This window comes from Sceloporus undulatus, chromosome 2 (assembly GCF_019175285.1).
Source record: "Sceloporus undulatus isolate JIND9_A2432 ecotype Alabama chromosome 2, SceUnd_v1.1, whole genome shotgun sequence".
Lineage (NCBI taxonomy): Eukaryota > Metazoa > Chordata > Lepidosauria > Squamata > Phrynosomatidae > Sceloporus > Sceloporus undulatus.
In genome coordinates, this window is record NC_056523.1 from 140529652 (window position 1) to 140656199 (window position 126548).

A 126548-nucleotide genomic window follows, 5' to 3' on the forward strand; every position below is an offset into this window, starting at 1 on the left:
CCTGGGCATTGAGCTTGACTCCGTGGCTGGGGTGTCACACCTCCCCAGGGACAAGCTGGAAGCACTCCATGCCATGATCAGGGCCATGCTTTCTGCCACCAAGGCTTCATTAAAGGACATTCAATCCTTACTAGGGCTTCTCAACTTTCCCCAAGCAGGGCCTTCTGCTCCAGGCTGGCCAGGATCACAATGGGAGTTCAGGCAGCCCACCATCATATCTGCCTCTCCTGAGGCATGCCGTTTGGCAGGGTTTTCTCAGCCAATATAATGGGGTTTCCCTCTGGCAGCGACCATGGGACCTGGGCCAAGGCCTCCAGGTCCACTTCGATGCAGCAGGGAGCCTGGGTTTCGGTCTTTACTTCCAAGGCCACTGGTGCTCCCAGTGGTGGCCTGACCAGTGGGCCCACAGCGAAATTATCCGTGACCTCACCTTTCTGGAGCTTTTTCCCATTGTGGTGGCCATTTACTTGTGGGATGAGGCCTTTGCTAATAAGTCTGTTTGTTTCTGGTGTGACAACCAGGCAGTTGTCACGATTATTAATTGCCAGAGATTCAAGTCAGACAGGGTCATGCAGCTAGTCAGACATTTTGTGCTGCGTTGCCTTCAATGGAACATCACATTCAAGGCCCGTTTTGTCCCTGGTTTGGAAAATAATGTTGCTCATGTTTTCAGGAGGCCAGGTTCCACCAGTTGGCACCAGGAGCAGATTCCTCACCCACGCCTTTCCTGGTGGAGCTATGGGAGGTTGGCAAGCTGCTGTGATGCAGGGAGTCCTGTCATCGGTGGCCCCAGCCACCCTCAGAGCATACAACAGAGCTGTGGCCAAACTGCACAACTTCTTCAGGGCTGCTAAGATCCAAGCTCACTGGCCCATCCAGTCCGAAATAGTACTGAGGTTCATGGTGTGGCTCAAAGAACAGTCTATTGCCCCCCGCACCATGTCTGTTCATTTGGCAGGGATCTCCTTCTTTTCCAGGGCTGGGGGCCACCCCGACCCGTGTGCCTCTTTTTTGGTCAAAAGAACTCTGGAAGGGTGGAGGAGGACTCATGTGGTTAATATAGACGGGAGAAGGCGTATTTGTTTTGAACTCCTGGGTAAGCTCATTGCCCAGCTTCCCCAGGTTTGCAACTCCAAGGGAGAGGTGGGATTGTTCTCTGCTGCCTTCATTACAGCCTTTTTTGGGGGCCTTCAGGGTGGGGGAGCTGGTACCTGCCTCTAGAGGTGACATTTCTGGGTGGTCTCTCCAGCTGGGGGACATCTCTTTTGCAAATAATGCTGTTTGCCTAGCTCTTTGCAGGTCCAAGTGTGACCAACTTGGCAAAGGCTCTTCAGTCATGCTGCAGAGGCTCCATGGCTCCCACCTGTGCCCTGAGTGTACCCTAAAGAACTATGTTGCAGCCCGCCCTCGGAGGGACGATCCTCTCTTCATCCATGCTGATGGATCTCCACTCACCCGATATCAGCTGGTCTCCGTGCTGTGGGTGATGTTAAAGAGGCTTGGGTTGCCGCCAGAGGAATTTGGTGGACATTCGTTCAGGATCGGCGCAGCTACAGAGGCAGCAGGATGCGGATTTGTGGGCATGGTTTCCAGGGCTGCGTAGGCCTGGATCAGGAGGCCAAACAGGACACGGGAGTGCTGAGACCGAGGTGGTGCAGCCATTGCGGGGGCTACATCGCGACAGTGTTCTCCATTGACACGAGACGGATGAGCGAATGATCGCATGTGCGAAAATGCGATAAACCGCATGGGCAGTTTCCAGCTGGGCATTAAGATCTCTATCCCTCTGTCATCCCGAAGCTTGGCTGAGACCAGGCATGTGGGGTTCATCCATCAACCAGGGGTTAATGGATGACAGATCCAGACCTTATGCTGATTGGCCAACCCTATTTGGTTTGTGTTATGGTTTTGTTAATAAAGTTGTGGCTTTTCTCTCCAATTGGGCGTTTGTGCTTATTGAGCGGCGGCTTCCCCTCCAAGGCAAATGGCCATCCAGATTCTATTTAAAAATGCTTAAAGGAGACTCCACCACACTCTGAGCATATTTCACTGTCAAACAGTTCTTATTGTCAGAGGTTCTTCATAATGTTTAGGTGGAATCTTTTTTTCCTGTACCTTGAATCCATTCCTTCATGTCCTGGTCTCTGGAGCAGCAGAAAACAAACTTGCTCCATTCTCACAATGACATCCCATCAAATATTTAAACATGGCTATCATGTTACTCCTTGTACCCAGATCCCTAAGCTGCTCCGTTTCCAGACCTTTACCATGTGAGTCGCCTTCCTTTGGTCCCACTACATCTTCACATCCTTCTTGGTTTGTGGTGATCAGAACTTCACATTGTTTTCTAGTTGAGGCCTAACCAAATCAGAACAGAGTGACAGTATTACTTCCCTCAATCTAGACAGCATACTCCTACTGATGCATTAGCTTTCTTAGCTGCTGCATCACATTGTTAACTCATGTTCAGCCTGTGGTCCACTAAGACTTCTAGATCCCTTTCACATGTATTGCTGTCAAGCCAGGTGTCACTCATCCTATATCTGTGCATTTCATTTTTACTTCCCATATGTAGTATCCTACATTTCTCCTTGTTGAAATTCATCTTCTTAGTTTTAACTCAGCTTTCTAATCTGTTAAGGTCATTTTGAATTCTGATCCTGTCCTCTATGGTATTAGCCACCCCTCCTAATTTAATGTTCTTGTCACAGAGATCACATCCCCCCTCAGCGAGTCATTAATGGTGTTGGAAGCCCAAGCTTTCAATGTTGCTCCAAATGCTTTTTTTAGTAACTACAACAGCCAGGGGTCTAAAGGAAAGATAGTAGGTCTCAAATGTCAAAGCAAATTGTTAACATCACTTGGTTGAGTAAGCTGAAGAAGTATAGTGATTTCACAAGGTACAAGGACATTAGCTACATCTCTGACCTAACTGCAATCAGTCACATTCTAATTGTGGAAGAATATAAGGCATTTTACCCACAAAATGCATTGCAAATTGGAGACAGTAAGTGACTACCTAATTGACTAAATTTATGTGGAGAACTCTTACCATCCAAAATAGCTCAGCTGGCCGGTATTGCACAGGAAAAACTGGTAGAGAAGTAGGATCTCTTCACCACTACAGTAAGATCAGAGATGGATTGTTAACCTGTATTCATTTATGTTTAGCAAGGTTTTTGTCATCTGCAATCTTCAGAATATCAAACTCTTGGGAGCAATGATGTGTAAGGCCTAGGCAGCCCCCCTTTTCCAGGCAAAGGCCATCCTTGACAGGACCATTAGCTAAATTTGCAGGTTTATCTTTACTCCATTGGAAAACAATCTGCTTTCATCCATCTCTGAGAGACAAGCAGATTTTTTCTCATTTTCCCTACCATTTTTAGTCAACATCCTACTTGATGAATCATTTTAATTAAGTTTGTGGCTTTTTAATTAGTCCTAATAATATCAGTGAAATTTTTATTATACTTGGATTGTTTTCTACCTGCAGTAGCATCACTAGGGTTAGTGTGGTAACTCATAGTATCACCCCCATGGACCTCAGTATGGCTCTATGAAATTTAGAGGGTCTTCATAAATTGACAGGTGACTTAAAAGGTTGTTGTGTTCCTTCAAGTCATTTCCAGCTTATGGTAACCCCAAGGTGAACCTATAATGGGTTTCTTTGCAAGTTTTGACAGAGGAGGTCTGCCATTGCCATCTTCAGGCTAGGAGAGTGCGATTTGCCCAAGGTCACCCCGTGAGTTTAAATGACCTACTGCAGTTTCTATCAGCTAGATTGTATTTGAGCTGCTGCTTCTTGTTTCCACTCTTTTAAAAAATAATAAAATGCAGTCTCCTTTTCCTTATTATTGTGTTGAACAAGATCAGCCCCCCTCCAATAACAAGAGTGTCTCCTGGCACCTTAAATTGATCTGCTTCTTCTAGCGTTGTTGGACATCCTCCTTGTGTCCTCCTTCCATGGTAAGAGCAGCCAATCTTGAGCATGGGCAAAAAATAAGGAGAAGAAACAACAAGGCTGGAGGAGATGTAGGAAAAAGAAGCACTGCATCAGGCTGGCCACCTTCTCTGCACCTCCTTTCCCACTCCCTGCTCCTCTTGCTGCCCCTGGCTTTTCTCTTCCGGTTTTGTTCTCAGTCATCCTTCTCATGTCACTCTGCCATGGCAGGAGCTGTTGAGCTTTGGTGTGGGTAGAAAATGAGGACAGCCAACGAGGCAGCAGGGAAATAATGAATCATTGGTACCCTGAGTCTACCCTCTCAGGCAGAGCCAAGACACCAACGATTCCCTTCTTCCCTGCTACAACATTTTCCACCCAGGCTCAGCAGCCACTTTTCTTGCGATGGCAAGAAGAGCTAAGTGTTCCTGCACCCATTCTGATCAAAAGGAGGAGAGCCATTGAGCCAGCCGTGGGCTGATGGGGATGCAGGGAGAGATGGCTGCAGGAGCAATGCTTCCCACCTTCACCTCAGTTGTGACCCGCTTGGAGGATACTGCCTCTGCCAGCAGGTATGGAGAGAGTCACCCGGAACTGGTGACCTTTGCTCTGAGGTGGAAGTATTGGCACCACAGAAGCTTGCAACTCTGCTTCTCTCGCTTCCTCGTGTGGGTGTATATTTTCATTGTGTAGCTGCGTCTCTAGGGTGGTGGTCATGGTGTTGCCCTAGTTAGGGTGACACCTGGTGTCCCCCCCCCCGTGATGCCCCTGGCTACCTGTACTTCTTAATATCATAATGTTCTTTATCATGAATGTACCTCTTCCTGCCGACTTTGATAGCCAGCCGTCTTTTGTATAACCTACTAAACAGTTTTGTATAACCTACTAAATTGTGGTGATGCAGTGACTTAGTGGCTAAAAGCCAATTCTGGTGATTGGAAGGATGGAGTGAGCTCTTGTCACTAGTCCCAGCTTCTGCCATCGTAGCAGTTCAAAAGCATGCAAATGCAAGTAGATAAATAGGTACCACTTCGGTGGGAGGATAACAGCATTTGGTGCAGTTATGCTGGTCACACGATCACCAGAGCAGTCCTTGGACAACACTGGCTCTTCAGCGTAGTAACAGGGATGAGCACCACCCCCTACAATCAGTTACAGTCAAGAGACTGCCTGTTTTAGCTGTTTTTGTTTGTTTTACTTCTAAATAGCCACATTGTACCCATATTAGAAGAACAAGGAGGAAAATTAATCTAGTAGCCACTAGCTACCTCAGAGAGTAGTGGAAGCTTGTTTTTTCACACACTGACCATCTGAAGACCGAATGCACCTACAGTACCATCTAGAAAGTGCAGATATTTCAAAGGCTTGTAATTATGGAAGCTAGGAACCATTAAGAAAACTTAGTCTGAGGGGTTGTCTCCCCATTATCCTCTCGATGGGGAGTCCAGACAACAAAGGGCCCAATCCCTGGTTCTGAAGCAAACTGTGCCAAATCTGCTACATACCTCACTTAAAATGTTTTTTAAAAGTTACCTTTTGCTCCAATCTTCCTGGAAGATCCAGAGCCCTCCACTGCAGTGCCCAGCAGGTGTTTACAACATGTCCTGCTGTGCCACCTAATACTGCCGGTGCCACTGCTGCAAGTTGCTCGCTCTGATGTCAGAATGAGGCTGCCAAACATGTGATCAACACTAGGCGCCTCATTCTGGCTTTATATTGAACAACTCACCACAGCAGCAGCATCAGGGCAGCACAGCTAGCATGTGTACCAACAGCCACCCAGCATAACAACGGAGAGCCCCAGGAAGCAGTTTTATCTCACATGGCCTGGTTGTTCTGAAATATAATGTTGGCCATCCTGTCTGTAATCAAAGTAAAAACCTCTGAAATTTGGGTACAGGTCTCAGAACTTATGAGAAGAACCTAAGAAATGATATAAGGGGCACCATTTTACTGCACCATTTAATTGGAAGCGACCGTGACATAGTTTGAGCACTGGACTACAACTCTGGAGACAAGGGTTTAGATCCCAACTCAGCCATGAAATCCAGTGGGTTGTCCCAGATAAGCCACACTCTCTCAGTCTCAGAGGATGGCAAAGGCAAACCCCCTTTGAAAAAAATTGCCAAGAAAATCCCAAAATAGGGTCGCTATAAGTCAAAAGTGACTTGAAGAAACACAACAACAAATATAATAGGACTTGAACATTCACCATAGGGGGTGTGGGGGTGGTGGGGTTCTTCAAACCAAATCCCAGCAGATACCAAAGGCCAGCTGTAATGCATATCAGAAACTCCTATCCAGAGCATTGTTAGCCATCCTCCTTCCCCAGCTGACTCCACAGTCAAAATATTCAACAGCCTTTATTTGTCTCCTCAGCTTGTTTGCTCCTTGATTGTTCATTAAGGAAATGAGAGGCTATAACAAGGCTGTAATACATCCAACCTTCAGTGGAACAGATGGGTCTCCCTATGCAGATTCATTAGGCAGCACATGGAAAAGAATGACACCAAAATTATCCCTCAGTAGCAGCTTCAATGACAATTATAAGGTCATTACAGCATCATTTAATACACAAGCTAATGGCAATTTATGTATCATTCTGATTATTACTAGGTTAGACATGAGGCTTTCCAAAATCAACTTCTTGCTATGCTCATAGAGTAATCTCAAAAAAAAAAAAAATAAAAATAAAAAAACCCACCAAGCAATATATATTTTAAAAATATTCATTTTTAAATAAGGGATGGTTAATGTATTGTGGTCAAAACTGGTCAGACAGTATTCAAGATTGGCGGGGAGAGAGTATTACAAAGGAGACAGTGAGTCACCTTTGCATACATGTTGAGACTTGAAGGATCCAGTCCAGAAAATAATAACTCAGAAACTGAGTTAAACCCCTACAAGAACAAAGTTCTCATTTCCTGACGGGAGTCAATGCTGCCAACCCAACCGTAGTATTTGGATGCTAAATTTTCTCCCAACAAACTATCCTGTATAAAAGCCAATTCTCCACATTCTGTCAAACTCTGGTGCTGCTGAGATACATAACCTCAAATGAGATAGATAACATAGCAGATTCATTTTCTAATCAAGAATAGGTTACTACTACGCATCCCAAATATATAATTGAGTCCACTCATTTCTTCTCTGATAAGCACATGAATTAATAACATTTATTGCTGTGGGGGAAAGTCAAATGCTATTTGGTAACACTATTGGATGAAAGCAAAAATTTTCTCCCTTGACACTAGCTGATTTGCAATAATAGCAGGTTTGGAGTTCAGTGCAAATATGTCTCTGTACAAAGCATAGAACAACACATCAACTTCCCCTTCTCTCCATGTGCCTAAAATCATGATTATTATTATTACTAACTGCTATAACTACTATATTCACATAGTGAATGGAATAAGAGAAAGAAACAAAACTGGCACATCCATCTCACCTACATGTATAAACATCAGACTTATCACCTAGTGAAAAATATGTTTATAGCGAGGAGCTAGTGCTGTTGGGATACAATTTTACTGTAGTAAGGTCTAATCTGGTCTCCGAAGTGCCAACGATATAGCAATATAAGAAAGTATAAACCTGGGAATTAATTAGATAGGATTGACCTCCATGTTAGCCTGCCACAGCAAGGTTTGTTAAAATAGAAAGCTTTTGCAAGATAACTTAAACTGGTTATGCATACAGCAGCAGGCTCAGTTCTCAATAGCTGCCTCAAAAATACTTTTTTGGATAAATATGCATAGCAAGAATTTGGCATCCTACTAGCAGGGTACCATTCAGGATGCCCTATCTTAGCACTTTCTAATAGGACAAAAATGACCAGCAAGGATAACTGGTGCAAGTAAGTGACTGAAAATAACGTGTGTTAATTATGAGACAAAAGATCCAGGATCTGCTCTCCATAGTCTGAAAGGTCGCATTCATACCAGATTCTTCTGAATGATTTTCAGGAATTTCCCTCTCCCGTACCCCACTACTCACCCCATTCAGCAGGGCCACTGATTTTGTGCATTATTTTTATTTTTAGGGAGCTGAGGGTGCTAATGTGGAGAGGAAGGAATGGGAAACCCCATTCCACAGCTAATTTTTTACACGTGCACATTTACATGCACATAAATGTGAATCCAATTTAAAAACTCATCAGAAAAGTATTTTGACAAGTGTAGAACCAAAAAAATATTGCTTGTAGCTGAATGTGATGTGTTTCTGAGTATGATGTGTTGCTTTCAGCATGCCATGGAAGATACACAAGTACATAAGCTCTGAATTCCATGGGCAGAGAGGATAGTCACCAATTGCACAATTCCGCTTTGTACCAAATTCCCTAACATCCCTTTTGTTTCCAGGCTCTGTTCAACATACTGACAATTATCTCTCTAAAGCCCTACATAGCTAGGGCCACCTTTTACATGTATTAGTCAATGTTCTTACATTATTTGGGGATGTCCTGTGATGCCTCCTATGGACTTTATCACACAGGGAAAATCAGAGGTTTAAACAAAGATTATCCTGTGAAAATTGTGCAATCACGTTTAAGATTTTCACACGATTTCATGATTAAAGAGCCATTATCCTGGGAATAACCCGGCAGTAAACAGCAAGAAATCATTCATGGGGAAATCCTGTGGATTCTTTGTTGCTATTTATTGCCTGGTTATTCCCTGGTTATTCCTGGGATAATGACTCTTTAATCATAATGTGTGTGAAAATCTTAATCACAGTCATGCTATTTTTCATGGGATAATCACTGTTTCACCCCCCAATTTCCCCCCAATGTGATAAAGTCCCTATGTTCACTTATGATGTTGAAGTTGGTTACACTTCCCAATGCATGATCTGACTGAAACATCCAAACAGAGCTCAATCAATAAACTGAATAAAGACATGACATTTATTTAAATCTCTACATCCCAGCCTAAATTTAGGACTATCCAGTATCATATATCTGTGTGATCAGGAAACTGTCTACTAAAAGTCATATTAAATGTTGAGGAAATGTGTATTATCTAGAATTAACCCATTTTCCTTCTCAAAATGGTATTTCCTCAGAGATGTGTGCCTCAGCAATCAGGTTTATAAATTAAGCCCAAGCACACTTGTGATGAAGCACAAAACAAAGCACACTAAATATAAGATATATAGGTGAAGAAAAACATACTATGATAGGCAGGCATTTTTCATCACTTCCAGGAACACTGCAAAAATGTGATAACTATATTGTATATTATTGAACCTATGAAATGGAGTAATTTTAAGATTTCATTGGAGTTCAAGAGCATATAAACTGCAGCATATTGACTGAACTATGTTTCAAAGTTTTGTGGAATTAATAAACTTACTGGGAAATATTAACCAACTTCAGTGTTGTTATTTGGTTGTTGGGAGCATGTGATAGTACTCTATTATTCACCTAAGCTACAGATATCCTGGCCTAGGACCGTTATTGCCTTCCTCCCAAAAAACATTTTCTTCAGAACTGAAGACCTTCCTGTTCTAGCCAGATTTTGGCTTGCTAGATATTTGTTTCATATTTATTATTGGGTTTAATTTTTTAGTTTTAATTCCTACATTTTTTGTGTAAGTCACATGGATGTTACTGAAGAACAAAAGACAAGATATATATGTTTTTACTGAAACAAATAAATCAGTGTTCCACATGATAATCCTTTCACTTGGGGCAGAGAAAAGTTCAGACAGAATGGCAAGATAAGCCTTGCAGATAAGTCACTAGTCTGCTATGTGCAGATAAAGGGAACAGGTTTAAACAAAGGGTTCTAAAATTCAGAGATCACTTTAGGCACAGTAACCACAAGGCTATCAGATGGCCTTGAGTGAGTTGCTCTCCTGCTGCCTTTTCTTTCCTTCAGCATGGTTACAGTAGGGTACAGGCAGACCTCCATATCCATGGATTTTTTATCCATAGAATCAAGCATCCACATCTTGAAAATATTCCAGAAAATATATAAATTCCAAACAGCAAGCATTTATGTGTCATTTTATATAATAATAATAATAATAATAATAATAATAATAATAATAATAATAATTTGTTTTATTTATATACCGCTATTCCAAAGATCATAGCGGTGAACAGCAAGTAAGCTAATTTGCCCCCCAACAGTCTGGGTACTCATTTTAGCGACCTCGGAAGGATGCAAGCCTGAGTCGAGCTTGAGCCCTTTTGCTGGTCTTGAACTCGCAACCTTGTGGTTTCGAGTGAATGGCTGCAGTACAGGCATTTACCCACTGCGCCACCAGGGCTATATAAGTGTCACCATTTGACTATGCCATTGTATTTAATGGGACTTGAGTATCCATGGATTTGGTATCCATGCAGGGTTCTCGAGCCAAACCCCAACGAATACCAAGGACCCACTGTATAAAGGATGTTTTCTGCACAAACCCACACTGCTGCTACAGTATGTAGAAATTGATGAAAGCCTGAAGATGCGTCTAGTAATGAATGCATAAGCTGCACATTTGCAACAGAATGGGAAGGCAGGAGTAGTCAGGAGCATTTGTGGCTCTGCTGTTCATGGGACACTTTCTCCTGAGACATGAGTGGCAGTTTTGGTCACTTGGAAACTCCACTAAAGCAAAGCAAGCATATTTGCAAAGGGAGAGAAAGCCACATGATTGGTTTCCATCTCTTCGTCTTGATACAACATGAAGAATTAAACAGTAACAGTGCAACCCCCTACATGGAGACTAAGAAGTAAGGCCACTGTACTCAATGGAGCATACTACCAGGCAGGTGCACGTGCTGAGGGCTGCATCTTCTTGGAGGAGAATACTAGTCTCAGACTTAATGCTGTAATTGTCCCTCGCATTGTAAGTAGTGAGATGGAAAACAGGGGAAGATGGGCCATGCTAACAGAAAGGTAAAAGAAAGGAGCCACCTACTCACCTACCATGTCTAACATAATTTCTGCAGGGCTCTGGAGGGCTCTGCAGGGCTATTGTATTTCTCCCGGCCTTTGTAAATAGCTGTCTTTAACATATAATGTAGAATGTACGTATATATTTCCACACATATGCTCCCAGACACACAGCCTGTGAGCCCATGCCTCACAAATTCTCTAGTGCTGTGAAGTAGCCCCATGACATGCTTATCTGTTTGAACTATATACAACCATTGCAAGTGAAAAGTCCAGAACACCAGATTGGAACATGTAAAATCTGAGAAAGGATACTGAAGCAATTGCCATCTGATGGAAACTCAAACAGGAACATCACTATGACATAAAGATTTACATCAGCATTGTACTAAGTGAACTCTGCAAACACAACTTTGCTCCTATCACAACAGTTGAAGGGAAAGAGATAAAAACCTGGGTATGTCAGATTGACAAAGAAGCTATACAAAAATATTCTTCCATTGGGTGGGGAGCGGGGGAGGCTTGAAAAGTGTGGCTGAAACCTGAACTAGAAATGACATCACATCACATCATTTTGGCCCATGGAAAAACAGGCTCCTATGGGCCAGTGCAGCGTAGTGTATGGGCAAAAAATGGCTCCTGTTCCTGGCATTGTTGCGCACCCCTAAGACAGACATAAAATGTTACAGTATTTGGTGGTAAAATTGGTTAGATTCACAACTACTCCACCTGCATCCCAACATTTCACAGATGAAAAGCAGGACATGTATGACTAAGCAGCATAAGAATATGTTCAAAATAGCAAATATTATTTGTGAGGAACCACAGGCAAACTGGAAGAGGCTGCAGAAGTTTGCTTTTGCCTGAGTCTACAGGAAAGACAAGATTCTACTCCTCTCCTTTCTCCCCTGAATGTAAACTATTTTTGCACTTTGAAATCAGTTTGCTTCAAATGAAGTAAGCTGGGGACAAAGGGAGAAAGTGGAAGAAGGAGAAAGAAGTTAGGACATTTTAAAAGCAGCTGGAAAAAGTGGAGTGACACAGCTTTAATAAGGGTTGTCTTTACGAAACTGGGACAGTTGGAGTCTTTGTGTTTATTTGATGCTGTTTCACACCTGAATAAGTGCCAAGGATGCCAGAGATGTACTTGAGTTCTGTGAGGATAACTGTCTCAACACTTAACGCTTCAGTGTTTTAATACAATTATAATTTCATAGGTTTCCAGTTTAAAATGCATAATGCTAGATGTGTCATTTGAACAGAGTTTGGAAAAATTGCTTTTTAGACCTTTGACTCAGTGGTTGGGGAAGCAGACAATTGTAGTCACAAAATAATTTTTCTAAACATTACACTTGACAATATCCCTGGGGATTTATTTGCAACAATGGATGAGGCTCCACAGCTTTCAGTTACCAAAGAAAGTGTGATGCCAGTCCACAATACTGATATTTGTTGGCACACAACCAGTTACGCTACACAGTCTAAACAGATAGCTTCTCTTGCTGAGCATGTGGGTGGCCTATAGGAAAAGATGGTTAACCCCCCCCCCCTTTGAACCATTCCTATTTTTCACACCATGCCATTCGATATTCACTGAATGCCACAGGAAGCAGATGTGAAGTATCATAAGTATAGTTACTGCTTTATATTCAAATGTGCATATTTCCTTAATACAGAGTTTAAGGATAGGTGCCCTTAAAAGTTTGGAGATTAAACAGCCAGACTAACAAAGTACAAAAAACACTACTGCTGTATATTCCTTTGCCCATATAATTTGGACAAATTGGAAGCTCTCTGAGGAGAAATGCTTCCTTCTCTCTTACAACAAGAACAAAAATCACATATGCTCTGATTGTTGTCTTCACATAAAGGCACAGTTTCAAATAAAAATAAAAGTCTTAAGCAGTTTGTCTTTTGTAAATCCATTTGCTTGCTTGTAGATAATGCAGGATTTTCTGAGCCCTTGCTGAGTAGTTCCCAAGCTCCCATGTCCCACCAGTATTCATGTGGGAAAGCCCAGCATGGCCCCAAGCCCAAAGCCTGCCAAGAAAACCCCATTTGGGGACACAGGAAAGAAAAAAAAGAAGATAAATGCCTGAGAAGAAATATAAATCTTTTCTCCCACAGTGTTTATTTTATTTATTCAATTTATTACTTCATCCTTTTCCTAGCATGAGACCCATGTTTCCAAGTTGTAAGCAGGTTATATATCTTTCAATGTGCACACGTGATTTTATGAGTGCACATATATTGCTTACCTTGATAATCCAACTCCTGTTTTCTCTCTTCATTTCAGACTCTTGGCACATGGTTTGTAATATCGCGGGACTGCATCTCCTACTCATTCAAAACTACTAACGTACTGTAATGCAGATCAAGATTACTTTCCCCCTTTTCCCTGTCATCAGTACATTTTCTTTTTTCAAGGTTCTTGTAAACATTCCCCAAACCATTGTTCATTGTTGTAATGTGCCTTGAAGTTGATTCTGATGTATTATGTATCCTAGGGGTTTGTAAGCATGTTTTATTCAGAAAAGGTATGTCGTTGCTTTTCTTTGAACATAGCCAGCAGTTAGGGTTGCCATAAGTCAGGACCTCCAAACCGGGACAAATGTACGACAAATGTAGGACAACATTTTTAAATGTAGGACACATCTTTTTAAAATGGAGGACACACAAAAAGCATTAAAAGCACCGAAAATACATAGAAATACACTTTGGAAAGTCACACTGTCTCACCTTCAGAAAGAGTGAGTGCATGCCTCAGAAACTGACTGATATCATCATCATCATCACCACTATCATTGTTAAAACAAAGCAGACATGTACAAATGGAATGGAACTCCTTCTCCTGCTGCTGCTACTCTTCTTCTTCCTCCTCCTCCTCCTCTTCCTCCTCCTGCTACTCTTCCTCCCTCTTCTTCTTCCTCCTCCTGCTACTCTTCCTCTCTCTTCCTCTTCCTTCTCCTTCTACTCTTCCTCCCTCTTCCTCCTCCTGCTACTCCTCCCTCTTCGTCTTCCTCCTCCTCCTCCTCCTCCCTCCTCCTCCTTCCTCCTCCTTGCTTCCTTCCTCCCTCCTCTTCCTCCTCCTCTCCCTCCTTTCCTCCTCCGCTGGCCCCTGCACCCTCGCCGGGCCTGGGCTGGCCCATGTGGGGACTAGAGGAGGAGCTCCTCCTCTGGAGGCTGGCTGACCAATGGGGACAGACTGGAGCTCCAACAGCCCACCCCCTGACAGCAACCATTGGCCGGCCAGCCCCAGGAGGAGAAACTCCTCCTATTTAGCCCCGCGCGTGGCCCTGCAGGTGCGCGCAGGGCTACAGGAAGCTGCCAGCTGGCACAAAGGCCTTGGTGGCAGTGGTGGCGATGGTGGCAGAGGCAGCGGCAGCCTTGGTAGTGGCGGCACGCTGCGTGTGCTGCATATACACTGCAGGCAACGGCCAGCACAGCTGCCGCTGGCACCAGTGGCGGCAGCAGACCCGGGGCAATAACCAATCTGACTAAACAGCCACTTAAAGTGGGTTTTTTGCCCCCCCCCCCACACTGACTCAGGCCCTCTTCACACTATGGAAATAAACCAGTGTGGAAACTTGCCCTGACTGCACCCCGTGCGGTTGGGGGGGGGGGGCAAAAAGCCCACTTAAACTGGTGCATCTGAAACTGGATCCTTTTAAGAGCCACAATGATCCGCATCTTCGGTACTGGGACCTCACTACCAAATCAATTCAGATCATGCTGCATCATGCCCAGAAATGGAGGCACCTCCGTCAATATGGTGGCGAATGTGAACAGCAACAGGGTTAAAATGGCATGGAGAGATTTGATTGTGGTAAACGTAGTGGGAACACCAAAACAGTTGTGAGTCGGTTCTGAATCAGCACGGAGATACAACTCTCTTCATTTAAAAAAAAAAAGGTGTGAATAGTCACAAAATAGTAACATTTATTTTTCTGTCTTTGGGTTTGACTGGATGTTCTAATTTTACTAGCCAAGAAAGAAAAGTGATTCCAGCAGACTTCACACCTGGATGAGTATCTCCAAGCTTGCAGTGGATTATTTTTGATTTTAACTATATTTTTATTTTCGATTGTACGTAAAATTAAACAGAAACATTTGATTTTATATACGTGATAGCTTTCAACCAGTTATATACAATGAATATCTTAATTATTTAAATAAATGTCCCTTTTTCTTTCTTCTACTTTTGTGACTTCCTTAAGTTCAACTGTAAAGAAAGACAGAGCTTCTTTTATTATTTATTGCTTCTTTATATTGAAGATGTTTTCTCTATTTCTTCAGTGTTTCTCGTTTTCTTAAATTAATTTGGGCTTTTTGAACTGATTAATTTGGTGGTTATTATCTGTGCAATGTATGGTTTCGTTACAGTAGTTTATTAGCATTTCCTATTCTTGTTCTACTTTTTCTTGGAATCTTTTGTTCATTAATTGTGTTAGTTTATCCATTTTAATCATTTCCAAAAGATCCATCTTCCATTCCTCTTTTGGGACTTCTTTGTCTTTCCATTTTCTGGCAAAATTTATTTTTGCTGTTGAGGCCATATAAAGTATTTGTTTCCATTTTTTATTTGCTTGGATGTTGTTTATTTTATCTGTCATATTCAGGAGATATACTTCTGGGGACATCTAAAAACTTATTTTGAACATCTTACAGGTATTAAAGTGGATGTTCCTCCAGAATTGTTTCATTTTGGGGCATTGCCACCACAAATGCATCCATGTTGCAGTGGACTCTTGTTGCTGGAGTTGAGGTGATCCTATTAGGGACAGTTTTGGGTTGATGCAAAGGTAGTTCAATAGTACAACTGTCTATCCATTCCACTGTTTCAGAATAGCTCCAAAGCAAACTTGTGGCATGTTAATACTGCCACCCACATATGAAAATTCCACTACTACTTCATCTGACCCAATATTGTCAACAAGGATTGAGGGCGGCTTTCCACTGTCTCAGGCAGAATTCTTTCCCAGTCTTGCCTGAAGATGGAAAGGATTGAACCTGGGACTTTCTACCTGTAAGGTGGGTGCTTTACCCATGAACCATGGTCATTCCTCTGTAGCAAACCTAATGTAAGCATTATTAAGCTAATTATTTTGCCCTTCCTTAAATCTGGTGAAAGTTACCTGTTTTAGAGATTCTTCTGTTTTTCATTTAACAATTTCACACAGAAGATTGAGGTCTTGGCAATGTCAGGAAGTAGTTGTTGTTAGCTTCCAGGGTGTTTAAACTCTCTCTGTGTGTATAAGGGAAGGGAAGGATTTTATAGTACTTAAAAAAAAATAAAGTCCAGTTTATTTTTAATTGTACACATTACAGCTATGTCACAAATGTGCAATGTCTGTGAATGTACTCTCCCTCTAGCATTTCACAATAATAAATGACACCAAAGTCCAGCAAGATGAGCAATCCTTTACAGCAACTCTGTTTATGACTTTTGTTGAGGACACCTTGCTTGTCCTTGGGCAAATCAAAATATCTGACAGTATGATGCCTTCCTGTGTTATAATTCTTAAGTGACTCTAGGGATGGCTGACTGCCTCATCTATTGAAGGAGGGCTCACCTGGCCATCGGAGTGAAGTTCAACCCTTTGCCATTTGTCAAAGAGACGGCCTGTTTGAGAGAAATACACTGAAAATGGACTGTTGTCATGGAAACATCTTTGGTAATTGACAGTCGTCACCACCAAAGAGAATTCCAGAAGAAAATCAGCATGTGTTATATGTGTATGTTATTTGCCTTCAAGTTGGTTCCCACTTAGGTGAACCTATCACAGGGTTTTCCTGTGAAGTTTCTTCAGAGGTACTCTGCCTTCCTCTGAGGCTGAGAGACCATGCCTTGCCTAAGGTCACCCACTGGATTTTCATGGCTGAGTAGGCATACAAACCCTGCTCTCCAGAGTCATGGTCCAATGCTCAAACCACTACGCATGCTGGCTCTCACAGATTATAACAAAGCCTTTGACTGCATAGATCATAAAAAGCTATGGAACACTCTTAAAGAAATGGGAATGCCACTATATTTGATAGTCCCAATGATAAATCTGTACTTAGTATGAGCAGCTACTGTTAAAACAGAATATGGAGAAACAGAATGGTTACCAATTAGAAAAGGGATCAGGCAATGTTGTATTCTGTCACCAAAGCTGTTCAACTTGTATGCAGAAACTACCATACAAAGATGAGGGTTAGACTCAGAAGGAGGAGGAGTGAAGGTAGGAGGAAAGAACATTAATCTAAGATATGCAGATGACACCATACCACTAGGTGAAACATCATAGACTTGGAACAATTATTAAGGAAAGTTAGAGAATTAAGTGAGAATTTAGATATAAATACCTAAATAAATAAATAAATAAAGTGCAAAGGAAGGCTTAATGCTGAACATAAAGAAAACCAAAATAATGACCATGGAGGATCTGCATAACTTCAACCTAGATAATGAGGAAATTGAAATAGTTAACTAGTTCCCATACCTTGGATCAAACACTGATAAGAATGGAGATTGCAGTCAAGCAATAAGAAGATGACTAGGAATGGGAAGGACAACCATGAAAGAACTAGACAAGACCCTAAAGTGTAAAGATATACAACTGAGCATTAAAGTTAGAATCGTCCAAGCCATTGCATTTCCCATCATCATGTACAGATGTGAGAGCAGACAGTGAAGAAAGCCAACAGAAAGAAAATCAACTCATTTAAAATGTGATACTGTTTGTGGTAAAATTTTCCTTTGGTAATATCTGTCATGGTTTTTATGACTGTGTAGTGTTTTTAAATTGTAATTAAAATTTTCCAAAAAGAAAGAAAGAAAAGAAAAGTGATTCTGGAGAAGAGTGCTGAAGATACTGTGGACAGCCAAAAAGACAAATAAAAAGTCAGGCCTGAACTCTCCCTAGAAGCCAAGATGACAAAACTGAGGCTGTCATACTTTGGCAACATCATGAGAAGGCATGACTCGCTAGAAAAGGCAATAATGCTAGCAAAAGTAGAAGGCAGCAGAAAGAGAGAAAGACTGCATGCCAGATAGATAAGTCCTGTACAGACTGGCGAAGAGCACTGGCCTGTGGGCAGGGTGAGGGCTGAGCATCCGCATGCTTGAAGCCCTACCATCATTGTGGCATGCACCATGATGACACATTTTGATGCAGTGCCCAAACGGTACAGCGTGGAAAGGGCGTCATCATGGCACACAGCCGCACCTACAATGCCCCTTCCAGGGAGCAAGAAGAAGCTGCTTTTTGCAGCTTCTTTTTGCTCCCTCTGGAGGCCACGGCATGCGGGGCAAAAAGGGGTAGCATCTTACCACCTATATGTACAGCCCCTCAGTCAGGTAGGGACAAACTAAATTTTCAGGATTTAAGGAGAGCAATGGAAGACAGGGAGTCTTGGAGATGCCTCATCCACAGGGTCGCCATGAGTTCTGATTGAATCGAGGGCAGTTAACAACAACAAACCACCAGAGGGAACAGTATACAGTATGAAGTTCTGACAAGAAGAGATGGGGCCAGGGAAGGAAGAAACGTATCCAGCAAAAATGATGTACAATCAGATATGGCAGTACAGGATAACATGAAAAGAGATGTAAAAACTGTATACAGAGGGGTGAAAATCACCAATTTACATTTATTACTTAATTAAAAAGAGAAATCAGTTCAGTTCATGTTCGTGTTGTATTGTCTATATTCTCAATTAATAAAATTTATTTAATAAAAATTTTTAAAAAGAGAGAAATCCAATATTTTCCTATAGACTAACACCATAATTGAGCTATAAATACCAGAAAACCTGCCTGAACAGAGATGATAGAATCGCAGATGTCCATGATGTGGACTATCACACTAGGTTCCACTCTTTGCAACAATGATCTAACATGGCCACATAGCCCGAAAACCCCACAAAAAACTAATGATCTAACACCCTGTGCCAACAGTGTTAGAAATCTAAATCTGTTCTGACACCTAGTGGGCAGACAAAAGCTTAACACTAATACAATTTTCTAATTCAGTTGGTTCCACTCATGAGATGATGGAGCATACTAGGATCATAGTCTGATTTATGGTGAGTTACAGCAGTACTACCACCATATAAATAAATAGTAAAGGTGGGGGGAAAAGGGTCTTTCACTCCACCCCACTCCATATATCTGGGTGGGTCTTGACTCTGAAGGGTTTGAAAACTAATATAAATTAATTATTTTAAAATTGTGTGGAATGTCTTTGTACACATTTAAATCAACTGCTTATGTCTCTCCTCTAAATGATTTCTATAAGTGCTGAAGAGCACAAAGGCCTGTGAGAGAAGCACTCAGTCCAGTGGGCTCACCCAAGTAAATGCCCATTGGATGGTAGCATTAATGCAAGTTCCATTTGAAAGTCATTATCTGAGAATGTGTGGAGTAAGATCATCACCAACACATGAAGGAAAGCAAGCCTGCATTGTTCTTTCTTTCATTTATTTATTACAATACATACAATAAAATAATACAATATGTCATAATATAAGAGTGTCTGTTAAATCATACCCACCCTCCTTCCCTTCCCCCAATCATGAACGTATACAAAAGATTTCACTGTCAATCCTCTTACTTAAAAATATCCTCTATCAAATTATCTATTTTCATTGAAGTTAATTATATCTTCCACTAGTCATTTGTCCAAAATTTCACCGGATCCAATGATGGTTTGAATCTACTATTACTGTACTCTGACACATGTAACTGATAAACAGTTTCCATATGACCTCAAATAAATTTTCTTTTATTTCTATTCTCTCTCTCTCATCTTACTTTATATGTTAATTTTTCAGATAAAGCTATGGCCCATATTCTGTTCAAACAATTATGTATTGAAAGGTTCTCCAATTTTCTCCCATACTTTAACTATTGGCATCTTTGCTATACAGACCAAAATTAATATAAGGTCTTTATTGGGTAAATTTTCATTTTTGAAATATGAAATAAGTAATGCCTCTCTAAAGTGCACCCTTTTTCCTATTATACTTCCAGCTCAGAGCAAATTCACTGACCCACTGATGTGGGAGCCACCAGCTGCCTCTGCTTAAGGCCACTTTCACAGAAATCTGAAAAATGAGGACTGAATATCCAGGGAGAAGATGTCATATTAGTCTGCATTCTGTAGTATGGAGTATCTGCTTTTAAACATTTTCTTTTCTGTATTCTCCTTCTTGTTTGGAAAAGGATGACAGAAACTGAAAACCAGACATAATAGAAACAATCACAAAGCTTACTGGAAAGTGTTTGGGAAGTCCAAAAAAAACCCAAAGCAAAAGGCTTTCAGTGATACCTGAATGCCAGGATCTAGAAGCTGCAAAATAAGCTGAATGGTGGTGGGCATGAAGTGATTTGTGTAGGAGTTGGAAGGATTTATGGGGCTGATTAGCAGATCAAAGTTTGTTTGGGGTTGGCATGACAATACATTTTTCTAGCTCCTGCAGAATAGTCGCCTGGCTGTTGCTATGATAGGCGCTGATATACAGAAGAATCAACTATTTTACAGCAACAGACCTTAAGAAGTCAGGAGTGTAACTCTGACTTCTTTCTTTTTAAAAACCCACAACTGCATGAATTATTATGGATAGGGTGGCGATATTCAGGCTTGGCTGTTGTCAAGCAGCGGGTTGCTAATAGGCTCAGTGTGTTCTTGCTTTTTTTCAAAAGATCTGCTTCAATACTTTAAGAATAAGCAAAGCTGTTCGAATCTTATGTGACTATTATGTCCAAAAGTAAGGGAAGAGATCGTAATTTGGATCTAGTATAGGTTCAACAGCTAAGATAGTTCCTCTAAAGTTCACAGGATAATAAGAAAAGATGCAACCAGAAGGTCTATTCATTTTTAGCTGCATCTGAACTGCAGAAACAATCCAGTTTGACACTGCTTTAACTGCCATGGCTCAATTCTATGGAATTTTGTGGCACCAGAGCTTTTTGATAGAGAAGGCTAAATGTCAAACTGGATTATTTCTGCAGTGTGGACTCAGCCTTTGTGATACATTTCCAAATATGAAATTTTGCTTACAAAACCACTGCTCAATACAAAATCTACTCTCCACTTCTTTCTCTAATGGACTTTCATTTTGTTTCCCTGCAAACAATAGGGTCTATGCCAGGGGTGTCAAAGTGATCCACAAAAGTTCCTCACCACCTGCTATGCTTGTTAAGGATGAGGGGAGCTGGAAGGCTGGAGGAGGAAGAGAAGGAGGAGATGATGATGATGATGATTTTAGTGAAATGTGTAACAATTAAACTAGGAATTAGCACCAAAAGACATTTTTAAAAAAAACCTTGTATTTGATTGTCTTATGCTGATATCTGTTATACAGGTATATATACTGAAGTTATACAAATGTGTTAGTTTTTTTTTAACCAAGATTTGAAATCAAGGTTTGAAGCTAGTTTATATGTCTTGCTGAAGAGATAACTTGAGCAGTGTTTTTTATTATGGTAAACATCAGCATCAGTGCAGATATAACAGTGAAATACAGTTAAGGCTGCACAGGAAAGAAATGGGAATTCATATTGGAATAGGGAGCAACAAACACTGAGATAGGACTGCTCCTGATTTCTCAATCATAACTAGGACCAAGCCAAGACATTTTGCTGACTGGAGTAGAAAAGCACATGGTACTCTGTCGAAGATCATAGAACCTTGTTCCCAAGACAGAAGGTGTTTGTGGTACCTGAGGCAGACTGTCCAACAAAGCCCTTCGTCTCTCTGGCAGTGGAAATACAAACAGCAATACATTAATAACTAACAACTAGCTGCCTTTTCAGGATACTGTGAATCTGTTATCTGGTGTGGCTGCCTCACTCTATGTAGTGGTAGTGCTGCCCTGTCCATGGCCAAGAGAACAGCAATGTTATGTCTCCATCAGGTCAAAGAAGTTTCTTAGTGGGAGGCACATTGAAGGCAGAAGTACAGTCATGTCAAGTTGGGATGTTCATTCTCCCTTATGCTTCCTGGGTACTGCTCACAGGATTCTTGTCTTTTATTCAGGGCTAATTAATTCAGTGGTCAAATACATCTGTATCCACAAAACAGGAGATACAAAAGACTGCAGCAACTATATGACCATACCACTGATCTCCCACACAAGCAAAATTATGCTCAAAATTCTGCAACATAGATTCCAGCTATACATGGAGAGAGAAATCCCAAAGGACCAAGCAGGATTCAGAAAAGGAAGAGGCACTAGGGACCACATTGCAAACATACAATGGATAATGGAGTGCACTAGGGAGTTCAAAAATAAAATCAGCATGTGCTTTATAGACTATAGCAAAGCCTTTGATTGGATAGATCATGAAAGGATATGGAATGTCCTTAAAGGCATGGGAGTGCCATCTGACAGTCCTGATGAGGAATCTGTACTCGGGACAAGAGGCTACTATCAGAACAGAATACAGAGAAACAGAATGATTCCCAATTGGCAAAAGGATCTAACAAGGCTACATGTTATTAACCTACCTGTTCAACCTATATGCAGAACATATTCTAAGAAAAGCAGGCCTGGACACAGAAGAAGGAAGAGTGAAAATGGGAGAAAGGAAAATCAACAATTGAAGATACTCAGGTGACCCCATAATACTAGCAGAAAACCTCACAGACCTAGAACAACAACTAAGGAAGAACAAAGAAGAAAGTTCAAAGGCAGGCCTACTATTGAACATAAAGAAAACAAAAATAATGACCATAGACAATCTATACATATTTAACCTAAACATTGAGGAAAAAGTAGTAAAAGAATTCTCATAATTGGATCAAACATTGATAGGAACAGGGACTGCAGCCAGGAAATCAGAAGAAGATTAAGAATGGAAAGGGCAGCTATGAAAGAACTAGAAAAGTTTCTAAAATACAAAGACATACAACTCAGCACAAAAGTTAGAATCATACAAGCCATCGTATTCCTTATTACCATGTATGGATATAAGAGCTGGACAGTTAAGAAAGAAGATAGGAGGAAAATCAATGCATTTGAGTTGTGGTGCTGGGGAAGAGTGCCGAGGATCCCATGGACAGCTAAAAGGACAAACAAGTGGGTCCTAGAACAGATCAAGCCGGAAATCTCCCTGGAAGCCTATTATTATTATTATTATTATTATTATTATTATTATTATTATTTATAAAGCACTGTAAATTTACACAGCGCTGTACATACAGTCTTTTTAATTAGACGGTTCTTTGCCCTCGGGCTTACAATCTAAAAAGACATGACACAAAAGGAGAAGGGATGAGGGAAAGGGGATGAGGTCCAGCAGTTCCTCTCTACCTCCAAGGCCTGGACCAAGGCAGATGGACTGGAGGGAGGGCTTGGCTTCATAATGGATGGTTAATCTTCATCCAGGGAGGCAAGCGACAATTAAGCAAGGCCTGGGAACGCTTCTCTGAACAGGATGGTCTTCAACTCTGTTTTGAAGCTGGTTAAAGAAGTGATGGCTCTTGCTTGCGGGGGAAGAAGGTTCCAGGAGTGAGGGGCAGCGAGTAAAAAGGGGCGAATCCAAGATGGGGCAGAGGTAACAAAACTGAGACTGTCATACTTTGGCCACATCATGAGAAGGCATGACTCGCTAGAAAAGGCAATAATGCTAGCAAAGGTAGAAGGCAGCAGAAAGAGAGGAAGGCTACATGCTAGATGGATGGACTCTATTCAAGAGGCCATGGATATGGGCTTGCAGGAATTAAGCAGAGCAGTGGAGGATAAGGGGTCTTGGAGATGTCTCATCCATAGGGTTGCAATGGGTCGAGATTGACTCGAGGGCAGTTAACAACAAATTAATTCAGAATGAAAATATTATAATTATTTTGTTATTTCTCCTACTGTTGGAAGATTTTTTGCATTCTCTTTTCCCTTCCTTGGGAAGATAGGGATTTCCTGCATGCAAACTCTCCTCTCTTTCTGTCATTCAAACTAACCATGTGATTTAGGTCACTCCCCCTTTGGGACTAACAGATTCTCTCTCAAGATTTTCAACTGAAATGCATGTTTTCTATTTTCCTCCTCTCAAGATGGTGAGATAAAGATTTCTTTTTTTACTTAAAGTATTTACTAGCTAGACTAGGATATAGCCTTGTATGTAAATATAGATTAAAGCCATTAGTAAACTTTTGTTTGAACTACAAGCTACTTGTGTTATTTCTGAGTTATTCTCAGTACTTAGAGAAGCCTAGTTAGACAAAGGCACATTTTTGCTACTCTGCTGATTTAAAGCTAGACCCTAACAAGCTTGCCTTTGATATTTTTGACATTTAAATATTTTTGTTTCCTTGACAAAAGCTGAAGCCTTGTGAAACTTAAATTACCCTACACCACCACCACCACCTCCTCCTCCTCCTCCTCCTCACATTTATGTTTCATGGTTCCTCTAAGGCAGTCAAAGTGGCATACATGGGTGGTATCTCACCTTAAGTTCTACAACAACCCTGCCAGGTATTTAAGCTGAGAGACAGTGACATGCTCAAGATCAGAATGTTCTAAGGACTTTTAAGTTTAAAATCCAGAGTGTGAAATTGAAAGTTTACATTCTGTAGAACGTGATTGCCAAGACATTTATAAAACAGTCACTTAACATGCCTGAAGCATCATTTTAGGGTACCTTCCACTATCTCTCAGTGCTTCTTTATGAGGATATGGGAGTGTGTGCATTCTAGGTGAGTTTTTGTCTTCTGTTCCACAGTAATCTGAAACATGTTCACAATTTTCAAAAAAGGAATGATCACTGTATCTTTATGTTGGAGTTAGCAAGCTTTCCATGGCTATACTCACTGGTAGTTAGGCGGCATGTTGCTCTGCAGGAATTTTGGCACAGCATGGTTATGGATACTTCCTGTTTGTTTGTGTGCTTGTTCACACCCGTTCCCTTCCTGCATCACATAGGCTTTCCTTTGTTCTCTGGGGGTCTCATCTACTGTCATATCGCTCACTCTCCCTGTCGATCCTCCCTGAAGCATATGTGATAACAGCTTTCTCAATATGAGAAAATCCAACTGTCCTGATACCATGTAGGATTCTTTCTTTTATCACCTTCCTCAAGAAGATTAACCTGTGTTTATTATGCACATGGATTTATGAGTAAAAGTAATTTTATATATACCTCATGAAGATGACTAAATGCCAGTGTGTAAATAGGTAGAAATAACTAGGACGTAAACAGGTAGAAATAACTTGGAAGTGCTAATACGTAGAGAGATCTTGTAGCACCTTTGAGACTAACTGAAAGAAAGAAGTTGGCAGTGTGAAACACTAGTTTATTGTGAGATCTAAACCTGGGAGGTCCTGGTTTATTGCTCCCAAATAAATTAAGCTTTGTAAGTTGACAATACAGAATTCAGTAAGTCTGTGATCTCCTTAAGTTCTGATTTCTTTGTGTGCTAGATATTGTGTGTAAAGTGGAGTAGGATGGTGAGCTGTTCAAACTTTTGTCTAGTATGTCAGGTGCTCTGTTAGAGAAATGTACGACAATCTCTCATATTTCCCAATACCTTATGCTTTAAATGCTTTCTGGCAGAGTGAGGAAAGTCTGTCCTTCTCAAGTTTCCCCTTCTAACTTTCCTGATCTTTTAAAGAAAAGGGAGCTTAAATTAGCTAACTTGGGTTCAGAGTTACAATGGCCTCTTAGGAAGGTAGAAAGCTGCCTTGTATTGATTCAAACCCTTGATCCATCTCACCTAGTATTGTTGACATGGACTGGTAGCAACTCCCCAGGATTCTGAGCAGGATTCTTTCCTAGACCCCTGCTTGAAGATCCCTGCGATTATACCTGGGGCCTCTTGTGTTCAAATCAGTTACCCTTCCATTGAACTACCCATATACTGTACATACTGTACCCATACCATTTTAACACGGAACTCCAATGCTTGAAAAGGATTGCTTTATCTACCTGCTACCCCTATTTCCAGCAGGAGGAACAGCAACCACTATGATGGCAGCCATCCTTCGTTGCCATCGTTTACCTTATCAGAGACCTGCATGAGGGAGTGATGTTATAGCTCTAAGCGAGGGCAGCAAAAATATTACAGCAGTTCCCCTTATCTTTGCACACTAGTCATTGAACAGTTGCATTCAGGGTTCTGCATCTCTTCTGTCCGTAGCTACTTAAGGAGTTTCTTTTACCATTCCTTGAGGCTTACCTTTCTTTTTGGTTATGGATAATGTCTTTCTGCATTCTTCCCTGACAATGCCCCTGGCTTTAGTTCATCTGGTTTCTAGCATACAGTATTAGATTTTGTAATGCAAATCTGTTTTTCAAATTGCTTTTAAATTCTTGAAGGATGTTCTCTGGGTGGGCTGCCATTATCTTTGACAAACTTTCTAGCCAGTGTCACCCACCACTACTGATGCTTGGTACATTTAGTATGTCTCCTCTGCAAACGTTTTTCAGATATAGTTGTGTCCATATACACTTCACAAGATTATAGAGGAAAATTTTCTAATTTCCTCTAGATTTTATTTATTTATTTATTTATTTTGTATGCTACCTTTCTCCAAGAAAGGACCCTAAGTGGCTCACAGAAAAAAAGGCAACTCACAGATAATGCTGAACATCTTCTCTCCCACTCTTCAAGTCAATAGTGCATCTTTTTCTTCCAGCATTTCACAGACAAAAATTAGGACACATGGAGAAACACAGACATGTCACTTGCTTTCATCACATTACATTACAGGTAATGTATCATACATTAATTACATTTCAGTATACTACAGTATATGGTATGGCATTTGGCAAACAACATGTTATATTCTCATAATAAAAAAATAAATTAATAAATAAATTTTATTTATATCCCACCTTTCCAAAAGGATCAAGGCGGGTTACAATAAAATATACAAATACATAACACATACATAAGTAAAATTACACATCCCCTTATCCCTTACTTTAAAACTAAAATACCAACATTATAAATACAAATTAAAACCAATGAAGGGCAATAGTCTCATCTTGGACTTTGATGGGGTCACACTCTTTTATTGTTCTGCATGCCCTCTTGAGGCTTCTTTCACAGCTCCATTTAACTGCTTTTGTTAAATTTGGTAGTCCTCCCACCACAGCAAACCCCTCAAAATGCCTCATCCAGAATAAAATCTCCTTTAAATACAGTATGGGTTTGTTGTCATCATTTTTTAAAGTTTTCATGCTTCCTGCTGCTAGTAGTCTCTGAGGCTTCTGATGTGGACTGAACCTTTATCTCTTTTCATCTCTTTACCAGGCTTTTTAGTTGTTATCACATACAGGAATATTAAACAGTATAACCCAGCCATGCATTCATCATCATTATCATCATCATTAGGTTCTTTCCACAGTGTCCGTAAAGACATTATACAAACATTTCATGAAGGCTTTTACATGTTCAGAATTCTTCCCCTTGTATCAGATTCATAACCGTCTATCCATCAAGCAAAACAATCTCATATGTTGAGACACTGCACATAAATAAACAGGCATTTGTGAATACAAGGGTATCCAAAGAGTTAACATCCTTGAACATTGCTATATCTTAGCAGTATCTGTTACACAGGTGCGGGATAGACCGCCCAAAAAGGGCAGCCTGCCGGTGCCTGTTTTTCTGACAGAGGAAGCCACAGCCACCAAACCGTGTAGCTTCCTGCCGGCAGAAAAAGAACCTGCAAAAAGCAGGTTGTTCTCAAATCGCAGCAGCGGTGTAACTAGTGCGCCATTGGTGCACTCGTTACTTAAGTGCCATGTGGCGCCATACAGACACCACGTGGTGCTTACGTAACAATGGTGGTGCCCATGTATACAGGGCGTCATCATTGTTATGCCCTCATCACGTGTGAGGTTTGCGGGGCGTATGGGTGCTCTGCCCCAGGCAACCCTAGCACATGATGAGGGCATCAGTAAAGGCCCATATGTACCAGGCCATACACAAGCATCTTAAATGGTCATCCATTACAATATCAATGCACATACATCTGCTTTAGCATAAGCCTAGATGTTTCTTTTACCAGTAATGTTTTTCTCTTATCAGCATGGTCTATCTTTATCAGCATGTCTGGGATACCTATTAGGAACACCACAGCTGTCATATACAGCATTCTTCATTGATGCAGACTGTAAAGCAGACTAACCTGCTAACATTATCTTGGCCTCTTTTATTCTCTCTCCAGCTTTGCCCAGGCTATCAGGTGTTCAGTCAAAACAAAGGTGCTGACTATTCCTCGTTTATAACATCCAATCAAAATAAAGTTCTTTAGCTATTAATGCACTCTCAGTCCAGTTGGAGAGGATATAAATAAGCTGTGTAGAGCTGGATCCTGGCTGCCTTCCATCACACCAACCATTACACCTGCTGGGAGGGTATTCCCAGTCACATCTGTTCATATCTCACAGTGTTAGATGCACCAGCATTCTCATCTTCTATCTTATTTATGTTTGAGGCATGCACACATATTCTAGTCTATCTAGCTTTTTGCATTGTATCTTATGCCTTAAATGCTATACTCTATAGGTCATACTCTGTACTTCATAGCTTCATTCCCAGAGCACAAAGCTGACAGCTAAATAAGCCTGGCCTGTAACTCTGAGGGGATCAACACAAGAAAGGCAAATTCTCATGAGCAAAAAGGAGAATTGCTCTAATGTGTCCTGATGGTAATCTTTGGGGACATCAAAATACCCAGCTGGGATCTCTCATTTGACTCTACTGAGTAAAATGCTGCTACACCAGTTGTTTCTTGGGAAGAGGTATCTAATTTGCAGAGAGAGCTCTCAAAGCTCAGATGGAAGTCTCCTAACATTACCAGTCAAAAGGTGTTGTGCAGCTTTTGCTTGTTAAAACAGTTTCTTTTAAAAAAAAATTCTCAGGGTAAGAGGAAAGAAGTGCTGGGAAAGCACTAGTAGACTACAAATGGAAGACAATTATGTCTCTGTCTGCTCCTCCTGTTGCAATACTGCAAAATGAATCACTACTGTAAAATGTTAAAAATGTAAATGATATATGTTACTCTTTTTATCAGTTTCTGAGATCTTTCCACAGACTGGTGCCCTTTGTTTCTCTGCCCCATGAGCTGAACAATGAAATCCTGGAGGCAGGTGCTACTATAGAATATACATACCTAGTTGCCAACTACAGTCTGTGTGTCTGTATAGGGAACAGACAAAAGCTTACCAGGGATTAGCTGCTACATCTTTTCACAACGTACTAGAAGCAAAAATTTTACCCCTGTTGAAGGCAACGCAATGTGTCCTTTTTAGTTCATGGGAAAAAATTCAGAAGGAGGGATTAGTCAGTGGAAATTTAGCTTTTATTAAAGGTAATTTTATAACCACAGTCTGTCTGAATCTAATGGAGCCTCTGTAGATATCATGGTGTAAATGTTTGGATGTTGGACTTGACCCTGGAGACCAGGGTTCAAACCTCCACTGCAGCATAAAACCCACTGGATGATCTTGGGCAAGCCACATTCTCTCAACCTCAGAGGATGGCAATGGCAACCCCCCGCTGAAGAAACTTGCCAAAAAAAACCCCCATGATAGATTCGTCTTAGCGTCACCAAGTCAAACATTACTTGAGACACACACAACAAGGTACTCTTCCTTCACGGAATTCAAATTGTGGTAAACCAGCCCCAGTTATGTTGGGGGGCAACTCCCTGCTAAGCCTTTGGAATGGACCAACAAGCCTTTGCCCACAAGTCCATCCTGGAGACTTGTTTGTTTCTCTAAGCAACATCCAATTCCACAATGTAAAATTTCTGCAGAGGTTCAGACCTTCTACAAATGTTTCAGGTGATGGGGAACCTTTTACAGACTGAGTGCCCAAACGCAACCCAGACCCCCACTTATTTATTGCAAATCCACGTCCCTCTGGCTTTCTAGTAAGAAACTCTGGCAAACTCTGTATAGTAGGGCGACAGCATGTGTGGCCCACAGAGAGGGCTCTGAGTGACCACTCTGGCACGGTGACCATAGGTTTCCCAATCACTGGGGGAGTAAACCAAAAAGAACCAGTGGACTTACTTCCAAGAAAACTGCATGAGATTATGGCACCCACTATTCTGTGTTCTGAATGATTCTGAAGAATTTTTTGAATCTCTGGTTCAGAGTGGGCTTCTTAATTGGGTGTAAGAATTAAAGCCACGGGTTCCATTTCCCCCAAGGCCATTTTGGCAGCCCCCAAGATCCAAAAATATTGAGAAAAAATTAATATTTTGTGACCAAAATGCTCCCTGTTCCCTTTTTCCCAGGTTATCAGGCAATTTAACCTATTTTTTGCTCCCCGTGTGCCTTTTTTTCCAACAGGAGGTTATCTGGACGTTGACTTCTGTGTCTCTTCCTGTTGGAAAAATGTCCTTCCCTGGGCCAAATATGGGTCAAAAAACAGGGCGAAATTGCCCCATGCCTGCTAGTACAAGCATTTGCAGGCAAAAAAATTTTTTTCCAATAAGGCCCAGTACAGATGGGTGGGAAGCGGCATGCTTGGCACTGACTAGGGGTTGGAAGTGCACAGCAGCCACACACTCCTGAACCCTAGCACATAACAGCGGCTCATCTTTACCGCAGCGCTGTCCATACCTTGCACATGCATTGATGATGTCTTGCATGCACCACATCCAACGTGGGCACACATGTTGTGACATCACTTGCGACGCCCCCGATGCTTATTTCCCCTTGGCAGCATTGTTGGAAGGAGTTGCATTTTCGCAGTTCCTTGCAGCAATCATTGCTGGTGGCCGTGCAGTTGCCGCGGCAACGATCCAGAGGAGAAAGGGATGGCCTCGCCGCCCTTTCTTCTAATCTACTGACCAAAGTGAGAGAAGGATAAGGTGAGAAGGCAGCCTCCAAGGTCTTCTAGGGGAACAACATAGCCATCTCTGAACTTAACAACCTAGCTTAAAATGCTTGGACTCACTAGATGAAACATCAGCATTTGTGGCACTGTGTGCATGTATATGCCTCCAGTCCCCTTTTTGACTAATGGTGATCCCATGAATTTCAAAGGGTCTCTTAGACAAGAAATACTCAGAGGTGTTCTGTCAGTTCCTTCTCTGGAATATAGCCACAACTCCTGGGATTCATTGTGGTCTCCCCATCCAAGTACTAAACCAGGGCTGACTCGGCTTACCATTCCCTATATGGTGTTTTAAGGATATTTAGGCTCTTGTGTTAAGCACTAGGATTATTAAATAAAATAAGGATGGAGTGAATTTCCCTCAACATGGATTTTGAAAAGCTGACCATTGGTAGAACACAATGTAAAGACCCATGTTCAATCCTTAATATCAGGAGATAAGACCTAAGCTAGGAAAAGCCATTCCTGAAACTCTGGAAAGCTAACCGTCCATCATTCTTGCAACATGGGATTAGATAAACTAGTGAGCCACTCAGTAGAAGACTACTTGCGATACAATAATCATTGGGAAGTCTCTACACACCAACATTAAAGGAAGGGTTCCAGAACAGGATGGGGTTTTCAGACGACCTGAACCTCAGCATTAATTTCCACTGCAGTCTGCTGAAGTTCATGACCTTTTATAGATTGGAAACGGAATATAACAGACTAACCTGGCACTTGCAATGGGGATGCTGAGTATTATTACAGTCATTTTCCACTTCTCAGCAATCCACAACAGCCTTGTAGATAGAGAAGATATCCACAGAATTCTGGGCTGCAGCATGAATGTCGTGACGTGGGATGTGTTTCATAAAAGTAGGTAAAGACAGGACAGAAAGCTAGTACATTCCTTTAGCTAGAGTGGGAGAAGGATCATGTAGCCTTCCAGATGGTGTTGAATGGCGTGTCCTATCAGGCCTTGCCAACATGGCCATGATAAGATGTGCTGGGAGTTGCAGTGCAGCAATATCTGGAGCTGCATGATCCCCACTTCCAAAATACAATGTTTGGAAGTCCAGGTTTATATCCTAGCTCAGCTGTGGCTTCAGCAAGTAGCTTTCTTCAAGTCTATGCTACAGCCTCATTTAAGTACAGTGCGCCACACCATACATGGGCTCGGCATAAGCAGACTCCAGGTCATGCAGATGGCAAGCCCTATACAATAAATGGGGCCCATGACCATGTCCATGGTCCATGCCACCTGTGGCGCATGGGGGCAGCCCATTCAAATGAATTGGGCTTGAGTATTAGTGCCATTGGCTTATGCAGGCGGGCGGGCGGGAGTCCGGAACAGATCCCCCACATAAGGCAAGGGTTGACTGTATCGTGCAAAATAGGAATAAATTTTGAAGACATAGGTTGCAGGATTGACATCAGGATGAAAAATGTCATGATGATAAACAAGGATGTGTGAAGCCTCCCTGTGGAATGTTAATGTTAATCTATCTGCTTACTTTTTCAAAGGCCAGAAAAGCTCTTGGGAATTCTCTAAGCCCTCAGATCTGCCTGTTTAAGTTGGTGCTGTCATCTTTCCTGTTGAATACATGAGCCTGGGTGTTTCTGAATGCATACAGACTAAAAGAAGAGAAAGTTGGGAATATCTATTCCTTTTTGTGTGTTGTTAGCTGCCCTTGACTGACTTCAACTCGTGGTGACCCTGTGGATGAGACATCTCCAAGTGCCTCTTTCCTCTGCTACTCTGCTCTAGGACTTAAAAGATTTTAGGCCTGTGACCTCCCTGATTGAGGCCAAAACAGATGGGCCAAAAGTTTAAAGCTGCTCTTTGTATGATGCTTTCTGTATACAAGCTGAACAAGTACAAGTGATTAATATACAGCCTTGCCCTACCTGACCCCGTTGCCAATTGAACCATTATGTTTCTCTCCATAGGTCTGTATTACAGTGAAAATAGAATACCTGGCATGAGAGTAAGAAGAAAAATTTGAATTCTCAGATAATGTAGGCATTTACTCATCCTGCAATCTGGCATGTACTGACATCTCAACTTTGACTCACTACTGTCTTTTGGGAGAATTGTAGGGTTCAACAATCCTAGTTTGAAACAGTTTAGCACCCTAGAAAATAATCACAGGATGATCAACTACAAGGGGAGAACCTTTCATTTGAGTTTAACTATGGTGTGATTTTATGCTTATCTGACTGAATAAGGTTTTTTGTCTGAGCTTGAGGCACCAGTCAAAACACACCTAGTGAAGTGGATTGTTGTAATCCATAACCAGTCAGCGATAATAAACCTGTTATGTCTTTTATGTCCAAATAGTGATTTGTTGTTTGACTAACCCCTTCAAAAAGTGGTAAATCATGGTGGCAAATGGGTGCAGCCTTGCCTGTTTCCCTGAGTTCTTCTATGTCTTTAATCATGAGGTGGGGTGGGGACCTGGGCTTGCATCAAGGAGGAAGCAATAATAATAATAAATAATAAGAATAAATAAAAATAATAATAAAATAATAATAATAATATTCTTTATTTATACCTTGCCCCCCTTTCCAAAGATCAAGGCGGGTTACAATATAAAAACAGTGTTACAAAGTCACCAAAGAACACAGCAATTAATACATATTAAAAGATACAAATTAATAACATCCGATCTAGCATGAATGCAAACAGTAAAGGGAGAGCAGGGGCTACAACTGGGACATTAGAGGAAAGCCTGCTGGAAAAGGAAGGTTTTTAGCCCCTTCCTGAAAAGGTCGAGGGAGGAGGCCGAGCGAAGCTCGCCGGGAAGCGAGTTCCAGAGCTGTGGGGCCGAGATGGAAAAGGCTCTCTGTGTTGTTGTAGAGTATTTGTGTCTAGAACTCGTAGTAGTTGCTTCCCGGCAGACCTGAGTGTGCGGGGCGGATTGTATGGAGAGAGGCAGTCCGCCAAGTACCCTGGGCCCAAGCCATTTAGGGCTTTATAGGTAATAACCAACACCTTGTATTGCGCCCGGAAGCGAATGGGCAGCCAATGCAGATTTTTAAGCACAGGGGTTATGTGACTGGCCCTGGAAGATCCAGTGACCAGTCTTGCTGCCATATTCTGAACCAACTGTAGCTTCCGGGAGTGGTAAAAGGGTTGCCCCATGTAGAGCGCATTACAGAAATCCAATCGAGAGGTTACCAGAGCATGTACCACCATTTCAAGGTCCCCCCCGGCCCAGGTAGGGACACAGCTGGCATATCAGCTGAAGCTGCTAACAGGTGCTCCTGACCATCGCATCCACCTGAGATGTAAGGTGGAACGACGAGTCCAGGAGCACCCCCAAGCTGCGGACTGAGTCCTTCAGGGGAAGCTTGACCCCATTCAGGACCGGTGGACAAATTACCTCACCCCGACCAGGAGAGCCTATCACAAGTACTTCCGTTTTCTCTGGATTCAAACTGAGTTTGTTTTCCCTCATCCAGCCCATTACCGACTCCAGACAGGCATTTAGAGGAGAGATGCCATCCCTAGTCACTGCATGAGTCAGAGACACAGAGAAACATATTTGGGTGTCATCAGCATACTGATAACACCACGCCCCGTGTCTCCAGATGCTCTCACCCAGCGGTTTCATGTAGATGTTAAATAGCATGGGGGACAGAATGGCTCCCTGAGGGACACCAGATGTAAGTTCCCTCCTGTTGGAGCACACGTCCCCCAGCTGCACCATCTGGAATCTGCCCAAGAGGTAGGAACGGAACCACTGAACCTTTGTTCTCAGTTTGGTTCAGATGAGGGAGGTGATGGAAAAGAAAAATATTTGTATGACATTATTCAGTGGATGTCATCATGAATTAATGGCAAATAAAAAGAATTAGGGCTTAATGGAAGTTGTCACTTCACCATCCCCAAATCTGTTTAATTTCTAGTTGTCAACCAAACCAAACCAACCAACTTCTATTTAATGAGTTCTATGGGAAGGCTGGGTTGGATAGCTTGCAGTTGAAAATGCTAGCTCACAGAAATGTTACCTATTGCACTACAAAAAGTATGTGCACAGTTTGTATTCCACAGCATGCTCATGGAGATCCCTGGTAAGGAAGGAAACCACAGGGATGCCAATTCAGCACAACAGGTGTAGTTAGGATGATGCAAGTGCAAAGCCTGGTCAGTTAGTTGTTAGAATATTTTGTAAAGGTTTGGGGCTGTGGCTGGGCTGAAGAATGTTGCAGAAGGCAGCTAGAAGACCATAACCATGCGCAGCTGAGCTAACTTTCCCTTGGAGGCTTCAACTGATAGTTTTCTTTGGGCTAGAATTCTGGGTCAGACTGAGGTGGTGGGCTGGAAGAGTTTCCCCTTCAATCAAATAGGACAATGGCTTGCAGTGGGGGTGGCTCTTTTTCAGTCTGAAGCTTGTTAGCTTTCTTAAGTCACCTCTTTGGGATGCCTGAAACTTTTGGTTGTGTTGTGAAGATTCCTCAGCCTATAGGATGAAGGAGATGAATATTTGGTTGTAGGCAGAATTGAAGCCCTCTGGGTCTGGACATTCATTGATGCTTAAAAGTAAAGGGATTTGTTCCTGTGCAATGGCTGTAATTCTAAATATAGAGGATACTATCTAACTGTAACAGTTGGAAACATTTTTACATTTCCCCACCAAGTAAAATTTGCTATACCAGAAGGCCATTGAGACAAGAGAAAGGTTTCAACATAGACTTTTCCATTAAAAGGTATTCCTACTTTATGGCCAGTTTCTCTCACCTTGCATTCCTACTCGTTCCCTCCATTCTGGTAGTCAAGGTCTCCTGTCCCAGCCTAAGATTTCCACTGTCCCATCCTGGATTCGTCCTTTCTCACTTGCTGCCTCTCACTCCTGGAACCTTCTTCCCCCACGAGCGTGGCTCATCACTTCTCTAACCAGTTTTAAACTGAGTTAAAGACTATTATTGTTGAGGGAAGCATTTCCAGGTAGTGTGTGACTGTTTTTGTTTGACATCTGATATTTGACCTGATGTCTGTTATTTGATGTTTTTAACCTGTTTGCTTATTTTATTCTAGCTTGTATTACTATCTACCGTTATAAGCATTTGTTATTTTTTACATTGCACAGTACTGGCAGGTTTTATTATTCTTATCCATGTTAACCATTCTATGTACAGCACTGTGCAAATTTACAGCACTTTATAAATAAAATGTAATAATAATAATAATAATAATAATAAGTATATACCAAACCATTTCACACATCCCACATCTCTGCCTTTTCAGCAAAAGATGGACGTTACAATAAACAATTCATTTCACAGGGATTCCGTGATAAACTGGAACACCAAACAACCCAAGTCAAAGAAGGAAGCACTGCCAAAAAAGAATATACCTGCAAATTGCACAACACAAATACTGAAAATGAATTAAGAGAGAGATTGTCTTTCTCCAGGCTGTTTACATTTTTCTGTTCCTGAGAGCAAAGAAAGATGAGGTGCTTATTTTTTTTGGTTCTGTATTTGCCCTTACTTTGTATAAAGAGGGAGATAATTATCCAAACATATGATGACATGATAGGTTCTAGCACTGTGTTATCTTTTCATGAGTTCCATGACATCAGGGGTTCCCCCACAGGTGTTGAGGTGAACAGATGCCACAGCAGAGTGTCTCCCACATGACTCATCTGTTGACTTTTTCTTCTGATGTGTTTTGATAAGAGCAGAGAGCTTCCTTTTGCAGATTTTCATTAGAAGACCTTTCCTTCCTTGTTGCCTCACCTTCTTCTCCAGTTGTCATCCTCATTCACATGACACCTGTGGTGAGTGGTGTCTTCCATGTCAATAGAATGGTGACTCTCCTCTGGTTTTTTTTATCTGGTCATTAAAGGAGCTGTGTAAAGTTCTGAAGCTATTTGGTAATTGATCCAGAGATGGCTCCGTTAAAGATCAGATTCAGCATCTCATTGACATGGTCAACATTATGCCATAGCACTATTCCCAATATGCAGCTATTGTATACCCAAGGCAGTCCCTTGTTGTCCTTTGAAGGAGCAATCCCTATGGCTACCAATAGCAGATTTGGGCCCTGGAGAATTTTGCTTTCCTCAGATGGGATTTCTAACAGCAGATCTATGTGACAGGTAAGAACTGCTAATTGGTGACCATGGAGAGGGATCTGAAGAAGGCATTTTTCTCTTGCTCCCCAACCTGACTTCTTGCAGGCCAAGAAGAGTCCAGAGACACTCTGGGGCCTCACAGCAAGCAGTAGCAAGAAAAGTGGAGGGTGTGCAAAGGGTGGTCAAGGAGATGTGCAGAGGACCATAACACACAGAACATAGTCAGACCACTGGGCCATGGTAATTTGTACTGGTTCCCTGCTCTTGATGATCCCACTTGAAAGGGAAAGAAAAGCCTTTTAGGAAAAGATAAATTCCTGCCTTGCATCCTCATCCTAGATTTGGCATAGTTACTTAGCCGATCCAGCCTCAGAGTTGCTTTAGCATTCCCAGCAATTCTTTGGCAAATTTAATAATTTCTTCTAGAACTGATTCTTGTCTGTTTGGGCTGGAGCTGTGTCTGGTGTCTCAGCCAAAAGCCTTCTAAGGTTAAGTGCTGACTACTTTCTGTCAGCCCTCCCTCATATCCTGTACACAGGCACAGCAGGGCACAGCTCTGAGAAAGTCCTACGTGCTTTGCCCATCAACTACATTTTCTGCTGGCCAGGAAGAGTGACAAGAGAGACAGCATTGAGTATTCTTCCCCACTCCCTCCCCCCACAACAAACAGGCAAATTGCACTCAACTTTTCAACCTGGCAAAGAGAAGAAAAGAGGAACTGGGAAATCTAGAAAGAAGAACTGGGTGAAAACCATGTCTGTAGTGTGTGTGAGAGTCTGACTGCAGCTGCATGGTCATTTCCTTGCTTGGAGGAAGCACCACTGAATTTTGGGGGATTTACTTCTGATTAGACATGCAGGAGATTACACTGTGGGCCTCTTGGCTAATGTCTACGTTTAGCTGCTGCTGATAGAAAAGGCTTCAAAGTTGGTGGATATGTGGATGCACCATTTTTACAGTTGGGAAGAATGAAGTCGGAGGGTTTGCCACTTCTTTTGGGCAATCTGGTTTTCTGCATATTCAAATGAAACCTCCCTAATTTCAGTGGGATCTAACTGCCAAATAAGTGTGCCCAGCATTAGAGTGACTCCATTCTGTCAAGGGTATGTGTGATTTTCACTGTACCCAGCACTTGCAAGCTGCATAAGGATCTAATTGATCTGAGGATATTGTTGTTCATAACCACTGAGATACTTTCCCCTCATTTTTGTAATGTTTTTAAAAAAATTTAAATTAGTTAATTTTTGATTGTTGTTTAGTGTTTTAACTAACTGAATGCAGTGGTACAGTGTGCCCTTGGTACCCACTCGGGTTTGGTTCCGGGACCCCTCATGGATACAAAAATCCATGGATGCTCAAGTCCCATTAAATACATGACACAGTTATATAAGGTGTCCCTTATATAAAATGGCAAAATCAAGGTCTACCTTTTGGAATTTATATATTTTTAAAATATTTTCCAGCTGTGGATGCTTGAATCCATGGATAAAAAAATCTGTGGATATGAAGGGCTCACTGCATGTTTTCTTAATTCGTACTGTAAGATACCTGGGCTCTCCTGTATTGGGAGAAAGGGAGGCAGTTATAGAGTTGGGAGGGACTGCAAGGACCATCTAATCCAAATGCTTGCCTTGGAGGGATGCACCACTAAAGTACTCACAAAAGATGACCACCCAACCTCTGTTTAAATATAGCAATAGCAAGTATATTTTTATATCACTTATCAGTAAACTAAGCATTCCCTAAACGATTTACAATGTGTAAGCCAATTGCCCCCAACAATGGCTACTCATTTTACTGACCTACAGAAGGAGGCAAGGCTGAGTGGACCTTGCAGCCCCTGGGATCAAACTCATAACGTTGTGGCTGCAGCACAGGCATTTAACCACTGCGCCACCAAGCTTCCCTATTTCCTGACATAGCAGCCAGGGATGGTGTCACCTGTGCAGCTGCCTGGGGCACAGACCTCAGAGGGGTACAGTACTGGAAGTACAGTTTTATAAATGTATAGGCTTTTTAACCTTTGTAAAAATGCAAATGACAATTCATGCTTTGTGTGCTGAAAAATGAAAAAGGTATTAAAATATGGCTGTGTTATTTATTCTTGCAATTTAAAATAAATTTTGGAGTTTTGTGTTTTGAGCTTTTCCATCACCCCCCCCCCCCCCGCCCCCGTAAATACTAGCCAAAACAGCCAGGCACCAGCACTGAGTCCACTGCCCTCTCAAGTAGTCTGTTCCATAGTTCAGTACCTCTTACAGTTAAGAAGTTCTTCTTGAATAAAGAAATTGAATTAAAACATACTGTAAACTAAAATGAATATATATGTTTCTACTCTCATGGTCTGTGTATTAAAGGGAAAGACACCAAGGGCAAAGGAGACATTTCCCAGTATTTTCTTGAGGCCCCTGTGGTTTCCATCTTCTTATGACAGAAGCTATACCTATCAATACTATAGATGGATGTGTCCACATGAAGATGGTCCCATAAGATGTGTCTGAGCCTTTCTACTACCTCTGGTTTGTTGTTGTGTGCTTTTTTTGTTTGAAGCTATCTATAATACAATCTGTTGTATTCCTCAGACCATTTACCATGCTGTCAGGGAATAATGGGAGTGGTAGTAACTACTGGTTCACAAAGTCTGATTTAAATTATTGCTGAATGTATGCATTTTCTTCAACTTTTATGGATTCTTTTTAAAATCCTACTAAAAAATACCGAATTGCACATTGTTACTAAGCCTGAAATAGAAAATGATAGGGTCAGACACTGAGCTGTGTAAACAATAAGTGCCAAACCACACCAAACTAAGTGAAAGGTAAATCAAGTGATTGTTTTGTTTCAGGTTGAATAAGACCCACTCAGTGCTTTCCTTGCCTGCTCCAGAAGTAAGAAATTTTTATCCTGTATTATCCTCACACTGTCATTTAGCTACATAGTCAGCATTAATATGCAAGCTTCTGCAGCTTAGAATTTTGGAGCCACCTCCACGTCTTTCACCTCTTCTTCCAAAATCCAGATGAGTTACAAAGGATGAAAGCCATCTCTGCATGTCCCAAACTCCGTTTCCCCCCACCATCTCTGTGGCTGAGAGAAACTAAAGTCCACGTTTCATCTTCATATTTGTGGTTCTCACTCACACAGACTTTGGCTCTCTTGCATGGCAATGTTGTACACATAGAGATTGCTGTGCTGTGGTTGCTTGTGGCAAGGATCATCCACAAGGTGGCAGCCATGGATCAAAGTGGGTCCCCGTTTGCCTTTTGCAAACTCTAGTATAGTAATCCTGTCAAGAACAAGCAGCTTCTGAGAGGAGTGGCTCTTTGTGAACCTTACTCTAGAAATTCAAAGCAGAGTATCAAGTTCAGCTCCTTTGAGAGGCTGATACCTACCACACTCTTCCCACTGCAAACTCCTGGCCCTCCTTCTCATCCTCTCCAAATTTCACCTTTCTGAAACCTTCTCCTCCACATCTCCAGTCCTGGGTCATCCATGATATATTTTAGGCTTATGTAAAGAGTAGCTTAGCAATAATAAGGGAGGAAGCCAATAGTGTCTTCTCTGTAGCCCTACCCTCTTAGGATGTGGACTGAGCCCAGGCCTCCCAGCATCTAGAGGAGAGAGTTTAGCTCCCCTTAATTATATCCCAAATCACAGCCCATTTATTTGATAGTGAGAGCTGGAGAGAAAAATAGCAAAGCCTCCACAACAGCAGCTCTTCCATCTGTGTAGTCCCATTCCTGAACCTGTATTGATGCATTTGGACTTCCACTCTTGGTCATGCTGGAACATGAGTAGCTAACATTTAGCCCCCATATGCTCTCCTAGTTGTTATTTGCCCCCCTTCCAAGGATTCTTGTGACCCGCAGCAAGGATGACAAAATCTTTTTTTCTCTTAAAGGCAGAATCATGCTCTCCAAAGTCTCCCACTGTTTATACCACTGTAGCAAGAAAAAGAAAGTTTCTGGATTTTCACTGTATTTCTACTCATTGCCCTACCTCAGGGCAGTGAAAGGGCAACCCTTGGCCCACACAGTACCCATGGGGCCTCGTTTCATGGCTCTTGGAACCCCCACTCCCCATTTTAAAAATTTTCTTTTCACCTACTTCCCCCCCCCACAACACCCCCAAGACACCCACAACACTTAAAAGAAAATCACCACCCTGCAAAAATAGGCCAAAAATTAGGCAAAAAGGAAACCAGAAATGATGTGGCATCACTTCCAATTGTGCCAGGAGCACTAACGCGAGCCACTGGAGTGGGTACAGGAAGGAAAAATCTCCCCCTCACCTCTGCAGTTACCCACCCTTGTCCTAACTATATAGCCTAAAGGCAAGCAGGTTTAAATGAAAGGGAATATATTTGGATTGTATAGATTACAAGAGGGGTGCGATTTGATCTAATCCAAGGTGCCATTGTTTGCCATTTTATAGTTATTTATATTTAAGAGTTATAATTCAGCTCTTTTTCTGATCACAAATACATTTCCTTTCGATCATTAACCCTTCCTTTTCTCTCCCTTTTCCAAACAGCTGCCAGCTTAACCATGTAGAACATACATGCACATGGGAATCTTGGTAGGAATGTCATATAGGCAACTTGGAAACAAGTGGGATGGAAGGGCTGCTTATCTTGGGTGGTGTTGGAGGAGGAGGAGCTTCATAGTACTGGTTTTGCAGGTGAGACATTTAGTCAGGCAGTGTGTTATATACTGTATAAATCAGGTGGCCTTCCATTTAGCAGGGCCTGCTGAGTAGTAGCACCAACTGAATCAGGTTACTCTATGGCACCACTTTCAGAGAGAAGCCAAAACCTAGCTTTCCCAAAATACAGTTGGCTTGCCTTTAAAAACACTGTTTCTGAGTATCGGTTACTCCTTGTGTTGCCCTTATGTGTATTATTGATTACAGGTTGAACCTCTCATCTGGAAATCCGAAAACCAGCAAAAACTTAAAACTTTTTTTGCTGCCAGCTTCCCACTTCCACCTTTGAAGAAAGGGGGTTAGTCACACGACTAGTGTCCCTGGGATTTCCCTCAAGGAGCCCTTGCTCCATCACTGTTAGAAATTTGTGTTTATAGGATTGCAACAGCTGTTATTATAGATTTGGAAGTTTCTATTTTAAGTTGTTTGTTGGATGTTTTGTAATATTGTCATTGTGTGTCAATACTATATATGTGAGTGGATTCATGTGTATATGTATCTGATATTTGTTTTTTGTTATTTGTTTATTCATCCAGTAATTCTGTTACTTTTAACTTTGATAAAGTTAAAAAAAATTATGGAGGAGGGGGAAAGAGGGGAAGAACTCAGACTCTTGCAGCTCCACTCACACAAGACCCTTTTAAAAGGAGACATTCCAGACTTTTCCTACCCTGGCATGAAAGTAGCCCTTGTAGCTGGGGAGGCAGGGAAAAGTCAAAATAGATCAGGTGGAGTCAAGCACCCATTGGCAGTGGATCTATTCTGTCTGGATCTGCTTGATCCAGCATAAATCTTAAATGCATATACAATGCTGGGCATTGGAAATACAGAACTAAAACCCATGGCTTGAATCCTATTGTTAGTCTCAGCTGTTGAATCATTGAAATTTACATTTGTGTTCACTCAGTTCTAGGTGAAACTAAGCAATAGGAATCAGGCCATCAGTGCTTTCTGAATATCATGGTTAGTCCAAGTTCAACATGCAAAGTGCTATACCACTTTGGCTACAGCTCATGGTTATTTACTATTTTAAAAAACCACAGTTACCGCTTGTATAATATCTACCACAGCCCATGTTAATTACAAAACATTAGCATTACTTACGGTTATATTACTCTTCACATGTATCTTTTAATTAGGTCAGGCTAAGAGAGACGGGGAGAGGGGGAGGAGAGAGATCAGCTCATACATACATAGTATGCACCAGCCTCTTTGCAGCATTACATCTTACTTACGTATGATGCTGTGCCAGAACAATTTCTTCAGCCCAAAGCTGGTTGCATGCCTTCAAGTTCATTCCAACTTATAGGGACCTTAAGACAAACCTATCATGAGATCTTCTGGGGCTGAGAGCGTGTGACTCATCTAAGGTCACCCAGTGGGTTTCCATGGCTGAGAAGGGAATCAAACTCTGATCTCCACAGTGGTAATCCAGTGCACAAGCCACTACATCACACTGGCTCCTTGATACATGCTCATACTTGTAACTGAAGGAAGCAAGCAAGCAAATGGCTGAGGGACTTCAGCCTCATAACTAGGTTAGTAAGTGCTTAAATGATAGCTGGTTCCAGAGAGTAGTCTGAGGATCAAGGAAGCAGTGATCTTGTTAAAACAAAAGTAAGGAACAGCCTGGTCAGTACTTAGATGCAATGTCCCCTGGCAAACTCACAGTTCTAGGATGAAAAGGAAAAAAATCAGGATATAAATGTGCAAAATAAGCAGGCAACAGGGAAATAGTTCAGTTGGGAGACTTTCCAGCCATGGAGAGATTTCTGAGTGGATATTGCCTTCCTCTCCCCTCCTTCCTATCCATGGAGATTACAACACTAATAATCCGAAGGCATTATTAACCCATAGAAGGGCTGCCTGAGACACCCCTCCCCCCCATCCCCTGCTGTTTTTGAGACAGAAGGTAATCACCCTGTGATTAGCATTTGCAAACGGCTGGGCCATTCATCCCCATAGGAACTTCACTCTACAAAATCAAAAGGAGAACAGTTCAAACCACTTGGTCCAGCAATTTTCCACCCCTGATTGACTGGCAAGCAAGGATATGCTGTTATTGCAGGCTGGCTATTCAGAGGCTGTTCTCTATAGTGCCAATTCTGTTGCCTCTATTTTCAAAACAAAAGAGAGGGGGGGGGGGGGGGCGCTGCCTCATTGCCCCATTAGTGACATAGGCACATGCCCTGCAACAAGCAAATCATGCTCTTCTGTATAATTTTGGCACATTCATAGTCATTGGGCCAGTCCCATCCTTGGGCAGTGAAACAACTCTCCCAGGTGGCAGATTCTACAGAGTATAGAAGTATCAAATGAGAGATCTTGTAGTACCATGGAGACCAAATGAAAGAAACTGGCAACATGATTGTTCATAGACTTAGAATCACAGAGTTGGAAGAGACCATACAGGCCATCCAGTCCAACCCCCTGCCATGCAGGAAATCCAAATCAAAGCATCTCCGACAGATGGCCATCCAGCCTCTGCTTAAAGACTTCCAAGGATGGAGACTCCACTACACTCAGAGGAAGTATGTTCCACTGTCGAACAGCCCTTACTGTCAGGAAGTTATTCTTAATGTTGAGGTGGAATCTCTTTTCCTGCAGCTTGCATCCATTGTTCCGGGTCCTGTTCTCTGGAGCAGCAGAAAACAAGCTTGCTCCCTCCTCAATATGACATTCTTTCAAATATTTAAACAGGGCTATCATATCACTTCTTAACCTTCTCTTCTCCAGGCTAAACATCCCCAGCTCCCTAAGTTGTTCCTCATAGGACATGGTTTCCAGACCTTTCACCATTTTAGTCGCCCTCCTTTGGATGCATTTGGTCACATAATGATTCTACAGACCAACATGGCTGTATCTTTGAATTTACCACTATAGAGGTATCAAAACAAGTTTCCATTGTCAACAGGGAGAAAATCAGCATTAGTCTGGCTGCAGTTGTCCATGACCTGGCAACCTCCCAGTAAGATCATAGCAAAAAGAATTCACAGGACTAGTTTTGAAAACTGCCCGGAAACAGTAACCAATGCAAAACCCAGGTTTCTAACTGGGATGGAACCCTGGAATTGTATCTCAGCCATGTCTCAAAAACACTGCTGCTTTCATCCATTTCTGGTTATCATCCACAATGCTGATAAATACCTTGAAAGCCCTGCATGGCCTGGGACCAGGGGGAGCCTGTGGAAATCACTCTTACCCCCATATGAAGCTATTTATGGTCATCTTAAGAGGTGTTCAACTTCTACATGTTGCAACAAAGGAAAGGGATTTTTACTTCTGCTACTCCCCACCCTGGTAGTCTTGCCTGTCACCTAAACTAATGTCCTTTGGGTAAAGTCTCCCCTCCAGCATTCACCTTTTGAGAGAATTTGTATTTCTGCTGCAATTATTTTTAGTTCTATGTTTTATTGTTATCAACCATTTTATTGTGTGTTGGTGCTTTATTATGGTCTATGACCCCTGGACATTTTTAATTCAGAACCAGGTCAAATAAATGGTGGCATTACTGTAAAAAGAAGTACACCTATATAATCATATCAGCCATCACCTCCAGCTCAGGCATAGAGGAATACAACCAATTCATCACTGGGAAGACATTTTCTCAATCCCATAGACATTTTCTCAATCCCATATGTACGTTTCCTCTTCTCTTCCAAGGAAACAAAAGAAGATAAGAAAACTGGACTTATAAATAGCTTTGTGAGAAATTGCTTCTTCGGGACTTTATTATCTGGAATACTACTCCTTGGTATCATACTACAGTTAAACTACAAGTATTCCACTTTTAACACCCATGGTTCTGTCTTGTAGAATTCTAAGACCAGCAATCTAGGGAGGAATATTTAAAATCTGATTTTAAAAAAAGGGGGGAAAGATTGTATGCCTGAGTGCAGGGAATTGTCAAATTAACAATTTGTACACTCCTCTGGGAGCCTTTTTGATCAAAGGGCAGGGTATAAATGTTCTAAATAAATAAATAAATAAATAAATAAATAAAAATACAAACCATCGGACAGAACTGTGGCAGAAAGTGGAATAACAGCACTATAAATGTGTGTGGTGAATGGGCCTCTTATTTAACAAAATGAGATGAATTCTGAAACAGACTTATATGAGAGGCTGTGATAAGCCCCTCTCAGGTAATTTCCTTTATTGAGTACGGGAATACCAAGTCTGGCTACACTGTTGCTTTCACCAAGATTAGAATAAGAGGTGCCTGTCTACAAGAAGGCTCTCTGCACGAGGCTTTCCATAGGACCATGAGCCCTAAAAAATAGGGATCTTGATCAGAGGGAAAGACTCCACATGAACAGGGACCTTAGTCTTGAAGAAAAGTGACAATAGGGGAATGGGAGATACATTCCTGTGTTGGGAGAAAGCATGGAGTATTACACTTCAACTAGGTTACAATTTCATGAACAATTTATACTTTGGAATTTGGATTGTATGGGAGGGGGGGAAGAGGGGAACTATCAATATCAAAAGGAATCAGAAAAAAGATTATATGTTCAGTCATTTTATCAATTTAGCATGCCTTAACATATATTAATATATTACTAATTACTAATATTAATACTAATATATTAGTATAATAATAATAATATATTAGTGCTAATGTGCTATTATATTATATATTATACATATTAATGCTAATGTATAGTTAATTATACATTATATACCTGTATAAATAATTCTATTTACAAAACCTGCATATTTATATTTATTTATCAGGCTTTGTAACCCTGTCAGGACTACGTACACACCTTGAAGGCACCAGATCCTGTCTGATCTTGGAAGCTAACCATGGTCAGCCCTGGATAGTCATTGAATGGAGGGCCACCAATGAATGTCAGGTGTTGAAGGCTATATTTCAGAGGAAGGGATTGGCAAAACCAGCTCTCAGTATTGCTTGCCTAAGAAAACTCTATGAAATTCATGGGGTCACCATAAGTTGATAGGCAATCTGAAGGAGCATGCAGGCACATACACACCTTTTGAGTGTGCATACCTCCAAAGAGACCCAAAGCAGCTTTATTTTGGCAGTCTGCAACAGGCCTTTAATTATTTTTACATGATCAGCTCCTTTCCTGGCAATGCACCACCCTGATCTGGCCTTTGTCACCACTGCAACACAATGGATGGGAGCTAGTTTAGACCATGAAGCACAAAACAAGCTCTGGTGTATCTGCTGAAGGGCATAGTAATTCTTTCTCTCCTAGCCACACAAAAATCTCCACAAATTCTAAACTCTAGCCTCTCTCCTGCCCACTTCCACAAATGCAGACATGCACAAGAACACATAACATATTTAGGTGATGTGTAAGCTTAACAGAGGAAAAAGGGGACAAAGGCAAGAGCTCCCCCTCGCCACAAGAGGTTCCCGCTGAGATTTTAGATTCCGGTTTTCCAGGGTTCAAAAATGTTAGTGAAAACTTCCACAGAGCAGGAGCAGCTCTGCTCTCCAGACACAGAAAGCCAAGAGCGAAATAAAGTTCCCAAGATGCCTGCATTTATTAATTAGAATGCCCAACACGTTTTGGAAAAGTGTATAATTACTTTGCCAGGGGCAGACTGATAAAGAGCTTGGGCATGCTGAAAAGAACCAAGAGGTCTCAACAGGGCACTCTGAGGACTTTGCTTCTCTCTGGGCTTTGCCCATTTCTGCTCTCAGTGCCTCTCCCTCTGTGCTGCTTATTCCCTCTGCTCTCCTGATAATAACCCTCCAATGAGACCAACAAGGAAGGAGAGAAGAGCTTATGCTCTCCCCATCTTTACCTGCCAAGCTTATGTGTGAAGAGAATATCTGAATGGGGCTACAGTTGTAGCAGCTGATACCCTTGTCCTGTGGGAAGGAAGTGGAAGAAAGAAACAGAACTATACTATAGCCCTTCTTTGTTTACATGAACTAGTTCTGGGCAATGACTTTATAACTCTCACAAAAGGCCCAGCAAGACTATAAGACTAGGAGAGATTGCTTGGTCATATGATAAACTGAGCTTTTGCACAAGCATTGGTCTTCACCAGAGCTTTATCATTTGAAATCAGCACACAAAAAAGGTAGGTTTTTTTTTCCTTCCAGTACACAGATTTTCTTCTCTTGAAATTGACATTACAAACATTAAACAAGGAAGAAAAGGATCACGGAGAAGAAGGAATGATTTCCATGACATACACAGACATAGGAGAAAGATAGCTATAATGGGGTGGGGGGATAATTCAGAAGATGAAACAGTTTATAGATAAACTGTTAATTAGCAGTATTACAGAAAACCTTGATTGGTTCTATTCATCTCCACAAGTAAATTGAACAGAGGATATTATTCTTGGCTGCTTTTAGCTGCTATGGTAAGGTCTGAAGCCCCCTCCACCCCCATTTCTGGCCAAAACAGAAACACGTCTCACAGACTCTGCACTAGACCAGTTTCAAGGGTCTCCCTCTTCTCACCCTCCAAAGGCTTCAAAACATCCACAAGGCAATGCAATAAAGTCTAGGGGTCCTATTGTTCCCCACAAACACTTCATTGTCACTTGTAAACTAGGGAGAAAAACCTTTTTTAAAAAAAGTGATGGAATGGAGTGTTAGGTAGAGAAATCTCCAGTCAGAGGGATATGGTTCCCTATGGAGAGGAGAACACAGGGCATTCATTCACAAAAGGATATTTGGTAGTCAAATTAGAATTTCTGAGAACTTCCTTTTAGTTACTTCTGAACAGCCCAGTCAGCATCCAGTAGAACTTCTCTGAGATAGAGTCAGCTGAGAGCCTATATAGATTGATCATTTTAGGTGTCAAGGTTCAAGTACCCTGAAAACCAATGCCCTTTAAGCTGGACCCTTGGACAAATATGCTCTCACTAAAAACCTTGCTGAATTTGGGGGAGATGGAGAGGAGGTGAAAAACAGATAAGCTCACTTCTCCTTAGAGAAGCAATTGGGGCAAAAGCAGCAGCAACCTACGTCAAGGGACCTATAAAGATGAGACCACCATATCGTTTCCAGACTTGGGAGGTCAACCAATCCCCTATGTCTCATCACAAACTCATAGCAAACCTATTAAGCAATTGACAGATGGTGAAGAAATAATGTCTCATCATTCTCTTAAAATATCATTACTTCTCCAAAATTGTGCAGGAGTAGTCATCAGACCATTTGTTTTCTTTCACAGGACACAGGGCAATGCAAGACCTTGCATCCCCATCCCCCTGACTAAGAGAGGGAAAAGTGGGGGTGAGCGAGAAGAACCCCTGTGGGGAAAATGCAGACACAGAAGAAAGCCAAGGAACAGCATCTGGCCAGGTGTTTCTGATATTGCCCTTGCATTTTCTCCCTGCATGGGGGTAGGGGTGCTTCAGAGGTTGCTGAAGAGTTCATTTTTCTTGCTCCAGTCCATCTGTGGTGCCCTTTTGCTGGTGCGTTTCTGATGGGCACGCTCCTTGGCTACTGCCAGTGGGATGTCCAGGTCAAGCAGAGGATCTACGGCAGGGCTGCTTTTCTCTTCTTTCTCCTGAGAATTGAGCTGTAAGAGTGGGAAGGCGCGGAAAGACAGTAAAGCACACAGTCAGTATGGAGCCCTGCTATCCTGCCTAAGCCCCACTTGTTCACACACACACACCCCATGCATAGCGCAAGACCAAGGAAAACACAGGTAAGTCTCGCCTGTAGTGTCTGAGCTTTCTTTTTTAAAAACATAAAGCTTCAGAATGACTGGGTCCTGTGCCCAGTGCTGACACACAGTTCACACAACTTCTGGTTGCCTGAACATTTGTATTTCTCACATTCCACTAAGTATTTGTATTTCCCACATTCACCCAATAAGGTATCCTTCTTGTTGTTTTGTGCCTTCAAGTTGATTCTGATTTCTGGCAACCATAAGGCAACCCTATTGTAGAGTGTTCTTGGTAAGTTTCTTCAGAGGAGGCTTGCCATTGCCTTCCCCTGAGGCTGAGAGAGTGTGACTTGCCCAAGGTAGTGGGCTTCCATGGCTGAGTGGGGATTTGAACCCTGGTGTCTCAAGTGTTCCATTCCAACACTCAAACCATTACACCATGCTGGTTCCCTGAAGGCATCCCAGAACTCCCTATTCTAGTGGTACATACCACTTTAAAGAAGTAGGTCAATGCAACAGGCCAGCTGCATGGCTTGGGTGCCCAAGCATAGCACCACCCATTCATGAATCAGTGCCAGAGGCTGGCATTGTCCACCACATTGGACAGACGATCCTGTCTAGAACTTTGTGGGCAGAGCTTTTCAAAGCACCTAGGTTGAACTGGATGACAACCCAAATGATGTTTGTCTTTGCTACCTTTTGGTATAGTTTTATTGTTATGTTACAAGATATTTGTAATTTCTGATTTTAGCTATAAGCAATTTCTAAGATTTGCAATTTGTAATGTTGGCAGTGTTTTTATGAAGAATTATTAGCCACTCTGAGCTCTGGTGAAGAATGCTGTTGTTTATGGCGACCCTAAGGCAAACTTGTTACAGGGTTTTCTTGGCAAGAGTTGTTCAGAAAGGTTTGCCTTTGCCTCACTCTGAGGGTGAGGAAGTGTGATTTGCCCAAGATCACTCTGTTGGTTTCCATGGCCAAGCAGGGATTCAAACCCTGGTCTCCAAGTCCAACACTCAAACCACTATACCAAACTGTCTCCGGTGAAGAATAGTGGAGTATAAATTGTACTGTAACAAATAAATAGTAACAAGCATAACAGCAACTATGATAATGACTCAAGTTGACAAGAGTATGAAACACAGGCCATCTCTTTTTACCTTGTCTATCCAAACTACTCTGCATCCCCAATCTCAATCTCTCTCCCCCAAACCTGAAAGAGAGATAGGACAATTGTCCCCTAAATTCTTAAAAGCAGAAATGAGATAAGAAACCATGGAGAGGTGAATTACAAATAAATTCAAGGCTTTGTGCTCTGATGCTAAGCAGAATTGCACAAGTCTGTCATACTTCTTCATCAGGGAACCAAAGAGAGCCACAACAATCTTGTCAGATGTTGTAGCCTCTTCAAGACCTTTTTGCAACAGAGATCACCCTCTTTTTTCATGCTAACAAAAGACCCAGAATCCAGCAAACCCACTCTGACCCACTCTTCATTTTCAGAGCCTGCACATGTTCTTATGCTAGTGTGATCACCAAGCCCTAGCAGTAACTACAACTCTCAAGAAAAAGAAACAAGAAATACACACTCAAAACTAAGATAATTGACAGTTTGACCATTCTCAGTCTCATGGAACATAATCTACAGCCTGTACAGGCATGAGTTGCATATTTAATCCTCTCTTTTGTTTCAATTACTTTTGTTTTATTTAAGTGGAGATTCATAAGGCAATCTCCCTATGAATGCTGGTTGAAGCACTGTCATCAGGCCTGAACACACTTGGTATGAAACCCTAAAGAGACTATTCAAGTTATGTCAGGGACACATGGCTCATGTTAATAAGTTACACAAGCCATGTCAGTCATTTTGCATAACTGTTTCCTCCTTGAAGGCTCATGTTTTCACAGGTTATCAGCAAAATCTGGGGTGGAAACAGGGAGGAAGATGAAGAACAGGTCACTGGCACAGTAAAAGAGCCCTAAATGGCTATTTTTCTTCCTGGCAAAAGCCTGGCAGCATTAAACACACTTTTAAAAAGGCATGCATAATGTAACATGGAGTTTTGCCTTGAGCCTTTCCCACAGCTCAACAAGAGAATTTGACTGATGCTCATAACAGCAAGCTGCTCTTTCCGCCAGATAAGTCTGAATTTGCTATCTCATTATTCAAATTCAATTGTTGTAATTCTGAGACAGTTTCTAACTCCAGTGAGTGCTTATATTGTTCCAGCACCCCAGTGAGCAGAGGTGGACAACTGTGGCCCTCTGAGTGTTTTTCTCCTACAGTTCCCAGTAGCCTGAGGCAGCACAGCCAATGGTGAATTGCAGTTCAAAATATTTGCTGCCCAGCCTTGATTCACACACATGCCAGACACTGGATTCTTCCCACCCATCTTTGCTGCCTCCTTGTAGTGCCCACTTCAAGGCTGTTTTCATACCTCATTGTGAGGTTCCTTTAAAGTTGGAGAAGTAGACACATGCACCGGACTAGAAGGACTTTCAGGGACAGGCTCTGGCTGATCATCTCTATTGTTCTCCTAAAAAGAGAGAAAGAAAACATGGGGGAGCAGAAAGAATAGAAAAATTAATTGAAATCGAAGGCAATAGAATCAAATGCATTATTTTCCACATCAAAATGCCATTTTTCCATTCTAGCCAATTCAAATAGTTTTGCGAGAAACATTCCTTCTCCCCCTCTTTGGCAAAATTTTGGGCATGATTGTCATCAATTCAGTGCTATTCCACAGTTTGGTCTCTCAACCTTGGTGCTACACTGGGGCCCAACTAGCACTGATCCTCAGATATGCAGGGCAGAGAAACACCTGAAAGTTTTGAAAAGGGCTAAGGAATGGTAAAATAAAATAAAAAATCAATAAAAACTGAAGATCCCAAAAGGTGCATATAAGCAGACAGAGGAGGACTTTGAGGTGAAGAAATGTTCATTTGGCAAGGAGGTATTTCCATCTCTCTCCCCTACACTAGAAATCTCTTCCAAAATGTTAGTAGGTATGATGCTATACAAGGGCACAATGTGGCTGCCATGAACACAGTACTGGAAAAAATACAGCTGCTGGAACATGATGATCCAGCAAAAGGGGAGGCAGGGTTGTTCACAGGACACTTTCACCACACTGTGATGAGTATTCAGAATGGTCAGAATCACCTCCACCCCATTATTCTTCAATGTTAATGAAAAAGCATCTAATAGCTGGCCATTGTGCAATGCTTTAAAAAAAATAATGGGAGGAGGAAAGATTATCTGGCCCTCTCTCCAAATTTTAACTACCATCTGCCCCAAATGGCTATAGATTTCACTCCATAAAAGCTGCAGAAGCTTTTCTTTTACATCTTAATAGAGCAAGAAGGCCCAGTGAAAGGGCAGGGTACATGACAGAGCTACTCACAATGTACGAAGTTGATAGGTGCACACATACGCACATCTCTCTCCTGACTATCTATTATCCACCAACAAAATTTGGATTAATCTGGGCAAAAGTTGATGTTGTTCAGGTTTTAGGCAAGATGCCAGAGAAGGATGAGGAAGAAGAAGAGGAGGAAGAGAAGGAAGAGAAGGAAGAGGGGAAGAAGAGGAGGAGGAGGTGAAGGAAAGCCCCCAACCCCCACCCCCCACCACTGGAGAGAGGCCTATGGCCTCTCTCCTTGCTCCGTGGCTGTTGCCACGCCAAAGGCATGGCAGCATCCACGGAAAGCCCCCAACCCCCACCCCCTGCCACCAGAGAGAGGCCTATCGCCTCTCTCCTTGCTCCGTGGCTGCTGCTGTGCCAAAAGCATGGCAGCAGCCACAGAGGCCCCCCTACCCCGCCGCCGCAGCCGTGCCAAAGGCGCAGCAAGCGGTGACAGGCACCCCAACTCCCCCCGCCGCTGCCAAAGAGAGAGGACTACACAGGCCTCTCTCTTTAACCCACTGCCTTTGCCATGCCAAAAGCATGGGAAATGGCGATGATGGCCCCCGATGCCCCACCACAGCTCCTCCTACCTGCGCTGCTCCTGTTCTGGGCCAGCCACTGCCCCTTGTGGGCAGTGGAGGCACTGCAGGCAGCTCCTCTAGTGAAACCTAGAGGAGGAGGAGCTGTGGTCTGGATTGCAAGCGCGCCAGAGGCGTACGAGCGCCCAGGCCCCTTGGGCCCGGGACAAACTGCCAAACCTGGGCAGGGACCATTCAAGGGCCCCAAACCCGGGATTGTCCCATGTAAAACCAGGATATGGCAAGCCTACCTGGAACCATTCTCCCAAGACCCCAAGAATGGCAGCCAGGGAAGAGTTTATATAAAACCAGGGACATGAAGGGAAACTAAATGGGCTTCTCCGCCTTCTCACATGCTCCCTAGATATGAGAACGGGCCATGCTGACTGAGCTCCAGTCTGCCTCTTCCTCAAAAGAGAACAAGCAAACAGGAGCATGGGGAAAATCTGCTTCTAAGCACATAATCTACAGAATGCCCCCTGGCTGATAAGCAGTGATCTGGGCCTCCTCCAAGCCTCTTCATCCCTGAGAAAGAAAGAGATCAGGGGAAAACACTCCTGTCCTTTGTAGCAATTTAGACACAAATTATGCCAGCTCCAAGCTTCTGGGCCTAGCAGGGAAGGAAGGAAATGCATGAGTCTATTTCTCTCTCCATTTACACACTTGGCTGAGGAAAAGGGCAGAGGCATAGGAGAGGGGCTGGTACTGCTAATTGACCAGCCTCTCCACCCCTGCCTTTAAGAGTGATAAAAATAAGTTGCTTATTCCCATTTGTGAAAAATGTCATGCACTATTAGAAGGCTAGAAGAAGGGTTTGTGTGTTGTTATTTTTCTGGCCATGTGAGAACCATTCATTTAGACTGAATAGAAACTATATAATATCACAATTCTTTCTAGGTGCAAATCAAAACATCCTTCTTAAAGACATTTGCTTTCCACTTCTGCATTTTCTGTGGCAACAGTGGTATTTTCTTGCACAAAAAGCAGTTCTGCTGGATTTATCGACAAAATAGATATTTGGACATAACCAACCAATTCCTTATTCTTTTTAGCAGATAGTCAGTAGATCACTTTCAGATACAGTTAAAGCCAAAAAGTTTGTTTAAGTTAGAGTGAGGTCTGAAACCTACTCCACCCCTGAGAGATGGATGCATGTGCATTGCTGATCAGCTCATAGACAGCCCCCACTGTGCTGGCCTGTAGGGAATTTATAGCCACCCAAAGCAAATGATGTAAAATGCCTCAACACCTGATATGTAACAGGGACAGCTGAGTAGCAGCATTTCTTTGGCATTTAGTCCACCACTAGAAGAGCAGGGTTTTTTGGTTGCTTCAGCAGACCAAAGATAACATGACATGAGGAAAAAATATGATACCTTCATCAGAAACTTGTTTTGTATGGGGCATCATCAATTTACCATATTAAATATATATACATTTAAGTGTTATGAAGAAGTAGGAGCTTAAAACCAAATAAGCAAGGCAGGGAAGTAACTTAAGGAAGCTAGTAAGATGCTATCATGAACCCACCCATGCTTCTTGCACTCAGATCCCCGAGTCTCCTATTCAGCCTATGGGAAAATCTGCTACTTTAGATTTCTAACTCTATGGCTGCTTTTAAATGCAATATTAAAGCACCATTTATTGTTACAAGAATGACCTTACCATCCTCCTTGGGCTTGTGTATTGCTCCCTTCCCCTCCAAAACCATCTTGTTTCCATTTTTGACTAATCTCAATTTAGCATATCATACGTTGGAGTTAATCTTAATTATTTTTAGTGAAAATAAGGCAGTTTTGTAAACAAACTATAGTTAAGCATAATCACAGTTTGTTCAGGATTCTGTGATACAAGAAGCAATGGTTAACTGAAAATAAAAGGACAAGATTATCAATTTTTCATTGCCATGCTGAGAAGGCAGAGATAACCAGCCCAGCCTCTGCAACATAATACATTCAGGTTTAGGGCTTTGATAAACTTTACAGAACACCTTTAAAAGATAGGTGCAGGAGATCACTGGCTATATTGTCCCAAGTACTAGAATCCTAAGCAGTGTAACATTTCAGAGTCTTTTACAGTTGCTGCCTTAATGTTTTAAAAAAAGTTTCTATTCCTGTTTTTTTAGGAAAATGCATATGCAATTCAAAAGCAATTACTATTTTACCTCTCATGGAAGTTAGGTTTATCAGTTCATGGTGCAATACAGTCACTTTCCTTTCTAAACTGGCTTGCTGATTATTAATCAATTAAAGCAACAACAAAAAGTTGTATGGTATATATGTATATAGTCACACATCTCTTCCATTTAGCTTTACTCTGGGAACATCTTCATTCTGTCCCCTTAATTCATGCCCCCCTGCCCTCCTTTTGAGGTTCTAATGAGGTTTCTTTTCCGCTCTGTGTTTAATTAGGTTTTGTTTTTTCAAAGCAGACTGGAAGTAACATGGCCTTTTGGGAAATTGGGACTGGCTGTGAGATTCCACCCACAGGGTGAAGAATGGGCCATTCTGTTCCTGTGACAAGAGGCAGGCCCTGAGATGAGTGACATTCCTTCAAGGGCTTTACCCTCCTCTCCTCTAGCAAGAGGCCAGCTCTGCTCTGAATAAAAAAAATAAAAATTAAATAAAGAACCACAAAGGCAGCAAGGCATTGGGTCTGGCTTGAAGGATTTGTATCTGTGTGTGCGCACATACAAATGTTGCCTACTAATGCTATGGCAAACAGCACAGGGCTGCTCTTCACTTTACCAGTATTCTCGATGGACAGGGTTTCTACATGATTAAAATTCTGTGACAAAGATGTCACCATAGGCAAGGCTGACACACTCTATTGGGTACATGTGTCTGGGACTTCCTAATAAACATACACTGAGAGGACGTTAGAGTCATTCTGGAATCTGCAGGCACTGTTTTATACATTTTCCTACATGAGGGTAGAATGGAAAGAGAAAGAAACAAAACTGCCCTGCTGAAAGTGGCCCTCTCACAACGTAAGAGGCCCATAAATGAACCATGTACTTGGCAGCAGCTTTACCTTTTCCACATCACCATTGGCAACTGGCTCTGGCAAAGGACCTGAGGGGGGAAACCAGAACAAAAAACATGTAGTTAATGGAAGAATTCCATTTAAATGGATTTCTCTACAACCTTTCTGCTGGTTAGCATATCCTTTGTATAAATGTCAGCAGCCTGAAACAAGTAGAGCTCCTTCTACTGTGACCTTCCAGTTCTGTCCCAACCTCTCATCTTAATAAGGGCCCATTTATACATGGAGATGCTTCCTCCATTTCAATATGCCATTTGATTTACTGAATGGATAGGTGGATCGGTGGCATCAAAATTCACAGCTTCAGCCTTAGGCTATCCTTCCACCACCCAAGATGGCAGAAATCATCTGGGAAGAACCATAAGGTTACTTCTGCCCACACAGTTATTAACAACATTTTTAAAATTCCACTATTCCACCCCAAGGAGCTCCAAGGTAGTTTCACATCCTTCCCCTCACAACAAACCTGTGCAGTAGTCTGCACGTTAAAAAAAAGAGAGAGAAAGATTTGAGAATGTGACTAAGGAGATTTCAGTCTTGATTTTACTAGTCCTGGCCCAACACTCTGGCTTCTAAACCATGCCATCTCTCAGTGGTGTCCGTACATTTGTTAGTGCCATTTCATGAGACAGCATCATAAAGGAAGAAGGGCTGGTGCGTTCCTACAGCTGCAGGTGGGTGAAGGGGTGGCAAAGGTATGATGTTAAAGGGAAGTGACACCACCACTCCCCCACATTTCAGTCCATATCCAGGAATGCAGTTGTAGAGAGAACTTTTGCTGCTCTCCAGCCTAGTCTTGGCAAAGGGCTGTGCTAGATGGCAAGGACTGTAGCCAAGACAAAGTTTAAGAAGATTGTTTGCAAGTCCAAAGGTCTAGGATTCTGTCCTTGGCACTGAGTGACTATGAGCCAGAAAAGGCTGCCTCCCAAGACCAGAAAACTGGGAGCTGTTGCCAACCAGCAGCTATCTGAGTGGCATAACTGGCAAAACAGTTATGAAGTAGGAAAAAATTTGTTGCAAGTCTTGATCTCATGAACCAAACACACCCTTGGAGCCAAAAGTGAGACTAGGTAGTGCCTTATTTGGTTCTAGAAATGTGCTTGGTTTTTGGCCTCTGTGGAGGAAACTGAGCCCTGGTTCTCTCACATACTCATGTGCATGTACACAGCTGACATATGAATACTACGATACTTTTGACTCATCAGTAGCCTTTGCAATGAAATGCTTCTGCCAAACCTATAAGACCCTCCTCCTAGCGCACTGCTTCACTCTGTCCTTAACCCCCAACACATGCATTCATGTCTTTGTGTGTTAACTAACAGAAGTCCTAGGAACCGCCCTCTCTCGCTACCTACACTTACTAGAGTTCATATTGCTTTGCCGATATCCTGCATTTGCTTTAATCCCACTTACAATGGTCAACTGGTTTGTTGTCTTTCAACAGTTTTTGCTTTATGCTTTCTTTATTAAATTTTTATCCTGGTCTTCAACTAAAAGTGAACAAAATAACAGTTGAGATGGCTAATATCACTAAGAACAAATTAAACTACAAAACCATTAAATCATCACAATAGTTAATACAGGCTGAATCTCCCTTATCCAGTATTCCAAAATCCAAAACTTTTTTCATGGAAGGCTGAGATAGTGACACCTTTGCTTTCTGATGGTTCCTTGTACATAAAGTTTGTTTCATGCCAAAAATTATTTAAAATATTGTATAAAATCACTATGCATCTTTTTAATCTGGCCTTTTAAAATTCAGGCTATGTGTATAAGGTGAATCTGAAACATAAATTAATTTTGTGTTTAGGTTTGGGTCATGTCTCCAAAATCTCTCTCTCTCTCTCTCTCTCTCTCTCTCTCTGTATGCAAATACAGGTATTCCAATATCCAAAAAAATCCAAAATCCAAAACACTTCCAGTCCCAAGTATTTTGAATAAGGGAGACTCAACCTGTTATCATGAAATATCCAAACATTTCATATTTCCTTTAATATTTAATTTAATTTATTTTCATATTTCCTTTAATATTATATCATACTTCATTTTATGTCTCACCTTTCTTTCAATAAGTGACCCAAGATGATTAACCAATTAAGTTAAAACCAAAAACAGTTAATACCATGGCTAGTACATAAGTTTTAAGAAACTAACAGTGACATTAAAAACGCAAACTTTAAAAGATCCGCTGGAAAGATCCATGCAATTATTTCTGCCTATATTAGTAATAATTTTTTTTAAGTTCCACCCTTTCTTCAAAGAACTTAGAGTGGTCCAAATGGTCTTGTCCACTTTGTCATTATATTCTCACAATGACCTTGCGTGATAAGGTCAACTTAGAAAAGAGACACAGAGAGATAATGGATAAAAATGGCTCTGGAAATTTCCATCTTGGTCTTCCTGGTTTTAGCAGCCACTTTAAAACAGTTTTTAAAGGCCACATTAAAAAGATGCATATGCACACACTTCCTAAAAGCCACAAAGAGGGGAACTGAGTGCAGTTTTGATTGGAGGGCACCATCCATCTTGTAGGAGGGCACCGTCCATCTTGCTCATCTTAACATGAGAGCAGGTTCATAATGAGACAAATAGTCCCTTGCAGGGACATAACCACAATTTTGGGAAGGGAGGGTCCAGACTAAGTGCCACCATTATAATGGGTCTTGGGCGTGGCGGTGCGGTGGCACACACCATTCATTGTATCTAATGGAGGGGGGGTCTGGACCCCTCAGACCCTGCCCCCCTTGGCTACGGCCCTGTCCCTTGGGTCACCAGGCCCATGGCAATTTAGGTTTTTGAGAACTGAGCCCAACACCTTACACTGGAACCAGAAAAAAAATGGCAACTAATGCAGGTATTTCAGTATTGGAGTAATATGATCTCAATATAATTTAATTATACTTTTGGATTATTATTTTATTGGTCACCTTGTGTTCATGGGGAGATGGGATATATAAATATAGAAAATAAAATATGTAGCATAATGGAGTGGTAGTTAACCTGAGAGTGAAATGTCAGTGTTTCCAAATGTTCTGAAATAGAGAATTGGGGGCCCACCAGAACAGTGCCATCAGGCTACAAAAATGATCTTCCTTCCTTCCATCAGTGAGCCCCCCCGCTGGATCTCAGTCTTCTCTGTGAACAGAAGGAGCCCTTCCATTAAAGGACACCTAGATAGAATCCAAGCCACCCATGTACAGTAGGCCTTGTTCATGCTCTGTAACCTCCTCTGATGCATGAGGTTTGGTGATTTTTGCAAAAAAAAATCATTTTCCCACCCAAGCTGGCCTCCAGGTACTGAGGTCTCTCTCACACACCCAAACTAAAATAGGACCTTTCATTCAAAGTTAAAGCATTTTTGTTTTGTTTTTTTAAGTAGCCCCTGCTGAGCCCCACACCCGGTTCTAGGCATGAAAATCTAGTCCCAGGTCCCTCCCTCAAGTTGCCCCCATCTATATCCACTTATACACTATATACACTTATGCAACCTAAAGCCAATCCAATATTTTGTTGTCTCCATAAGTTGTTTCTGACTTATGGGTTTTCTTGGCAAGATTGGTTCAGGGTGTTTGTTTGTTTTTTGCAAATCCACTGATTTCAATGGGCTTAAGCATGGCCAAATTTGCATTAGATTCAAACCTACAGATCATATATTTCTGTGAAAACCCACTTCTAAAACCTTCATGCCATGTCCTGGGGACTATCATTGCAAACTTTACTTCAATGCAAACAATGATCTGCATCAAGAAATGCAAACACAACCGCAGCAGCAGGCTGGATCACCCTGCCACAATCCACCTTGTGTATTGCATTACTGATGTTCAAAGGAAGCAGCCAGCCCTCTGTTTAAGTGTGGTTTGGCATCCATTATTTAGTTAATTCTGAGGTATAGCTGCCAAAGACACAAAGGCACTCACTTGACAATGTATTCTTTGTTGATCCAAAGGAGAGAGAAAGTACGTCCCCCTCATGCTTTATATGAGGCAGAACTTTGTACTAGCTTGGAAGTTTCTCTGTTTATTCAAATTCCTACTAACCTATCCTGGCTCCCTTTCTGAGTGTTATACCTGAACAGGACTGCTCTTGACCATCAACAACAGCAATACAGTCCTGTGTCACTTTAAAGGTTAACAGATTTACAATAGCATGAGCTTTCATGGACTACTAGTGTTATATATCCTCAGCCATTTCTCCTTTGCATGTGGGGATGAGTAATTACAATAGTTTTGTGTTCCTCTCCCCATATTTGAACACCTTGAAACAATGTGGAGGAATTCTTTTATATAGAAAAAAACATATGGGTTTTGTACAAAATCCTGTTTTCTGTGCAGAAACCAGGTTTTTGCACAAAACCCCACATTTTCCGACACAGAATAATTCCTCCGCAACACTTTGGGACATTTGAATACTGGGAGAAAATTGTGCAAGATTCTCACAGCAAGCAGTGATTCAGAAAGAGACATGTTACTCCCAGGGATATCAAAAAAATTCTGCAGTAGATTGGGTATCAGTGTACTCACCTAATACACTTCATTTTCAGAAATCCTTAATTTTAAAAGAATAATTCTGAGGGTTTTCTTAGTTGATGAACCCAGAAACTGTACACATTTTAAAATTCTGTACACACTGCTCTGTATTATTTATGCATGACAAGAACAGGGCGTCAAACTGAAGATTGAAGAAATTTGTTCAAAGCCAAGGGAACCCATTCATACAGCAGAGAGAGCTCTCACTCTTTTAAACTTCTCTACCTTTTTGCAAATTTGAGAAGGCCTTTTTCAGGACTGTAGCATCTTTTATTGTTCTGGCCAGCCAATTGTTGAACAAGACTACCCACTGAAGGACTAACTGTAGCACTAACAATAGGCTATTTTGGTGGGAAATGTAGGGGGTTAACAGGATTAATTAAGAGATTCCAGAGCACTTCCTCTGGCTTTCTTGTCCTGTGAGTCCCAGCACACTAATCACTCAAGCAGTGCTTTCCTTATGCTTCCCCATCCACCCATCACCACAGGGGATCCCAAAGCAGGCTTGAAGTTTGGAGAACATATTGCATAAGATATATAGTTGGGAAGAAATGGAAGGGAAAGATGATTCAGGATTAGGCCTCTCCAGTTCTTGGAGACTTCAGCTCCTTCACACAGCTGAACACACTGTACAACAAATGAAAGAACACTCCTGTAAAGCTCTTTTGGACTACCACTCTCAAAACCCTTGCCATTGGCCATGCTGGATGTTGGCCATGTTATGAGAGCTGAAGTCCAAAATATATGAAAGGCCAGGTCTTGCAAAACAGACCAGAGAAAGAAGCATGTGAATTTAAATGGATTCGCAAGGGCCCACTGTATTGTGTTACAGAACTACATTGATCCTATTTCAGCATGGCTGTCACTGCATTTTAAACTAGGTCATACTTAATTGTTTATAGGAACACCTGTAACCTGTCCTAGAAAATTTATTTAAATTTAAATGTGAGGGCGGGGCATTAATTATTTTATTTTCTTCAAAAGATGCCACCCAACTCAAGATGCATTTGGCACTAACATTTAGGAAATGTTAAATCCCTGTATCATGGTAATCCTTTCCAAACTGCTTGATCACAGGCAATCTCCCTCACCACAATTTCTTTCCAATACCTAATTTTGAAGTTGAACAGACAATGGTTATGTAGATTCTTCTGTCCTAGAGAATTCCTACTTCTAGCCAACTTTGAGCACTTGCATTCTCTCATCTTTACCTTCTTTCAAAGTCATTGTTTATGCTTATGCACATTTCGTAATCATATTTTAACCCATGTTTGCACATTCTGATTGAAAAGAAAATTTAATTCATTGGCTGGCTGGCCATGTGTAATTTTGAATCATGCTTAATGCCAGTAAGGGAATTGGGGGGGGGGGGCATATTCTCAAGCCTGGCTCCCAATTTCTTATGCCATTGTTTTCAAAGAGTGGGCATACACTTGTCACCTTGAACTTATGGAAAGAAAGATGGGATATACAGTAATTAATAACTAAAGAAACAACTGTACCAAACTTGTGTACTGCTAATATTCCCTTTTTTATTAATGACTGTATGCACACATCAAATTAAAAACTGATCATTATTTGACAAAATTAACACAGAATGCACAAGGGGGACTAGTGGAACTCAATTTGCCTGTGCCTTAAAGAATTTAGAGGCACCTATAAGCAAGTTGGCCCTTGATGGAAATTGTGTGGACAGTCACTTTCCAACTGGGGATCCTGGAACTGGTAAGCCCAATGCCATCTCTAGCAGGAAGAAGCACTCATCTGTAGCTTGCAGAGTAGTTGCCACTGCCTGCTTCCTTTTTGCACTTTTAGTGGTGCTTGGTTCATGAGGAGGGGAAGGTGGAAAGTGAGAGCATTTCTTGCAAAAACTGTCAAGACTCATTAATAATAATGAAAAGAATTTCTCCCTGGACACCAGGACAATATCTGTCACAAATAGATGATGCCTCACCTTTCAGATGCGCTTCAGAAGGGATTACTTTGCATTTCTTGAAAAATTCATCTGTCAAACTATCCACCACCAACAGCTTGGTGTCGTCTCCACCAGATCTTATGGCTGAAACAACGTCTGCATGCTGCTTGCCTTCCATGCACACCCCATTCACCTGCCAGGAAGACAAGATAAAATAGATTCTTTATCTGTAGATTTGACCATCCACAACTTGAAAATATTTTAAGAGTATATAAATTCCAAAAAACAAACCTTGATTTTGGCATCTTATATAATGGACACTATTTTATTGAGCCACTGCATTAATGAGATCTGAGCATCCACAGATTTTAGTATCAACAGGGGGCCCTGGAAGCAAATCCCACTGGATACCAAGGGCCCACTCTGTTAAGCAAGGCTGTCGCCTTAGACAGATTTTCTGAGATGATTCACATAATGTTCAGTAGTGGCACAGCTCTTGCTACATGATGCACTTTTCTCAAATGGGGTATGTGTGTTTGTGGATGGAGAGCTTCTGGTCCCTGGGTCAAATTCAGCCAGGAAGGATCAGCCCTGCAGTATCCTCACCAGGCTTTGTTTCCTTTCTCAAAGAACACTGCTCACAATCCTTCCACACAAAAATCCATTCCTGGTTGCCTTAATGTTTCCTTGTTTCAATAGTATAGTTTAAAGAGTGGATGGGAGGGAGTATTTGATTCTTAATAATGTTAGATAGCTGAAAGTCAGAAATTTTTGTTGAACATTCCACACACACACACACAAAAAATCACTTTGCTGAAGAATCACAAAGCACTTCCTTTGAGTCCACACAAAGGAGTTTATCAGATGAAGGGAATTGGAAGTATAATTCAATGGCAATCTGAACACAATCATGGGGTTTAATGTTATTGCGTGATAACCCACTACACACAATTCGGGCAATGGGAAGTCAGTCCGAATGCAATCATGTGGTTTCACGTTATTGCGTGACAGACTACCACATGCAAATTCGGGCAATGGCATGCTATTTTCGGGCAATGGGGAGCCAGTTCAAATGCAATGCATTTTCACATAATTGCACGAAACTTGCGACTTTAAGTGAATGCATTCTGGCCCCACTTTATTTTCATTTGAATTTAAGAGAAATTCCTCCCATTTGATAAACTCCTAAGTAAACTACAGAGGCCACTGGGATATTTTCTATGGAACACACATCTCAAAGATGAAGGTCACAGGTGGTGAGAAACTGCCTTTAAGGGAAACCCATCTGCCATTACTAGTCCATCCACTGACAAGTCCCCAGCACACCTCCAAGGAATTCAGGGTGTTTCAGAAACTGTAAGACCCACCACTATAGAAATGACTAAGGTGATGCCACTGCAGTGTTGTGAAATTTTCTAAGAACCTCAAGTAGTCATCATGACCAGAACTAGAAATTCTTGGCAAAACAAACGCTTCATACTGGTTTGCATTGATGCTCAACAATTATCCCAGTCTTACAACATCCAGAGTTACAAGGAAGAAGGAAATGTGGCCACAGAAGTCTGTTGGAGATTATTTTATCATTCCTAATCACCAGGTCTGAGGTTTCTGTGCTTCTCAGAACTGCAGTTTCGAAAACATTTTAACCAGGAGCACTGAGCCACAAACTGGTGCTAAACCTTGGGACTCATCACTTGGCATGATGCAGCAGAGAGGTTAGGAGGGAATGTTGCTGGAATGCAACTATAGGGACAAGGCAAACCTGCCAGGGCACATATCCTGATGCCAGGGATGTAATCAAATCTTTTATTCCAAGTCTTAGGTAATGTCTCGGGTCTCTACCTTCAAGTCTAAAGTTAAGTCTCAAGTCCTTAAAAGATGCTTTCAAGTCAAGGCTCAATTCAATTCTGGGAGCCAACTTTGAACAGAAAAAAAGATGGTGGAGGGGAACTTATCATCCCAGGCAACTCCCATTGAACATATTTGGCCAGAAGCTCAGGAAGAGAACACTTAAAAGATTTTGGAAAGCTGCTGTCCTAGGAGACAATCCTGGGTTAGATCATTTATTGGTCTTACAGTAAGCCAGTTTCAGATGCTTTTGTAGGCATGGGAGTTACTACAATGAGGTACAATCTTGTAGCACCTTTCTGACTAAGTGAACAAAAGAAGTTGTAGCATTAGCTTTTGCAGATCTGGTCAAGCGCCACCTGGATTATTGTGTCCAGTTCTGGGTGCCACAATTCAAAAAGGACATTGAGAAACTGGAGCATTTTCAAAGGAGGATGGCTAAAATGGTGAAGGGTCTGGAAACCATGTCCTATGAGGAACGACTTAGGGAGATGGGGATGTTTAGCCTGGAGAAGAGATGATTAAGAGGTGATATGACAGGGCTGTTTAAACATTTGATGGGGTGTCATATTGAGGAGGGAGCAAGCTTGTTTTCTGCTGCTCCAGAGAACAGGACCTGGAACAATGGATGCAAGCTACAGAAAAAGAAATTCTTCCTCAACATTAGGAGGAACTTCCTGACAGTAAGGGCTGTTCGACAGTGGAACACACTCCCTCAGAGTGTAGTGGAATCTCCTTCCTTGGAGGTCTTTAAGCAGAGGCTGGATGGCCATCTGTCGGGGATGCTTTGATTGAGATTTTCTGTATGGCAGGGGGTTGGACTGGATAGCCCTTGTGGTCTCTTCCAACTCTACAATTCTATGATTCTATACTTCCTCATATGCAATAAATAGACTCAGACTAACATATCTGAATTCTACAATCACATGGTCACTTACATGCATTTCTATACACATGGAAAATCATATCCAGTTTCTCATGTGTGATAGTAAAACTTTCTGGCAAAATTACATATATTCCAAGGGAGTAAGGGAAAGAAAGATATTTAAGATAAAGGGGATTAGTCCTGGTTCCTCTATTGGCAGTAGACGTGGTAGCCCTGTATTTCCACCTAATCTTCAAGGAAGTCTTTTCCAAAGTAATGCAATAAGATGTTCTCCAAAAAGATGAAACTGCCAAGATATCCATGCAGTCAGGTACCACAGTACAGTAAGATGCCCCTATGTTCTTTGAGGTGAGCAATGGAGGGGAGACCTACCAACCTGACCCTGCACTAATTAAGGCTTCTCTCCATTAAAGTTTAAACCAGGGCAGAGATGGTCAAGATGGCAGGAAGGAAGAACCCTTCCTCCCCAAGCAACAGCCACTGAGTTGAATGCACAGTAATTTACCAGGCAAAATACTGGCTGCCAACTTCTCTTGTGGCAAGCAAAGCTATTACTTGCTAGTTTAACCCAAGGACAGAGTTATGGCGAAGATGAACAACACAACATTATAAAATGTGTCTACTGGCCTCTGGTGTGCACATGGGTCTAAATTTGTCAGGTAGTCACACTGTCAGTTTGTACACAAGTATCACGTGCCTGGTGCAGGCCTGTAAATCCAGCCTGTGTACATCTCCACACCTGGCAGCTTTGCTTGTACAATCCTGTGCTAATCACTTCAGGAAAATCTGATTTTAATGAGGTTTTGTTGGTTTCTCTGCTAATCCCTGAACGGCTCCGGCATAAAAGATCTGGCTGTAATTGGTGCCAGGGCAACTAATACATTTGTCTTCCCCCTAGTTCAGCAGTTCACAAGCCTTTTAATGAAGTGAGCCAATAACAGAGTTCTGTCTGCACTGGATTCTCACAGTCTGACAAAATCATATATCACTTACACCTTCTCAGCCCTGCTATTTATCACACTTCTATACTACTCATTAGCCTAGATTCTCTGAGCAATGCACAAGGCAATAAAATTATGTTCAAACCATTACTATCAACACCATGTAATTTTAAAAAAACAAAGATAAAACCTGCAGAAAATAATTTTAAAAAGAGCGTATGAACTGAAAATAAAACCAGCAGGAAGTACAAAAGAGTACAGTATAAAGATCTAAAAGCATTAAAATAGTTCTTTAAATCCCTGGGAGAATTTTTAAAAGATCTTCACTGAAACTGAGTGGAACCACTGAACAGGAAAAAAGCAGACCTTCTACGGATGGGAGCCGCCAGTGAAAAAGCCCTATTTAATCTATGACTTGGGACATTCTCTTCTGGTCCTTTAAATGGATTTATTCTGCTATATTGGGGCATAATATATCACTATCAAAATGGGCAGCATTACAGTTAATAATGTGTTTAACGTTATTAGCCTGGTGGGCCAAGACCCTGGGAATGATTTGAAACTACAGGAGTTTTATCCCCTAAACTAATGTTCAGCAAAGAATGAAAATAAACATTTTTTTAAAAAAAATACTTCCTTAATTAAATGAATATCTTAATATTCTTCATGTCTTTTCTCAAAGTGTCTGTTCTTTCTACCACTTTATTCTCACATCAATCTTTTGAGGTACATTGAAGCAGAGAGAGAACAACCGGCTCAAGATCACCCAGGTTTACAGACTTGCATATTCCTGAAAAGTTGTAATCCACTCCTAAACATATCATTCTTGACAACCTTTTTGCTTTGTTGTTGTTGTGTGCTTTCAAGTCATTTTTGCCTTCTGGTGACCGTAAGGCAACCCTATCATAGGGTTTTCTTGGCAAGATTTGTTCAGAGGGGATTTGCCCATTGCCTTTCTCTGACCTTGAGAGAGTGTGACTTCTCCAAGCTCACCCAGTGGGTTTCCATGGCTGAGCAGCAATTGGTATCCTGGTTTCCAGAGTCACAGTCCAATACTCAAACCACTATACCATGCTGGCTCAAGTGGGACATGTTACTATATGGAATTTTGACCCCCTATATAGTGGGCAATAGTAATAAACAGGTTGTTGTGTCTTTTTGGACTAACATGACATCTCACATATAACAACCAGGGCTCCGTGAATTCATATAATGAGGACTGCTATAAAAACAGTGTGACTTTCCAGTTTGAGGCAAACAACTTGTGAGGAACAAACTGGATATATCTTTATCACATTTTTATCCTCCCCATTGTGATCTGTGTGACTTCCCCAAGGTCAACCAGTGGGTTTCAATGGCTGAGCAGGGATTCAAACCCTGGTCTCTCAATGCCCTAGTCCAACATCCAAACCATTAACCACGCTAGCTCTATACCATTTTTTGGTGGCTATCCTATTTCTTTCTCACTTTTGAGTGCTCTTGTTTCAGACTGATGTGCATCCATACTGTTAGCCCCTTGACACGGCCTTCCCACTTCCACACAACTCTTACCTCAATAATACGGTCTTGAGGTTGAAGCCCTGAAGCTTCAGCAGGTGAGTCAGGATCCACGGCCCGGACGTATTGGCCTGGCTTGGTTTTATCACTGTGGAGGTTGAACCCATATCCATTGGGACCCTTCTTCATTTGGCAGAGACGAGGCCGTAATTCTTTCTGAAGGAGAAGAAACACAAGAAACGTTTAAGCTTGAGAACCTCTTTGTCAATGTCTTCTCAAGTTATACAGAAAAGGACCAGAGTGGCAGAACTTGCTTCAGTTCAAATGCTGTTCCTTAAGGAGCACCTCTGCAGTACAGGTTTGGGTCTGCAAAGGATTACACACCCATCCCTGTGACAGGTATCTATGTCCCGAAGCATGGCCACAAATATATCATTCATCTTATTGTTCCTCCATTAAGCTCAAGGGGGTACAGAGAAGTCACTTCCTCCTCACTCTTACCCATACAGTGCATAGCTGACTTGTGAGACAAGCCAGTCAGAGGGGGAGAGAGACACAGACTAGTGCAAGGGAGCGCAGTGAGTTTCTGTATCAACTAGAAACTGGATCTCCCATTGTGCCATCCAAGACATTCACCATACTAGCACACTGGTCCCGCATACTTATCTCATATTAGCAATGGAATTAACGATGAATCCCTAAATTTAGAAACCCCTCCAAACCTGCACCAAAGTTTTGCAGCTGCTTTGCAATGTTTTAATAACCCTCCAACATTTTGCAATCCCCCCCCCCCCCCGTTCTGTGATACAGACACATCAATTCAGGGTTTGTAGTTAACAAAGCTAGCAACAGAGATAGTTCTAAATACTGCAGCCTGTCTATGTCTGCAGAAAACACCATGAGCCCCATAGAAGGGAAGATATATTCTGTTGTTGTGAGTTGGGGCAACCTCCTGCTAATTTATGTTATAGCTTTTATTACTACCATGTTTTCAAATATTGATCAGAGGAAAGAGAACACAATAGTCCCACCAGCCCCATTCAGAGTTGAGTGCTACTAGCTTGCTCTCACAAGCAGAACTTCCTATTGTGGTTTACTGGCAAGTTAGCATACATCATGACTCTACACGAATAGCACTACCCCCTCCACCAACCCAAAACAGTGCAGGATTCAGCTCAGAAACTCAGATTTTAAAAAAGTTTCTAGCACGTATAGCTGTACAGGCAAGCTTGAGTGAGTGTGGACTGTTGCATATTGGAATCTCAGAAAATCAGGGAAGTCATTCAGTGGCAGCTATGAAAGGGAGCATGTGTTTTTGCCCCTCCTACAGTTCAGAACAGATTAATTAAGAAAGTAGCGGAACAGTTCAGAATTATACAAAAATTGTGCAAATCTGCATATTGATTTTGTAAATGGAAATAATGAAGTTGCTGACTGCTTAATTTAGTTACAACTGGTTATGGACTTTTTATCCCTTTTCTGTAAATTGCTTCAAGATGTCTTGGCCTTCAGAAATGAGGCATAAATTTAATAAACAAACCAGGTGACTCAAGGCAACTTTTCCTGGCATAAAATATGTCAGGCAATTGTTTAATGTAGAATACTCCTGTTCAGTTTACATCATGCACTGAGAACAGTTTTGTAACTTTTGTACAAACTATTCAAAGATGACACAAGAAGTGAGTAAAGAGGGTTCACATTTCAGACATGCTACCTACCACACACCTGCCAATGCAAACAAGCACAAGAAGTTACCATTTATGATACTTCTCACTGGTATTTATAGTTGCAATAGCCTATCACTTTATTCCACTTGTTAACCACAAGATCTCCAAAGATTAACACCTACTTAGTACTGAAAGTTTTCATAACAGTCTGCACAGATTAGAAACACCCTCATCTTGTTGGATTTCCTTCTTCTAGTAGAGAAATAGGTAATTTGTGGCCCACCAAATGTTGTTGAACTGTAGTTCCCATTATTCTCTTACCATCAACTATGGTGGTTAGGGCTGATTGGACTTTTAAGCCCAACAAAACCTGTAACACAGGGCCAACTGGCAGGGCCACCTTGCCTTGTATTTTTCCTTGAGTGAAGATAGCACGGCTGGGTGGTAAGAGAGAGTATTTAGTAACTATTGGCCCAGTACAGACAGGCCCTTTGTGGCGTGCCCTTGACATGCTAGGGTTGCTCAGGGGTGGGGCGTGCACACCCCCCGCAACCCTAGCATGTCACGGGCGCACCGCAGCTGCGCGGTGCACACAGCGATGACGTGCCAGCAGCGCAGCGTCAAAATGGGGCTGCACCGCTGGCACGCAATTTCAACGTTGCTGGCGCTTTGGCATGGCGCAAGTGCACCACAAAAAAGGAGCCGCTTCTGCACACTCCTTTCTTGCTGCACAGCAATGCCACACAATTTGGTTGCTACGGCGCTGTTGCAGAGCAAGGAGAGGTGCCTCCCCGGCGCCTCTTTTTGGCACTCTGTACCGTGCCATTGTTGCGCTAAACAATTCTCAAGTGTAGAAGTCCTGGCACACCTAGCAGGAGTTGTCCTCTCCAGATACTGAAGTGAAGCCAATAACAGGAGCACAAGAGTTTCACTGAAAAGGAAACATTCCATCATGTAGCATGTCTCCATGATATACAAGGTCCAGATCTATCCTGAACCATGTCACTTGCTAACACAATGAGAATGAAACATACCAGATACTACAGTCCCAATGATGCCTTCCAGGTTACTTAAAGAATGAAATAGTGAGGTCAAAGTGTGTCAGTTCAATAGAATGTGCTTGCTTTTAACAGCACTTCCTCTCTGTGGTTTGCTCTCCATTAACAAATGCCATAATTCTGTGAAGGCTGAAAATTTAGTGCAGAATTGCACTGAGAACTTCTGTTGCTTGCTGAAATCTCAGAAACCTCAGTCAGGGAGCTCCTCCTCCAGTGACTTAGTCCGAACTTCAAACCCCAGGAGGATTCCACAGGATGCAGCCATAGCAGCATAATTCACAAAACTGTTGAGTGGTACAATGGGGCATTCGTTGCTATCACCACCCTGATGGCCTCTCATGAAGAGAATAAAGAGAAGGCAATGTGCCCAGCAGTCTTCACACTCTTGTCTTCTGCAGATACCAAAGTCAAACCAATAACTGTACATGTTCAGGGAAGCAAATATCCAGTAACTGAAGCATATCTCTATGACATATAGGAGTGTGTCCAAATCTATGCTGAGCTATCTCCCTCATTAACTATCTGTGGTTAAACTACACCCATTTCTGAAACTCATGCAGTGGTGCCTCTCAGATAACTTTTCAAAATAAGGTCAACATATGTCAACTGCTTATCTAATTGTGGATCCTTTATTGCTCGAGAGTGAACTTGCAAGAGTTCAACACGGGAAGTTATGAGAGTTGTACCCCAAATAGCAGCTGTTCTGATAAACTATTTACCACCTTGTTTGCAGCTAGGAAGGGCAAAGCAGTTTCCTGTCCTGAAAGCCTATGGAACCCTTTAGAGACCCCACTCTAGGTGAGAACTCATGGCAATGATCTTTCAGCAAAGGAATAAAAGGAAAAAAACCAAAGACTATGGAGGAAGCAGAAACTGTTCCTGTAAAGCTTTCACAATCCATGCTGGAATGTCTCCCATATGCAGCTTTGGTATTTTATGGAACAGACGCCAATGCTGCTACTCATCATCAAACTGAAGGCTGTGAAAACCTTCTGCTCAGTAATTTAGGAGTGGGTGAGCGTCTTTAAGCACTTTGATGTTGCAAAACACATGTGTACCATCATGTGTAAGATGTGGTACCAAGAGTATGGACAGACTCGAAACATCTGTCTCAAAATATAAGTGGATGGCCTTGCTGTTGGAAACATCTTTTTCTCAGCCACCCATAGAACAACAAACATTGCAGATAAAGGCAGAAAAAGAGCAACTAGACTTAAACATAGTCTTTACCAAGAATGATACCGCTTCATGTATAGCTTCTGTATCTGCACACAAGCACATACTGCTTGAATTACAGGTATACCTCAGGTAACAAAGCGTCCAACAAAGATGCTTATTTTGACAAAATCTTCTTACAAATCCCCAGCCCCCTTTTTGCTCATCCTCTGACTAGCTGGAATTTTTTAGCAGCTCTGGCATTGGGACTATGGTGAAGGAAGGCTGGTGAAACAGATTTTTAGTGTCAGGTTGCAACGGCATGTCTGCAGTGAACAATACAATAAGGTTTAAGATGGGGGAAGTGGGATTTCACTCTAGCCAACCTTACTGTAGTTCTGTCTGTCTGCCTACAACAGGGAAGATTAACAGCAGCCCCCTCCAGAATTCCTTACTGGGCATTTATGAAATGCAGAAGGAAGAGATAAGCCTGCCTTACCAGCTCCACCCAGCATATTAAAAAAGAGAAAAGAAGGGAGAGGGAGGGGGAGGAGGAAGAGAGAGAAAACAGAGAGATAGCTAGAGAGAGAGCATAGATTTTATAAATGTTGGCTACCAAAACGAAATTGTAAGAAAAGTGATAGAAAAAAATTGTTCCTGGAAGCATTTTGGAAGAAGCTTTTAAGTGGTCACTAAGTCCAAAAATATTTTTGTTTACTTGTGTTTATTTGACCTGGTTGTTTTATTGCTGATGTGCATATTGTTACTAATTCTGGATAACAAGTTTGCTGAAATCTGTTGAACTGCTCTTCCTTTTGAAGGTGTAGGAACCTATCCCTATTCTTTCCATGCTATTTCTGTTTCTGGTACCAAAGTTTGTATTAAAGAAGTAATGCTCAGGCTTACATCTACATTGTTAATTGAAGTATACCTATACAGTAATGCATGGGTAGAGAACATGTTTTTGTGGCCATACTCTTTTGGGAGTCACATCCCAGTACCAAATGGGGTGAAACCAGGTATGGGTAGGACTGTAACCAAAAGTGGGTGGAAATCAGAGTTGTCAGACTGAAACCTATTGCTGTGTAGAATGGGAAATTTCAGCAGATATTGCTTATCATGCAATCAGCTAACAAGCAACATCAGCTGAAATTTCCACTTCTATGAAACCATTAACGGTACAGGTGCTCACTCCAGTTTTCACTCAGACAACTTTAGTAGGAACACCCTTTTCCTATCATTAAAGAAGATACCATTCCGTTTCTTGGAACAGTTCGTTCCATGCAAGGAGACAGAATGAGATATAGTTGTGATGATGATGTGCTTGGTGCATTTCCCTCCCTGCCTTCTGCGTCCTCCTGACTGACTCACTGTTTTGTCTTATTTCAGGAAAGTAAGTATTCCCCTTTGACAGAGTTGTCAAGTCATGACCGACTGTAAACTGTGGACTTTATTGCATGAAAAAAGAAAGATGAAACCAATCAGAAGAGTAATGGCTTTCTCCATGCCACTCCACATGCCCTTGTAGCATTTTTATTCTCTTCCTGCCCAAGGGGAGATGGTCATCTAGCAAAAGGCATGCTTTGATGACCATCTTTCCTTGGGAAGAGAACAGAAGTGCTACTACATTATATGGAACAGTATGGAGAAAGTTGCTACTCTTCCAATTGGTTTCACCTTTCATTTCTCATGTGGTGAAGTCCTATGTCTCAAATAGTATTGGATTATGACTATGAAGAGCAGGTTTTAGATCCCTGCTTGGCCATAGAAACCCACTGTGTGATTTTGGGCAAGTCAAACACTCTCAGCCCCAGAAACCTAAAGTGGATTATGTATATGTTTGCTCAATAAATTATCATATTTGATATACTGTATTCATTTTAGAAATGGCTTCTTCAGGAATAATTTTTCCAACTGGATTTCCTTTTAATGTTTTGTCACCAAGCTAGAAATAGACAAAACCATCAAGATTACAGTTATACAGTCATTATATATTCTGAACGTTAGTTTCCTCTGCAGTGTCAAATGGACACTGAATGCATTCATTTGCAGAAAAGCGGAGGGAAGCTGAGTCCATGACATATTCAATACAAATTTTGCCAGCACAAACCTTTGTCTTATCTTTAGTTTCTGCTGTTTCTATCTGTTATTTTTATTGTTTTTGTGGACTTCTAAAAACAATGGCCTAAATCCAATACTACACACATAGTAATGTTGGAATTTTATATGCCCTCTCCCTTTCTCCATCCTTTCCTCTGCCAAAAGCATGCTCCTAGGGTTTTTAATTTTCCAGAGCAGATCTCTGGGGGCTGTGGTTAGGGACATGCCCCTCCATTTATGCTAGATTCCAAAGTGTAGTGTTGGAGAGAAGCCTGAAGGTCAGCCCTGGTTAAAATGAACTTCTCTATCTTTTTACAGTTTCTCAATATGGCATGAATATCTCCAAACACAGATCAGTTTCTTAAATATATGCTTGAGCAGATGAAAGACTATGAAGCTGGTGAGAAGCAAGAAGGCTCAGAGATAGTGGCATGTAGAGGTCTCATTAGCATCTTCCAGCAAGGCTAGGCTTGGTAAAATCCCAGGATACATTCTTGCACCAAGTCCCAGGAAGTGTATTATTCAGCAACATTCAAAATACTGTACTTAGAAATCAGATGCTTCAAAAAAGGCCAGGCAGGACTACAAGAACATCCTGTGTCAAACACTGTATTCATGCTCAACTAAAATATTTTGTAACTTTAAAAAAAAAAACCATGTTATTCTAAGAAGAGAGAACAACACGAAACAACCCTTAATGGGAAAGAACATGTCTGCAGCCTGGATTTACTTGGAAGTTTCAAGGATCAGAGAAACCTAGCCAATAGGAAAGACATATGATTATTACAGAAGAGATTATTATGGAGAAAATATTTAGAAGAAAGAAATTCTGTATTTGTTTTCAGGATAACGTGTTTTGTGCCACACTCATTCTATGTTTGTCACAGCCAAAAGTTTATAGTTATGTAACAGTCTGTAGTTTTTGGCATGGCCCTAAGGAAGATGAACAGAGGTTTTCATATGATTGGCAGGTAGTTCTTTTGCATTGCTCACTCCCAGATCTTCAGCTAGCACAGACATGCAGACTAGTAAATCAAATAACAAGAACAGTTCCCCTCAAAAACTCTTATCCATGCAACAGAGCTTCCTCCTTTCCAGAAATGGAATAAGCAAAGGATAGAGTTTTAATCCCAAAATGGAGATATCTGAAAATAGTTATAGGAGGGTAAAAGCAGAGAGAGTGCCATACTAATTAGTACTTGCAATTTAAAGCACAGTAATCTACAATGCTAATTCATCCAGTTCTGCGTAATGCATGGAGTGGCTTTAAGGATATAAGTATACAGTGATCCAGTCACAGAATTAACTCCATTATTTTCAGTTTGGTTATCTTTGAATCTGAATTGAACGTCAGCTAAAATCAAATACCTAAAATCACCCAGACCTAAAATCTACAGGTATCATGAAGCAATAAATTTAATCTAGACACTGTGATATGTTAGACGTGGAGTTGGAGGGGGGTCCCATGTTCCATCAAATCCAATTCCTTGCTCAGTGCAGGACCTGCAGCTAAAGGTCCCCAGACAGTTGTTGTCCAGCTTCACATGTGCAGAGAAAGAAACCCCACCACCTCTCTAGACAAGTGTTTCCATCGCTGAACTGTTCTTACTGCTAAGAGATTTCTCAAATGTTCAATTGAAATCAACTCTCTTATAATTAAAACCCTTAGACTGATCCTACCTCTGGATGACAGAAGATAGGACCAAACGTCGACCCCTATTTCAGCATTCTATTGACAGAGGAGGCAACCACATGCCCACAGTAACCCCTAAGTAGGATGTGCAAGCAACAGCACCTTCCTGCTTGTGCATCTGAGCAACTAATAGCCCTGGTGCGCAATGGTTAAATGCCTGTACTGCAGCATTCACTCAAAACCACAAGGTTTCGAGTTAAGACCAGCAAAGGGCCCAAGCTCGACAGGCTGCATCCTCCGAGGTCGCTAAACTGAGTACCCAGACGTTGGGGGCTTTAGTTACTTGCTGTTCACGCTATGATCTTTGGAATAGCGGTTATATAAATAAACAAATTATTATATTATTATATTATTATATTATTATTATTATTATTATTACACATTCAAATCCAACTCAACCATGGAGCAAACTGGGCAACTCCAGGCCAGGCTTAACATCTCAACCTACCATAACCTACCTCTTTGAGTTGTATGAAAAAATGGAGAGTGGGGGGAAAAACATGCACTCACTTCCTAAGTCACAGGAGTAGAGAAAAAGGCGGGATGTAAGTTTTTAAAATGAGCAATAAAAAATAGCTGGGGAAATGTAAAAGAGGAGAAAATGAACTCTCGCAAAAGAAGGCTGTGGATGTTCATATAATCAGACTGTTGCAGAATAGCCAGATCCCTAATAACTCAGTCCTCACAATAGTGCCGCATGGCATGGGAGGTGGCGTAACAAGCCTTATGAAGGAACTAATTAAGGATTTGGAGTGGGGAGGAAATCGCCCAACTCGCCTCTCCTCCCTTGTGCCATGGATGTACCAGTCGAGCCAGTGCCAAGTTTACCATTAACCAAGATTTAATGCAACCCTTTCTTGGATGGCACTTCTAAAGCACCTCTGTTTGATTTCATGAATAAAAAGGAAAGGTGGTCCCAAAAGCAAAGATTCCCTTTTTTCTCAGCACAGTTTTAGCAGATGCTAAGTCAGCACACAGACACATTTGAACTGGGCAAATAACATAAAAACTGCCTTGTTCTTAGTCAGAACAAGACCTCTTCCTAGCTCACAGTTGTTTAGACTGATGGCTCTGACCTCTGCTCCTCAGATTAGTTAGATTTCAGCCACTGTATTATTATTATTATTATTTTATTATTAATTATATTATTATTATTATTATTATTTTCTACCCCGCTTTCCTCCCAAGACTGGGCACCAAAAGCATCTTACAGTCTAAAAAAACACAATACAATTAAAAACCTATGAAAACGACTATTAAAATTGTAATAAATGACCACTGACCATTTTGGCTTGCGCTTCTGGGAATTGAAGTCCAAAGACTGAATTGATGCAGAAGACCAATTTATAGTAACTTCCAGGGTTTTAGACAGAAAATGTTTGAGTCTGAATCTGGGTCTTTCTACATGTTAAGCAGATGCTCTGTCACTGAGCCAAGGCCATTCTCCACCCATAAAGTATTTCAGCAGTACCAGATCCATCTCAGCTAATGCACCACATGCCTTTTTTCCTTTTTAAGGAACTGAGGCAAGAAGAAAACTAGAATGAACTGACCAAAGTTAACACATGAGTCCATATGAGCTGGGAATCTCAATGTTTTCTGCTGCTCACTGGATGATGCATATCATCAACCTCCTCCTTGATGCAAGACCAAGTCGGCCTCGAATTCTAATTGGCATCTCCTCTCTCAATGAAGTTCTCCGGGCAATAATGGGCTGGATGGGAAAAACAGATTGAAACTGAATCCGGACAAGTTGGAGGTACTCACGGTAGCGGCCCCGAAACCCAAGAATTGGGTTGCACACTCCAGTCCTGGATGGGGTCACACTCTCTTCTAGTGACGGTGTTCACAGTCGGGGGTGCTCATTGACTCGCGCTCTGATGACAAATCAGGTAAATGCGACAGGCAGGAGCACCAGTTATCAGCTTCGGCTGATCCACCAACTGCGCCCTTTTCTGGAGTAAGGGATCTCGAAGACTGTTATACACACGCTGGTAATCGCATGTCTAGATTTCTGTAATGTGCTCTACATGGGGCTACCCTTGTGCTTGATTCAGAAACTGCAATTAGTGCAGAACATGGCGGCCAGAGTAGTGTCAGGAACACTGAGGAGGGACCATATTACTCCAGTAATAAGTCCCTCCATTGGCTGCCTATTAGTTTCGGACCCAGTACAAGGTGTTGGTATCACCTTTAAAGCCCGAAATGGCTTGGGTCAACTATCTCAGGGACCGCCTCTCCCATATAATCCTCCCACAAACACTCCGGTCCTCTGGGAGGAATTTGCTGCAGCCTCAAAGATCTAGGCTTTCGACTACCTCCCAGAGGGCTTTTGCTGTTGTCGCCCCCAGATTATGGAACGACCTGCCAGATGAGATCCGTCAACTGACATCTTTAGTCAGCTATAAAAGGCTGTCAAGATGGCTCTCTTCAGCAGGCCTTTCCTGGATAGATAATCCCAGCCTCAGGAACCCTCTTCTCATGAGAGTCCCCAAAGTCCTCCCTGGAAATCTAGGTAGAATGCTACCAGTTTATGTTTTGGCTTGTCTTTTTTGTATAATGTGTATGTGTTGATGTTGTTTTTATTTGTTGGTTTTAATTATAATTGATTTAATAACTTTTTAGAGGGGGAGGGAAGTAGTTTTGATGTATGTGTATTGTATTTTATTACTGTTAGCCGCCCCGATTGACCTCAAGGGGCAGGTAAATAAATTATTATTTTATTATTATTATTATTATTATTTTATTATTATTATTTAATAACCTTCTTAACTTCTTCTGGTTTATGCAGCTTTCCTCAAGCATCACATGTACTCAAAACACAATCAATCTACTATCTTGAGCAAACAGCAAAAAATTGCAGGTTGTCCAAAAGCCTAGAGTATGGTTTTCATATTTTAAAAAAAGATGGGGAACCACATTAAATGCAATGATCCTGAAACTGTGCTCTCCAAGTGTTGAACTACCATTTCCACTGTCCCCAACCAGAACAGGGCAGTAGCCCAACACATTTGGGAGCACCAAAAGAGAAGTGGAGAAAAGGCTATGGGCAGTAACATATGTTGGTCCGGTCCTGTTGTATGCAATTTATTGCAGGGGTAAGCAACCTTTTTGAGCAGGGGGCAGGTTGCTGTGTCCCTCGGACAATTGGGGGGCCGAAGCTGAGGGGGTGGAGCTTCCACCCTCCAGGGGTGGAGCCACAATACTGGGGGTGGAGCTTCACCACCCAAGGGCGGAGCCGCACACTGGGGGGCGAGCTTCCACCGAAGCCCGCGGGGAGGAGGAGGCGTGCGCTGCCCTCTCTTCCTCGGTCCTTTCTTCGGCGGAATGGGCTCCAAGGGGCCCTTCGGCCAGAGGGAGGGAGGGCCGAGGAAGAGCTTGGGCACCCATCCAAGGCCTTCCCTTCGGTCTTCCCTTCGGCCGAAAGGGCTCAAGGGCCATGGAGGAGCCCAGGAGGCGGCAGGCCGCTTCCGCGGGCCACTTCTCGGCCCGTGCGGCCCCAGGCCTCCCTCCACGAGGGAGAGACAATGGGGCCTCAAGGGCCCTGGGGGAGCCGCGGGAGGCGGCAGGCCGCTTCCGCGGGCCCCATTCGGCCCTTACGGCCCAGGCTCCCTCCTCCCTCATATCATCATCATCACCACCACACATCATTGTCAAAACGAGGGAGACTTGTTAGCATTAAAAGCAAAAAAACACACTTGGAAGGTGACACTCTCTCGGTCTGAAACAGTACCTGCATGCCTGAAACTGACTCATATCATCATCACCACACACTTCATTGTCAAAACAAGGGAGACTTGTTAGCCATTAAAGCACTCAAACAAAACTTTGGAAGGTGACACTCTCTCGGCTTCTGAAACAGTGCCCTGCATGCCTCTGAAGCTGACTCATATCATCACCATCACCACCATCACCATCACCCCACCATCACCATCACCACCACAACCACCACCACCACACCCACCACCCCTATATTGTCAAAACCACACTATCATTGTCAAAACAAGGGGACTTGTTAGCATTAAAGCAGCAAAAAAAAAAATTTAAAAAAAAAAAAACCTTGTAGCCAGAGGCCTCTGGCCACTCACCACCTCCTCTCCTCCTTCTCCTTCTGTTCCCCCCCCCGCTCCTCTGATCTTTCTCTCCCTTCCTCTTCTCTTCCCCCCTCTCCTGCTGCTCTTTCCCCTCCTCTTCCTCCTCTGTTCCCCCCTCCTCCTCCTGCTCTTCCCTCCTCTTTCCTCCTTTTCCCTCCGGTCCCCCCTCCTCCTGCTCTTCCTCCTTCTTTCCCCTCCTCCTGCTGCTGTTCCTCCTCCTTCTTCTCCTTCTGTTCCCCTCCTCCATGCCCCGCGCCGGCCTGGGAGCAGGACAGAGGAGGCAGGGAGCGGGGAGGCCTGGAGAGCGGCGTTCGCCAGCGGCCCCAGGGCTCTCCCCGCTGAGGGAAGGCCCAGGCCGCCCACAGGGCCCGGAGGAGGAGGAGGGCCCCGTCCCCTTCCTGCCCTCCCGGTGCTATCAGGCAGCCGTGGGAAGGGAGGGAAGGAGGAGGCGACCCCCGCCCCTTCCTTCTCTCCCCGTGGCTGTGAGGCAGCCGTGGGAAGGGAGGGAAAGGGCAGGAGGACCCTCCCGATCCTTCTTGTCTCCCCACGGCTCCTTGGAGCCGTGGGAAGGAGGGAAAGGCAGGGGGATCCCCTGCCCCTTCTTCTTTCCTGCGGCTCCTTGGAGCCGTGAGAAGGGAGGAAAGTGCAGGGCCCCCTCCTTCCTTCTCTCCCTGTGGCTGTGAGGCAGTCGTGGGAAGGGAGGGAAGGAGGAGGAGGCGACCCCCACCCCCTTCCTGCCCTGCTCGAGGAGGAGCTCCTCCTCTTGAGGCTGACTGGCCAATGGGGGCAGGCTGGAGCTCCAACAGCCCACCCCCTGCCAACAGCCATTGGCCAGCCAGCCCCAGGAGGAGAAACTCCTCCTATTTAGCCCTGCGTGTGGCCCTGCAGGCGCGCGCAGGGCTACAGGAAGGTGTGGGCAGCGGCGGCGGCGGCACACTGTCCGCAGCCCGCCCTCCTCAGTGCCGCCGGCGCCACTGCCGTATCGCCTGCGGCAATCAGCGGCAGGACCAGGCTGGGGCTGGTCCTGCCGCCTCCGCGGGCCAGATGTGGCCCGCGGGCCGAGGGTTGCTGACCCCTGATTTACTGCTTCAGAGATGATCACCAGGGCTGGCAGGCATGTTGCATCTGAGGCTGGCATATCCAAGCCAAAACTGCATAAGAACCAGCAAGTACAAAAGTTGCAAAGTGATTTTAAAGCAGAAGTATGAGAGCTTAAATGTTAAACTGTAGAGGGGGAGGACAGCTGCACCCGCTTAGAGGTGGAATTTATTCATGTAATGTATTCAAAATTTTAAAATTAACTAAAACAGAATTAGCAACAGCAACAGCAGCTTCATTTATAGCAGCTTCATACCACTAAGTAGTCCCTAAGTAGTTTACAACTGTAAGCTACCTGGGTACTCATTTTAGCAACCTCAGAAGGATGCAAGCCTGAGTCGAGCTTGAGCCCTGTCTGGTATTGAACTCGCAACCTTATGGTTTGTGAGTAGGTGACTGCAGTACAGGCATTTAACCACTGCACCACCAGGGCTCCTGGAGAATTGGGAGCATGTGGCCCTCCAAATGCTAAAACTCTTATTATAAACCATCATAAGCATTAGGGTGAGGGACTATGGGAACTTCAGTCCAAAAATATTTGGGGGCCTCCAGTTTTGCATCCCTAAACTGCACTATGTTTTCAGAATTGTTACTGTGAGCTGCCTTGGATCCCTTCAAGGAGAAGGACAGGACAGAAATTAAATAAATAATAAATAAATAAATTGAAAGAAAAGAAAGGAAATAGGAAGAGTAAGTTCAATTACTGTAAACTTTGATCCAAGAAAACAATGTACCCATCCAGATTAGAGCATTAATCTGGATTAAACATTCCTTCAAAATGCCTGAAATATATGACAATCAAGTAAACTGTAATATTGCCCTTAAGAGCTGCCACTTCAGAAACATCCATCTGGTTCTTTACAAGTGACATAATAATCTGCTACCAAAAGATGTACTGAAGCTACATTTCTATAGTAAATTTTTCATAACAAGTAAAATTTTCTAGTTATTATTAAAGAGCATTTTAAAGCTTTTTAGAAGCATTTTGAGTGGAATTTTTCTGAAGCTGTATGTCATTATGTTTCAAACTGCTTTTTAAACAGTGCAACAAAAAGTAATGATAAAAAGTAATGAGTTGCATAGTACATTTTTAAACTTTAATGACAGAATTACTTTTTGAGACTTTGTAAGTGGTACATAATTGGACTACTTTTAAGAAGGAACTTTCCAAGCTCTCAAAAGGACAGTGATCAAGCCTCATTTAAATTCTTTATCTTAAGGCAATACCTCAGTGAAAGGAAGCTAAACTTAGTCCAACCTACTCCATTCCCCTCTCATGTCAAGTAAAAACTGCACCACATCACTGGAAGTACCTTTGTGCTGTCCTACCCAGAATGAAGAACCATTAAAGCTCATTAACATTTTTTTCACTGATCTACACATTTATTTCTTTTTTAAAAGAAAGCAACATAGTGTTGCATTGTGGTTACTTGCTAAACATAAGGCAGTAAGACAGCTTCCGTCAGTGGGCAGACATGCTTGCTATATGTAACCTCAGTGCAGAATGCTATAATTGTATTTACCGCCTTAGTTTCCTGGCTGCTGAATATTGCAGAAAAGTAAGAATTCACTGCAACCATTTAATTTGTTGTAAGCTCTTTCTACTAGCTTGCATTCTGCCTATGACTAAGTATATGAAGCTACCATCACATGCATCATTAGTGGCAGTTGATGTCTTCCATGTCAGTGAAGCATTAAAATTTGCTGTGGATTTTTGTTGGAACTTTAAATGCACTATGCAAGATGGAAGGCCCCTTTGCCAGAGCAACTTCAGTACCGAAGATAGTTCATTTAAAGTTCAGACTACAGCCCAGTGTCATGGGAGACATCAGCAGCCACTGTATAGTTCAGTGATTCCCAGACTTTGGTTCTCCAAGTGTTTTGGACCTCAACTCCCAGAAGCCCCAGCCAACTTAGCCAACAGTCAGGAATTCTGGGAGTTGAAGTCCAAAACATCTGGAGAATAAAATTTTGAGAACCACTGGTGTAGTGCAATACATTATGCACACTACTGCAAATTGTAATTTTTACAATGCTATGATGTGGCCACCAAAAAAGAATGTCAGCTTCAGGGCCCACTTCAGGTTGGCATCCCCACTCCACTCCACCCCACCCCAATATAATCAATCTATAGAGTCTATCTACTCCACATTTTCCCTTCCCTGTGTCCTATAGAATTCCTCTATTGGATAGCATGGTTTTGGTCCCTCCCTTCTGCCATTTAATTTCTAAAAGTTCTCAGAAACATACATACTCAATTATTATTCTGCCTTTTAGTGGGGCCACACTTGCTTAATAGAATAAAAATTAGCAAAAATGACTATTAAATGCCCACTTCAGATGTAAAAGAAGAAACTTTTGGTCTGAAACAGGGAGGGAGACCAATGGATTTTCCCAGAGAGGGTTTACCAAAAGCTTGGTTGCCCTGACTCTCATGAATGCTTGCTTGAACCTGCATGATGACAGCTTGGAAAGCAAGATCACCTCATCAGATATTGATTTCTAGAAAGGCTGATCATTGTTTCACAAAGCCATCCAGGAAAATGTTGGGATCCAAAACTACTTCCAAGCTATTAGAGACAACAATCCTCTTCAGTTTGGGATGAATATTCTCACTAGGATCATGAGAGTTCCTGCTAAAAGGCAGAGATGGCTGGTTATTTCCTCACCAGTAGAATGGTGAACATCCTCTAGATTTTACTCTAAGTAAATTAGTTTGGAAAACTCATTTCAAGATCAGACTAAAATGCAGAATTGATCCACTACCTAAGTAAGATAGAAGCCAGTGGACACACCAACTTCTTAGTACTGTTTCCAAGTGCTAGATAGTATTGCTGTTCATTTGAATTTACAGTAGACCCTTTGGAACCATGGGGGGTTGGTTCCAGGACCCCCCGGCACATGCAAAAAAAATGCAAATGTTTGCACCTCATACTATTAAGTGGGTCAACATGCATGCACATGCTTTCACAGGTTGATGTTCACATTGCTGCCTGTTAATAATATGGGGTGTGATGGTTCACAGATGATCATATTTGCAGATCTGAAGCTCGTGGACCAAGGAGCCAACTTTAGTTTCATTTGGTGTCTGTTAACCAGATGCTTCCACCTTCTTCCCTTGCTGGGATGCTTTGCAACATATTAAGTGGGGGCTCTAGTTCCATTCAACCTTTATTCCCACAACTCTACCTTCTCCTCTGCTCCTCCCTTTTTGGTAAATGGCCCATACTAAGTTCAGACAGAACTGTTCATTCAGAAAGGCTGAGTATGCCAACCACAGGGCATAAATGCATCATACCAGCATTCAAATCACTGAGGCATCTTCATCAGGCAAATATGGAGAAAATCTTACCGCACGAGAAGAAAATTTTACTATATTTTTTTCTACTGTCTTCATTTCAAGCCTTAATAACAATTGGGGGGTGTTCTCTGTCTGCATCACCCTTTCCTCAAGACTATCTTATACAACACCTAAGCAACCATCTGAAGCAAAACACAGACTTGTGAGACTGACATCATCACTTTTGCTCCCAACCATTATTTTTAGTTTCTTTGCCTGATCATAGAATCATAGGCGCTGTATAGACAGGCCCTATCGGGCACCGTCGTTACGTGCGAGGGGCAGTGCTTCCTGATGCGCCTCGCCCTTCGCACGTAACGAGGGCGTAAAAATGGCAGCACCCTATACATATGGGCGCTGCCATTTTGATGTGATGAACACCTAGCATCCGCACGTCTTGGTGCCTTGATGACGCTGCAAGTGCGCCATTGGTGCCTTGCGGCATCATAATGGCGCCACATAAAGAAGCCGCTTTTTGCAGCTTCTTTTTGTTGCACGAGGGAGCCACGCGGTTTGTCTGCTGCGGCTCCCTCACACAACAAATGAGGGCGGCGGGAGACCTCCCTTTTGAGTGGTCTGAATCCCGCCATAGAATCATAGAGTTGGAAGAGACTGCAAGGGCCATCCATTCCAACCCCCTGCCATGCAGGAAATCTCTATCAAAGCATCCCCAACAGATGGCCATCCAGCCTCTGTTTAAAGACCTCCAGGGAAGGAAATTCCACTACACTCTGAGGGAGTGTGTTCCACTGTCGAACAGCCCTTACTTTCAGGAAGTTCCTCCTAATGTTGAGGTGGAATCTCTCTTCCTGTAGCTTGCATCCATTGTTCCAGGTCTGTTCTCTGGAGCAGCAAAAAAAAACACCAAGTTTGCTCCCTCCTCAATATGACATCCCTTCAAATATTTAAACAGGGCTGTCATATCACCTCTTAACCCTCTCTTCTCCAGGCTAAACATCCCCAGCTCCCTAGGTCGTTCCTCATAGGGCATGGTTTCCAGACCCTTCACCATTTTAGTCGCCCTCCTTTGGATATGCTCCAGTTTCTCAATGTCCTTTTTGAATTGTGGTGCCTAGAATTGGACACAATATTCCAGGTGGGCCTGACCAAAGCAGAATACAGTGGCACTATTACTTCTCTTGATCTGGACACTATACTTTTATTGAAGTAGCCTAAAATTGCATTGGCCTTCTTAGCTGCTGCATAACTCATATTCAACCTGTGGTCTACTTGGACTCCCAGATCCCTTTCACATGTAGTTTCATTCAGCCAGGTGTCCCCCATCCTATATCTGCGCATTTTATTTTTCCGCCCTAAGTGCAGTACCTTACATTTCTCCATGTTGAATTTCATTTTGTTAGCTTTGGCCCAGCTTTCTAGTCTATTCAGGTCATTTTGATCCTGTCCTCTGGAGTATTAGCTATTGGTCCAAATTTGGTGACATCTGCAAATTTGATGCGTATGCCTCCAATTCTGTCATCCAAGTCATTGATAAAGATGGTGAATAACACTGGGCCCAGGACAGAGCCCTGTGGGACCCCACTGGTCACTTCTCTCCAGGATGAAAAGGAGCCATTGTTGAGCACTCTTTGGGTTCGGCCAGTCAACCAATTACAAATCCATGTAACAGTTACCTTGTCTGGTCCACATTTTGCAAGCTTGTTTTCAAAGCTAATGTGCTTTGAAAGGTAACACATAGTGTGTGCCTTTGGATTGGCCCAATAAAGTTATAGATTCAAAGACTCGGCCTCTAGTTTGATCAGGTCTAGGGGAGGGAGAGAATCTATAACATTAGAGCTTTGCTCCCATTTGAGTGTTTAAAGCTGCCTTCTGATTTGCTGTCTGTCTGGGAATGCAACTAGCCCTACCTGTTTGCTTCAGTGGGAAAGAAGGGAGGCAAACCGACTTAACCCATGAAGGGAGGGATCTAATAATGTATATATTCTCCAGCCTAAAACTCTCAAAGCAAGACCTTGAATTTTCAGGACTGGGCCCATCAAACTTAATGAAAAGATGGACAGAGCTAACTGCACACTAACGCAATGATCTGCACCTGAGAATATAGTTAATGGAGCTTGTACTGCAGCCCAGACGAACAAGATCAAACAAGATGCAGAGGGGGAGGGCATTTGTATGGAACATCCTCAATTAGACAATGTAAAATGCATGCACACACTTTGATCAAGCACACAAAATGTGAGGATGTTTATTCAGTCCTACTGGACACATGCCAACCTTTGCAAACTTCAGACCAGTGTGTGCCACTCTTACAATGAAAGCAGAATGGTGAACATGTGTTCTATGGCTTCCCATTGATAGCAGTACTTGAGTCAGATGGATGCAGATTTTTTTTGGGGGGGGGGGTACATTTTTAAAAAAGTGTAAGCACCTGATCCCATTATTTTTAAAAAGGTAAGCTGTTGCTCTGTTCATCTTTCCTTTAAAACAACTTGATGTGAATTGTTGTTATGTACCTTCAAGTTTCCCCCCCAACTTACGGTGATCCTAAGGCGAACCTATCATGGCATTTTCTTGCAAGATTTATTCAGAGAGGGACTGCCATTGCATTTCTGTGAGGCTGAGAGTATGTGACTTGCCCAATATCACCCAATGGATTTCTATAAATGAGTGGGAATTTGAACTCTGGTCTCCAGAGTCTTAGTCCAACACTCAAACAGCTACACCATGTTGGTTCTAGTGCCTTATCTCAAAAGGTAACACTATTACCATTCATTATACTATCTCACAAATACGTCTTGATGCCCTCAATTTACCCTCCTCCTCCTCCAAAGTGATGTGTTATAGGTAGCCTGTCATCCTGTCACTTCTAATCTCTGGAAAGTGCTCTCTCTCTGTAAACAAGTCAGAGGAGTTCCTGTTGACCAGAGATAATTCCCAGTTAGTTCAACAGCCTTTGCAGTGACCCTGGGTCTCCTTATCATGTAAGCAGGCTCTGATGTGCTTACGTGGTGGTATCGCTTTCACTGTGTATCACCAAGGATCCATTACACACAGTACAATAGGGAACTAAGGGATACGCTTTATGCCTGTCCTATGCTGGGACTCTGAACATTTCCAAACACTTCAGGTGTCCAGTTGCAACAGCCAATTTAGAAGTTGTGAAAAGAGTTCTTTTAAAAAAGAAGAAACATAAACTGTGCCTCTCCTCAAGCAACACAGGGAGTTATATTTCTTTTTAATGCAAGCATAAAGCATGCTAATTATGTAACTGTACACAGATGCATTCAGATTTTTTTCCTTCAGTTTTTTCTCATACAAGAAGAGATATTTCTTGGCAACCAGCCTCAAGTGCAACAATTTAACTAGAGCCTGGAAGAGTGGCTTCAAAACCCAGTGGCTAATAAGTTCCAGTCCCTGGATGAGATCCAAAAGATACAGCTCAACAGGCTGTTGGATGTAACTGTTTTGTAAGAAATATCCCAGGGACACTTAACAGAGCCTAGGTCAGTGATGGTGAACCTATGGCACGCGTGCCAGAGGTGGCACTCAGAGCCCTCGCCCCAGCACAGACTTTGCCAGAGTTTGTTACTAGAAAGCCAGAGGGACATGGCACTTTGCAATAAATAAGTGGGTTTTGGGTTGCAGTTTGGGCACTCGGACTCTAAAAGGTTCACCATCACTGGCCAAGGTCCTAGAGCAAATCAAGCCAGAACTTCCCCTAGAAGCCAATAAACTGAGAATACTGTACATTGGTCATCTCATGAGAAGGCATGACTCACTAGAAAAGTTAGTAATGCTTGGTAAGGTAGAAGGCAGTAGGAAAAGGGGAAGGCCTCATCACAGGTAGATAGTCAAGAAAGCCATAGCCCTGAGTTTGCAAGACCTGAGAAGGGCTCTTGAGAACAAGGTGACCTGGAGGTCTCTCATTAATAGGGTTGCCATAAGTCAACTTGAATGAAATTAAAAACATAGTGCCTGCCATCATCACACCATTCAAATTGCTCGCAGGGACATTGTTTTCCAGCGTCCAGGTGAGGCAGGCCTGGAATTCTAAGATGTTCCAAGGAAAGATGTCAGTTTCCTCAATTCATTCATTCTCTCCATCACTCTCTTTCTGTGCATGCATGTGCACAGGCATATCTCTGTGCCTGTTTCTGATTTTCAAAGGCCAGAGTGGAAGTCAATAGTAAACACATTCTTATCACCACCCACACCCAGCTATTCCACCCACAATGGAAACTCATCAGCTGCAAACCAGACAAAGAGGCAATTTAAATACTAGGAGGAAAGATTAAGGGGCTCAGGAAGTTAGCTGGTTGGCAAAGGTGACAAGGTCAGTAGGGCTGGACTACACAGACAGGTGTGGAAGCTTCAGGTCATGATGCTGTGCAGTTTGAGTGCTCAGAAAGTGACAAGGGGTTTGAGAATGATGTGCAAAAGAAATTCACAACAAGTTCTCTTGTGCTTGCAGGGAAAGCACTGAAAACCACCGAACGAGAAAGGCTCTCCTGTCTCCCAACTTATTTGCATGAAAAAGGAGCAGCTAGAATTGGTGTCAAATTCAACTCCAACATCTTGCTAATGCTCACATTCTCATGGTGCAACAGCTGTGCCCTCCACTTTGCTGAGTCACCTGAAATTTAGCTAAACATTATGATGGGGAAAAGTCTATCTTTTTCTTTGGGGGGGGGGGGGAAGAGTTCGTTCTCACTTAGGAACAACCTGGTGTTTATGACCTTCAAAACAAAACCACACACACACACCTTGTCTTGTGATCTTTAGCAGGCACTTCCATAGCCGATTTGTCAAAGGTGTGAAACCCAAAACTAGTGAAGCACTCAAAAGGCTTTGAAGGCAAGCTGTTGAATCAGAACAGACCAAGCCTGCTGAGCAGCTTTTCCAATGCCAAGTTACCACCCTGGACTTTGGCAGGAAGAATATACAGCCCAGCTTAAAAGAGTGTGTCAAGGTAGCTATTTTAAGTATTTTAACAGTGAAGCTGTAACTAGGCCGTATTGTGCCTGGCACTGTCTCTCTGAAGTTGCTAGCAAAAAAAGTAAAAGTAAAATAAAGAGTCCCTAATACAAGGGTTATGAGGTTCTTTCACACTACACATTTATAGCTTGCCTTTCGACGGCAGGTTAAGACGTTTTTATTTAAGCAAGCTTTTAAAACATAAGCATGGCACGGTGGTTTTTATAATGAGCATGTGTATTTGTCATGCGTTTTAACTTCTGTATATTTTAATGTAATTTTATATTGTTTTTAGATTATTTTAGCTGTTTTAAATGTTATTGTATTGTTTTAAAATCTGTGAGCCACCTTGGATCCCTTCAGGGAGAAAGGCGGCCTACAAATGAAATAAATTAAAAAAATAATAATTTTAGCATTATTATTCTGCTTTAGCTGGCATGGCTGCATCCTGTGGGATGCTGGGATTTGTAGTTTGGTCAGAAGCACCAGAGGAGCACTATGGCTGGTAATTCTGAAGGTTCCTCCCTGAACTCCAAATCCCAGAGTTCCATATGAATGGCAGTTAGTCAAGCCTATAATTGGCTAGTATGAAAAATCTCCTTGCAAAATGGAGAGTGGTCTATCAAGATGTCATTTAGAACTAATAGCAATAGTTGTTTTTAATGTACTTTTAATTAAAGTTAGAATTTTTGTCAGTTGATAGACAGAGTCATTATAAGCAATGTTACTTCAAAAAAACCTGCTTTAAATTAAAACCAGAATTTAGTACAAAAAAGTGTTAAATCCTACACGCCTCTTTAAACAGATTTATGATCCTCCAATCTTCTTCCCCACCTTCCACCAAACACAAAGAATCAAATACTGTTGTTTTGTGTAAATAGTAAGATAAAACAAAACAAAAAACTAGGAATATACATCTGATTTGAAGCCATGTATCATAAGTCATGTCTGTGGTATTCTTTGCCACAGTCTACATCAAACACAGCTGACATTTACTTCTCATTTCATGGAGAAACAATACTTTGCCCACTATTTATCAGTTTTGCTTCTGATAAATTCTGGGCAGCGGATTGTAGACTTCCACAGTATCAGACTACAGCCCTTCTCCCCAGCAGAGACTTTGTACAGTATGCCCCCGTCCCACCCTCCTCTAGCGGAAGACTCATTCCTAGCACTAATCTGCCCAAAATTTAAGTGTATTCATATTGGATAGTTTAAAAAAATTTTTTTACGGGTTGCTCACTGTTTTTATGATTGGGGGGAGGGTTGGGGTTTTGAGGTTTTTAAATTGTAATTTTTAATTGTTTAATTTTTAATTATATGGTTGGAATCCACGTTGATTCCTTTGTGAAAAAATGGATTACAAATTATTATTATACACAAAAAAGCAACTAATACCCAATTAGTTTCAGAGCTGCCCCAACCCATTTCCAAGCATCTGAAGAAGTTGATTAAAATCCACAAAAGCTGAAGCTCAAAGAAATCTGTAGTCATAAAGGTGCCAAAAAACTTTTCATTCCACCTGGAACAGATTGTACTCAGTTACAACTGCCACAACTATTTTGTGTAGGCAGAAGGCTGTCAGGATGATTTGCATTAGTCTGAAAAGGTTTCTGACTCTTGGTTATTTAACAATGGCAGCAACAAAATGACTTCCTTCCCAAATATGCTGCTGAAGTGAAGAAAGCTTGGGACTGTCATAAGTACATTTGTGTGTGGAAGGGCTGTGAACATCATTCAGTTCTGTTTCCTGAGCAAAATTTCTGAGTTCTTCAGTTCTTTGACTTTTGCTCTAGTTGGTAGATCTCAGGGTTCCAGGAAAAACAGAGATTTCTCCAAGCCTGTATTGTGCCTGCCCAGGTTTTAAGAGGCATGTAATGAGATATATGACCACAGGTTTCAAATTCTGTTGCTGGGCAATATTAAAGCCTTTATGTACTGTAGTTGTAAAACCGGTACATTCTAAATGTTATTGTAACCAGTTAGTACACATGCTAGTTTAGGAAATGAATGATTTTACAAGATGGGCAAGGATTAAATTAGGTCTTCTCATGGTATCGTTTGACTCATCAGTATAATTCACTGCAGTACACATCACTGGTGGATGCTGATTGCATAGTCCAAATGCTAAAAACATTTCAGTTGTTGTTGTATTTCAGGTTTGATCTGTTCAAGGACCTATTTGTTTTGTCTTTTTGGTTGTCCACTGTATTCTCAGGACTCTTCTCCAGTACCATATCTGAAATGAGCTTATTTACTTTTTTTGTTCTCTTCACTGTCCAGCTCTCACATGCAAACATAGTGATGGGGAATACCATAGCTTGGATGATTCTAACTTTAATGCTCAGTTGTATATATTTGCTCTTTAAGATCTTGTCTAGGTCTTTCATCATTGCCCTTCTTCTGATTTCTTGACTGCAGGCTCCATTCTGATTATGTTTGATCCAAAGTATGAGAAATCTTTAATTTCCTCATTGCCTATGTTGTATTTATGTAGGTCTTCTGTGGTCATTATTTTTGTTTTCTTAATGTTAAGCAGAAAGCCTGCCTTGGCCCTTTCTTTCTTCACCTCCCTTGCAATTGTTCCAAATCAATGTTTTCAGCTAGTAATATGGTGTCATCTGCATATCTTAGATTGCTGATCTTCCTTCCTCCTGTCTCCACTCTTCCTTCTTCTAACTTTAAACCTGCTCTTCATATGATGTTTTCTGTACAGACTTTGAACAAGTAGGGTGATAAAATACAGCCTTGCCTGACCTCTTTGTCAATTGGGAACTACTGTTTCTCTTAATTCTGTTCTAACAGTGGCCCCTTGTCCTCAGTACAGTTTTTCATCAGAACTATCATATGCAGTTGGATTCCCATGTCTCTGAGAGAGTGCCATAGCTTTTCATGTTCAATGCAATCAAAAGCTTAATAATCTAAAAAGCACATACTGATTTTCTGTTGGAATTCTTTGGTGTGATCCATTAGCCATCATATGTTTGCAATGTGGTCTCTAGTGATTCTACCTTTCCTGAAACCTCCTTGCACCTCTGGGATTTCTCTTTCCATATGTGATTGGAGCTTGTGTTACAGAATTTTAAGCATAATTTTGCTTGCATAATATTTCAACCCCTTGTTAAAATGTTCTGCAGGTTATCATTCTGCAAAAGTTAGAATTTCACTGAATGTTAGCATCCAATATGTAATACAGAGATAGAAACAAGTGTTGTTCATTATTTGCTTTGAATCAAAAAATACAAATTCCATTCATGCAAGCAAACTCAAGATTTTACATATAGTGGAAGAAATGCTAGATGCCCTAGGTGGATTTAGAAAAGGAAAAGCACTAGCTATCATATTACCAACATTCATTGGCTAATGGAACATATCAAATAATTTCAGCAGAATATCAGGCTATATATTATAGATCATGACTATGGTTTTGACTGCACAGCTCATGAAAATTGGGGACTGCTCTAAAAGAAATGGGTGTGCCAGAACATTGCATTGTCCTGATGCATAACCTATGCTCTGCACAAGAGGCTATTGTTAGAACAGAGATGAACAGAATAGTTTCCAATTTGCAAGGGTGCATTTTATAACCATATCTACTTAATTTGCAGGCAAACATATTGTATGGAAAGTAGGATTAAACTCAGATGGTGTGAAAATGAAAGAATGAGTGAACATTCATGGCTAAAACTTCAGTAATTCAAGATATGGACATGATAACATCTTCACTAGCAGAAAATAGAAAGGGCTTGCATTGAGTACTGCAAAAGTTAAGCAAGTGCTAAAGCAGGATTGCAGCTGAATATTGTTTATTGTTATCTGCCTTCAATATTGTTTGACTATTGTTTGTTGTTAACCACCTTTGAGTCACTCCTGACTCATGGCAATCCCGTGGATGAGACATTTCCAAGACTTCCTATGCTCCACTGTTCTGCTGGGGTCCTGTAAATTCATACCTGTGACCCCCTTAACAGAGTCCATCCATCTGGCACATCATCTTCCTCTTTCTGCATCCTTCACCTTTTCTAACATTGTCTTTTCCAATGATTTGTGCTTTCTTATGACATGGTCGAAGTACGACAACCTCAGCTTTATCCTCTGGGCTTCCAGGGAGATTTCAGGCTTTATTTGCTCTAGGACCCATTTGTTTGTCTTTTTGGCTGTCCAAGGTATTCTCAGCACAACAATTGATTATCCCCTTAGCCACCTTCTCCATTATCCAGCTGTCGCATCTCTACATGCTGAATATGAAGGCAATAAAAATAATGTTCACAGAAGATCTGAGTAATTTAAAGTTGATGGCATTAATGTTGAAATGGTGAAAGAGTATTTACATCTTGGCATACTTATCAAAATGGAGAATGTAGTCAAGAAATCAGAAAACAGGGATTAAATCCTGGAAGGGCAGCTATAAATAAGATCATTCACTATAAACATGTATTTGAACATCTAAATCAGGATTATCCATACCATGGCATTTTAGATATCTATATACAGATGGAAAAGCAGGACAGTGAAAAAAGCTGATGGGGGGGATGAGTGAGGGAGGCCGAGATGGCCGACAAGATCCACAAGGCTCAGATGGCCCAGCTGGGTGGAAATACCATCTTTAGCAAGATCATCCACAAGGAGATCCCCTCCAAAACCATCTTCGAGTACGAGAAGTGCCTTGTATTCCATGACATTTCTCCATAAGCTCTAACACATTTCCTAGTGGTCCCCAAGAAGCATATTGCTCAGCTCTCTCAAGTGCAAGATTCTGATGAAGCACTTCTTGAACACTTAATCATTGTGGACAAGAAATGTGCAGCTGATCTGGGCCTGACCAGGGAGTTCCAAATGGTGATAAATGAAGAGCCAGATGGTGGTCAGTCTGTCTACCATGTACACCTCCATGCCCTTGGTGGCTGTCAGCTAGCTTGGCCCCCAGGTTAAGAACCAGGGAAAGTGGAGAATATTGCCCCCAAACCATCTCTTCAATTTAGTGAACTCGTTTCTTGAAAAATCCAACCACTTTCAACAAACTTCAGCCACGTAAGCTTTCTTGAGGAGAATAAAGAAGTTGTGCAATCCATGTTTAATGAAGTTCCAAGCATGTTTAATCAATTTTTAAAAAAAAGCTAAGAGGGGAAATAAAGGGTCAAAACAGACGGCCCAAATGTGCTGTGCTGGTGCTGATTTTAGGGTTAGGGACCGCGTGGCAACCGCACAGTCCCTAACCCTAGCACAGCACGACGGCGCTATAATGGTGGCATCCCATCCATACAGGTACCATCATTGTGAAGCAAGCGACGCATGGCATCTGCATGTCGCCATGCGTCGCTTATGTAACGTCTGCCCTGCGGTGCTAAAAGAAACCGCCACATGGTTTGGTGGCTGCAGCTTCCCTCCGGAGGGAATTAGACTGCCAGCAGGCCGCCCTTTTCAGGTGGTCTGTCCCATGGCAAAATCAATTTATTTGAGATGTGGTGCTGGAAAAGAGTTTTGTGGAGGCCATGGATGGTCAAAAGAGAAATAAATGGGTCCAAGAAATTTTAAGTCTCACTAGAGTGACCAAACTGAGAATCAAATCATGCTCTGGACCTATCAGAGATGACTCACTGGAAGGATAATAAACTGTCAACTTAAAGTCAGTAGGACACCGGCAGGAAAGACTAATATAGACAGCCACTGACAATATCCCTGAAAGCTATGGATGTCACTTTTTCGTACATTATCACTGTTATGATTAAACACCTATATAACATGTATTTCAATAAATATGTTCACTGTATGCTTTCTTTCATGTACATTGGGGACAGGAATCATGCAACCCTTCAGATGTTGTTGGATTACAACAGTCCTAGAAAGGGTAGTCAAACCTGGAAGTTGCAGTTCAACAATATCTGGAGGTCCACATCCATGATGCATGTTCAGAAGAATCTCTTTTTCTATAGAAATGGTCCTACTCCATTCACATGACATGGAGAGGAAAGGAGAAAAAGCCATCTGCTTCTTTTGGGCTTGCCTCCTCCAACCTTGAGGAAGACGTGATAGGCTACAAATTTCACCATTGCTACCAGAATGAGCTATGCTGGCTATGCTGGCAGGAGTCTAAACATAACCAGAAGGCTTGAAGTTCTAGGAAACTGCATCAAGCATTAAGTGTGGCTTCTCACTCACCTCCTTTCACTAGGACATTTTCAAAAGATCAATGATTGCAGTTCTGGTCCACTTATCAGCTTTTCTAGGTTAAGACACTCAAATGTTTCTAGGCCAAACGCTAATGTGCAGTACCACTAGTTCAGAGGATTTCATTTACTGTTGAGACAGAGATCAAACAAGGACAGTGCAAGACATCAAGACAACTGGGAACTCATTTAAGAATGGAGGTTAACTAAGAGATACTGTCCTGATTTAGCTTTAGGGACATGTGCAGCCAAAGCCTTCAGCAGAATCTTGTGTCCATTCATGGCTGAACAAAGTAAGGTTTTGAGTTTAAACTCAAATATTTTCTTTTATTATTTTTAGCAATACGGTATCTCCTTTGTCACAAAGGTCTGTGTGCATCATGTACACTTTAACACTGAAACTTGCTCTTATATTCAAAGAAAGAAAAGAATAAACACACATTGTGATCAAACATACTCTGTGTTATTTATACCAAGACTCTGAAAATGTTAAAGCTATAAATATTATTCCGAAATAGCCATAAGATATCTTGCCACTGTTTAATCATAAGGAATATAGACACACAATTATACTTGAGGTAGAGAATTCCTGAGACTGGACCCCAACCACCTGGAGTTCCATCATGTCTTCTGAGACTTACAAGATTACCATAGCCACAATTCCATCACTGGGTGATTTCTCAGCTTTTGTGAAAATTATCTCCCCATTCTAAAAAGTTGAAATACAACTTTTGAAATACAATAGGACTTAATTACTGATAGGAAGACATTTACTGGAGCACAGACTGGCAGTCTGGTCTCACTCTTTTGTCACAGTGGTGTCTACCACTGGAATATGGTCCCCATAAATTTACATGAAACTGAATTCAGCCCTCAGGCTGAAAGAAGTTTCCTACTCGTTATGTGACCTCTCCATTTCCATGATCCTTGTTCATCTGTAGAAGAGTTTCTTAAGTCACCTAAGAAACAGCTACAGATCCCACAACCCACTCGTCCACACCTGAACATCCGTCAGGATATCCACAAAATCCTTAGATAAGATGCTCAGTTGGGAATCCCAATGGTAAGCTGTTCAGGACTCTTTTAATAAGAGGTATTTTGCGGGTATTGTTGGAACAATGTTCACAAACCCACTGAACTTTTATAATCATTCTTTGACTCATATTCAGGTCTTAGTTTTAAATATTTCAAGAAAGTGATGAAGAAAAACAAGTGCCTTCCAGAGTATTTAAGTTGACCTCCAAAGGTCTTTAACTATTCACCAAATTTTCCCCAAAATATAGAAGACTGTTTACAATAAATATTGCTTTCTGTTAACCTTAAAATATTTTTCTGAATGCAGGCATTTTCATTCCTTTTCTATTATCCTTCTAACAAAGCTCTTTTTACAGCACTAGATGACTGTGAGTATATTCCTTGAAGTCATCTGTTGACCTATGGCAACCCAATGTATCTCAATGGGTTTTCTTAGGCAAGAAATACTCAGAGGTGTTTTTGCCAGTTCTGTGTTCTGAAATACTGCCTACAAACCTGGTATTTCTTGGCAGTCTCTCATCCAAGTGCTCACCTTCCTTAAGGGATTTGGTGTCTTTATGGTATTTAGGCACTATCTACCAGATAATTAGCCACTGGGAATTCAAAGCAGGCACAATTCCTGAATGCTCTGTCTGCCTTTAGAAGACTAAGAACATGTTTTGCAGGCTCACAACTTACGGGTTTATATATAAGATTTGCTCTAGTTTCTTTGGAAAAGCCTTGTCTTCTAAAATGGGGCAACTGGGGCCTTCCAGATGTTGCTGGATTGCAATGCCCACCCCCAGTCAGTTCAGCAAATAGTAAGGGAAGCTGAAATTTACAGTCAAATGGCATTTGAAAAATCACAATTACCCATCTCCGTTCCAGATGTTGGTACAGTTCAGACACTCCAGAAAGTAACAGTGGCCAGACATCTACCCAAATCATTCTTAACTGAATCATCAGTTAAATAGTACATAAAAGTGTATCTTCCATCAGCAGAAAGGTTTTAACATTTTTTAAAAAAACAATTTCAGGTGGGGGACAAGGACCAAATTATAAAAATATCTAGCATAATAAATAGCAGAAATGCAGTCCCTTCTGTATCGTACATCTTAATGCATTTCAAAAAGTTAGCCATATGTCCATTTTGCCTCATAAAGAAAAATGTTAGCTCTAGTTCACCTGGTCATGTCACAGGTAAAGAGGATGAAAAAAATGGTCCCCCAACTTCATGTCATGGCAAATTATTGTACCATAAAAATTGACAGTGACCCACAACCTCTTTTAAGAAAAAGCACAATTAAAAGATACACAGAGCTGCCTACTATATTTGGGTATTATCTTCTACTCCAGAAATGCCTCCTTTCTGTTAGCCACTGCTGATCATTCTCCTGTGTCTCTGAAATATAGTCATACCCACATTACAATCACAGTATTTGTTGCAGAGAAGTGGCAGAACTACCTGCATGCAAAATCGCCATCCCTGTGTCATGATACAACATGAGATGGGCTCCTTTGAAGGCATACAGTTTTTACACCCCAAAATACTTTGATATTCCCCCAGTTTCAAAGAACCCTTTGTTATGAGAAGTTTGGGAAACAATGAACTAGTCAACAGACTGTCTGTCTTTTGAAAACAAGGTGGAAAAAAGACATCCAGAGCACACATAAAACTCTCCTGGCTTCAGGCCCTCAGTCACCCCATTGACCAAGCTGCCTGTCCCTCACACTGACAGAAAAATGGTTCAAGCTTGTTAAGCAAATAAAGGCCAGGACAACCCAATAAAGTAAATAGGACTCTGACACATGCAAATATTCCAGCTGCTGAACAGGACCTGAATGCTCATCATTAACTCAAAGTGGACTTTAAGCCTGGGAGGAAAGTCCTGTTCCCCACATAAGCACTGACAAAAGCATTGGTCACCATATATGTTTGCAGAATGGTTTAACTTCACTGTATGGCTCAAATGTGCAGAGCTAACTGCACCTCCTTCTACTCAGAACACTCTTCTACTTTTAAGCATCAGTTCTAACTGAACTCAAGGCGCCCCCACATTTTCAAAAATGATTACACAAATAGCTCACAACAGTAGCCCATCAAAATGTAGTTGTATGAACAGAGTTGTTGACACAGCCATAATAGGGATGTTGAAGATTAATATGGGATCTTGATTCCCATAAAGGAAGACTGAGGGATTCAAGAGCACCAACTGCACAAATACAAGGCTAGCCTCACACCTGGATAGAATGAGGAAACTGTTTCTGGTAGCAGATGCTATGGGGATGGGACCACCAAAAAGCTGTTGGTGGACTGAACTGTGTATGCCTTGTGGCTTCCTCTATGCTACTGAAGGGCAGCAGGTTAGCTTAGACATATCTTGCTAATACAGTGGTACCCCGGGATACGAATGCGCCGCCTTACGAAATTTCCGGGTTACGAAAAAAATCCATTTAAAAAAACTGTTCCGGGTTACGAAGGTTTTTTCGGGTTACGAAAATTTTTTTGGTGCTTTTCGGCGCTATTTCACACGAAATCGCGGCTTTTCCCCATTAGCGCCTATGGGTTTTTCGGCTTGCGAAGTATTTCGGGTTACGAAAGCGGCGGCGGAACGAATTAATTTCGTAACCCGGGGTACCTCTGTAGTGGTAATTTGAGTTTCAGTTGACCAGTTTGGTGGCCTTCTTTATAGATAATGCAGTGGGGAGTGGGGTCCTGTCTTGTCCTTTGCCTCAACCAGAAAAATGTTTTGGGTCAGCCTTGCATGCCTCAATGAGTTCTCACTAAGAGAAGCTTCAGAAATCTCTTCTCCACTCATAATACCAACAAGTCTGAGCTCTGCCCTTAAAAAAAATTTTTGGGCATAATTATTGTCCCTACATCAGAGACTTGAAGAAACTGGACCTTGGTGCTATAAATGAAGCAGATGATCAAAAAGGAAGACAAGATATGCAGTGTGGGTATTCTCACCATCAGCAGCTTCAGATAACTTTTCCAAATGGTCAGAGCTAGTTTTGGAAAACAAAAGGCAAAATCTGAACTACCCTGTAACATAAGCAGGAGTGGGGGCAGAGTTCATCAATCTACTAACCTCCACTACAGCTGAGGCCAAAAGTGAAAACTATAATAAAATTTAAAAGCACACACACACACGTTTAAAAATCAGTCTCAAGAGACTATTGTGAAATTCACTCCAGCCCTTCTTAACACTCAAAGGTTTCAGCAATAATCCAGCACCTTACAACTGGGAGTATACACTCAAAAACATGGAGATATGATAGGCTCCAATTTAAGGAAGATCCTGATGGAAAATGCGAAGACTGATGAAGCAAAATCAAATGAGGAGACATGGATATGAAGAAATTCAATTCAATTATTCCAGTTCAATTATGGGAAAAGTCAGGATATGAGGCTCTGCAGGGGAGAAAATTTCAATACTGCATTGGGTATGAAATTAAGACCGCATTCACACTACGAAAATAATCCAGGATGACTTCGGGTTGAACCTTTGTTGTTCACACAAATCCCATATGCACTTGATACACTTTGGGGGAAGGGGGCTGGAACCCCCCCCCCACACACACACACTTAATCCAGGATATTTGATACTGAGTTTATTTCCAAGATTTCCCAAAATATCTGCATCAATCCGCATCTTCGGCAGTGAGAATACACTTCCAAATCAATTCAGATCTCTCTGTATCATTCAAGGGAATGGAGGCAGCTCCATTTTATCCCGAAATGATGGCATGTGTGAATAACAAAGGGGTTACAAAGACTCAAAGAGATTCGCAATCCCAAAACAAAATGGAAACAACAAACCCAGGACAAAAAAATGAGTGTGAATGCATCAAAAGATTCATCCCAGCACAGATTTAGTTCCTATGTGTTGAGAGAGTACCATAAACCATAATACTGTTTTACCAAAAAACAAACAGCCTGACAATACTTTCCATGTATTTCTCATCATAACTGGATTATTTAACATGTCCCAATGAACTCAGGCACATCAAACCAAGCCAGAAGAAACAGCTAGGTGAGAAAGCACGCATCTCCCAAGGCCAAACTGCCATGGCCCCATACAAGATACAGTATGTTCATGCAGCAAGGTGACGGATGAAGCTCTGCTGTAATCTTTGATCATGTTCTCCCATGCCAAAGGCTGCACACCTTGGCAAAACAAGATCACCCCATGATTTTTCTTCTTTTAAAAAATGTCATTCAAAAACATCAAGTTTCAAAGTCAAATTCTGAACTTACTTATTTTTTGAAATTCAATCGGTTCACTAAGTTTAGCTTCCTCTCAGCAAAGGCACAAAACTACAACAGCTCACATGACAACTGAAGACAAACAAACAAACAAGCTTCATTTATATACCGCTTCATACCGCCTAAGCAGTGACTAAGCGGTTTACAACTGTAAGCTAATTTGCCCCCAACAATCTGGGTACTCATTTTAGCGACCTCGGAAGGATACAGGCCTGAGTCAAGCTTGAGCCCTTTTGCTAGTCTTTAACTCGCAACCTTGTGGTTTTGAGTGAGTGGCTGCAGTACAGGCATTTAACCACTGTGCCACCAGGGCTCTTAGCTGAAGTCACACAAAGAGATCCAATGCCACCATGCGCTATGGCAGGAAGGGCCAGTGAGTGGCCCTCCAGATGTCATTGGATAGCAGTTCCCATGATCCCTCACCACTGCCTATGCTGATAGGAATTATAGTCCAACATCTAAAAGGCCGCATACTCCCACCACTGTACTAAGCTGTGGCATTTCTCTCAACTCAAAAAGACCCCGAGGGAACCTAGAAAAACTTTTTTGAAGTGGGAGACTGCTTCAAAATGCCACAGTAAGAGTTTCCCCTTATAGGTTTGACAAGAGCTGTCCTTATTGCTTGAGGGATGACAGCAACTGACAGTTGTGACTTTTAAGTTACCTTTGGGTGCCAGAGCCTTGTTAGCATTGACAGTTCAAGCTGAAAGGAAACACACCCTTAAACCACCTCTGTGACTGAAGAAACAATGTCCTGTCATACAATAATCTATATATTTAATGTTTCACAGAGATCTTAGATCCGGAACTGAGGTTACAACTTCCTTCTTTTCTCTCTACAAGGCCTTCATGAATAGACCAAATGCCAAATAAAATAAAGGCAGAAGATTGAAATAATGACTGAGCTGGCAAAGAAAAGGCCAAGAAGGAACCCTAAGTGAGAAAAGGTTGTAACCTGGGAGGGACTCTTGAGAAGTCAAATTATTTCACAAGGAATTACTTCTCAGAAAGTTGCCAAATTAAAAACTAGAGAGGACTCCTGTAGCTTCCAGTTTGCAGTCTGGCAACCCCTTCTGGTTTAGAACATGGGATTTCAGCAGGTGTTGCTTGTTATCTGATGTGCAGACAAACAATACCTGCCAAAATTCCCTCTTCTAAATATGCTTTATGCAGTAGCCCCCTCTAGTTTTCACTCTGGCAACCCTACTGCCAGCACATGTCCTGAAAGGCTGTAAACTGAGGTGGACAACTTTCATGGTGGAAGCCACTTTTTTTGCTCCAAGGTCCTCAGAGGGCTGCATCAACAGCCAAAAAATAGGAGAAGGAACCCAGGAATGACCAGAAATCCACCACTGGTTTTGAAAACTGGGTTTTTGTTGTTGTTTTCATGTTAGAGGGGGGACTTCAAACTGACTCCACTCTTCTAGGGATTTCTAGGACAGGCAATTGCTGGTTTTTCTCCATAAAAGGGGTGGGTAGGTCAGAGGCCAAAGGAACATTTTCCCCACCCTGATACAGCATGACTGCTTATTTCCCCAAATGAAAAGCAACCCTACTTGCCATGTTAGGCAAAGTTCAACAATTCTCCCATCTTCTTACGTTCTGCAGTTCCTGAAAAAGCTAGATGCTATGCAAAGCAAAACTTCCAGCAGCGCAGGTCACAGGTGTGGAAACCTTGTCCCTCTAGGTGTTTTGGTGTACAGTTCCCACTAGCATGGCTAATGGTAAGGGACCATGGAAGTTGCACTCCAAAATATTTTTTGTGTAACCCATACACTATAAGCAGGAGGTGGGAAATTTGCAGCTCTCCAGTTGTAGGACTGCAGATCCCAGCATTACTCACCACTGGCTATGCTGGCTATGGCTGATGGGAGCTGCAGGCCAACATCTAGAGGACCACACAGTTCCTAACCCTTCTGTAAGACAACAGAGTGGGTAGGGCCAGTTCTGAAAAAACCAACCCAGGTACCCAACTGAGCTCACTGAGGCTTACTCCCAAGTAAGAAAGCATAAGGTGTTTGCATAAGACTTCTTCAAGCCTTTCCTTTCCTCTCCTCTGGGCATACTCTTTACTCTGGCAGCAAAGATTCTGTTCGGTTCTACAAGACTCTAGAAAAAGCAAAAACAAGTCTCTCATAAGTGTGGTCACTTAATATCAGAAATGAAGCATTCGTGCCATTAGGGCTTTGATTAATGAAAGCAACATAAATCACTGTAGGAATTAAACCCTTTCTCCCTTACTCTTAATGAAGAAAAAAATAAAGGCATTACCCCTCCCAGGCTTGCTATGAGAAGAAGAAGAAAAGTGAAGTCACTCTTCACAGTTAAGGGAATGATTAACAGCAGAATCATTAATTGGTCCCATGAAAGGTTTTTTGTGGAGGGGGAGTTATTTTTTATTTTTATTATGGGAGTGGGGGCAAATTCAGCTTTTCTGTTTCTTCCATGATATGCCATTGCCATACAGACCTGGGCTCTGATTTGGAACATCTTGCTGATTGCTTTCCACCCATTTCTTCCCAAGAAGAAGATCTATACCACAGTCATATCACACCTGGAGGATTCTAGCCCTCCACCCGCCATTAACCTAAGGTGAGGCAAAGCACATGCCTGATAAGGGTTTGAATTGCCTTAAATTAAGATAATCTCCTCTAATACTCCTTACAGGAAGTCAGAGGGCTTGTCACCAAGGGATCATGGGCAATAAAACAGCAAAAGTACACTATAGTTCATCTAGCAGCAGCTGGATAACATTTTCCATTCTCATATTGTCACCTAGTCACTCTGTCTGACATTTTAACCAGAACCCTGGGTATATTGCCCCTGACTGAAGGACACATATTTCCAATGGCATATTTTTAGCATCTGCTGAAGGTCACAAGCCAAATGCAGGACAGTGGTTTAGGACTGTTGACTACTTAGGTAAGTTCCGAACGTTCAAACGTGTTTTGCCACAGAAGCCAAATTCCAATTTGGGAATTGTCCAGGAGAGTGGAGCTGCATTCCAGAGATGGGTGGAAGCTAAGGCATAGGGCAAGGCCAGATGCAATTCTTACAAATCTGGCCCTTTTCCCACCAGGTAACCAAAGCAGAGTTCAATTCCATCCATGATTACTCAGGAGGAAGTCCCAGCTCAATAGCTCCCCTATCTGCAAACCAAAGTTCAGTTCCAAGCCAGTTATTTTAAGTATAAACAGCTTCCTCTCTCTTATGAAGGATGGTTAACACATGATGCTGGGGAAGAATCTGAACTCCCCCCTCAGCTCTATAGGATGAACATCGGAGCTCTCAGAGCAGCTTTGATTAATGAATTTATCTGAATCTGTGTATTTATCCAAAACAAAAATTGGAGAAGGAGATTCAGATATGCAGGGAAAGACTGCTCAGTATCAGGGTTCACATGTGTTCTATTTTATATTGGATATTCCATATTTGGGTTTTTACAATCTGGTCCAGTCCCACAACAGGGAGATACATCAACAAATTCCTGTATTTGACAGTGGCTTCCAAGAGATCAACCCTCAAACATTTAGTATGCAGCAAACTAGCCTCTTAATGGGTCCTAGAACTGATCAGGTCCGAAATCTCCCTGGAAGCCAAGATGATTAACTTGAGATGGTCATATTTTGGCCACATCATGAGAAGGCATGGCTCACTGAGAAAAAGAATAATGATAGGAAGAATGGAGGGCTGTAGAAAGAGAGGAAGGCCCCATGTAGATGGTTGGACTCTATTAAAGAGGTCACGGGTGTGAATTTGCAGGATCTGTTCTAAGCAGAGCAGTAGAAAATAAGGAGTCTTGGAGGTGTCTTATCCACAGGGACGCCATGAGTTGGGATCAGCTTGAAGGAGGTTATTAATAACAACAACAACAACAACAACAACAACAACCTGGCCTATTACAAATGCTGATAGTCTATCTGTTGGGAACATGGCTGGCTTGATGCCTAGCTTCCTCCTCTCCTATCTGGTCAGTTAGAATGATCAGCAAAGTGAAACTATTATTTCAAGATGACTGATCTGCCATTGTAAGATCTGTTTTTGAGGTTCCCATGAGATTTGAGGTCTCATGAGAGTCTGAATATCATTCAAGAGGTTGGAAGACCTATAAAGACCTACTTCACATAACCCAGTCAGTCATGAACAGACATCTGACTTTGTCACTTATTATGGCATTTAAAATCTGGCAGCCAAGGTTTGTGTATTTATCCAAACTGATATGGAGCAGTTTCTGGGCATGACCACCCCACTGTCTGAGACTTAGAACTGGACCTGCTTCTCCCTCTCCATATCTCACCTGCTTCTTCATAACCAGACTTCCTTCAATTGTTTTATATTTGCAAAAAACCTAAATACTACAATCAGAATTAAAGCAAAGTACATTAGATACTGCATTTTTTAAAGAAAAGGCATATAGCACCTGTGTTTCCATGCACTCCCTTAATAATTTATTTTTCTTATATATTAAGAGTAGCCTGCTGTTCAGGTTTATTCTGTACAAAATAAAGTTTTGTTTGTACAGAGGAGACTACAGTACAATGAATTTTCTAACATTCCAGCCTTCAGTTAGATACTTGATACTGTTGCCACAACACAGTGTAGCAACACCAATTAGGCAAGCCCTAAACAGAAGGAACCAGCTAAAACAGATTTTATGTTTTCTAATAAAACTGAGAGATCTGTACTTCAGAAAAGAATACAACTCATTGTTTCACCTTATCAGGATTTTGGCTTAAACCAGACATGAGAATCATGCAGTCCTCTAGCTGTTGATGAACTGCAGTTCCCAGCAGTCCCCCTTTTGGTTATGGTTCTATGGGTTTCTGGAAGTTGCAGTTCAGCAATATAAGGGGTCGGATATGAGTAGACACAAGAGACAACCTCATAATTTCATGGTTTTTATATTTCATATTGGGAAAACTTTTTCTCCAAGGCAATCAGTCTTTGCTGACTATCTTGAGTGATAACTCCCATCATTCACAACAATCATGATGGGAGTTGTGGGCCAACATGTCTTAAAGGAATCTGATTGGGATCTTTTTCCCTACTGCCTGTCTTCATTCAACAAAACACTGTGAGCTAGGTAATGCTGAGAGACAGTAACTTTGGCAAGATCACCCAGTGGGGTTCCTGGTTGTGTAGGGGCATAAATCTTTATCTCTTGCCCTAATGCTAACCACTACACTCCAATGTCACTATGCCATATTCATGAGGCTTTAAGCAGAGTGGCCCTTCTCATTTCACCATCCAAATATAATCAAAGAACAGCAATCCTAGCAGCTGAAAGATTCCAGCAAAAACCGTGTCTGCCACTCCTAACAACAGAGCCATCAGGGTGGCCAAATGGAATGAACCATCAATGTTCTAGGGTTAAAGTCCATTCAGGACAACAGTTAACAGAACAGTTTAGTCATAAGCAGAGGAGGGGGAAAGTGATGGCTCAGCATGGATACAAAGTCCTGTTTTCTATCACTGCCCCTGGCAACACCTCCTACTTGTACCCAGGCAGCACCCAACACCATTTGGGCATGTTATTAGAGAATAGCACAAAGCATCAAGCTTGAATCCCACTGCAACGGAGACAAGACACCCACAAACTTCAGTGCTTGGTCTAGAAAGCTGTAAGATAAAAAAGGGTAGGCTCAAACCTTTACACTCAATTCATTAGTCCAAAGTACAGTAAATGCTACTCTTCTGAATCATTTCATAATTAAAAGCCAAGTCACAACAATAGCACATCAACATCCCACTGGGAGGCCCCCTTGTGTCTATTATGTGGTTACTCCTGGTACTTTCACCAGGAGCTTAAGGGCCCTTTCACAAGAAAAACTGTAGCATTATGACCCTTTCAGCTGCCATGGCAAAGACTAAAAGACTGTTAGTTTGTCAGTCAAAGGCAACAGAGAAGGATTTTAAAGGCTCCTCCCTAAAATGCAAATCCCAGAATTCCATAGGATGTGAGCTTGGCAGTTGAAGTGGAATCATAATGCTCTAATTCTACAGTGTGCAATGATGCTAAGTTAACATGAAACATTTATCTGCCAGCTAGGAGTGACCAGCAAGGCATGTTTTTATATTAATAATGTTATAAATTATTATTATTATTATTATTATTATTATTATTATTATTGGAGGCATGTTTTTGTATTTATACCTAGAAGCTCTAAGTTTTAAGAATGCCAATTTCTTCTCTCTCACATCCTTCCTGATCCTTACTCATTTTATTTCTTGCATCCATCCAACAGCAATATTGGCTTACCAGATTACTGTTAGAGAATTCAAAGTTTTGTTTTGTTACACCGCAGGTGATCTATTAGCTTACTGTGGATTTTTCTTTCTCCCTCCCCAGGTTCCCTCAATTATAGTCTCAAACAGCTGTACATCTTAGAGGAAGTGCAGCAACATCACTGCATCCTCCACCACCTTGTCACTTTCAGTTTTGCTGTTCTGGGTATGCCTACAGAATGCCCACATAAGACATTCCTCTGAAAGTAGTGGGTTCCGTTGCATCAGAACATCTCTCTGCATCAGGCATAAGGTACAATTAGTAATGCCATGACGGAAGGGCTTGAGGGCAGAAGTCCAGCACCCCACCCACTCCTAAACATAGCAGGTGCCAGCTCACTGTATTCTGAAGTCAAGGGAATAAAAGGTATTACCATCTAAAAGGAGGGAGGCATAAATACTACTAAGGTCAGGGTCCAGTAATGGTGAACCAGATCAGTGCATATGATCCAAACGCACTAGCAGTTCTTTCATGAAAAAGTGTCACACATTCTGGGATTTTGGGAAAAACACACGCATGCACAAAATCTTAATCCACAGCTGATTTGTGGAATTCTGGACACAGATGCTTAAAATTACCTAAGTCTATGAACAAACAAAGGTATTTCCTGATTTCTTCTGTCATTTACACCAGGGGTGAGAATCAACTGTTGTTAGAGTGCAACTCCCAACAATCCCAGCCAGCACAACCTAGAAGTACTAAGAGTTGTCCTTCTACAATTTCTGGAGATGGCAAAATCCCCAGCCACAATTTGCACCATGAGCAACAGTTGTTTGCCAAAATGTTCTTGTTGTCTGCCTTCAAGTCATTTCTGACTTACAGTGACCCTAAAACAAAGCAACCACAAGGATTTCTTGGCAAGATTTGTTCACAAGATGTCTGTCCTTGCCTTCCTCTGAGCATAACCCAAATTCATGGCTGAGACAGAGAGAGTGTGATTTGCCCAAGGTCACCCACTGGGTTTCCATGGCTCAGTGGGGATTTGAACCCCAAGCTCCAGAGCCAGTGTCCAATGCTAAAACCACTGCACCATGCAAAGGTACATCCCACTAAATTCTTTGGGGCTTATTCCTCAGTTAGCATGCAAGGCACTGCAACCCTGAAAGCAAACACAGTGCTGAAAGCTTCATAAAACATAAAAGCTTGATTAATGTCCCCAAATTACAACTAATAGTTTCAGATCAGTTCAGTTTAAGCAACAAACTAGTCATCAAAAAGAAGGCACGAGTTCTCTAAGCAGAGAGTAAAGGCAGTTTTTGGTGTGTTTGCACGTTCTGAGGAAAAGCAGTATTCAAATCCCCACTCATCTATGAAAATGACTGGGTGACTCTGGGACAATCCCCATCTCTCAGCTTAACCTACTCTTATAGGCTTCTTGCAAGGATGGTATGTAAATGTAATTAATACTATTAATAGTATTAGGAAGAAGATCAGCAATAAAAGTCCCAGTTAGAGAACTGTTAGGACTGCAGGCCTTGTCTAAGACTGATGCATGCTTAATTGAAAGCAACCCGATTGGGACTGCTGTGAATTCATCAACTGAGCTAAACAGAATGAAGTTTTCATTCACAAATTTCTTCTCCCTTCACAAAAGACCAGCTAAGCTAGATGCATAGGGAATCAGCAAGAAATCCCTGAAAATACACATGGTTATTTCACAGGCAAGAATTCTCCTGATCTAGTTACAAATGCACACACACACACACACACGGATCCCAGAAGTGTTTTGAAGGTGTGGAATCAGGTCATTCTTAATTTTTCCTACTTGTAGGTACATATTTTTTTTCCTAGTAAAACAAACAGGATGCACTCCATTAAAATAAGAACCACCACAAATTAATGAAGCAGGGAATAATCTGACTACCATGAAAACCATGACGAAAATAAGATGTAAAAATAAGAAAATATAAGGAAAAATAAAAGGAAAGTGAAAAAATATGTAAAATATTATTAAGTGAATGTAATGGTGCTTCTAAGATCTCCTATCACATCCCTTCCCCCACATCACTACTGTAAAAGCAAAAACTGTGGAAATACGTTGGAAGATACACAATCACACATAATACTCTTGAAAGAAAATGTAAAAACATTTATATCAACCAAGTTCAAGGTGCAGAAAATCAGGCATGAGGAACAGTCAGGGGCAGAGTAAATTACATCTCTCATCCTTCATCAATCAATCATTCTTAAATATGAAGACTCTTACAAGCACAATGTATACCTAAAAGTCAACTCCATGTATCCCATCTAGCTTACTCCCCAATATATGTGCATAAGCTGGATCACAGGCACTTTGTTATTCATAGGAGGACTCAACTACAATAGCTCCCAATTGTTCATGTGTGTGTGTGTGCATCATTTAATACACTTCTGAGAATCGTCAGCTATAACATAGGATTCTTGGTGGTCCACTCTGCCTGATCATTTTTTACCAATATGGCTGACATTCCCATTCTACTCTCAGTTGGGCTTCAGCCTCCACGCACCCACTGTTCTAAGGTCTATGCACCAGCACATACACATACATACTCTTAAGACAAAGAAACTCAGTTTCTCTCCACAAACACAAACAAAACAAAAAGCATTAACCAAAACAAATCTTCCATCTTCCATCAGAAGACTATAATCAACAGACTTGGTTTCTTTTCTCTTTATGATTGCTGATTAATTAGCAAAATATTTTGAGCAAATGCCTTGCTTCAGATGTTAACTGCAGGTGGCAGTTACCACCTGGAGATCTCAGTGACAGTATTTACAACAAAGAACAATGATAAAAGGCAAAGGACAAAACAGATTAGCATATCAAAGGCACAGCACAATGTCTTGAGCTCCAGAACCAGGAAGAGGACATTCAACTGGTATGGCTACTCAAGGAGGTGCTACTTAATCCATGGATCAAATAGTAAATCTGTCCAAATCAAAAGAAATGTCTGAGCAGTGAACAATACAGACCCAATAAACAATGGCTGGTTACAAACCGGCATTTGGGACGTCTGGAGGACGTCCCATTTTAAAAAAGGGGCGTCTCTTCTAGATGCCCCTGGGCCTAATACGGACTCTGTCCGTACAAGATGGCGCCGGCCCTTCTACATGGCCGGCGCCATCTTTGCGTATCGGACGCTGAGCGTCCGTACGCATCGCGTCCTTTGTGACGTAGCAAGTGTGCCCCTGGCGCCTCGCTACGTCGCAAACGCGACTCCAAAAGAAGCTCCATTTTGGAGCTTCTTTTTCGGTCTGCAGGGGAGCCACGCCGTGTGGAGGCTCCGGCTCCCCCGCGGACTAACCGGCGGCGGCGGCAGACCACCGCAAAGCAGCGGTTTGTATCCTGCCTATGATAAATCTGGAACACTAATAAGTCTTCCAAAGAAAGATAAGGTGACATAAAGATGTCAGAGCACCCACTGGCCACTTCTGGAAAGTGTTATCAATTGGCCATGCCCAGCATGTTTTGCTGTCTGATGGCTTATCTATGTTTCACGTACAAAAGATGACTGGACAGACACCAACACTGACAGGACAGACACCTCCTCTGCACCAGGAAGCAGCCACCTAAGTTAGAGGATGCCAGGCAAACCACTCCCCACCTTACTGTCAGTACTCTAAATAATTTGCCATCTCACCCTGCCCAAACCCTGGCCTAGTCGTATACATATTTCTGTTCCAGCTTCCAAGCCCAGTCATTAATCTTCCAATTTGTATTCTTGTTAAAGTCATTTCCAACTGAAGGCAACTATCACAGATTTTCTCTGCAAAATTTCAGTAAAAATTGTAATTTCCTCTCTTGTTCCTAAGCGGAGGAATGAAGAACCACTGAGATAAATTGCTTTCAATGATTCCTTCTTCCAGCTTTCTTTTGAAAGCAGTTCATCTTTAGGAAGACAGATTTATTAGTGAAAAGCAGCCAAAGTCATTCATTCCTAAACAGCGTAAGTTCAAACACCCTATTACCTCAAAATATTTAGAAGAGTGGTCCCCTGTCATTGAACAAAAATCAACATCTTCATTTGACTAGCAAGTACAAATATTTACGGCTAATATATGCCTGCAGTATACTGTTCATTATTACCCTGTGAGGCTGCTCATTATACTTCTGTTGCTTGACTAAATGAAGATGGTTCCTAGGGCTGTCTTACAGATGTGGTTGACCAATGCCAATTGGGGCATTATAAACAAGTGCAGGACAATACACATCAATTACCAGTTTAGATTCTCAGCGCTATAAAAATTTCTGAATAGATAGTAACTCTTGTTCAGAAGCAGTGCCAAAACTATTTTTATCTACATAAAAAACAACAAAGTGCCTCTGCTCCAAGAGTGCGGCGCTTTAACACTAAACAATTATAGTGCTATGATTTCACTTCAACTGCCGTGACAACATTCTCTGGAATCTCTGGATCTGCAGTTTAGAGGGATGTTTAAAACATCTAGGCCTCTCATATTTTATATGCATACACCAGAGATATGAATTTCAGGGTTATTTGGTTTACCGACAATATATTAACCAACATTAAGTAATCATCAAGCTAGTGACTATCCTTTTTAGTCACTAAGTTGCAGACTTTCCTAACAAACACACAGGCTTCCAGTCCATATCATTTGAAGTCAGGTGGCATTTGTCCAAGCACAGAATGGCCAGACCTTGGGCTGTAGAAGGGCAATATGGAATGGGCATTGTGAAGACACACCCAACTAAAGGTAGTGGCAGATTTGCGTGTGCAACGCCAGTACCCTGGTGAGATCAAACTCTGCTACCCAAAAAGGCTCTGAAGCTGAGTGTAAAGTTCAAAAAGGGGAAAGTTTAATTTAAAGAACAAAAATAAAGAGTTTTCTCCTCCCCAGCTCTAGATAAAAGATATTTTACAGTTTCAGCAATCTTCAGGGTGTCATCTTTCTGGGTCTGATCTTGGTTTGCTCTCCTCTCTCAATGGAGCTGGTGCAGGGTCTTTCAGCTCCTGAATTCCTTTATTCACTTGCTGCTGGTAACTAAAATGGCTAAGTGGTGTAAGAAATGCCCTTTCCAGCTGTCTGGGCCTGTTTGCCACCAAAAGACAGCTCTCTGTCAGCTCACAGCCAAGACTGCTCCAAACTAAAAAGCCTCTAGCTAAAGCAGAGCATGCTGGGAAAGGGCAAACCAAACCTGGAAAAATGCAGGGGATCATACAGCTCCTCCCACAACTAATACAATGAATTTTCCTACACTAAAATATTCTATGGCCTGAACCAACACGAAAGAAAGTGCAGGGGGAGATTCAAATAGTCCTGGCAGGACATCACAGGCATGCCTAGAGATGCCTGTCTGTCAGGCAAGGCAAGCACACTGTGCCCAAGTGTGAGAGTTGTGTAACTCTGGATACTTATGTGTATCCAGCTAAAGACTATTCCAACCTATGCAAAGCTAGATACTAGTTTTATATATTTATACCATTTGCCAAGAACTGGGTCCAGTGTATCTCACAATAAAACAACTAGGAAAAAATGGTTTGGTATCACATAACCAAGCACGATGTTCATACACCTTACTACCTGTCCTACGTTCCTATTTAGTGGGAAATCATAGTTCAGCTGAACTAGATAAACTATAGTTTACTGGTAAATCAGAAGGAGCAGGGGAGGTAGCTCAAGAGTGCATGCCAGGAGATGGACATGAGTGCACAGAGTGCTCATTCATGGAGCACCAAGCCATGGCTGGGCAGCCACAGAAAACTTGATGACAACTAGCCAATTCCACAGCAGTTCATAATTCTACTGCCAGCCATTTATCATGCCAGCCTAACTATCTGTTTATTTTCCCTAGAAAAACGTAAATGTTATGCAATTAGCTTTTTCTTGATTACTTTGCTGACTTATCTCTTAAGAATCACTCTTAAATACCACTCCTTAAGAGGTGGTAGAATTCAAGTCTACAAAAGTTTATGAAAGCTCATGTTACCAGCTTCTTTCTTTTAGTTAGTTTCAGAGATGGTCCTTTAAGAGTTAGCTTCCTGTTACAAGAGATAAATGATACAGGAACTATTTGGCATTGCAGCCAATAGCTAAATGTAAATTCTGTGTTTTCTCCCGAAAGAGGGCGAGCTAAATAATGCCAGCCTTTATGTTTTTGTTTAAAAAAACAAATTGAGATCAGTTATTTTTCCTTTGCCTTCTGACATCTGCAGCACTTGTGGATACAATTCATTTATCTTCCAATCTCCGTTTTGAGATTAAATCTAAATTGCAATCTTCTCCCCCATCCTAACTTTTTTGAACCTTTGGTTTCTTCACCATGCACCACCTTTACTACCACTGACTCCAAGGATGGGCAACTTGTGGCCCATCAGATGTTTTTGCACTGCAACTCCCATCAATCCTGAAATACTAATGGACCTCCCTTCCATATGAAGCCGCTGGGTGAGATCATCCGGAGACATGGGGCGGGGTGTTATCGGTACGCTGATGACACCCAAATCTATTTCTCTATGTCTCGGATTGTTTCAATGACCAAGGAGGGAATCTCCTTCCTGAATGACTGCCTGAGGTCGGTAATGGACTGGATGAGGGAAAATAGACTTAAGCTGAATCCAAATAAAACGGAGGTACTCGTGATAGGTAACCTCAATCTGGGTATGGAGATAAGTTTGCTAGTTCTAGATGGGGTCACACTTCCCCTGAAAGACTGTGCCCGCAGCTTGGAGTGCTCTTGGATTCGTTGCTTCAGCTGTCTTCTCAGATTGATGCAACAGCCAGGAGTGCCTGTTATCAGCTCCGGCTGATACGCCAGTTGAGCCCCTACCTGGAGCAGTGGGACCTAGAAATGGTCATACATGCTCTAGTAACCTCTCTCTTGACTTCTGCAGTGCGCTCTACATGGGGCAACCTTTGTGCCACGTCCAGAAGCTTCAATTGATACAAAACATGGCAGCCAGACTGATCGCCGGAAAATCCAAGTTCAACCATATTACACCTATTTTAAAATCACTACATTGGCTGCCTATTAGCTTCCGGGCACAGTACAAGGTGTTGGTTATCACCTATAAAGCCCTACATGACCTGGGTCCAGTCTACTTGAAGGAATGCCTCCTCCCATACAATCCTTCCCGTACACTCCAATCCTCCAGGAAAAACCTTTTACAATCTAGAAAGACCAGACTGGCGGTGACCTCCCAGAGGTCCTTCTCTGTCACCGCTCCAAAAACGTGGAATGACCTGCCGGAAGAGATTCGCCAATTATCCTCACTTGAGGCTTTCAAATAGGCGACAAAAACCTTTCTCTTCCGGCAGGCCTTCCCCAATTGATAATATCCAGAACCAACTGAATCCCCCTCCTTTTATTATTTTTCTTATTTGTGGTTTGTCTAGTAACTTTGTCATATTGTTATGTATTTTTAACAGTTTTATTGTTTAATTTTATACTTGGGAGGGAGGGTTGGGCTGGGGTCTTGTAGGGCTTGTTGTTTTTATTGTTGTATATTGTATAAACTTTGCTGTTACCCACCTCGATCCTCAAAACGGAAGAGGCAGGATATAAATAAATACTATTATTATTATTATTATTATTATTATTATTATTAATGTTATTGTGATGGCCATTAGTATATGTGTGATGTTGTCATTTTGTTATAAGGATTAGTTATATTTATGGAGAAGATGATGCTAGGGTCACTGTTATCAATGGGTCTCCTTTAGTGGGGACTACCAAAAAGATTCAGACTAACAAGTATGTACTTCTACCCTTCTCCCACATGCCTCCTATAATCTCAGGCACAATGGTTTTGAGTGATGTCTGCTGCAGTTTACCTTGCTATAAACCAAGTTGTATTGATGTATTTATTCAATTACTCTAGGCCAGTCTACTTCCAGGAGTGTGCCGATCTCAAGGATAACTGGTAGGAGATGAGTTGTGTAAATTCTCCAGTCCAACAAACATTTCCACACAAGACTGAGCTGCAAAGTTCTCTTCAAACTAGCATCCCCACAGTCTAGCATTCCTCAGACTAGCATTCCCAACCAAGACTCAGGCAAAAAACAAAAAGCCCTTGCAATAAAAGGGCTGGGACCTGGAGAATTGTCAAACAGAGTATAATTGATTACTTTTTAGCGTTTATGCTCACTTGATTGTGTCTCCTTTGAAATATTGTTCAATAGCCTCCATATGTTTCTGGAAACTCTTTTATTGAAAGGATGAAGGGGGGGAGGAACAAAAGGAATGTAGCAGCATCTTTAACACTAAATGCTTTTTATTTTAGCATGAGCTTTTGTATAAGCCATTGTTGGAGGATTCATACATTTTTAAAAAAGGCAGGGTGTAATAAATATTTAAGTGTTTATATGGCTCCTTTCCAACAGATTACTTTTTTGAATGGTTACTTTTTGGATAACAATTCCCAGCCTTCATTAGATTAAAGAATGTGGCTTCCACCTCCTACAGCACATAGCAGGATGCACACTTCCACCGACAGAGGAAGTCACTCTGTGCAGCTAAAGAACAAAAACAAACAATCACAGACTAGCATGCATCTATAGTGTTTGACACCATTTTAACTGCCAAGCATCCTTTCTACAGAGTCCTAGGACTTGTAGTTTTGTGAAGCACCAACACTCTTTAGCAGAGGTGTAGTTGTAGTTTAGTTGTAAAATTAAAAATTCCAGAATTTCATAGGATGGCGATACAGCACTTAAAATGATGTCAAACTGCATTATTTCCATAGTGAAGATGCACCCTTAAAAGGGCTACATGGGCATAAAACAAAAACATGTCTCGGAGTAATGTTTTGGTTATCTCGGGTAAAAACGCTTTCACTCTCTCTCCTGGATATAACATCCTCTTCAAAAATCCAGAGAGAAAGATTAGGTGGGTGAGAGCACCAAACAAGACCTTTTGTACAGCAACACCTACACTTTGGAACTCCCTATGCAAATCAGTTTGTCTTCGTATTTGACTAACATTAGACAAGAAGTAAAAGAAAAGTCTTTTACTATGGGCTTTTGATGGCTTCCAGTATCCACTGTCTCAAAAATGATCATACAGTAAAAATCCCTTGATGATTTGTTAAGTTATAGAGATGGGATACCTCATATTATGGTTACTTTACAAAATGTTTTTACTGTATGATCATTTTCTAGATAGTTTATATAGTTGCGTTATTCCACTGGACACGTAAAATTGTATTATTGTAATAGACTCATGCAATTTATAGTTTAGTAAGTTTTTGTAGTATTGTTAAGCAAGCATTCACACAGGAGCCTGACTTTCCTGGGTAGTCTTTTTGTGTTACTCAGTTTGGAGACCTTCTGTGTGTAAGTGTACATACCCTACATTTCCCTTTCCATATTCACTCTCAAGCTGGTTTTAATGATGGCCTTGCCTTCTGAAATTTGGTTATGTTGATGCACTGTAGTTGTTAATGTGGTGTATCTCTTAGAGAGGAGCTTGAGGAACAAAATAAATCATAAATATTTTTTATTAATAAGTGCTAAATGTTAATGTGCATGTTTAGTTAAAAGTAACTCCCCATTATGTTCAAAGGAGCTGACTCCCTACCGAATTTATTTAGGCAGGAATGTAATCTTAGTGCCTATTGGTTTCTCAGATCCAGATCTATTTCTCAAAGCCAATGGATCACATTAAGTAAAGGCCTGGGAATGTGTAGCTTTTCAGATGATGTTCACTGGAAAATGGGAGATGCAACTCAACAACATCTGGAAGACCACAAAATGCTCATCCCTAAGCTCAGTCACATTAACAATGACATGAACTGACTTACAGATGACAAAACCACAGTTTGTCTTCCCGATTCCTGGTCTGTTTCTCTCATGCTCCTTTTGTCAGCTTCTATCACAGGGTGGACAGCTGGAGAAACATGATTTTGAGCTCAATCATAACAATAAGCCATGGACTAAACATGCCAGAGTTTGCAAGCTAACAAATGGTAACTTCTAATCATACTTTATGGCTGGCTCACCAACCACAGTTGGCTTGCGTGGGTAGATTTGGTCACAGCAAGGTAGCATTCAGCAGGCCACAAGTTGGCTTACTGTTCTGTGCTAGCCCTCATCGCTGACTTTCTCCATAGGGCAGACACAAAAGAAAAAGCTTAAGGAAATCTGAGCTGCAGTCATCAGAAGCTTGCCCATTTCTCAGTAGCTAATACTCCAGTGAAAACAAACAAGATTATAAGTGAGAAACTATGGGAAAGAAATCCAGAATCCAAGAAGTAATAAGAAATTAAGCATTTGGCACACAGGAGTGCTTTTGTTCCAATCCTAGCTTTTTTTTATAGGTCCCTGCACCAACTGGAGCTCAAAGCAGAACATGACTTGGCCAACGTCACCCAGTGGGTTTCCATGGCTAAGTGGGGATTTGAACCCCAGCCTTCGGTGTCATAGTCCAACAGGCCGCTACATCCCACTGGCTCTTACTTTACTGACATAACTGAAAAAATTCACCAGTTAGATTTTAAATGCTAGATTTCAAGGGCATAGTTAGCAGCCAATTAGTTGAGTCAGTCTGCCGTATTGCAATCGCTTTCTACCCTTAAGGTTCAGAACGGGAGAAACAAGCTGCCAGCTGCATAGCACTACTGCAGTTAAGCCCATAATCCTATGCCCATATACCTAAAACTAAGCACCTCCAGGCTGAGTGGGATTTATTTCTCAAGTGCAAGGTCGTATTGTAATGCATGGGGGGGGGGTTTAAGTGGAAGACAGTACCCAAAATCCACCAAGAGCTGGTCTATTCAGAGGCACTGGATATCTTTACGTTATCTTGTTAATTATATTGGAATAAGAGTATGGTTGCTGTCAAGAAAGCCTTTCCTGCTGTCCCAGCAGAGCTGCAGAGGAGTCCTGTCTGAACTCAAGTGTATCCCAGAAAATGGAGTCGAAAAGTACTGAATTCACCAGAGGTTCTTTCCACTGAAGTGATTTCATGCCAGGACATCCTGCCCACCCACCCACCCTAAACATAATACAACATTCTCCCTAACCCTAAAACAACATCTTCCCTACCCACCCTAAGCTTACTACAACATTCCCCCAACCCTAGTACATTCTCCCTACCCACCCACCTTAGGTCTAGTACATCCTACCCACCCACTCTACACCATCTTCCCTACCCACCCACCCTACTACATCATACTCCTTAAGTGTATTACAACATCAGTACCCACCTGCCCATCCTCCCTAAGCCTAGTACTTCCTACCCAACTACCCACCCTAAGCCTAGTACAACATCCTCCTTACCTACCTACCTACTCTAAGCCTACTACATCCTAACCATCCTCCCTAAGCCTACACCATCTTCCTGTCTCATGCACCCTAAGCCTAATACAACATACTCCCTAACCCTTTTACACCCTCACTACCCACCCACCATCCCTGAGCCGAGTACTTCCTACCAAACCACCCACCCTAAGCCTAGTATAGCACCCTCCTTACCCACCCACCACCCCTAAACCTACTACAACATCCTCCTTAACCTTGGTATGTCCTCCCTACCCACCCACCCTAAGCCTACTGCACGGTCTTTCCTACCCACCCACTCACCCTAAGCCTCCTACAACATCCTTCCTAACCCTATTACACCCACCATCCCTAAGCCTAGTCCTTCCTAACCACCCACCCACCCAAGCACAACATCCTCTTTGTCCACCCACCATCCGAAAGTCTATTACAACATCCTCCCTACCCACCCTAAGTCTACTACACTGTCTTCCCTACCCATCCACTCACCGTAAGCCTACTACAACATACTCCCTAACCCTATTACACTCACCGTCCCTAGGCCTGGTACTTCCTACCCATAGGCCTAATACAACACCCTCCCCACTCAGCCACCTGCCTCGGTAACCCTGCTACAACACCCTCCCTAAACCTAGCTCTGCTCCCAACCCCAGCCTCCCTAAGCCTAGTCCTTCTTACCCAGCCAGAGCCTATTATCATCATCATCATCATCATCATCATCATCATCATCATCATCATCTTTTGGAGCAGCCCCCAGGGCAAGGGCACCCTCAGTACCCCTGGCAAGGCAAAGAGGCTGGAGGGGGCGTTTTGATTGAGAGTTCCTGCATGGCAGAATGGGGTTGGACTGGAGGGCCCTTGGGGTCTCTTCCAACTCGAGGAGTCTGAGTTTTCCAAGAGCCCAGCTGCCTCTCTCTCTCTCTCTCTCCTTGCATGCAGCTCACTCACAGAGAGCCAACGGAAGCGCCCCAAGCGCTCGAGAAGGAGGTCACATTTCATAATGAGCCACAAGAGAGAGAGAGAGAGAGAAGCCCAAAGAAACCTGGCCTCTCTTCCCCCGGTTTGGCACCGCTTTAGCTCTTTGCCTGACTCAAGGCTATGGAATTCTGGGAGTTGGAGGTTGTTGTGGGGCCCAGAGCGAAGCAAAGAGTTAAAGCGGTGCCAAACCGGGTTATTTCTGCCGTGTGGCTGCAGCCCTAGCTCTTTCTTTACCAGCGGGGCCGCGTGGTTGGCTTCCTCCGCTTGGGGCTCCTTGGGCTCAGCCTCCTCTGCCTCCTTCCCCTTCTCCTCCTCCTGCTGCTTCTCTTCTTGGTCCTGCTGCTGAGGCTCTTCTTGGGGCATCCCCCGGAGGAGCTCCTCGGTGCACCGGAGCCCCAGTTCCTGGAGGCGCTGGTCGGTCTGGGCGTCCACCACCAGGAGCCGGACGGAGCCCGGGGAGCCCCGGATGCGGTTGACCACCTGCTGGTGGCTCTCCTTCTCCACGTTCTCGCCGTTCACCTCCACCAAGCGGTCGCCGGCTCGCAGCCCGGACTTCTCGGCGGGGGACTCGGGCTCCACCAGCCGGATGAACTGGCCCACTTTCCCCTTCTCGCCGTGCAGGTGGAAGCCGTAGCCGTTGGGGCCCTTCTCCGGGCAGCACAGCCGGGGAAGGAGCGAGGACGGCGGCTGCGGAGGAGGAGGAGAAGGAGGGCTCCCTCCCGAGTTCTCCATGGCTCTTCCTCGCAGGGAAACTCCGCGGGAAAACAGCGGCAGCGGCAGCAGGTGCGGGCAAGTGGACGCCGCTGCTGCGTCTCAACCAATCGCCGCTCTCCCTTCGCACTCTGAGCGTTCCAAAGCCCTGTCATTAACATTTTTATCCCAGGGGCGGGCTCAATGGCACCAATCAGAGCCGCGGAGGGGAGGAGCCAGGCGTTCCGAGCCCGCCCACTTTCAAAGAATAGAACGCAGAGTGGAGGCGGGGATATGCAAATCGGAGAACCAGAACAAGGCCGCCCCTCGTCCCTGATTGGCTGTTTCGAGGCCAAGGAAAGGTTCTCTCTCGCGCCCACCCAGGAAGTTGGGGCGGAGCTGGAAAGTGGCAACAGTCTCCGGGGCTGTATTTTAATCATTTGTTCTATTGCGGTTGTATGCCGCCTTTCTCCCAGGAGGGACCCAAGGCGGCTCACAGATTTTAAAAAAAATGTTTTTAATGTAAAATAAAATGTAGGTGTGGATGCTTCCTCCTCGGGGAGGCTGGAGTAGGGTTGCCACATCCCAGGCCCTCATATTCACATATTAATATTTAATTAATTAATATTTAATTTAACTTGCATAATAATATTCTTAATTTGCATTCTGCTTTTTTCAGTTTCAATGCACTAATCGTCGCCCTTTTCTACCCCTAGTTGTAGGAAACAAGTGTTCCCTCGGGATTGTTGTTAACTGTTGTTAATTGTTGTTAACCACCATTCCCTTCTCCTTTTCTCTCGTGTCTTTTTAGATTGTAAGCCCAAGGGCAGGGAACCGTCTAATTAAAAATAATAATAATTGTAAGCTGCTCTGAGAGCCTTTAGGGCTGAATCATAGAATCATAGAATCGAAGAGACAACAAGGGCCATCCAGTCCAACCCCATTCTGCCATGCAGAAAATCCAGATCAAAGCATCCCCAACAGATGGCCATCCAGCCTCCGTTTGATGACCTCCAAGGAAGAAGACTCCACTACACTCTGAGGGAGTGTGTTCCACTGTCGAACAGCCCTTACTGTCAGGAAATTCCTCCTAATGTTCAGGTGGAATCTCTTTTCCTGCAGCTTGCATCCATTGCTCTGGGTCCTATTCTCTGGAGCAGCAGAAAAGAAGCTTGCTCCCTCTTCAACATAACATCCTTTCAAATATTTAAACAGGGCTATCATATCACCCCTTAACCATCTCTTCCCCAGGCTAAACATCCCCAACTCCCTAAGTCATTCCTCATAGGACATGGTTTCCAGACCCTTCACCATTTTGGTCGCCCTCCTTTGGACACGCTCCATTTTCTCAATGTCCTTTCTGAATTGTGGCACCCAGAACTGGACACAGTATTCCAGGTGGGCCCTGACCAAAGCAGAATACAGTGGCACTATTACTTCCTTTGATCTAGACACTATACTTTTATTGATGCCGCCTAAAATTGCATTGGCCTTGTTAGCTGCTGCATCACACTGTTGACTCATGTTCAACTTATGGTCTACTTGGACTCCTTGATCCCTTTCACATGTAGTCTTGCTCAGCCAGTAAATACTGTAAATAAACTGCCTTAGAGTTGACCCAGACACATGCATTGTGATCCTGATGTCCTTACTGCCAAGGAGGACAAGGCACTGCAAAATGGAGGGCTTTCCAGAAAAATGGAGGACAGGACCAAAGAAAAGCTGAAAACACTCCTAGAAAGAAAGTAAGAAAAATCATGCTTCTTAGTCATGCTCCAAATGAGGAACATTCTGGAATTCTTCCTGGATGGATGGAAGATAATGAAATGGAGGACATGTCCTGGAAAAGGAGGATGTCTGATCACCCTGGACTCATGGCGCCCTTGCAGATGAGGCATCTCCAAAACCTCCCTGTCCTTCACTGCTCAGGTCCTGCAGGCCCAGGCCCATGGCCTCCCTGACTGAGGCCTACAGTCTCCTTCTCTTTTCATGCCCTCTACCTTTCTAGAGTAGATCAAGACATAATAAACAAGGCAGTTTGGGATATTACACCAAGTAAACCTAGACCTGCTTCAGGATTGGCAGTCCAAGATATTTTGCTAGCTGGGGAAAGGGATAAATGGAGCAGCATGCTCCCCCACATTTAGAAGGCAGCAGGTTAGTTCTGGGGAAACAAGGCTGTCATCTCAGAACCCAGTTGTCTTCACCAACACGTTATTGCCACCTCTCTGCACCTGCTGCCTGAGTTGACCCCCTCACTTTGTCTAATGGTAGAGCTGACTCTGAGGGCCAGTGTGGTGTAGTGATTTAAGTGTTGGGCCATGATTCTGGAGACCAGAGTTCAAATCCCTGCTTGGCCATGAAATCTACTGTGTGACCCTGGGCAAGTCATATGCTCTCGGCCTCAGAGGAAAGCAAATCTTACCAAGAAAATCCCATGATAGGTTTGCATTAGGGTCGCCATAAGTCAGAAATGACTTGAAGGTACAAAACAACAACAAAAACAGACTATGATCTGTTTCCAGGTAAGCCTGTCCACCTCCCTGGTGAGTATAGTTATTTGCAAACAGAAATATTCTATCGTAAGTGCACATCTGAACGTGGGAAAAGTGGAGAATCCTCAGTTCTGCATAGATGCTCATTTAGATCTCATGTTGATCCCACCCACTGGAAGTGTGGGTTCCATTCCACAGTTGTCTTTTGGGATGTATTTCTGGCCATGCTCTTGAATGTGTCTCAGCACTACAGTCTAAGCTATCCCACGTTTTCAGGAGAAGACGGGCTGTAATGTAGACACTTCTCCAAGCATTCCCAAAACCAGTTCAACATGCTACAATCATTGGAAAGTCCTTGTATTTTAAAATGGCTGCAGACACCAGCCTTTATTAATCATTAATCAAAAATGCAATTTCTTCCCATTGCCTATCAACCATCTAGCGGTCTGTTTTATCAAAGAGCCAAGCCACAAACTACACACTTGAAACAGACTGGGGACCGTAAGGAAAGAAGGAAGAAGCCACAGGTTCTTCCTCTCTGGCTCTAAGGGTGTTGGCAGTAGTTTCTTCAGCTACTGCATTCATCAGCACAGGAAATGTTTCATCACTGGAAGATACTTCTCTGCATGGGTATTTGGAGCTATTATTGTGTTGCCACCCTTACTAATCCTACTAGCTCAGTTTGGGCTAGCAGCTTGGGGAATTAGAATTTGCACAATTCCTGCATGATTTGGACTGAGTTCAGATCTGTTGATTCCATATACTCGGTTCCTAACTTGACAGCTACTTGCCTAAACCCCCTCTTTAAAGTTCTGCAGTACTGCAGCTTCCTGACTCTTTTTCATCCTGCCATTTTATTAAATGGACACATTCCTCACAGATTAGACTGCAGCATAGACTGAATTAAACCACATTTTAGTAGTGTGGGAAATGGTATGGTTCTTGTTGTGGACTCCAACTGCAAGCATTCCTTACTACTGGCCTTTGTGGCTAGGGCTGATGGGAGCTGCACTTCAATATCCCAAAGGGCTACATGATTACCACCCTTGCTTTGCCACATACTTTCTCTGTATCTTAATTTCTCTTCAAGTAATACCTAAAGGAAGGGGGAAGATATTCACAGCATCTTTGCTTAGAGAGATTTTTTTTCCTTGCGAAGACTTGGTTTACCTCACATATTTGTCAAGGTCTTGCATTAGATTTTAATTTGTTATTTATTGGGCCATGCATGCTCATTTCTAGGGGGCAAGAGAAAGAATTTAGAATAACTGCCACACTTGGCATTATTAAGCTGACTAAGCACCAAGGGAAAAGGAGGCAAGTGTGTACAGAGGGAGGGAGAGAAAGGGAGCACAGAAGAAGAAAAGCAGAACAATCAGGTGTATAACAATTCATGGCTTCTGGCCAAGGATCCTGTTTAATTTAAACAGAATTAACCAAGATGTTCTTAGAGTGATAGCCCTATAAGTCACTTGTGACTGATGGGGGTAGGGAGAACAGGTGCCAAAGTGGAGGAGCTCTTGTCCCTGGGACTCTTGAGCCAAAGAAAGGGGTGCTTTCCTACTAGTAGAGCTTCCATGTCATGTAGAGGTAAGAAAACATGATGCAACTGCAGCAGTTTGTGTCCTTGTGATGTGCAGAAAGTGACTGACAAGTGGAGTCAGAGTGAATCCTGCATCTCTGGAAGGAACCAGGCTCCTGACTTGTAGCTGTTTGAAAATGGCTTTTCTGGTTTAAAGGACCAAGGAAACTGGGCCAAACTCCACCCTTGTACGTGCGCTAGTTTATACATTCCTTCTGTTTTGAGAGCCAAGTCTGCTGAATATAGTGGGGTGGTGCAGCTGATTGAAAATGGAGACTGTAGAGCATCCAAAGGCAGAAGACAACTGAAGAACTGAAGTGAGGTCTTTCTAAAGCAGGGCTGAAGCCCTCCAGATGTTGTTGGTTTGCAACTCCTGTCATTTACATCTGTTGCTCTGCTGGCTACAGGTGATAGGATTTGCAGTCTAGCAACTTCTGAAGGGCCACAAGTTCCCTACCCCAATTCTAAAGAATCTCTGTGATCTTTTCAGTTACCAAGATGGCTTCACACATTATACGTCTATGGATCCATAAAGAAATATTTTATCTGTCCTGTAAGATTGCAAATGGGCATCACTGAAAAGGCATCCCCCACCCCCGAATTACATTGGAACCCCTCTTTCGTAGTTGCAAATAAAGAGGGGGGAAATTCTGTGTACTCCATAAGTTAAAAAGGAATCAGAGTTGGGCAAAATCTTTTATTATGACCACTAAAATGGCGCATAACTGATGTGAGCTTCTGAGTCCTCCAGAAGGCATGGTAACATGGTATAAAAACTGAGAAGTGAAGAAGTGGCAAGTCCAAGCATTTGTGTGGGTAGACATGACGAGATAAGAATTTGAGCTATGTGTCCAAAGCTACAAACTACAGACTAGATCCATTGAATCAATGGAAACAGGTAAGTCAGCAGTTGCTTAAGTTCCTTTGATTCAATGGGTCTACTCTAGTTAGGACTAAAAATTGGATTTCAGCCTCAGTTTTTGCCTCATAGTGGGAATCCCAGTTCATGGTGGAAATGCTGTGGACATTATTTATATTAACATTTGATAAGTTTCCCCATACTTATTTGATTAACAAACTGATTAAATTTGGAATAGATGAGAACACTGTCCAATTGATCCATACTCATAGGGAAACCATGATCAATGATTAATCATCAGTGGTTGAGCTTCAAAGTGGAAGGAGGTGTCACATGGAGTGCCTCAACATTTTTATCAATGACAGGGTAGAGGGTGTTCTTATCACGTCTGCAGATGACACAAAATTAGGAGAGTGGCTAACACATTGGAAGATAGAAACAGAACTGAAAAGACCTCAATAAACTTGAAAACTGGGCAGAAATAAACAAAAACAAATTCAATAATTCAATAGAGACAAATCCAAAATTCTAAATTTAGGCCACAAATAACCAAATGTACAGATATAGCATGAGGGATGCATGGCTCAGAAATACTACGTGGAAAAAAAGACCTTGGAACTATTGTTGATCTGAAGTTATACGTGAATCAGTACTGTGATGTTGCAGCAAAGAAGGCAAATTATATTTTAGCCGTAGAAGCATAGTTTCTGAGTTGAGGAAAGTGTTCTGTATTCTGAGCTGGTCAGGCTTTATCTGGAGTACCATGTTTAGTTCTGGGCACCTCATTTTATGGATATAGACATGTTAGAGAAGGTTCAGAGAAGGCAATGATAAAAGGTATGAAAAACAAAACATGAGGAAAGGTTGAAGGAGTTGGATATTTTTCAGCTTGTGAAGAGAAGACTGAGGAATGCTTTGATTGCAGTCTCTGAATACCTTTAAGGGCTGTTGCAGAGAGGAGAGGGCAGGGCAGTTCTCTGCTGCCCCAAAGGTAGGATCATGTTTAATGGTTTGAAGTTTACAGGTTTGAAGATTTCAGTTGAACATTAGAAGGAATTTCTTGACAGTAAGAGTGGTTTGACAATGAAAACAACTGCCCAGATATGTTTCTTAAAAAAAACTGTAAAAGTTTCCCCTTTCACAAAGTTGTCAAATTGTGTCTTAGTCTGACTGTAGATTACTAAACCAAAGAGCCAGCATTGCCAAAGATGCCTCTGTGGGTCATGTGGCTAGCATGACTGCACATAACACTGTCACCTTCCCACCAAAGTGGTATCTATTTTTCTACTTGCGCTTTTACATGCTTTTGAACTGCTAGGTTGGCAGAAGCTGGGACTAGACACAGTAGCTCACTTAGTCCAGTGGTGCCTGGGCCTTCGCCAAACTTGCAGTCTTCAAAGTCAGCACCTTAACTACATCTACTGCGTCTGGCTTCAAAAAGAGGTTGGACAGCTACCTGCTGGGGATGGTTCAGCTAAGCAGTGAGTTAGGCCCCATTCATACTGGGGTAAAAGACATGGAGGGAACTGGGATGATCCGGATGCCCCTCCCCCGAATCGCTCCGTTAGCAAGTGCCCACTACAAATTGAAATCGAGTGCATTTTGACAGAAATCGAATGCATTCTGTAGATTGGCCGCTGCCAATCAAGCTATCGTCATGGTGACGTTTGCAGGGCATCGGGGGAAGTGTCCTCCCTTTTTAAAGAGCCAGGCACAGGGGTTTCAGCGGCTGAAGCAGGGAGAGAGATGCCTCTCTCTCTCTCTCTTTTTATAAACCTGTGGGCTTTTGGGTCAGATCTGCCCCTGTCCCAGGCAAAGGATGGGATTGCCATGCTTTTTTTTTTATGCTTTTAAAAGCAACATTAGCTTTCCCTTTGCTTCCCTTGCTGTATCTGCTCAAGAAGACAAATCATTCGCATATTTGCTCAAAAAAATAGTTAAAAATGTAACATTGATTGTTTGCAACATTTGTAGCTTCTCCCTCTGCAGAAAGAAAGTGCAAGCCTGGCTCCATCTGCCTCTGGAATAGAAACCATGCGCAGGTGCGCTCAAAACAAATGGATAAAAATGAAATATACATTCTGGAATAGAAACCATGCGCAGGTGCGCTCAAAACAAATGGATAAAAATGAAATATACATTCTGGAATAGAAA

At 42.2% G+C, this 126548-nt stretch overlaps 1 protein-coding gene and 1 pseudogene across 1 annotated transcript; one reads left to right on the top strand and one right to left on the bottom strand.

The window, feature by feature from the left end:
• Positions 1 to 47459: 47459 nt before the first annotated feature.
• On the bottom strand, positions 47460 to 119613 carry SLC9A3R1 (SLC9A3 regulator 1). The gene is made up of 6 exons (XM_042449968.1): positions 119003 to 119613; positions 67751 to 67912; positions 62564 to 62717; positions 56072 to 56112; positions 51492 to 51590; positions 47460 to 48963 (listed from the first exon to the last, which is right to left on the bottom strand). Exons 1-6 carry the CDS (start codon positions 119498 to 119500, stop codon positions 48796 to 48798), a joined length of 1122 nt encoding a protein of 373 aa, XP_042305902.1. The 5' UTR covers positions 119501 to 119613; the 3' UTR covers positions 47460 to 48795.
• Positions 93388 to 93768, top strand: LOC121921637 (annotated as a pseudogene).
• Positions 119614 to 126548: the final 6935 nt, after the last annotated feature.

Coding starts and splice junctions, on each gene's coding strand:
- SLC9A3R1 (XM_042449968.1), bottom strand. CDS start 119,500: ATGGAGAACTCGGGAGGGAGCCCTCCTTCTCCTCCTCCTCCGCAGCCG. Junction 67,913..119,002: donor CCAACCACGCGGCCCCGCTG/GTAAAGAAAGAG, acceptor CTTCTCCTTCAG/AAAGAATTACGGCCTCGTCT. Junction 48,964..51,491: donor TAAAGGAACCTCACAATGAG/GTATGAAAACAG, acceptor CCACTCTTACAG/CTCAATTCTCAGGAGAAAGA.